Source organism: Corvus cornix, chromosome 7, assembly GCF_000738735.6.
Source record: "Corvus cornix cornix isolate S_Up_H32 chromosome 7, ASM73873v5, whole genome shotgun sequence".
In the NCBI taxonomy this organism is placed as follows: Eukaryota; Metazoa; Chordata; class Aves; order Passeriformes; family Corvidae; genus Corvus; species Corvus cornix.
In genome coordinates this window covers 14,656,178-14,799,644 of record NC_046337.1, presented here as the reverse complement: position 1 = coordinate 14,799,644, position 143,467 = coordinate 14,656,178, and the positions used below count along the sequence as shown (strand labels likewise).

The 143,467-nt window shown below is 47.8% G+C and overlaps 2 protein-coding genes across 3 annotated transcripts; one reads left to right on the top strand and one right to left on the bottom strand.

Annotated features, from left to right (window-relative positions):
- Positions 1 to 43,992: 43,992 nt before the first annotated feature.
- Positions 43,993 to 63,819, top strand: IGFBP5 (insulin like growth factor binding protein 5). The gene is made up of 4 exons (XM_039555473.1): positions 43,993 to 45,333; positions 62,609 to 62,835; positions 63,000 to 63,119; positions 63,506 to 63,819. Exons 1-4 carry the CDS (start codon positions 45,003 to 45,005, stop codon positions 63,635 to 63,637), a joined length of 810 nt encoding a protein of 269 aa, XP_039411407.1. The 5' UTR covers positions 43,993 to 45,002; the 3' UTR covers positions 63,638 to 63,819.
- Positions 63,820 to 70,102: 6,283 nt separating this feature from the next.
- Positions 70,103 to 132,238, bottom strand: IGFBP2 (insulin like growth factor binding protein 2). 2 transcript variants are annotated; one of them, XM_039554974.1, is made up of 4 exons: positions 131,824 to 132,238; positions 75,436 to 75,659; positions 73,891 to 74,031; positions 70,103 to 72,130 (listed from the first exon to the last, which is right to left on the bottom strand). In XM_039554974.1, the coding sequence occupies exons 1-4, from the start codon at positions 132,221 to 132,223 to the stop codon at positions 71,963 to 71,965; spliced, it is 933 nt and encodes a 310-aa protein (XP_039410908.1). In that variant the 5' UTR covers positions 132,224 to 132,238; the 3' UTR covers positions 70,103 to 71,962. The 2 variants fall into 2 exon arrangements, with proteins under 2 accessions (XP_039410908.1, XP_010405267.3); XM_010406965.3 differs by lacking the exon at positions 131,824 to 132,238 and adding an exon at positions 118,445 to 118,484.
- Between the last annotated feature and the right edge of the window lie 11,229 nt (positions 132,239 to 143,467).

The following is a 143,467-nucleotide window of genomic DNA, read 5'->3' as shown; positions in this document are numbered from 1 at the left end:
CAAGGACTGACAGAATTTGGATGTAACACATCTGACATGGTACTGACAACCCCATTTCAATTAATCATGTTAAGTGTTCTCTGCAGCCCATTGTAGAGGTTGTACGTTATCTGCAGATGTAATCAGTGGAGTCAGCAGAGATCTGGGCATGAATCACCACATCCAAAAGTAACTGTCTACATTCATACAGATGAATTGTATCAGAAAGTGTGCATTTCTCCTCCCTAAATGTGGCTGGACATACTAGTTCAGATGGCATTCTCCACATCGCAAACAGCCAGCATGAAGTTAAGCAACTCCTTTATTGCATCCACCAAACTAAGGGATTGACAAGTTCTTTTTCCCATGCAAAATCCTCTTTTTCCTCCACTTTCATTGCATTCATATCCTCATGCATCAGAGCAAGATTTTCTCTGTCTCACGCTGTCTGGGAGACCTCAGTCAAGACTTACCCATTTCTGTCTATCATCTCACAGCCACTGGCCTATTTGAACAGAACAATGACCATGTTATCCTAATTTTCTTCACCTAGAGGACAATTCCAGAACCTGTGTAAGCCATCTCAAATGCAGAGGTGGGACCATCCCTCTCAGCAGCAGACTTCCCATTAGACTGCACTTTCCCAGACACAAACCCTACCTCAGTAACCCAGTTCACTCACTGTTTCTTTGAAACCCTTGGTAGGAGAAGAAGAAGAATTTAAAGAAGCCCCAGCCAAGCTCAAGGGGTATGTTATGGTGATGCTTCAGCAAGAGACATCAGGACATCATTTGAGCTTGAAACATTTTGATAGTAAACCATGACATAAAACAAAGAAAAAAGGAAGGAAAGCAAGTAACTAGCTCCATATAATTTGTTGGGTCTCTGTTGTGTCAAGTCATTGGAGAATGACTTGGCCTGGACTTGACTGGGGAGATTTTGTATTTTTTACACAAATGCATGCAGCCATCACTCCTCAGTGGGCACACTTGTACCCTTGACTGACTGTCTGGGAGCTTTGTGTAGTCTTTGGGATGATCACAACGGAGGGTACTGCCCTTCAGGCAAGGAATTCCATAAAGATGGGAACACTAGTTAGCTATTTTAGCATGTTCAAAATGGTATCTTTCCTAGTTTTACATTTGCTTTCCCTACAGAGCTCTCAGAATGTGTTATCAGGACAACAAGGTTATCAGGATCTTATTGTCAGGGGAGAATCTTGGTGGGGAAACTGAGGCATGGGCTTAGCAGGGTATGCTCTACTTCACAGGTTGGTGTCAGAGCTGGGAAGACTCCAGCTCCTCCCACCCTTGTGGGTAGTGATAGTCAATATTTCCTGAGAGTTTCCTTCATGGCATTCCTCCAAATGGAATCCTCATAGCAAAGTTGGACTCATACCCCAAAATAAATGCTGATACCCTCAACGGAGTCTGTAATTATTCTCTTTGCTGCCTGGCTGCCCTCTCTCCTGCCTTCCCTCCGGGCCTGGACACCTGTGTTGAACCGTGATTGCCTCCTCGTTTATGGCAAACAAGTCTGGATTATCCCACTGTATATTTTTAAGGCATTTTGAAAAAATCCGTTTTCTTTTTTCCCTCATTTTTGCCTTGCCGTGTGTTTTTAATTGGATCCACTGCCCTTCTTCCCCTGCTTGTTAATGCTTTTCTTTGGGGAAGCACAAGTTTTTAACAGCCCTGCGAATACTCACTCCTCTTGGCCAAGCCAAGTCCATTTCTTGGGGATAACCTGTCTCTGACCTACTTTTAAGTTATACAACAAATGTTCTGCTTTCAGCTCAGCCTACTACTGTTCAAATCCATACCATTCAGCCACCATTTGTCCACTTGCAGGAGAGGAGGAGAAACGCACACATGGCAGCTGGTCTCTTCAGAAAGGCAAGGTGCTTCCCTGGAGGGAGATCAGTCACCCACCCTCCCAACAGTACCTGCATTCAGAGATGGCTCTTGTTGGGGCTCAGCTCTCCTTTCATGCCTCCATACAAAGCTTTTTGTGCAGCGACTCAAGCCTGAAGCCAGGCACTGGTGTCAAGGATTTAATCCTTTTCAGTTTCTCCAGTACCGGTTGCTTCGAGGAACATTCCTGTGGTTCCTGCCAGGCTCCTTTCCAGGGGGAAAAGATTCAGGTGGCTTTGTTCCCTTTGTCTTTGCCAAACATTTACATTCCTGCTGACACCGCAGTGCCACAGGAGGGAGAACTGGCAGGAGGCCATGGCCTCTGCTCCCTGGCTGTAGTTACATGGCACTGGGCATAGAGCAGCCAAGGAAGGACAAATTCACATGGCTTTTACTTGGAGACCCAGCAAACGCATTTTATACTGATGACTGCATGCTAATTAACAACACTGCCCAGCCCAAAGGTAGAGGATTCTTTGACTCATTAACAGTGGTAGTGATTAACTAAATTTCCCATCTATCTTCTGGTCAGAGCTTCAGGATCTTTCCTTCACCTCAGACTCCAGTGGTGGAGGATATATTTGGTGGCTCTGTCCATGCTGCTCCAAGACAGGACTGCTGCAGAAGCACACACACCACCTTCCACCTCACACCCGTCCTCAGGAAAAGGACAGATGTCCTCAGCAATTGCCTCTTAGGCAGCTTAATGTTCTTACCATGGGAACAGAAAGGCAGATTTCTGCCCCATATCCCCTAGTACCAAGATGGTTTTGGTGTGTGGACCTATGATGTCTTTGCCTTTTGCAGTGGGGCAACAGAGGTCCAAGCTGGACATCTTTGAAGTTTCAAGAATAGGTTTGATGGTCTCATTTAAACATCTGAACTAACCCACTGCCACAAGTACAGTGATTTAAGGCACAGTGGGAGACAGCAAACTAGGGAAGGAAAAAAAACACCACAGGTTATACATGTGATCAGTAGCCTCAAGAGCTTTCTATATCCATTGCAACCAGACCTGCAAGGAGCACTTCCAGGCCTCCATAACTTTGCCTTGCCTGTCAGATCAAGAAAAAGTGGTTGCTATGACACCACACACCATATTTCTCAGGCTGAGATGTGCCAGAATTTCAAACAGATGTGGCAGTGCAAACAAGAAGCCCCCTTGGGAGCCTGCCAGGAGGCTCAGACAATGCAGCAGCATCCGCACATGGTTAGGAGGCACGCCGAGCCAGCCCAGCAATAATGGCCCATGCATGTACTTTCTGGCCTGCCTTGCAGCTGAGCCCGGAGCACCTCAGCAAACAGTGGGACTGGAAAGCTTTGAAAGGAAACTGCTGAGTAGGGAACTCTGCTGAAATAGCACCTGCCTTTTTTTTTTTTTTTAATCTTCCTTCTTTTCTTTCTTTCTCTCTCTCTCTCTTTTTTTTTTTTTTTTCTTTCTCTTTTCTTTTTTTTTCTTCTAGGGCCACGTTTATAGCTTTTTTTGCTGCTTGGAAAGGCTAACCCCAGGCCTGTTTGGCATTTGCTCTTGGCCTGAGCCTTCACATGAAGATCCCCTGTAAATAGGCTAATGTTGGTTTCATTTCCACTCTGAAAGCAAGAAGGGATCCTTCTGTTTCACTAATGCTTTCTTCTCCAGCTGTAACAGAGAGGGCTGGAGTGGGGCAGGAGGGGGGATTTGGCTGGAAACACCACTGGCCAGATTGGAGAGGTTCTGCGGGAACAGGTTGACTTTGTCAAACTCTTTGCCTGAAAAAAAGGTTTCCCAGGGAAATGGGCCAGCTCATCTTTCACGTCGAAAGGTCAGAAACCCACTTCCAGCAAATTTGGACATTTTGAGGTTTCACTCAGAAGCAGAATGAATTATTTTTATTAGAAGTGGGTTTTTCAAAGAGAGGGAATATCTCTTCTTAGACTAACTAGGAGGCTAAGGAAAACAAATCCACTTTCAGGCTCAGTGGCCTTTCTTGGGGTCTGAAATGGAAGTGCACCATTTTCAGCTGCACACAGGTGGGAAACACTTGTTCTTCACTTACCATCTCCATGTCAGCTGTTTAGGCAATTTGAGGAAGGAGCAATCAGCCTCTGGGAGACAAGGGGAAGAGAAGTCAGTGAAGAGAGAGGGGCCAAGGTAATAGTGTGAGACAAAGAGCAGTAGAGGTAGATGAAGCTGTGTCTTTGTCAAATCCATAGTTTTTATCTCCAGTTTTTAGTATCCAATTTTTTTCATATTTTTAATTTTGATCTGCTACAGTTCTAGAACATTTCTGTGTGTGGGAATCCTTGTCTTTAGCTCCTAATCTACACTGGGACTAGAAAACATCAAGTCTGCTGCTCTGGGAGAAGGCAGGGAAATGCTGGCATAAGAACAGACAGTAGAGAATTTTTTTTCTTCTTTTTCTGAAGGCTAGGGAAGCCTGTATGGACCCCACAAGAGGTGTTAAAGCAACTAGAACTTACCCTCAGTTTCATCCCAGCTGCAGTTTGCTATTGGTCACCTTGTTAAACTGAATTAGGTGGTACATGGAAATATCTTGACCCTAAATCTTCTCCATCCCCAGCCCTTGTATTACCTTCTGTGGGAGTTTGGTGTCAGGGCAAAGATGAATTTAGCTCTGTTGTAACATCACTTGAACAATTTACGTGATAAAGTGAAAAAGAACTGTTCATTTGGATGGTTTAGCTCTGGTGGTGCACAGAGGAAAAAGGCATTTGTATCTGAACAGAGTGGGAGCTGAATACCTGGCAAGAGCAGGAAAAGAAAGACCCTCTTTTCTGTCATGTGTTTGGGTCCCCAGGCAATTCTGGACTCTGAGCTCCCTCCTGAATTCCAAGGAGTAGATGGGCCAATGTAATCACTGGATCTCTGATTATTTTATTGAGAGAGAACTTATGAGAACAATCCATGGACTACAGAGCTGTTCTTGGCATTTTTGGAGATGCGTCGGCAGCTGAGGACAGGGCAAAGGAGGAAGGAATGGTTGTGGGAGACCAGATCTCAAATAGGAGGGTCAGTCTGGGGAAGCTCAAAGGAGATGCTTGAATTTTTTTGCATTATTTACACTTTCCATGAGAAGTTCTTTTGACACTAAATGCTGAGGATGCCAGCAGCAGGGAAGAGGATGATTCACTGAGGCTGGTGCCTAATAAACACCAGGGTCTATAGGGCAGCCTTCTCTAGTGCTTTAAGGAACTCATTAATAGGAATTGGGAGGTCCCAGCTAGACGATGGTTAGCCCTGTAACTTTCTTATATTCTTTTCCCAGGCAATTTGCCACTGACCACGGAAGAAGAGCCTGCTCAGCTGGGTGGACATTCGACAAAATGCTTGGGAACTCACTGGCTTGCCACCGGCATGGGCAAATGGGGAAGCAAAATGACTGTCGGTGGGTTATACTCAGCCAAGGGGGCACTTTTCTGCAGTGTTCTTTCAGAAACAAATTCCTCAAAATGAGAACTAAAACACTGGGGAAACTCAAACTGGACTCCCCCACTGCTGTCTGACCCCGATGAGCTCACAGTAGAGAGATTTCACTGCCGAGAACAGGAGACAGTGAGTGACAGCTCTCACAAAGAGCTGTTTGAAATTCTCTCCTAGGGAATAAATATCATGTTTACCAGAGCTGTCAGCACCCAGTGCCCAGCTTTGCACACCTGCAGATGACTTCCTCCTGAATTTGATTCCCATCCCTCTCTCTCTCTTTAGATGAGCAAGGTAGGAAGGGTGTAATTTATTGTATCTATTCATTTATTTATCTATTTATTTGGCTTACTGCACGTAAATCAGTTCCCCCTTTGCCGTCCTGGCAGGGTTTCAGGGAGCGGGAGGATGCGTGGGAGCGGAGGCTCCTGAATGGTTGCACACAACTCCCTGCCTCTTTACTGGCACGGAAAAACGGTTTCCCAGCACTGGGTTTCCATATTGCTCTGCTGGAAGAAACAGAGCCGGGCATGCTCTCTCTAGGCCTGATCTTATCTGAAATCGTTCCCATCACTGTATTGCGTAGATATGGGATGGCTGTGGAGAGCTCTGCTTTGGCAGTCTTCAGCAAGATGTATGGGAGCTCTGATTTTCACATACCCTGCAGCACCTTTTGTCTCCTTCACATCTTTTTTTCCTCCCTTTGATCCAAGAGAGACAGAGCTTCTTCCTTTATTCTCTTGCTAGGTTTCAGGCCCTGAAGGATTTATGATCATTGAGTCATGATCATACAGAATTTGATTCAAAGTCAGAGACCTCTTCTTCTGTCTGCCCTCTTCAAGATATAAGTTTCCAACCTGAAGCTGACCCAGGAGAGGAAAAATGACATAACCAGTATCGGGGCAGAATCTGAAATTGCCTGGCAGGGAAGAAGATAATTCGTGTGAGATAGCATGTTGGCATTTAAGCCCAACAGGTAATTACCCACTGGTGGTACTCATGGTGGACCAGAGCCAGAGTCTCAACTCAGAGCTGGATCAAAAGTCACGTCTCCCTTCACTAAAGAGAAATCACTGATTATTCTAAATCTGGGCCCCCACTGGCAGTGGACCTGTGTCAGTTTTGCAGTAGTGTTCAACCTGGGAAACCTTTATCTAGAGCCATACACTTCCTTCTTTGAGATCAAGCAATTAGGATGTGTCAGTTAAGAATGGATTTACCCTGCTCTCTTTTGTCTCTGCATGTCAAGAGGCAGGTGCCAGCAGCATCACCCAGGAAAGCCACTGGTCTGGGAGAGACAAAAGAGTGGAAAAAAGCTGCCTGGGATACATGTTCTTTGTGTGTGTGCTCCTTTTGCTGGTCCCTTAATTCAGATTTTTCTGTTCCTTCAGCAGTTTTTCTGCTGCCTCTGCCTGCCATCCTGACATTCAAGCTTCATCACTGAGCCATTGGCTTGGTGGCCCAGAGAGGAACCCACGAGGCACCCATCAGCAGGGATTTCTGGTCAGCTGGAGGGAGCATGGCAGGGTTTTCCCCACCTCCTTTTATACAGTGCTTTAGAGCAGCTGAGCAGCAGGGCAGAGCTGTAGCATCCAGCAAGGCAGTGCTGGCTCAGCCAGGCAATCTCTGGTCATTTCTGAATAAGGGTCTTGTGGCTTAGCTGAGGCAATGACAGGTTTCAGCCACAATCCTGCCCCTTCCTAGCAAACCTACCTTCTGAATAGCAAATTGGCAGATACGCCAGGTTGGCTGGACCCCAGGCCTTCCTGGATCCTTTCCCTGACTTCTCATCATGCGTGTTTTAAATTACTGTTTAAATCAAAGATGTCAGTGATTCAGGCCAAAGGGCTTTGCTGAGAGGTAATCTCATACTTTTTCTCTGGCACCCTTCCTTGTGCTGATCCCAGCACTGAAGGCTTGGGGATCACGAGGGGGCTGGAGGGGCTGCCTTTCCATGCTGCACAGAGCACACAGCCCACTTCTTTGGAGCACCAAAACATTTTTCTAACATTTCTTTCTATAGGAAGGACATGAGACAAACATTACATGCCAGATCTTTGCTGGTTTTTGACACATTGAAAGTTGTAGCTTTTAGGCTTGTTTGCTTTTTGTTGTTTGTTTGTTTGTTCTTTTCCAAAAGAGTTCCAGGGACTTGGGTTCAGGGTGGGTGTATGCAAATGTGTGGGTGCTGTATGGACTGAGAGCAAATTTAGTTTTGCAGTATTTGGCTTCAGTGACCCAGCTGGGTGACCTCTCCCTGGGAATGAGGTCACCTCCTGGTACCGTGGATGCACCCCTGCCCCACCAGCAGTCTCAGCGTGAGCTGAACAATACTTTCAAACTCACTGCAGAATAGAAGGAGCCTTTTAGAGGACTGCCCAGCTCCTCTAAACTTGGACTGCAGGACCCCAAAATGAGGGAGAAGGAATCTAATATCTGCTGCCAAACTCAGCAGGAGGGGGAAACTCCCTTCTAAGCACAGTGAATATTAATGTATCCTCCCTCCCCTATGACAGCATTTCCCTAGGGATACTACTTATACCATTGCTTATATCTGAATGCAGAGGGATGGCCTCTCCTGTTATAGCCTCTCCTGTTTTGGAAGGTATTTCAGTAATTATCTGCAGTACTGAATTCCCCAGGCTGGACTGAAAGGGAAATGTGTTTCCTTCTCTGTCACCTTTAGTTGCTTTGCACCTCCCCTTCATTTATCATCCACAGCAATGCTAACGGGATGCCTCTGGTGGGATGCCTGGCATAGTGGATTGGTATTACATTCTGCTCCAGGTTCAAGCTAGCTGAGTGTGATTTGGGGGAGGGAGTGTAGAGTGTTAATCAAGCTGTACATTTGCCTTTAGTTTATTGATTAATTTAAAGTGTACAACTCAATATTTGCTCTGACACAGCTCTGCCTCGTCTTCAGCTTTGCCCAAGAAGTTCCCTATCAGGGCTTATTTCTACTCTACCCTTTTCTCAAGTTCCTCCTCTTGTCTCTGACTTCTTGCATGTCTCTATCTCAGCCTCTTCAGTTCTGCTGGAATTTTGTTAGACTTAGGAGTCTTTTTTACAAAAGCCCAATAAAATATGATCACTTCATAAAGTGCATGAACATGAAAAAGTCAAAGCTGTAAATGCATGTCCATCTGAAAAAACTCAGCACACAGACCAATACTCTCAGGTAAGAGTGAAGCTCCTGAAGTTAGTCTGAGGGGCACAAACCACTTTTATTTCCACCCCTGGCAAAATCTTCAACCTCACCATCTCAGTAGCAATCTCTGTATCCTTTCTGCAGGGAATGCTTCTCCCAACCCCGAACTTGGCTAAAACACAGCACTCTTACTCTCCAGATTTCTATCCTCACCAGTCCCTGCCAGGGATTTGTGTCCAGATCAATCTTTCCTTGCACTATTTTTTTTCTGTCCTAAGGCCTGAACAGCTGCATCTCATTGTGAGGAGCAGAAAAGTCCCTAGTGGGTGGGAAGGATGTCTCTTCATTGTGATCTAACCTACTGTTGTCTTTTGACACCTGATTGCTTCTCTTCCACTTTCTAAATGCTGAATCCCAGTGGATCTAGCCCTGTACTGCCAGTCATGTGCTGTTCTTGCAGTGTTTTACAGACTGTACAACACTGACCTAAAATTTACAATCCAGCATTAAAAAAAAATGAAAAAAAAAAAGAAGTAAATATAGATATGTCAGTATAGTTCTCAGTTGGTTCCTTAGTACTTTTCTATTAAAAAAATAATATAAATGCTGTCATGCACTTGTCCCATATCTGTTTTCAGTGGTCAGCCTATGGTTTCTGTGGCATCCTAGAAACTTCATGGTAATATTCTGGTTAATATCAACACCTCACTTGTTCTATGAGATTTCTGTGGATAGATACTGTCCAAGGTTTCTTGCAAGCCTGATTTTTAATGACATCTACTCAGACATGCATCTGGGACATCAGCAATATTAAAAAACAATCTGGGACTCTCTCTTTCAGCTAGAAGTGCAATGGGAGGGGATGTTATGACACAGTGAGATCTGCCTTTCCTGAATTTCTAAATCAGCTACTCCCATCAAAACTTAAATCACAGCCACCCCCACTCTCCAACGAAGATTTAGTACAAAAGCACTGTTAAACACATGTAGTAATAGGACAAATCCTATTACTAAGGATTTATCTGTGTACCAAAACAGGCATTACCCATCATTCTCTGGAATCTATTAAAATTAAGCATTAGATCCAACTTGACATAACTTTTGAAGATTTCAAGTTTGGAGCCAGAGAGCTAAGAAAAACTAGAGCACAAAGCCCAAACACCTCCCAGCTTGGGAGAAGGCTGGAAAGAGGTAGGAACCCACAGTTACAGATTATTTTTAATTAATTTTTCCTAGGTAAGGACATTGTCTCCTTTGTGAAGTAGACTCCGAGTGACTTGGGAGGCCAATTCAAGTTTATCCACTATTTTTCTCACTTAGTCTACAATGTTTCTGAGATTAGGTTGTTGGTACTTTCTTCTTTCAAGAGCTGGGGTACCCACACAAAGACCTCCTAGCACTTACATGTAGAAGGGAAGAGCCTGATTTCAGCTTTATGCTCAGAAGAAAGCCAGGGTGCCAAACAAATATCAAGATGGTGAGAAAATGTTGCTTTTTAGATCTGACACCTGACTGAAGCACACCAAGACAACAGGGGGATTTTGTTCCTTTACCATGTCTTTCGTCCTATCATTACTTCTCAGTTTCTTGGAATGTGCAATTCCAATATTTGAGAGAAGTACAGACTCCCCATTTAGTTATTTCCATCTCTGCTGGGTTGGCCATTTAGTTCCCATGGGCAAAGGGCAATGTGCTCCATTTCTGTTCCCCTGGGATGTCCATTCCCTAAGAGAAGACACCTGGCCAAGAGAAAACCATGGATGCTCTGCGCATGCTAGAGCTTTATTTCCAGGGCTCACAACAATTCAGTCAGCTGCACTGTGAACTCTGTCTGGGAGGAGATCCCTGGAGAAATGTCTTTATACATGGAGAGTATCAATATCTACAGTTTCTGCCTGACACTCTTTTTCCTGGATGACAAGGTACCTTCAGCTCCTCATGCCACCAGTCATTGGACTCTTTTCATATCTCTTTCTCTAACAAAAGAAGCAAACTAATGATATTATATCTAAAGAAACCAGAGGTCATAATTAATGAAAGAGCAGAAATTAAATCTGTGTGCCGCAGGGGCAACTTCATGTAATGAAGATCTGAGGGATGATCAGTTCCACAGTCCAGAGGTGACCTCAGAGCTTCTGCAACAACTTTCCTCCAAAATAACAGACTTGAAAACTACACTACATTAGCAGGGCTTAGTCCCTATTTTAAGGTGCTTCCTCTCCCTTCAAAAACACAAACACCCCGCACCTTCATAACTTGAGTTGAGTTTGTGGAGGAGAGGTTCAGGTTTTATTTTGTCCCACCTCTATCTGAAGGGTTCAGCCATGGGTTAACCTCCATGCCCTGTAACATTTCAGAGCAATCAGGGAAGACAGACAGATGGAAACACCGGGGGATGGAGAGAAGCTGATTTATATGCAGCTGAAACACAGCCGTGGGGCTGCTGCCAAGCCATATAGATGTGGTGGCAACACAAACAGAGACACGCAGAACAGCCTGTGCAAATATAAACACTGCCACACGTGATGAGGGTTCACCAAGTTCATGCAAACACCAGGGAAGGAAAAGAAAAAAGATACTTAACTGGGGAGGCAAGTGTAAAGATTATGTCAAGCACAGGAGCTCTGTTAAACAAGAAAACAAAAAGAAAGTACCTTGTGTCTTGTTCTAAAGAAAATCACACTTAGATAATAGGAATTTGCAACAGATTTAAAGGACCGTCTTCTTGTGTCATCAGGAGATATTCTTAACACTCCTGTCAATAGCAGTTGTTATCAGTTTTCAGTTTTCCTCTCCTGTCTAGATCCAGTGGCTGGTAGTTCTTTAAATCATATGTCTCAGATCGATCGTTATGTTTGTTACTCTGTCACTTCAGGATTGTTTCCAAATGTTGGAGGCTCATTACCGAAAGCTGGCCTGGCAGTGGCCACTCCAGTGAGCTGGCATTTCTTCTCTAGCTTTCCCACGTGAATCTACACCAAGCTCAGCAGAGACTAGAAGCCATCATCCTGCTACAAGGGGCCTGCATGGAACAAATTTGTGGAGCTGAGTATAGTCCCTAGAGGTTATGAATTGCAGGGTAGAAACCACTGAAGTAATTATTGCTGACTGCTATCCTAGGACAGAAGGGACATGGAAACTAAATACTCAGCCATAGCTGAGAACGTCTCCTCCACCACCACGAAGTCCTCCTGGCCACACATGTAATAACAAACCATATTCTTGCTTTTGGGGATTGTGTTGCTGAGATGCCAGTGCAGCATTTTTTAGCAGCACCAAACTGCAGAAAATATTGTATTCCAGATAGTTTTTTCCAAGATAGTATGCCTTTCTTTCACAGAAAAAGCAATTCCAGCACTTCTTCTACTGCACATACCTCCTCTTTTCATATCCTTCTAACGCTTGCCTCTTTGCTGCCATCCTTTGGCAGCCTCCAGGTAGAAAAAGGGCAGAGAGTCACTGACTGCCATCTGTGAAACCTTCAAATATCCCCATCAAAAGCTAAGCACTCAACAAACAAAGCTGTGGTGTCTTACCAAGGGCCCAAAGGGACACCGCAATTTCCTCTGGGCTGAGAGATTAGATGGTTAGAGTACAGGACTGCAAGCCAGACGGCTCCCATCCAAGCCCAGCCACTGACTCAAAGTCCATAACCACCTACAGGCCTTTGCCAAATACAGCTGTAAGCAGAAAGTTATATCCATGAGACTCATGAGACACAGTGTCCTCTTGTTTATTGCTGTCCATAATATTGACCTGAACAGACCACACTGGTTAGTTGAAATTGGTTGAGATATCTTTGAACAAGGGGCCTTCCCATCGTACCCAAAGCTACAGAGACACTCTTGGCTGTTGGCACCCTCTGTTCACCCACAGAAGTCAGCTCCAAGGATGCTGAGAATATTCCAGCCATTTGGTGTGTGAGCCTTGCCCTTTTCATGGAGTGAAAATCCCCTGGAAAAAAAAAAAAAGGGTGATGAGATTATGAAGCTGAAATTCCACCTATTTTGTGTCCTATAGTTTCTTGTTTCGATGGAATGTTTATATCCATATGGGGTTAGTTGGATACTCACCATTTGCATTCTCTTTTCCAGATGGATGAGGCTGTGCTGGAGTCTCTCATGTGTTAATCAACCCACCTGCAATAATATATAAACACATGCTATTTCAAGATCTCAATCTATCATGGTGCTTTCCTTCACACTCTTACTTTCTTGATAGTTCTTTCCTTTTTCGTCGGTGTCTTAATCTCTCCAAGTCTTTCCCAACAGTTGTTAGACATCGTTGTTAACTCATCTACAAGATGACTGTGCCTTTTGCTCTCCAGACAGATTGAGAAATGGAAATGAAGTGACTATTGTTTTTTGCATCATATTTTTGATAAGGAGATGGAGTGAACTCTAAAATATATCAGCATGAAAGTCATTTGTCTTTTCAAAAATGCATCAAAATGCCTCCACATCTGTTTACATTCTCCAGCTCTACATCTCATCTCCACAGGGACTGAACAACTCTGTTTGGTCTCTCACTGAAGTCTGGATATTTGTTCTGACTCCTTGTGAAGGCTGTGCAATGCAAAGCACAGTCCTTTTGGATGCCTCCCCATTCCAGCAAGATCACATTTCTCTTTTTTTTTTTTTTTTTTTTTTTTTTTTTTTTGCATTTATTAAGTGCTCTCCATAGTGTGAAGAAGGTTCAGTTGACAGCCCTGGAAATGGAGGTTCTCTGCTTAGACATAGTAGATGCAATATATGTATCACCACTCCACCCACTGAAAATGAGACTTCATCTTGGAACCTCAGCAAAAAGAAGCAAATTAAGTTCACTCCCCTTGACCAAAAGTCAGCTCTTCTGCTGTTGCAATACATAAAAGTGGCAGTTTTGAAGAAAAGGCAGATCTGGGCAAGACTTGCTTACCCTCTTTGGATTAGACCACAGAATCTTAGAATCATTTCAGTTAGAAAAGACCTTTAGATCCCAGCTAACTCTTGTGCAAAAATCCTTCTGCCCCTTTCAGACAGGTGTACCCTGGGTGTTGCCAGAAGGCCTGATGTCATGTGAACCAACCCATGATCAAAAATGCCAAAATTATGCTGGTGACACCAGGCTCAAAGCCAGGTATTGATCTGCTGGCTCTTCCAGTTTCTTCCCTCATCATTCCTGCCAACTGGAAGGATAAAGAACACTAGTTGCGCTCCTGATCTCTTAACCAGTCATCCCAAGATCCTGAAGTATCTCTTGATATCATCTATTCTTCCTCTTCCATCAGCAATCAGTTCCAAAACCTCATATTTCACCAACTTTTCTTGGTTCCAGACAGAACCCCTGCCAGCAATGAATCAGATTTGCTTCCAAATTAATCACCACCATCAACCTCAGTGCATGCAGTACTTTGAAGATCTGGAAGGCCGATATGAATCCGTATTTCCCCTGGTTGCCTTGTGCATACCGCTCAGTTCTTGCCATTCCCCAGCTCAGCTGGAATTCACAGCCAAGCCAAGACTGCCAGGATGCATTGGGCACATGGGAGGGCCAGCAGTGTGCCTAGCAGCAATCATGGCCTCAAATTAACAAAAATTTTAAAAAAATGTTTAAAATAACTTATGGAAGAGGATCAATTGCTGTATAAAGCCTCTTTACATTTTCAGAGATCTCTTTTCATATTTTGCTCCCACATGCATTGAAGGAGTCCACTATGAATACATAAATTTGTGATGTTATCCTCCTTGAAATCCATATTTAAAGCTTCCCTCCTTTATTACATGGAATGCAGTCTCAGCACTTGTTAGATCTCTGAAATCCTGAGGCACCTGATAGTTACATTTCATAGTTCTCACTGTTCAGTATCTCCATTTGGTTTTGTGTCCCTTCTCTTTACAAGGATTATCTTTTTGCTTGTGAAGTTTATTGAATAATCTAATGTTGGGTTATGAAAGAACTTCATGAACACCAATTAGTATAAACAAACCCATCCATTTTAAATGTGATGCATTTATCCTCTGTCTCACTTTCAGGGACAGAAAATCCATTCAGTGGAAAAGCCAAGCCTGGGAAAATGTCCTTTAAAGAATAAGATGGGGCAGACCAGGCTGTGAAACAGCTACAAGTGATTCTCTCTTTCCTGGAAATGGCCTCTAAAAGGGACTAGTGTTAGCACTGATGCTGCAGTTGAATAAAAGGAGGCCTTTGATTGCCCACATCACCTCTCTTTCTTTTAGAATTGTGTCACACACATAAACCATAAAAGAAAATGAAATCTGAAGGAGGACTCTAAGCTGTCTACCTCCTGTTGTATAACTTCTAAAGTCCATTGGATCTACTTCTCTCTCCCTCCCAGAATCATTGTTTCAGTAATCAGAAAAGAGTGAGGATGGTTGTGTGGTATTTACATCTGTCAGTGATTTCATGAGCTGTTGTAAACATCCCTGCCACTTAAAGCATGATGAGAAGCGTGTTGAGAATATATATATATATATATATATATATATATAAAGTGTGTTGAGAATATATTGACCGTATACTATCACAGTCAGTGCCATTTTAGTAGAAACGAAACTGTATTTAAGACTCCATGGCTGACTGTGATAGATGTTTCCATCATAAAAACTGAAATGCTTTAATGATAACATGTTTTATGAGTCTAGCTGTTAGCCTTGGGAGTGTCATCACACTGTAACCTTCCAGTTCTTTCCCTCTGGGATGAATCGAAGGCAGCTGGACCACTAATTTATTGCAAAGACAGGTGCTGGAGCAACAGAAAAGAAGGCAAGAAAGCAAGAAAGCAAGGAAGAAAGGAAGAAAGAAAGCACAAGCAAGATGGAGAGACTGACAACTACAAGACAGCATTTTCCTGGGCTGTAATTTGTTTGCATGCCAGATGTCCGTACAGTTCAGGCTGACAGCATTGCAGAGGGTGGGAAGTTCAACACTGCCCAAAGCCAGAAAGAAGAAAAATTTTTAAAATAAAAACAAAAATTACTTTGTTGTTTATTTCCTTCAGCAGTGAAAACTGGGTGCCTCCAGATACATAGCCAACCATCCCATGCACTAACATTTTCCCCTGCAAACATGTGATTGGAGTCCTCCTCTTCGACCAGACCAGCTGAAAAAATGGATTTTAATGCAGTAAGGGTGAGGGAATTGTAAAATGCACCTCTCTAATTAGTTTATGAGTTTGAGAGTGAGGAACTTGAGTGAAGAAATGTCATGATGTCACTACTGTGATATTTGAACAGGCTTATTTATATTCCTCACCTTATATCTTTTCCTCTTGCACCCATCTTCCTTTCTTCACCTCTCACTCTCCCCCCACCACCCCTGTTTCTTTCTTGCTTCTTGCCAAGTCCGTCACATACCCAGGGTCAAACAGACAGTTCTGCAGATGGGTTGATGATACTGCAAAACACTCAGTATGAGATGTTCCTGTCTGGCCTACAGATGGGAGACTCATAAACACTTGATACACCCAGTCCCCCATTACTGGTTTAACAGCTTTTCTACTGGAAAGCCAAGAGCCTCCCCAGGCAACGCAGGGAGTTGCCATATGTTCGGAATACTAATAGTTGTTCTAAAAACTCATGTGTTTTCAGGCTAACAGAAGAACTGAAATTCTTTTCTTCTTAGTATGTTTTCAGTCATTGCAAAAGGATCCATCTGGATGGATCTTGTGTGGGTATTGGCAGGCCCTGTCAATTGGACGTGTGCGAGTGTGAATGATGCTTTTTGTCTTAAGTCATACAGACTGATTGCATTTTAAATATTCTTCATCAGGATCCTCTGTCCCTGATGATACCACACCACAGCTCACCAGAAACACCACCACTTCATCTGCCTAATTCAGAACACAGTGCTCCTGAGAGGTGCACATATCCCTGCAAACACCAAGTGGGAAAAAGAGGCTGTTCCATACCTCCAGAGTGCTACTCCATCTTGCACAGAGCAATGGCACTCTTTGAAACCGGAATGTCCTGGAGTAGGAGATAATTAGGAGTGTCCCTTTTTCCTGTGAGATTCCAAGTTTGAGCTTAAGACATCCACATCTGTTGGAAAGTCCCAGGAGATTCTTCCCTGAGTGAGGCCTAAAAGTGTTTGAGTATCCTCCTGGAAGGATCAGTCTTCTTGAATTCCTTTTGCTCACCTGAAATGGAGATGGTCAAACAACGATCAGGTGTCGTGAGGAGCAGTGAACATGATAAAATACTCCTTTATCTACCCTACTTTTTCATAAAGTGCTAGGGAGAGAACACCCTGCCTCTGTCTGATGGCACCCCAAGGACTGAGGACTTAAGTGAAGACCACATCAGTCTGCGATAGTGAAGGATTCCAGTCTGTATTTAGTAGGAAAAAGCTCATTAGCCTTGGTTTTCTGGCAGAGTTACTGAAGAGAAATTGCATTCTTATTCCTGAATCCCTTTTGTGGTTTGAGATTGACAGAGCATCCCTCTTTCCACACCAGAAATACTTAAGCAGTGTTGTTCTGTACCACCTTCTGTCCTAGCTATAGTCATATTTTTTTGTATATTATATATGTAAACCCCTAAGGAAACCATAAAAAGTTCAGCAGACCTTGGTGAAAGCAAACTGGCTTCTCAGTGAGACAGAAATGAGGTGTGCTGAGAAAAGAACACCTCTAAAGGGAAATTCAGAGAGTTATTCCCTGGGTCTTGTGCCAAATTCCTTTGTAGCCTCAAGGTCTTGGTGTCCAACAGAGACTACATCACTCTTAGGAAGAGGCTAGAAAACATGACTGAAAGTGCTAAAATACCATTGTGTACACAGCTTCTTTCCCTGACCTCAAACATAGTTTGAATCACCAGCTCTCAAAAGATGTATAACACAAACAAGAAAAATCTAGAGCAGAAACATGGAAGGATTTCCTCATGGTAAAGACTTAGAAAGAAGCCCTCTGATTTAGATCACTGACAAATAAAATACAAGAAAGGAATATAAAACTATGACTGAAATGTACCCAACGCCCTCATCACACTCCTAGAATGAGGGATTTTCACCTCTTTCTGAAGCACATCTAGCTTGAAATATGCAAGCTGTTCTTGTCACATCGTCATGTGAACACCTTGGATTACTCATAAGGTTTAAATTTTGGCACCCTGCCTCAGGATGTTGCTGAGTCAATTTCCCAGTGTGAAGAATTGCAAGAGGACAGGGCTGCCCCGTTCATGGCGGTGGGGCTCTGTGGAGAGCAAAGCGGCTGCTGTGATATCCTATCCCATCAACTCACTTATCCTACCTTCATTCTTAGAGCCATAGTTAGTTTAAACCAGAGGCTGTTATTCCTTCAGATGAATTCAATCTCTGTGACATTGGATCCAGCCCATGTATGCTGGGGGTGCCTCTTTGCCCTTCTCTCAAGAGCATTTTAGACAAAGAATAAAGTTCTCTCTAGCTGTGCTACATTAAGCAAACTAACAGCCCTCAGTTGCTCCAGACCCCACAGCGGTCCCCATCACTGACATGAAGAACATTTCCACAGAGAAAATGAGGGTTTGAATTCAGAAGAGGCTGATATTTGCTGTAGAACTTATACAAGAGCCATTTGTGGTGAGATATTTGTATATTGAAGCTGCCTTTAAAAGTCTTAGTTTCATAAAAGGCTTTGTCATCTCCAAAAAAAATACTGACACATTTACATTAAAACCAGAATTCTTGGAAAACTGTTTTGTCTTCTGTTAGCTGCAAATGAAAGAATAAAAAGTCCACATTGGTAATTCTTTTGTTAACAATACAGCACAAAGGTCTTGGTGTCCTCTGAAGTCTTGTCAAGTACTTACTGTTACTCACATGGTAGAAAACAAATTTTGTATCTTCTTAAATGTAGTACAGGAGAATATTTATGTAATGAATCAGATGGAGAAGGCTGGAAGGGCTCATTCTTATCTACACTGATGTTCATACCACCAACTTAGCCATTTGTAAATTAGATGCTTAAATTTAATAGCTGTCCATATTATTCTGTTCATGAGGAAGGGTAGACATTTTCAAGCAGGAATAGCCTCCATCTTTGGGACAGGCTGGGATAAATATTCCTTAGATATACACATCTTTCCCCACTGCCTAAGCTGGGATCTATACAGTGTGCTATAGCAAATACTCAAACACTATACAGTTTAAATCTAGAGGAGATAAACCACGTCTTGAAACTGCCCTCCAATATGAGATTAACCAGACCACTCACTGGATGACCTCCTTCATTTTATCCTGTTTCTTTAACCTTCTGGGTGGTTCTCTCTCTGGTAAACTGTGCCAGACACTTACAGGACAGCAGAGGGATTTTGCCAGCCTATCACTGTGTTGGTAGATCTTGCTATTTCATGTCACCACAACAGCAGTCTTCTTCCCTTTCTATATCTGTCTCTTTTGCACTCTGGCTGAGTTCTGGGGACTTTCTCGTCCTGTGTCACTTCATCTGGTCACAAAGCCACAACCCTGCCACAGCCTTGTTTGCCAAATGTGTTGCATAAGGTTCAGCTTTCTGGGTTTCCTCCGGAACAAGGAGAATACAAAGATCTTCTGTGGCGGCAGAAACATCAATTTTCTCTCTCAGGGTGCAGTAGAAATGGGCTTTGGCCTCTTTATTTCCAAGCGAAAACAGAGTTTAAACTTGAGCAGGATTCTGGAACAGGAAGAAGGTGCTCAGAAATGCCTGAAAGTACTAAAAGGAGAACATTTTAGTACTAAGTTCCAAGCTAACAGCCAGGGTATGCCCAGAGCTACTGCCAGCAGTCTCTTCTAGCTGCCACTCCAATAACATCACAGATGAGGGGCTCCTGGCCCTTGCTTGGGGCAGGTCACGTTTCCCACCATCCAACACCTAAAATCCCTGCTGTGTCCCCTGACTGTTCTCCCTGTAGCTTTGGCAATCCCTCTGCATGGCAGTGCCAGGCCCAATAAATGAGCCAGGGTAAGCTTATTAATTTGTGTCTTGCTCCACACCTACTATGAAGCAGGAGGCTCTGGACTAGATGCAGGTGTCTGGACACTGGACATATCTAGTCTGGTGGGAGCAAAGTACCAAAAACATACTGAGGCTGTATAGTCACCCAGTGCCACGCAGCCTATAGCAGGAAACAGCCTTTACTGTACACGCTTTGCACGTGAAGAACCAAGGGAGAGCATTTAGCTCTCATGGTTAGTGTGGAAACTTCCCCCAGTGTGTTTAAGCAGCAATGTTTTGTGGACAACATCTTGGCTTATCATCGAGCAACATTTCTCCCCCTCATTCTGTTAATGGCAACCAAGAGGGAAATACTTGGTATTCTCCATGAACACTCATGGCAGTTCCAAGAAGGGCATACTTAAGGTCTGTGGCCTATCCCAGGCAATATTCAGCTTAAGGCAGCTGCCAACGAGGTGGAAGATTGTATGAGAACATTTGGCAGCTGAGCTGGGTCTAACCACATGTACATCTGGCCCTGCAACCTGGGGAAAGTAAGAACAGGACAAGTAAATATGCCGTTTCCCCCATGTTATCTAAGCCTGTTACCCCCTGCAAATTTATTAACCCCGAGGGAATTTCTTCTTCATTAACTCATCCAGAGTTCCCTGGAAGCTCATCTCCAGCCATGACATCCTCTGGCCATGCATCTGACAGATCAACTACATGCCACAGGAGGAACTCTGTACTTTGTCTGATTCTGACATGGCTCTCCCAGCTCCATTTGGGTGCACCTCACAGGTGTTTTCCTCTGTCCTCCTGCATCCTCATGGATGGCTCTGTATCCCCCTGCACCCCCTGCACCAGTACTGCTCACATACTGTAGCTGTGACCAGTGAGCAGGGACCTGTGTAGTGAAAGAGTTAAAGTTCAGCTCCTTGTCCACCCTGCTCCAGTGCTCCAGCCCCTCTTTTGCAGAGTTAATACTCCACACATGGTCTGTACCAGACAGGTATTTGAGACAAGATAGCGATCAGCTGACGCATTTCAAAGTTGCAAACTGGCTGGGAGTGCTGTTCCCTGAGCTCTCCTCGAGTGCACCAGGAGAAAAGCCACTGAGCATGAAGGAAGGAGACGGCTCAGCGTGTCGGAGCATGACGTCTGGTCCTGTTTCTGCTCGGCACCAGTAAGGAGGAAGTAAGAAAGCTTTCTTCGGGCTTTCCTAAATCAAAAGTGTGTGAATAGCTGAGGCTGGGGAAGAACTTGTCCCCTGCCAACAAATACTTACACACACAATCGTTTCTTCCATCCATATCTCCTCAGGGCAACTGAGTTTCTGGTTGAGCCCAGTGCTGAGTCACTGAGGTATAAATTCAATGAATATAAAAACCTTCCTCCGTGACAGCAATCCAAGAAAGCACAAATGAGCAGAAGAGATGGAAAGAAATAAGAAAGCTAGGAATGTATCAGGGCTGACAGCCCCAGAGAAAGTCCTACAGAAGGTACCTCAGCACCTTCTCTCTGCAACAGCTTGCCCCAGCAGAATCAGAGTCATCCCTTTCCTGAAACCCCCACAACAACAAATCCAAAAGGATTAATGCTTGTTCCAGAGAGATGCCAAGGAGCCCTCCTACTTAAATCAGGAGACTGCAGAGAGCTTTGCACCTGGCAGGATGAGGTCTTTCGGGTCTTGGAAGGGAGATCCCACTTTATGGCTGGAGGTAAATGACAGCCATCTGAGCCCTTGTCCCACGCTGTGAAGGGTGGCAGAGCTTCTGTCTGAGCTGCTCTGGCCAATTTTTACAATGGTACCATTATCCATCAGCCATCTGGCAGGCGTAGCCTTTATTTTTTCTGCATCCAGCCCTGTGTTGGCAGATGTTAGGTGGAAAGGAAGGTTGGCAGGGCGAGATTTGACATCCTGTCCCTTCTCCCCTCTGCTAACATTCCTTTGGCTTGTAAGTCTGACAAATCAGTGATGGGAGAAGATTGTTATCAGGTAAGTTCTTTGCAAGGACACAGTTTTTCATTTCTTTTAAGACTTCAATGGCAACATACAAGCACATTTCCCAGGAACCAGAAAGGAAAAGCCTGACTAGAAAAGCAACTAGGGAAAACCCTGGGTTTAGGTTTTTTGTTCATAAGAAGGTAGGAATGTCACATCCTCCAAAATATCCTTGAGGGTCACTGATGTTCTTGGTTACTAAAAAACCTCTCACAAACATCAAGGGCAATGCAGGGGGTGCAGTGCAGAGGCAAGGCAGAGGGAGGATAAAGGTCTTAACAAATTACTGTTACACAGGTTTCACAACCAGAGTGCTGACAGGGGCTGACCTGCTTCACAGACTCATTTCCTGGAAGAAAAGAGCACATCCTCCCCAAATATGGCTTGACTGCCACAGCAGAAGATGCTGTTATTCATTACTTCAAGACCCAAAGCAGGGACTGAGGTCCCATTGTTCTCGGCACTGTATTAACAGAACAAGGACAAGACGGGCTCTGGAAACCAAACCCAGCAGGAGAGGGGCTCCCTTGCACCCAGCCCCTCCACTGGGTGGTCTCAGCAGAGCTTGTGCTCTTCTGGGGAGACTGGACTTGCGTGGCCAACATTGCTCTGAGTGGCTCAGTACTAAAAGTGAAGGCAGAAGTAAAAACCAGCAGGCAGAGGAGCTGCCCGAGGCACTTGCCTGCACCACAGAGCAGTGCTCCTCTCCAAATGGGCTCAGTGGTTTCTGCCAAGGGCAGACTCATCGAGAAACTTGTCCAAAGACAGTGTGTCTCGCTCTCTGAGTTTAACGTGATGCCTTTTGGTCTCTGCAATTCCCCTAGCACCTCTCAAAGGCTCATGGATTTGATTTTGGCAGCTGTTCAGTGGGCCACATGTTCAGCTGATCTGGATGATGTGATTGTTTTTGGGAGGACTTTCCAGGAACATTAAAATTGCCTGGAGGATGTGTGTAGCTGGCTGAAGCAGGCTGGTCTGAAAGCAGAAACCCATCCAACTGTGATGAGTTACGGTCCCAGGTGCAGTCGGCTGGTTCTATCGTGTCTTCAGCCGGGTGTGCCTCCACCTCCAGCCAGGACAGCCACCTTGGACACACACAGCCCTTGGGAACAGCAGCTGAAAGGAGACACTACGGCCCTGGATGAGGTGTGTGAGTCCTGACTTTGCTCCATATTAACCAGTGAAAGAGAACGAGCAGGGCTTTGGACTTGGGAAAGGAAGGCAGGCTGTGTCCCTGCTGGAGCAATTTCAGAGAGGTGGCACAGAGATGCACACCCAGCACTCACAAGAGCCCAGAGGGACAAAATATGAGGATTTTTTTTGAGTTAGCTGATGGCAAGGAAAATAAAGTGTTGCTCTTTGGAGTGAGATGCAGGGCTCTTTTCCAGCAGAAGGATTTTGAGCCTGAACCTCAGCCCAAGGATCTGTCATGAGTAATGGCTGGGTGTCACACTGACTACCGGCAACCAGAGGCACTGAGACCCCTGGTCTGGCAGGAGCACATTCAGATCAGATGCTGCTCCTTGCAGCAGACACTAAAGTAGATAATGCACCATAGAGATTTCCACTGTCATATTTGTCTGATAACACACCAAAAATAGGTCTCCCTGTCAGGATACTTTTTTGTCCTCAGGAAAAATAAAAAGCAGACAGTACTACACTAGCTTCTCTAGACAGTATGGAAAGACAAATTTTAAAACCTTCTCATTTGACTTGAGAGATTTAAAATGACCAGCAAGTGGAGAATTTTCAAGTGAGGACACCTGAGTAAAATGAGCACAGTCCCAACTGCCTGATCCTTCATCCCACACTCAAGTCCTTCCTTCAGGAGTCTTTTTCTTAGAAAGCTCCCTCCTGTCCATCTCTCAGCACCCACCTACAGAACTGTTCAAGTGGCCATCTCACAGGAGACGCACAGACAAACCTTTTGGTGGAGGAATACTGAGCTCACATGGGGATACCTTTCACAGGAGTCTTTAGTAATGCAAACCTTCGCACACAAACACTCAAAACTTCCTTGGAGCCTTGTCACATTTCTTCCTTATTTGTAATGGGCTCCAGCAAAACTCATTGTCCATCAAATCCATGTGTCCAAGATCATGCAGTAGGAATCCTGGAGTGTGTGTGAAAACAATTGCATTTTGCTGCTGGATGTCTTAGCTAAAATGCAAATTAGCTGTCACTCTTCAGTAAATTATGTGGTACTAAGCTTTACTAGGCTTCCCTCTTTTCCCTTGTGTTACAAATAAACATGAGGGAAGGATGGCCTCTCCTACACGTCTAGAGATGCTGATAGCTCAGTCAGGCAGCAAGATTTGGCTGGGCCTTTCTGTTTATAATAGCTTGCAAATCTTGTAGCTTAAAAACTGCAAACCACATGAACATTCTGCTAAATCACTCGACTCCACATGGTTGAGGGAACCCACCAAACCTAAGCACAGCACAGGAACCCAACAGGAAATGGACGTCAGGTGGGATATGAAAAGAGGACTGACAGTCTGGGGGGAGCTGACCCCTGTACAGCTAGAAATCTGCCTCAGGTAGGAGCCATGGCCCATTTCCTTACAAATCTTTGCTAGAGAGGTGTCAACTCTCATCTTTCTTTGTTATCATGTGCTAGTTTTAGCACCAAGTCCAGGAGCACTTGAATCTCAAACACTATGTTCTTCTCTGATGGGTTGCCACAACTGCTACAAAGAGTGCCTGCCTCTTGCCCTGTGACCTTCTGATGAGTGGAAATAATGTTTTACTACCAGCAATTACAGCAAGAGAAAATGAATTATTCGTCACAAGTTTGGGCTACAATAAAGCAGCTGATGCTGGGTCTCTAGAGACAATTAATACAGCTCAGCTTGGAGAACAACATGACTGTAAGAGCTCACAGCCAGCTGGAAGACTGTAAACAGTCTAGCAAAATGGCAAAGTCAGCAGTTACTACCTTTTTCTGGCTAGTTGTGTATCTCATGCCAAAGAGAGGTGACAACCTTTGGTCACTTTATGGGCTTTAATCGCAAATGGTGCTCTCAGCAAGAGAACCCAGCCTCCCACAGCTTTGCATTCCCTGCTGCAGTTCCATAAAGCACCAACCAAACACGGACAGCCTGCCAGCACCCCGGCTGCACTAAGTGGGTGTATCAAAAATCAGATCAACGCTGTTTCTGTGCACAACAGGACATTTGTTCCTAGGTTCAGCCACCTCTATAGTTTGATCCAGCCTTTGAAAAACATGTGAATGTGGTATTATCACTCAGGCTCAAGCATGACCTCAGGCAGGAGGGAATCTGACTGCTGGAAGGAAGACCTGGAGCCAGCACCAAAATCAGAGAGTGCAAATGGCTGCAATGGGCCAAAACTCCAGAGAGACACTGGAAACAAAAATTAACAAAATCTGGGGTTGTCTCCTGCAATCACCCAGCACCTGGTGGGCAAAGCACGATTTTCCAAGGCTGCTGCTCTCTCTCTCTCTGTCCCTCTAAGTGTGCTGCTTGCTGAGGAGCTCTGCTCCACTGGGGTCAAAACCCGAGAGATAATGCAAGACAGAAACATAATACACTGCACAACTGTCTACCAGGCACATCTGGGTGCAGTGTAAACCTTACCTCTTGGTCATTTATTGCTCCCTCTGGGAAAGTCAGATCTGTGTAACAACAACAAAAACCAAAACAAAATTGTGATTAGTGATGTGGAAACATTGCTACAGGATGAGACCCCGCAAAATGTGGACTGGTTTAAATAAAGCAGGTGAAATGCCCAACTCTCTCCAAAACAGAAGACCCCTTCAGCCATGTTTTCCTTGCTCCAGGGGAAGGAAAAGAGAAGCAATGAACCGTGAGACTGTTCCCAATGGAGATTACCTCCACCTGCTCCCTCCTGGATAAAACCCTGCGAGTTACTGTCTTCTATAGTTTCAATGGACTCCCCATTCTCCTCTCTCCCATCCTTGTCACCAAGGATGTAGTGTAACAACCGTGACAGCTTCTCCAGGTCTCAGCTGAACAAATATCCCAGACACAACCATATCCACACCAATACATCTTCTAAATATCTCCACCGTGTCCTTTCCCAGCTGTTTTGCCTGACATGATGTTGCCCACATGACACTGTCCACTCTCATCCTGCCATAAGCATCCCAAAAGTTTATCCTGGCATCCTGCCATCACAGTAGGTTTCACAAGAAGCTGACACCAGGCTCTCCTCGCCTCACGTGGCCCACATCTCTCAGATTATGTATAAGCACACATGGCTCTGCACCAGCTAATTAGGGATTGTTCCTTTTCATCTGGTCACGGGGGCTTGTCCTGGGCAGGGGCTGCCTGACTCCTTCCTCTTTGATTTCAGAGGGTTTTGTAAGAAGTTACCAGGCAGAACTGAAGGTGGATGAGTTTTTCATGAATGCCTCAATTTACAGGGCCTGCAGGGTGATCTGTAGCTGTGCAAGCACACCTGTCACTCTTCAAGGATTTTGTCCTATCTGCACCAGGCAGCAGGGCTAAGGAGAATGCACAGAAATGTGACCCAAGTCTCCAATCCCCAGGACAAGGATGAAAGTGGATTTAGAGTAGGGATGGCTATGTTTCTCCTACCAGCTCACCCCCTCTGTGAAGTCCGTGAGTAGAGGGGGTGAATAAGCTCAGCATGTGACACAAGCCAGTGCATAATGAGCCATTTTTATTGCCCACTTCTCAGAGGTCCATAACATCCAGGCACCACTCTGCTCTGCTGGGGATGATGCATAGGAAAAGTTCAGCTCAGAGCAGCTTATGCCTCCATATAGGCACTTTCTCCATCACTGCCTGCCTGTGGCTGTAGAGCATGGGCCAGAATGGTGCACACAGAGACCAGCTTCCTTCTGGGTGCCTTTGAACAGCCTTTCCAAGCCACTACAGCTTCTGTCTCACTGCTCTGCTTCCCACCCTCCCCCACTTAGCCTCTATGGTTGAGGTAGCCTAGGCCACAGACATGGGGCAAACAGTGGGCAGCAGGAAAATCTATAGAACACCACCTAGGTGGACAGAAAGACAAGCGTGGACACTGCAGATGTTGCACTAGAAAAGCTTTCTTGGAAGTGTGGGGAGAGCAAAGAGAGTGCCCCAAAAGCCAGCAGTGTCACAGTGATGGAGCAGTGTCTCCCACAGCAATGGAGATGCGAGGAGGAGATGATTCCAAAGCAACATCAAGCTCCAGCTCCACAGGAGGATCAGCTACAGCACTCTCCTCATGCATGTTAACCCCATAGCAAAGAACAGGCTTCACAAACTCCTCAGCACATCTGGTCACACTCCGTAATCTAGCGTGGCTCATCCCACTGCCTCCATTCCCCTTGGGAACACGGTCTGCCGGCAGTTCACGGCAGGGCTGAGCTGATGGTGTGATTCTTTCCTACGTTAGCCTTTAAGAGGGAAAATAACCCTCAACTAGGACACCCAACACCTAATAAAAATTACCTTAAAGAGACCTCTGACAATATTCCTTAGACCTCACATTGCAGTTACATGTTTAGTCATTTCTGGTGGCAGGGGCAATTCCTATGCAGGTGAGGAATTTTCTGATGTGGAAACACCTCTGTGGGCAGAGGAATGAACTGTCTGGCTGCAATATCTCATGCACATATTCCTTAGATGGCCATGACCAAACCCCTGCCAACTTGGAATAAGTGTGAAAAGCAAATAGACCTTCAACTCTGCTGTGGAGTAGCATCTCAGCAGGGGAGTGTTCCTTCACCCTTCCTGTGAGCATCCGGGCATCATCAGCATCCCTGGCCTGCAGAAATTCTTCCTCATCAAGGACATGACCTCATTGTTTCAGCGGCTGCACAAATGCAGCTAAGAGATGGCCTCTGCCCCCAGAGAGCCTATAATCATGTGTAAAATGCTGGACAGGGAACACAGTTTGATTGAAAGAGAGTGTGAAGGAATAATAAGATAATACTGTAATATGTCCTTGGCCTGACACCCTTTCCTCAGTGTGTTACTCTCTCAGCCCTGATGATGTGATGTCTCATTTACAATTCTGGAAATGCAGGCCATATATAGCCCTGTAACTAAAAGATCAAGCACCATACTCTGGAGTCTGCCTGGCACAAACCAGTTCAGCTTGGCTTATGACTAAATTCCCTTCCCTCCTCCATCCTGTGGTAGTCACCTCCACAATCCTTACTGGGAATGAGACATCCTATTCCCAAGGCCAAGCTTTGGAAACACAGGTATGAGCTGGCCAACTAAAAGGAAATGTTTATTATGCCCAGTGTCTAAGGCTAAGAAGTTGAAGCTAAGACTTGCCTAGTACTGTGGGGAAAGTCAGTGCCAGAGACTAGGCTTTCCTGTCAAAGGGCCACACCAGGAGATAAAAATAAGTATTTTTTCAGGTTAGGATTAGTCCTTATTGGGTACCAGTTGCTTTCTTGTAACACATCATGCAGAATTAGTTGTCACCTAAGGCTCAGCTTTGTGAGAGCATGCAGGCACATACATAATAATGTCCTGTGCTCTGTGCACTTGTGAGTCCTGATGAGGTGTGAGGTGTGTTGGCTGCACATGCAAACAGCCACCATCACACACAGGGAAGCTGTTCCAACATACATAAATGCTCTTTCTCAACCAGTGCATGGCTGGTGCTGCATACACTGCCCTGGCAAAACTGACCAGCAGGAAATCATTGCAGTGTTCAGCTTCTGGCACTGGGTGCTTGAGGAGGATCAAATTGGCTCCAGCTGAGCCCCAGATGTTCAGCCACAGCTTCTGATCCTGCACTCACTACCAAGCTGGAGAGAAGTTGATGTCAAATTTTCACCAGTGGTGTCTTGACCACTTTTGAGTTACAGCTTGAAGTTAACCCACTGGAGGCCTTTACCTTCAGTGCCATGGCTTGTAGTCTGAGGAACTTGGATCTGGAAGGCCCAGACAGCTCAGGGTTCTTGTGAGTCACTAATCCTTTGAATTAGGAGGTAACAATTATAATTAGCAACTTCCAGCTACATGATCACACTACCCAGATGTGTCTTTACTGTGTGTGGCTGTAATGGCAGAAATGTCACGTTGTTTGCTTGAGCTTCTGTCCTTCCCCTCTGCTGTTGTGGAGTATCTGCAGCGAGAGCAGGGAATGGGTTTATTTTTTTTGGGTGATATAAAGTGAGTGGGGAACAATGAGAACAGAACTGCTGATTTGACCTTGAGTGCTGGGAGAAAGCATAACACACAGTCTGTATAAAGTTTCCTCTTGAAGAAAAATAATAATAATAATAAAAATCTTTTTGTTCCTCCACCAGAGAAGACTGTAAAAATTTGCTCCTGCAAAGCTGAAGTGGATTTCACAGCCAGAGCGAGGTCATTCAGAAACTGTTGCCAGGTCAAGTTTTCACTTTGAACATTTTCACAGTTAAAGGAGGATCCAGAACATGTAAGAAAACACAGCCCCGGATTTTCCACTTTAAACTATTTCTTGCTTGAACTATAAGGTGCAAAGAAGAGAGGAGGATTGGGGGCGCTGGAGTGGCAGGGCTTGGGTGATTTGTTTATCTAGAAAAACTGTGCATCTGCTCTTTTGAGCGAAGTTCCCATTGGTTTTTTTTTTTTTTTTTTTCTTTTCTCAATTTTCCAGCTGTGTAGCACAAAGCACGAGCAGGTCAACAGCTTTGCTGAAGATCACAGAGAGTCAGTGGCTCTGGAGAGATCAGAGCCAAGACCCCACTGTGTGCCAGCTCTTTGTGCTTCTGTTACGATCCGGTTTACACCCAGAAGGGCAAAGAAAACTAAGTCTCTGAGTATAAAATGGAAAGAACTTTGAATATATGCATTTTAATGTAGCCCTGCGTAAAGCTAATTTTCAAAAGTCTCACTCCTCTCCCTGGGAACGAGCCTCTTATACCAAACCAAAAAAACACCGCAGTAGTCTCTCTCAAGGGGTGCCCCTCATAAAATATTTTCCAAGGCCCTACTCCTTACACCTCAAGAGCACCTAGTGTTTACCAAAGTTACAAAGCTCAAAGCTAAAAATCTCAAAGTTACAAGTCTCAAAGTTACGGTTCTGCAAAGCTAGGTTACAAACACAGAGTGAACTTCCCAGAGTGTGCCCCTTACAGTTAATTTCCAAATTTTACTCCTTTTCCCTGAGAAGGTACCTTGCTTAAAACTAAAAAACAAACTTTCAATGTGCACTTTACTTAAAAACAAACAGACAAACAGACAAACAAACAAACACACAAAGAAAATGATCTATCATAAAAATTAGCAATTAATTAATTTTTTGGAACAAAAGCTCTCATTTTAAAGACATCCTGCCGACTACACCAATAAAATGTTACTATCTGATTTACACCCAGAAGGGCAAAGAAAACGAAATCTCTGAGTAGAAAAAGGAAAGAACTTTGAAGGTTCAAAATATTCCCAAAGACCAGATTAAAACCAAACGAGATTAAATGTTGGTGCCAAAAAAATGGTGTATTTTATTTAACAGAAAAGAGAAGAGAAGAGAAGAGAAGAGAAGAGAAGAGAAGAGAAGAGAAGAGAAGAGAAGAGAAAAGAAAAGAAAAGAAAAGAAAAGAAAAGAAAAGAAAAGAAAAGAAAAGAAAAGAAAAGAAAAGAAAAGAAAAGAAAAGAAAAGAAAAGAAAAGAAAAGAAAAGAAAAGAAAAGAAAAGAAAAGAAAAGAAAAGAAAAGAAAAGAAAAGAAAAAAGAAAAGAAAGAAAAAGAAAGAGAAGAAAGAAAGAAAGAAAGAAAGAAAGAAAAGAAAGAAAGAAAGAAAGAAAGAAAGAAAGAAAGAAAGAAAGAAAGAAAGAAAGAAAGAAAGAAAGAAAGAAAGAAAGAAAGAAAGAAAGAAAGAAAGAAAGAAAGAAAGAAAGAAAGAAAGAAAGAAAGGAAAGAAAAGAAAGGTAGGTGCGTGGAGGGTGGGGGGACAGGGAGAGAGTGACAGGGGTTAGGTGGAAGCATATCACCCATCCAAGGGTCCCAACGAGGTCTTGTTGCTCCCATCCATCTGGTCTTCTTGGGGGTGAGGGTCCCCTGTTGCTGTGGCCACGCTGCCACACGCTGCCACAGGCCACCACACCACACACCAAAGAGTACAGAATCCCGTGGATTAATATATGCTTTGGACCATGTGGGAATGCCCAGGTGCCTCCCTTGCAGGGGCCACTTTGACGCTGTCCCTTGCAGCACCGTGGATCTGTCGCATCATCTCTGGTGCTCTGGTGCATGGTCTGGGCATCCCTTCAGGGGGGCCTTTGATGGGCCATGTCACCTGCTCTGTCCTTCATGTGGATGCAGCTTCTCCCGGGTGAAGGGGCCTCTCAGCTGGGCTCCTCTGCACATTGGAGGATGGAGTTCACTTGGCCTCTCACCAGAGGTTTTTTCAACACACACCCAAAGCCTTTTTTCCCCACCCGTTGGTGCAGAGAATCTGTGTGAGCCTGGCAGCTGATAGCCCTGTGGCTGTGGTCTCCACCTTGGAGGTGTTAAGCTTGAACTTTGTGAATGTCCCTAGCCCTGAGTTGTTACTTTATCTTATCTTCATCAGCAAGCAGTCCAGGGCCTCTCAGAGCCCCATTCAGGATGTGGTAGTCTTCTCTGCAGCTTTTGTAATATAGTTTTGAAAGTCCTTCATGAAAATGTTTAAGTCATACCATAATATTTCAGTCTCTGACATCTTCCCTCTGCTTTTAAAATTCATTTCAACCCCAGGTGCTAAAACAAGGTGAAACAGGACAAATTGCAGACTCCGACTTTGGCAGAAGCTTATGAAGGACACAGTGAAAATGCCACCACAATGCTGTGACACCAGAAAACAAATGGTGCTCAGTCATGTTTATGCTTAAGGGTAGGGGCATTTCCATGTCCCCATGACTTTACAGGAGCTTTTCAACCCACTGGCCCATCTCAACCCAATCTGACAGCACTGCAGAGTGCTCCAAGATGCAACATTTCTACAGTTTTCCTGAAAACTGGCAACCAGATAAAGAAGAGAGATGGAAATTAACTACTCGCTACAGGAAAAAGTGACTCATTCACAGCATTGGCCACCAGCAACACCAACCCACAAAGAGCAGGGAAGGTGGAGGAGCACAAGCCAGAGGTTTGAGACTGCACTTGCACAAGGAAGCTAAAGAGGGCAGGGGTTCAAGCACCAGCATGTGACTGTGCTATGGAACTGCGAGCCCACTCCTCAGCACAGCTGTCACAGCATCTCCTAACCCTTTGGATGGGGATCACTCAGGAAAGAGACATGCCCAAGTACAAGATGGGTGACATCCTCCTCTTCTGGGATGGGGACACACACACTCTGCAGTTCCATAGATGTGATCTGTGACTTGGATCCTCCAGACTGACTTTGGGTGTTCCTTCTTTTTCCTGACTGGACAATTAGCTTATTAAAAGTGATCCCTGCCTTTTCCCCCAATTACTATTTCTTTGTGCTCAGGTTAAGCCTTTTAATTTATGAAACGGATAGGGAAAAATATTATTTAGAAAGCTGTTTTGAGGTATTTGGGAAAAAAAAAAGCCAACCTTGACTATTTTGCCAGCAGTGGATCTCGATTTGTTATTGTAGGGTCACTCGAAAGTAATGGCTGGCAACGGTGAAAGTAATTTGCAAGCCCAGAGCTATGCTGATTAATTGTGGCCAAGCTGCGCAGCAATAGTAGGGTCTTTTATTGGGAGGTCACCAAAGGGTACAGGGCTGAACAGAATGGATCATTACTGGAGGGCTGCTGGTTAATAGGAACTATAGAGCTGTTTATGAACAGGGGGCTCGGCTGGTCTGAACAGGATATTCATGAAGACTGTGCTACAAAATGGTTCGTTGTTGTGGTCATGCGCTCTGGGCTGCTCATATTCGTGGGTGCACTTGTGTGGGCATGTTCAGTTTATTTAGAAAATAAGGGCATTGAAGCACTTGTTTTCTGAGGAGAAAAAAAAAAGCACAGAGTAAGAATTACTCCAACTGTGCAAATATTGAAGAGAAAGAAAGGATAATGTCTCGTTGTCCTTTTTACAAGGCTTTAAATGACAAAGCAAAAGATGTGAAACACTGGGCAGAGCTACGTTTGCTGTCGCCTGGGGTCCCCAGTGCAGCAGAAGGCTGCTAAACCAATAATCTTGCTTTCCTGACCTTGCAGCCTCCTAACAAATCCTTTCTACTTTAGCAGAATAGGTTTCAGAAAACTAGGCTGTGTAATCTGGTACTCTGGTAATGTCCTCATTTAACAGATTCAAAGCCAAATCCTGCTCATGCCTTCACTGGCACAGTCACATCTCTTTTGGGGAGACTGTTCTGGCTGAGAGCAGACTATGATGCTTTTCCCACTAATCCCATTCCCCCTTCCTATTGTGTTTGATTTTACAGTGCCCTGGAAACTGGGAAACTTGTATGTCCTCAGCCATTTGATGCACAGGAAAAGTAGTCACTTAACTAATCTCTTCCCTCAACAGATTTTTTCAGTTTGCTTTCCTTGGGTAGTTTGTTTTGTTGAGGTTTTTTGTAGATCTTGCCTCTCAGTGCTTATGGAAACTGGTTATGGCAGAGAGAAAAAGACTAGTGATTGTAACTCAGCAGCCACACATCATGCTTGGTTAAAACTGTAGCCAGGCAGCTCCAGGAACAGAATTCCCAAGTCCAAACTTTATCTAAGGCCAGTCTTCAGCAACCTCTTCAGCTAGAAGAGTGGCTTTTCTGGCTCATCCATCAGCTGGAACAGATGCAGGCATGACTGAGCCTCAGACATCCCATGTGGGCTGCAGCTGTACCAGGGTGACTGCAGCCACCTGCTCTTGCCTGGCCCTGGAAGCTGAGCAGCCACCAGCCAGAGGGCTCCCAAGCCTGCTGGAAAAGCAGTGGACTCCAAGGCACAAAAGCCAGGCTGTTTTGGAGGAACACTCCAAACACTGAAGCAGTGACCACTCGGTCAACTGACCCTGGAAAGGACAGGATTTCTCAACATCCACCAAAACTCTCAGATCTGGGAATATCTCAGATCTTCCACACCTAATTTTAATCACAAAACAGCTCCACAACAACTTTCAACCAATCAACTTTTAAATGTGTAAGGAGAGATGGGATGGAGTCTTCAAGGGTAGGCTACTACATTCATTTGGAAGAGTTGTTTTCATTCCTTCACTACTAGGATAGTGAGGCACTGGAACAGGTTGCCCAGAGGAGCAGTGAATACCTCATCCCTGGAAGTGTTCAAGGCCAGGACGGGGCTTTGAGCAACCAGGTCTAGTAGAAGGTAGGGGGTTGGAACGAGGGCAGCGATATGGGATACACATCATAAAGTCACCCCAAGACAATCACCTTTAATTTCCCTTTCGACCCAAGCAATTCTACTGTGCTGTGATTCTATGAGTGTCAGTAAAGTTGAGGATGAGATGAAGGTCTTATATCTCTAACTGTCACCTCCTCCAAAATCTTGCACCATTTCACTTGAAATATGTGCGCATTTTGGAAGGTTTCAGTGGAGAGTGTGACATACAAGGTCTGAAAACTCCGGCCACGCTTTGGAAAGATGAGATTTTAAGAGGCAGACAAGAAAGACATCAAGGAAGAGATGGGAAATCAGGCAATATGCTATTCACAGGTTTGGAGACCTCAGAAAAGCATCAAGGATCTGGCAACAAGTGGTGACTTCAGGCAGAGCTAGAGCACAGAGAATAGCTACAGGAGCCAGTCACCTGGGAAAGCTGCTACAGTAAAGTTTATGTTGGATCAGACTGTCCTCAGGGATTTCTGCAGGAAGATTGAAGAGGCTGCTGAAAACTCCGGAAAAAGAGTGCAAATGGGCCATAAAAATGAAGGCACATGGGAGGAATGATTTTTTCCTTTGGCTGAAATTTATGCAGAGAATTTTGCTCACAGATAAAGTTCTTGTCCTGAGGAAGAATCCATCACTCTGGTATATGAATGCTGGCAGAGCTGGCATCATTTCCAGAATGCTTGTTAATTCTGGTCCTTCCAAATGTGACCAAGAAAGGGTTCTCCAGCTCCCTTATGCCATAGGAGAGAGAGATCCCTGCTCCTCTTCCTAACTGTTGTAAATTGCCTGCTCTTTATAGCACTGTCCTCTGAGTCTACCCTGTCAAGTTGGTCTACATTTCGCTTGAGCCCTCAACCATCTGTTGCCCATTTTGCACTCACTGGTTCAATCTCAGGCTCCCATCTGAAATGGGAAAATTAACTGCCCTAGAGGAAGCCAAATATTTTAAGGCATCATTTATACCAGACTTGTTTCAGACAGAGGGATGATGACCAAAGGCTCATGGATCCCAGTGGAATGTTTGACCCACAGCTATGGAGCAGCTCTCCTGGAATTTTCTTTTGTAGGAGGGCTGTGCTTCCTTGCCCTGTTGCCATTACCCTCCTCTTGCCCAGCAGCACACAGTTGGCTGGCATTTTCCCAGGACTATTGCAAGAAGTGCCCTCAAAGACGCGACGTCATGTGTGCCGGAGCGTGCCTTCGATCTGAGCGAGTTCCTGTCAGCCTGACATGCAGGGGGAATACTGAATGAATTCCTGATGCCAACACATGCATCCCAACACAACTATGTCACCCACTGGCACAAGTGTGTTGAGTCACTACATTTCCCCAGGCTGCAAAAGCACAAGACTCATATGCCCTTCCCAGCAAAGATCCATGAGGGTGCTGGCTCCCGCTGTGAGACCCACGTGCTTCACTCAACCTCCCAGTGACTTTTCTGAGGAGTTAGGACCAATGCAAGGCATAAGTGGCTCTGACTTTCCCTCTCCCTCCCTCTTAGCCTACCACAGTATGGCTGTGAAAGGAAAATAGGAAGACTGCAGAGAAAGCCACATGCCCCAGGTTGTGAAACTTGGTTCACAAGAGGCTGTGGAGATTCCCTCTTCAAAAAAAAGAAAAAGGGAGGGGGGCAGGGGGAAAAGAATTGAAATGATGGTTTGGACCAAGTTCAGGTCTTTGATGTGTGCTCTGAGTCTGGGAGCCCAAGAGACACTTGTACGTTGAAGGCCTCACTATTTCTGTACTGGGCACAGACTCTCTTTTCCCTCACCTCCTCCCTGAATTATTGCATCTGCTCTTATTTCAACTACTTTTTTCAGACGTATGCTTTAATACTGCTTTTTATGCATCTAGTTTAATAGCACTCATTATTTCCTTTAACACTGAGTGAAACAATCCTTAGGGCCAGTCCCAACATACGGACCAGTGTGTCCCAGGGCTGTTCATCAGATGGTGGCAAGGACTCTTGCTGGGGCATCCATGAGCAATGCTCTGCTCTTCCAGGCAGAAAGCAGGGCAGAAAAGGGAGGCAGGATGCTTCCTAGGGAAAACAAGGGGAAAGGATGTGTTGTTCAAAGGGTGAAAATGCCTCCCATCACCAAGGAGGTAAGGGAGTTAGGGTGGCAGACCGGCAGTGAGGCCATTCAGCTCTTGCTCTGTTGCAATTACTGCACAAGTGAGAGAGCAAGGGGACCACCGCTGCAAGCCATCTGTCAGGAGTGCCAGGGAGATCTGTCCCTGGCTCACGAACACCACCTGTGTCTCTCCGCTGTGATGGCTATGCCTGTCTATCTTAAGGGAGCCAGCAACTGGAAAGCAGAGGAGGAAGATGGAAAAGGGGAGGTAAAGAAGCTGTTGGTCCTGGGTGGACAAACGGAGAGATAATTATTGCCTTTAGAATCCTAGGGGACAGGTAAATTGCAGAGGAAGCTGTAATATGCCATAAAATTAATATCTCTAGTTGAGGCTGTGATTTGTCACAGGCAGGAGAGTTATGAATTTTAGTTCAAGAGTCGGTATTATTTTAGTTTACCCTAGAGGATCAGGATTCACAGGCTGGAGACAAAGTGGATTTTGTATAAAAATGTTTCCCCACTAGTAAGAGGGTGTTTCTGTTCTTCACTGAGGGGCTTGTGTAATATGCAGTTTTAGGGAGGGCATTTGGTAGAAGACATAAAATGTATCACATTACAGGTGAGAATATGTGAGATCCAAAGTTTTGATGTGTCTGAAGTAAGAGAGCTCTGAAAATGGAGATAACTGGGTCAATGACAAAATGTGTTATTTTAAAGCCTTTAAGGTTTTGCTTCTGATGAGTATTTGGGTCCTCACACCTCTGACTTTGGATAGGAGAGGGGGTGTTAAGCAGAAAATGTCAAGCAAAGGCAATGAGAGGAGAGAATAACTTTGGCTGCAGTGCAAGGGAGACCCTTGTCATGGATTTCAGCACTGCGGGAGACTGGGGAGGACAGTGGCCTCAGACAGAGGCACCAGAAGAAGGAGCTGGTTGGAGAAAAGCAAAATGCCTTTTGACATCTCTGTTCTCTTCTCTAATTGCTACACCCCTTTAAATAAATAAATATCCTGTGACACATGAGGAACAGTCTGACTTGTGGGAGCTACTCTGAACTCCTGTGTTCATCCACTAGATCCACCCGTGCAAGAGCATGCTCCCAGACCGGAAGGAGGCACAGCTCAGTCCAGAGCCATGAGAGAGCACCCCTTAATACTTCTTTGCCTTGAGCAGCAGCTTTAGACAACCACCCCCAGACCTGCATCCTGCACCCCACCTCTGCTGTGCTGGGGACTGGGTTAACAAAACAAGGCACTGAAATTCAGCCTCAGAGGAGGTGACAAATTGGCAGGTCAAGCTGGGACGTGTTTGTGGGAGCAAGCTCTGTCATCGAGGGAGTGAAGCCATCCGTGCTCCCTGCACATGCACATTGTCCTCTCCATCCCACTGGGGACAGAGGTGTCCCAGCAGCAGCTGCAAGTCACAAAGGACTTGTTGCAGAGGAAAAGCAAAGGCCAAAATACACACACAGGTTGCCCTGCAAGAGCTGATCCTCCTGCTTGTCAGCAGTGTAACCGTCTGGAAAAGTATAATTATTATAAATGTAATTAATAGTGATCTGGGAAGATTATAACTTTCTCTCCCTATTCTTCTTTCCCCTTCCCCCCGCCCTTCCAACTTTCTGGTTGTGCTTATTTTGGCAGCCCTAAAATAGTAATTTGATGCAAACTCTGGCCACAAATCCAGTGGAGCTTGATAGGCTTTAAACGAGGGGAGGGGGGATAGGCAGGGGTGATGGCTTTAATAACTGTTCTTGGAGAAAAGCCACTGATGTGTTTTCATTACTCAGAAGAAAAAGCAAGCCAGAAAGAAAACAAGTGGTAGGACAGCCATTAGAAAATAACTATGAATAATTATAGAGTGGGGGTAAGGAGAAGTCCAGGGAATTACTTCAGGGATATAATCATGAGCCCACATCCAGGCCAGTTACTGGTAGCTGAGAAGAGGATGTATCCAAGCAGGGTTTGAGGGCCCCTCTGGTTTGGGTCCATCTCCATCCAGTCTTGCATGAGCCAGTACCACCATCACAGAACCTGCTGTCCCCAGTGTCTCAGGAGGACCCCGAAATGCTACACGCATTTCTGACCTTACAGCACTCTGCAGACCTTCAGGGATGAGGCTCCGTGCATGTGTCTGGGGTGGGGTGGAGACAGGATATTTCCCTTTCACATCAGGGAAGCTGAGGCTCTAAGCTGCAGCCTGCATTAATTCGGTGAGGACCTTAATTGTCCTTTGAAAAATATAACTGCTGGCTGTGGGTATTTAATGAAGACAGCTGTGCACAGGCATCCCACCAGCAGAAAGCTCTGCAAAAAATCAAGGTGTGATAGTCACAGGTAGGAGAGTTCTCCCTATTTAAAAGGACTATAAATGGTAACAGCCAGCACTTGCTATCCACAGATCCCAGAGTAGTTTGGATGTCCCTGGAAACTTCTGCAGCACCTCAGCAGAAGAGACAGGCTGTTTTTTGAGAGCTCTTCAGAATCAGGTTATAGGGATCATGTTTCCTCACCCCTAGAACACCTCCAAACCATCCATACCCACTCCCGTCATGGTGCAGCCAGACACCCACCCATGAGACTCTCCATGAAAATTACGCCTCCCTGCCCTTCGGACAGGGGTTTTGGTGTGTTCCTGGTGGTAACATTCATTCAGACAAGAACATTTTCAGGCACATGGCATCACAAAAAGAGATGAAAAGCCTATATCCATCTTGGCTCATGCACAGAGCAGAAGGGAATCCAGAGTGGTTGAAAGATGAAAAAAGAAAAAATAAAATCAGCAGGGCTTCAAGAGGTTATTTTCATGCCAGCTCCTCAGGCGCTATGCAAAGGTTCAGGAATGAACGTGCACAGAGCAGGCTTGGAGGGAGGTCACAGTCAGGAGTCATTTCCTCAAGGTAAAGTACTCCTCACTGTTTTTCATGGGGCCAGCAGCAGGTACATGACCACAGAGGCAAAGGACATCCCACCTCCACCCAACACAGCCTGCAAGGGACTTGAAGATTCTCAGTCAGCTCCGAGCATATTTTCTACCTTGAATCATTATCCAAATACTTAGAATATCTAAAACCTTACAAGGGCAGAAAGGAGTATCCTTTATAGGACAACTCCTCCTTCTAGGAGATGGCCCTCTCCTGCCACAGCAACAATCTATCATATCTCTGTGTCACCCATCACCATGGCACCCACATGCACAGCAAGGTTTCTAGAGCACCTTAGTCTGTGCTAGAGAGACACGGCAACCTCCTGTATTTTATTGCACTACAAGGTAAATAATTAGACAATACCCCCAGAAGACAGCAGGCTAGGGCATCTGTTCAAGTTTCCCAGAGACCATCTGAATTTATACTCTTTCTTTATTTACACTACTTTTTCTCCTGGTTATTGATGATGTTTCTCATTTGTTTTTATTAGATGCAGGTGTTTTCTGCACTTCAGCTGGGAGCACTTTCCCTTTTCAGCCAATTTCAGATCTACTTTGTGTCTCAGTCACCTTTTGACTGTGATACTGGAGAGACAGAAAAAAAGGAGATACTGAGTTTTGCTGCCTCAGCAGATGTGTGTTAAAGTGTTTAGTGATTCAGCCAGTGTGTCTGCCTGAGGCCAAAGGAGAGGCATTGTCTGAATCTAAAACAATTAATAACAAAAAAACAACGTGGGCAGCATGAAGCGGGGGAAGGTGGAGGTGGAAAGTGAGTGAATCACATGGATACTTCCAGCTTGCAGAGCACCTCGACAAGGTCTCCAGCCACTTACAAAGACAGCCCTTTAAGTCCACCCTGTCCCCTCTGAGACATGGGAACCTCAGCAGCCCTGTTGCACAGATAAGGGAAACTGAAGCTCCTTTTGCAACTCATCCCCAGTCATCGAGCATCTCTCCCCAGAGCCAGACTGCACTTTCCCAATGCCCCAAGGAATGAGGAACATCCAGGGCCCCATGGCCATTGCATGGCCAGTGGGGCAGAAGACTCACAGCCCTACTTGTTGCTGGGCCATGCCCGTGCTGGGAGGGGCACTGAACCACTCACCCCACACTCGGCTCCTTGAGAGCCACCAGCAACACAACGACCTCTGCCCTCCGCTCTGGCCAGGAAGGTGCAAAGGGGAACCCCTGTTGTCTGCTCATGATGAAACCTCTGTCTTTTCCCCATTAGCAGAAGAAATTAATTTCATCTGTGCTCAGGCAAGAGGAATTTGTCCCCTGAGGTATTTCTGCCTCTATCATTTAAACATCCAGTATAGGCTCTATGCTTCAGTCCTTGTGAAAGTGTGTGAGGAAGGACCTCCTGATGCCCAGGATCTGATGTCCCTCGCTTACTGAATCCCCCCACTTTGCACCCCAAGCTGACCCGTGTGGGCCACTGGGAGGTGGAGGCACCCCAGTCACCCGTCACCACTTCAAATCTTGGCAGCTGAGCCCTGATAATGTGAAACAGAGCCAACACAGCCCCGCAGAACACCCAGGCGCTGATCTGGTGGGGGAGACTCCATTTCTACATGCGGTTTAAAATTGATACCCCCATGAGGCATGTTAGAAAGCAAAACACTGATGCTGTCTTCACTGGAAGCATCGGTTGCTTTGTTTTTTTAATGACACAGAAAGCTGCTTGCAAAGAGATAATTTCATTCAGCCTAACCCTTGCTGGACGTGGAAGGAAGTCCTTGGAGGTGACTCTCCAACGTATCCAGTATGCCACCTAGCCCTCGCTAGCTCTACTACATCCACTGCTGTGGGATGGGCTGCTGGATCCTGCTGGAAAGGGGCTCCCAGCATGAAGCTGAGAACACTTGTTGGGGTTATCATCACAAGCAAGAACGTACAGTCCAAGGGAGAACAAGTATCTTGGGAAGAAATCACATTTTACTTTTGACACTCAACGCAGTCTCCACGCAAAGTGAAATACTATGTCAATATCTGCACCTCCTGCTGGTGCTCATCTCTCCTTTCTACACCTCTGTCTCAGACTTGTCCCATCAGTTCCACTTTTGTTGCTTGTCATTTTTCCCTCCAAGAATTGTAGAAGTATTGGCTTTTTATATTTTTCAGAATGATGCTTCAAGCACCTGATTTCACAACTATTCAGTGTTTTTTAAAGCTTGCTCATGAAAAAAAATTATACATTCTCCTGTATAAGCATTATTTTGCTAAAGACTTTCAGATCTACAAAAACTGGACAGTGGTTTTGGAGGGAGAAGAAAAAAAGTATCTTACTTTTGTATCTGTCATTCAGCTCTTAATCTTCCTAGATTGCTTGAACATTTTTTATGTTCTAAGTGCTTCCAAAACACACAGATTAGCCCAAACTGATTAAAGTATGTGTCCCATACGCTTTATCATACCCAGGAAAGTCAGTGCTTTTGCATATTACTGAGACTATCATAATGAAGTGTAACATATCTGATACTTTAAGAACAGTAACTGCTTTCCAAATAATTATTTCTCCTTTTGCAGCAGAGCTGTATGTAACACATAGAGCCTATAGCAAAGAAATACAGTAGAAGACACTAATAGAAACGTTGGTTTCCTCTGAATACTCTCTGTTCACTCCCCCGAAATAAGAGAGCATGTCTTATAAACATAAAACATGATTGTGATCTCCCTTGGAAGAGCACAAGCCAGGAGAAATGTGATCTTTGTTAGCTGCAGGCTCTCCTACAGCTCACAGCCAGCCATACGCTGCACACTGTCCTGTGGCTGTCTTATGTTCCCAGGGTAGTGGGGGTTTTTCGGTGTCAGCAGAAGATGCCATAAAGACAGACCTTGTTAAGAGCACGGAGAGCACAGACCAGGGGGTCATCTGCAACTCCATCCCAGCTGCTGGGCTCAGTGGTTCAGTACAGGTGGTAGCTCTAAGATCCCCATGGCTGAGACTGCTTTCATAAAATGGGGGGAAACCTGCCAAGAAGGCACCTCTCATCGCTAAAATATTGTCATCTTCTGGCTGAGGATACAACTCAGTTTCCAGGCAAGCTTTTGTGGATGAGCGTCCTCGCAGCACAGCACAGGAGTGAAATGAGGGTGGCTGCAAGACAACTTCACATGACCTGGGTTTTGGCCCAAGAGAAATTTCCCGGACAGCCCTAAGTTAGAGCAGCTTCCCCTGGGATCCCTCGCAGGATCTCTGGCCCGTGGCAATCCACCCGTGCCCAAGCCTCCCATGCCAGGGCTTGCAGCTGGGCTTGATGGAGGCAGTTCTCTACATGCCTCACCATTTTGTGTCTCGCAGGTAGGAGTGGGAGTGAAACCTCTCCTCCACCCCTCCAGATACTCTCACTGTCTCTCTACCAGGTACTAATACGGGGCACTCTGTTTCTTACAGGGTGGATGAGAGAATGAGGAAAGTCATTTTTCTCCTGCCCTAAGCCCTCTCACAAAGTGCTTCCAGATCTCCAGGTGAACAGTGCTCACTCTCTGCCTGGTGCTATTTTCTGCAAAGCACTAGTTCAGACCAGTGGCAGATTCTCATAAAAAACAGAGGCAGGATGCAATTAATATGCTGTAAAAGTCCTAAGTGTCAACTGGAGAAACCGTTTTAAAGCACTTCTAGACAAAACCCCTGGGGAGTGCTTTTCTTACCTTAAAGGTGCCTATTTTTTTGCAGTTAACTGTGATCTAAGCAGAGATTCAGGTAGTAATAAATAAAATCTCTGGAAAAACTCTTGGTAGAAAGAAAAGCAAGGAAACACCCAACCAAGCTTAGAAATGCAGCCTTCTTTTTTGAAGGGCAAGGGGTAAGAACAGGAGGAATTTGATCTTTTCTCCTGAGTCCACATGGGGTAGAAAGGAAGTAAAACAAGGAACACCGGAGAGGTGCAAAGAAAGCCTTAAGCTGGAAATTTTGGAGAAGAAAGAGTTAATGCTTTTAAGCAACCATCCGTCCTCTTACCATAGATAAGGGTGCATTCTAGTGGCAAAATCCATGCAATGCAGCTGCACAGATGACTGATCTAAAAAGAAACCTGGAGAATATGAAGCTTTGGAGGAGTGTGTGCCTGTGTGGAAGGGGGGTTGACCTGAATCGCACATAAACCTCGCTCAGAATTAGCTGATCCCTTTGAATTTTCCACTGCCCTGGTAGATGCCCCCGTGCTTGAGTTTCTGAGCAGACTCCCACTCTTGCTTCAGCTCACCCCCCTGCTCCAGGTGTAACCCCTGAGCACAGCTGCGGGGGCTGCACACCCCAGTTTTGGAGATTCCCTTCCCTGCGCTTCCAGCTTCCCCGCTCCTAGCGATGAATGAGAACCAAGGGAGGCAAGTGAGAAGGACCAGGGCCGGGAGAACTGTAACCCCGAGGAATGCAGCGGTGGAACAAAAGACAACAAACCCCAAGCTGCCCAGGACAGGGGATGAGCCCTGCAAAGCGCTTTTTTTTTTTTTTTTTTTTTTTTTTTTTTTTTTTTAATTCCTCTTTTCTCTCTCCCCATTTTGTGCGGGGCAAGAGGCACAAGAATGAGCTAAAACGTGCAAATTGGACTTCACATGGCAAAATTCCCCTTCTTTTCTGGCATGCCCTAAGCAACAGCGAACTTTTCCAAAGAGGAATCTAACACAGTCCTTACAAGCAGCCCAGCCCTCCCTCTACTCATTGTCCGGCCGTGTTAACCCTTGCAGTTTAGGGGTGTCAGGGGCTCACCCCGGCACAGGGCAAAGCCTCACTGCGGTTTTAAACCTAGCCCAGGGGCAGTGGAACAGGAGAGGAGGGCAATGCAGCCGTGCCCAAGCCTCCCATGCACACACAAAGGTTGCTTCCTGGGCCCGGGCGGGCGACAGTAGCTCCCTGGCAGGCACCCAGCCATCTCCTCCTGCGCTCACCTTTGGAGCGCATGGGTGCTGCGAGAGTCCCCAGCCCGCCCGCTACCCAGGCACCAGATGGGGGTCCACGCCTCACCAGCACGTAGGATCAGGCCCTGCTAGCTCAATCTCGCACTTCCTCCCCAAACTCAGAGCCCTGACCTCTCCCACCCAGCCTCCCTGCAGCCCAGGCTGCCCTGCAACCCAATGGCAACCGCTTTTTTTTTTTCCCCCTTAAACCGTGAAGATCTGAACTTTACCCCTACCCCCCCCCCCTCCCCGATCCTCGGCCTCCCTTTCCCCCTCCTCCTCCCCTTGTCTCTCCTCATAATATTATCCTTGATCACTGCCCGGGGTTTGAAGCCCAGAAGTCAGGAGCCCGCGTACCCCACCCCCACGGCCCGAGCGCGCACTGATAGGGCCCTCGCTGCTGGCACCTAGTCAAGCTGAGGTGTCATTGGGATCTCAAATTGCAGCGAGGGGCTGGCAGGCAGCCAGAGGCAGTCTATTTAAAAGACAGCCTGTTCTGCAGTATTCAGTCTCTTTAGAAACTTCTCCAGGGGAAAAGTGTTGGGAGATCTACAAAGTGGATTTTTTTTTCCTCTTTTTTTTTTCTCCTTCCCCCTGATTTTTTACCGCTCCTCTGCCGACTTTGCAACAAAACACTCCAACTTTGCAGAAAACTTTTTTTTTTATTATTCTTTTGGTCTTTTTTTTCTTTGCAAATCTTGGAAGAGGAAAGCGGGAGAGTTGAACAGAGCCGATCGAAACACAACTTTGCTTCATACCAAGCTTCCCAGACGCTCGCTGCGTCGGGAGAGACTTTTTCTCCTTCAGAAGAAGAGGGAGGGGAGGGGAGCTTTGCATCCCCTCTTCCTTCTCCTGCGTTTTCTTTTTTTTTTTTTTTCTCCTCCTGACTGCTTTGATGCATTATTAGCAGGACACTGGTTTTCAAGGAACTTTGCTCCCTTCCCAACCTGCCTCCTCCCAGCCCTTTGGGAAGTGTGTGTGCGTGAGTGAGTGAGTGAGTGTGTGAAATCGCCGTCCCACCTCCCCAAACCCCCTGCTCCCCCACGCCTCCCCCTGCAACCTGTAGGCTGTGCAACCCCTGCAGGCTTCGCTCCCTTTCCCCCCTCCTTCCCTCCCTCTTCTTTGCGCTCCCGCGGATCGCGGTGCGAATTCCCCCTTTCGAGGCGAGAAAAAGCTGAAAGGAGAAACGGGGGGGGGGGGGGGGAAAGACAAAAAAAAGGAAATCTCGACGTCCCCCCCCTCCCAACCCCAAAAGAAAAGCAGGAGGGTCTCGCACCCCGAGAATAAACCCCAGATTGGGGCGCATGCAAGCAGGGGCTGCACTTCCTTTTCTGAATTTAATTTTTTAAAATTCTTTAATTTTTTCTTGTAATTTTTTCTTTTTTTTTCTTTTTTTTTTTCTTTTTTTTTTCTTTTTTTTTTTTGGCCCCCGAAGGGGCAAGCGGAAAGCCAGCGCCGCCCGCTCCCGGCAGCCCCCCGCGCCCCGTCCCGCAGCATCCCCGCCGCGATGCTGCTGCGGCTCCTGGTGCTGTTGGGCGCCTGCCCGGGGCTGTCGCGGTGCCTGGGCTCCTTCGTGCAGTGCGAGCCCTGCGATGCCAAGGCGCTGTCGCTCTGCCCGCCGCCGCCGCTGGGCTGCGAGCTGGTGAAGGAGCCGGGCTGCGGCTGCTGCCTCACCTGCGCCCTGCCCGCCGGGCAGCCCTGCGGCGTCTACACCGAGCGCTGCGCCCGCGGGCTGCGCTGCCTGCCGCGCCAGGGCGAGGAGAAGCCGCTGCACGCCCTGCTGCACGGCACCGCCGTCTGCCTCAGCGAGAAGAGCTACCGCGAGCAAGCCAAGGCCGGTGAGTGACCCCGATCCTCCAGCCGCAGGTCTCCCGGATGCTTATCCGCCTTGCCGGTTCCTTTTCCATCTTGCCGCCTGCTTTTTCCACCCCACCGCCAGCTCCCGGCTGCGTTTTCCTTTCTCTCGTTCCGGGTGCTCTTCCATGACCCTCCGCTTGCTTTTCCGTCTTTCCGGCTCCCTTTCCATCTTTCCGCTTGCTTTTCTGCTCCCTCCCACTGACTGCTCTTCCCTGCCCCCGCCTCTGCTTTCCCATCCCGCCGGCTGCCTTTCCATCTTCCCAGGTGCTGTTCCATGCCCCCGCTTGCTTTTCCGCCTTCCCGGCTACTTTTCCATCTTTCCACCCGCTTTTCCATCCCCACCCTCCCCCCGCCTGCGCTTCCAGCCCCCTCCCCCGCCGTGTGCTTTTTCGCCTTCCCGGCTCCTCCATTCCCCTGCACTACCACCAGCTGCTTTTCCATCTTTTTGGCTACTTTTCTGTCTTTCTGCCTGACTTTTCTCTTTCTCTCACACAGTTACACACTCTGACTGCTGTTCCATCTTTGTAGCTATTTCCCCATTCTTTCTTCTCCCCACCCCCTCCACGAGCAACTTTTCCAAGCTCCCAGTTGCTTTTCCATCTTTCCTGTCTGCTCCACTACCACTTCCCCTGGCTGCTCTTTCACCCCTCTATTGCTTTTCCACCTTTCCAGCTACTTTCACATCTTTCTAGCTGTTCTTCCACCCACACCCGCTGCTTTTCCATTTTTGTGGGTACTCTTCCATCCCCCTAACTGTTCTTCCATGCCCCCTGCCACTTTTTCCATCCTTTCCATCTGTGCTCCGGTCAAACCTCCTGTTGCATCATCTCACAGCCTCCCCCACCCTGCCTTCCATCATTGCCTCTTGTTTGCCCCATCTCCAGTGGAAAGGTTTTCTTTCCCCCCTTCCCAGATGCACCTTCTTAGTCACAGCTGCATCCCAGTCCTTCCCCAGTTGCATCCTTTACATCTTTCCTGCATCCCTGCCTTCAGCCCTCTCCCTGACACCTGTCTATCACCATATCCTCCACCTTGCTCTGGGGCCTGAACTGATCTCTGCAGATTGAAGTACAGAGGAGAGCAGGGCATCTCCTTACAACCAACAGCCCCATTCCCAAAGTCCTCAGCCACCCCCAGGTTTGTTGCTCTGCCTCACACTTCCTCCTTGGAATCACTACAGCCTGCACTTTCTGTCTGCCAGCTGCTGGACCTCTTTGTTGGGCGATGGGTTTTAGCTCAGGGAGGTGAAGAGAGCAGGTGCATTAGGGACAGGATATGCATTTGCAAAAAATAATGGTGGTGTGGCTAATAACGGGAAAGAACAGGTTAAAAGCAAGCATGAAGGCAAGCACAGCAGCACCAGTGCAATGCCAAGTTTCTGAAATGTTTGCACCTTGCACGTGACAAAAGCATGAAAGAAAGCGCTCCTTCATTTTGGCACTCATTTCACTCCCATTTCTGGATCCTGTAGCTCATGTGAGGACAGATTCCTTATATTCTTCCAAATACATCTGTATTTCTGCCACGGTGTGAAGGGGAGGTAGGGGAGGGTGTCCGTATGTCTGGGGGACCACTTGGCAAAAAAAAAAACGAAACAGAAACCCTCACTTTTTTTGGTCCATGAAAAAGTCATTTCTACTTGTTAGCAAGCATCTGCAACAAGAATCCTTTTCTCCTTTCTAGCACCTAATAAATCTTGATGCTTTTATTATTTTTTCCCCTTTGCTGCTTGCAGGCAGTGGTTGTGTTGCTATGCTCCATCCTTCAGAGCAAAACCAAATTCTGTGTGTAGTAACTTCCCCCCTCCCTCAAATGACATCAGATGTCCAAACTCTCTTTAATCAGCCAGAAACAGCAAAGCTGAGCTTGGTTTTTTGAAGGGTGGCTGGAAGGGATGAGGGTTGGGAGCCGACCTGCACAGGGAGCAGAGGGCGAGGCCAGGAGCCACGTTCCTGCCATGGAGCCCAGGAAGCTGGGCAGTTACCGCCGTCAGCGGAGATAGGCGAAGTATCCCGGAGCGCGTCATCCTGGTGTTTATTTACTCTGCACGTGTGTGTTCGTGGCAGGGGCAGGTGGTGTGGTCGGGAAGGCAAAGCCATGCAGCTGAAACCCAGCAGGAGAGCAGGGCCCATCCTTGCACCTGTGCCGAAGGTGCCCCATACAAACACCTGAAAAAGCTTTGGCGCTTGGCTCCCAGCATGAATCTCCTTCTGTTTCACCTGCCTTGCACTTCCCTAAGAAACTGGTCCTTTAGCAGGTGCTTTGTGTGAAAATTTTAGCCAGGTCCCTTGTAATTCCACTGCTTTTGATTTTCTTGGGATGGGGAACACCGGTTGAATGAACAAGGAGAGGGACAGTAAAGCAGCGGCAGGTTTGTCATGCAAACCAACCCCCTGGCACCACCTGCACTTCCAGTTGGGACTCCCTGAATGCCACAGGGGCTTCTTTTTGACACGTTTTGTTCGCAGACAGCAGATGAGCCTGGATTGGAAAGGCTGCTGCAAGAAGCCACAGGAGACCAGCAGGCTCCTCTTGAGATTTATGCAATTGCAAATAAGAAATAAAAAATAAATCAGGAATTCCTGAGGATGGGAGAGAGGAAAAAAGTCACTTGGCATTCAACTGGTAGTGTGTGAGAACAAAGTATATTTTCATAGGCATGTTTCTAAGCAACAGGGCAAGAAAAGAAATGAAGTTTGACTTGAACTTTCTGGCCTATGCCAGTTTGGCCAGCAGCACAGGGACCGTGTGCTGGGGAAGCTGGCCTGGCCCTCCCATCTATCAATGACCAAAATTGGCCCTGAGCTGCGAACCGCTGAGAAAAAATCGGCACTCTGCAAAATAAACTATGTTACAGTGGTGAGGACTAGATCAAACTGCATTTCTATCTATTTCTGCTCTTGTGCTGGCCAAGTTTAAAATTGCAGATGCTTTCCTCCTTATGGACAAGGTGGAAATGCATCGAGCAGCACTGCAAGAGCCAGAGCCTGGGAGACCAGGCTTTGGTCTCCTGTAGAGCAGATGTCTTGCCCGGGGACGAGATGCTTGTGCAGTTTCCTCATATGTATGCTGGGAACAGTGGTACTGAGGAATGCTAGAGGTAATGAGCAGAATGTCCTCCTGGTTTGTTGAGAGGTCTGAAATGAAAGCAAGTGTGGGATTAAAGAGACTTAGTAGGGCTTGTTTTAAGTAGATGGATATGTAGGTACTGACAGGATGGTCCCTGTAGTCCTTCCTGCCACAACAGACACTGTCCTTCACTGAAAGCCAAACATCACGTCTGCAATTGACTGTTCCTGGTAAAAAAATATGAATGAGCTTCATTTATGGCACAGCCTGCAGGATTCTGGGTTTTCTCTGTTTTGTTTAGGTTTCCTTTGAAATATACCACCTCTTTCCATTTTTCTCCCCTGTGCTCCTGCCAGACTTCCTCCTGCTGAGACAGCAAGGTCAGGCTGAGCACCGGGGAGTGGAGGGCACAGATTGGAGCCTGCTGCCCTAAAAAGGCTCATGGAAAAACAAAGGTTGTCAAATATTTCCTTCTCTCTTGTTCCTGCTCTCTTTCTAGAAAGCGACCAAGACTTGGCAAGTTTCCTCATGAAACCGTGAGCCAACGATAACCAGGAGGGGAAGGGGGGGGTTTGCAGAATTAGCCCTAAGAAAATCATCTTTGCTGCGTCAGCTGACAGGAGGAGGAGGACTGCTGCCGAGCCCAAATTTCCTGCAGCTTGTGTTTGGTGCTATCCTTTATTGCTCCCCAACATATTTTCCCCCACCCCATTCCCCCTTCCCTTATTCGCCTGCTCTACATTTGGGGATGTGGAGCTTCAGGAGTGAGCAAAGGGGATGTGACGAGGCAGGTGGGCAGCTCCATGTCGAGATCCGGGATGAGGGTGAGGGTTAGGGCAGGGGTCATGGAAGCAGGGCGCTTGGGATGCACTATCTTGTGCACGTGTGTCACTCTGGGAGGGACCTGGTTTGTGCGAGCGGCAGGTCCATTGCGAAGCAGCTCCGAGCCGTCAAGGTGAAAGCTAGTATCAACAGGCCTGCAAAACCTCAGATACTAAACAGGAGAATCTTCATTTTTCTTTTGATCTGGAGTTTCAACAACAATAACAATATATCAAAAAAAAAAAAAGTGAAATCCATCAGGTGCCAGCAAAAGAGCTGGGTTTCTGCGGTGTGTGTGTGTACGGGGGAGGAAGGGATAGGGTGGTTCAAACAGGAAAGGAGGGGCCTTGGCTGGAAGGATTTTTCAGCAGCCTGGTTTCTAAGGAAGGAGGGAGAATATTAAGTAGTTGATCCAAATGAAATTCCTGCCGAGTGCCAGCAGAGTTCACCGGAGAAAAGACGTGGCTCTGTGCGTGCGTGCATGAGTGATAGAGCTGGCCCCGAGCTTCCACGCAGCCCTGGACCCACTCCAGGTCAGTGCAGGGAGCCCCTCCAGAGCCTGCTCCACCACAGCGGAGAGCAGGAGCTGGTCTCAAACGGGAGCCTCTGCAAACTTGAGGAATGCTGGAGGAGGCCATTGTATCTCCTTGTGTCGACACATAGGCAGCAGCAGCAGCAGCAGCAGCAGCATCCTGTGCCCAGATGATCGTCGCGGCTTTGGCACGTCAGTAACATGAGCACAGTCATGTGCGACTGGAAGCGTTTGCCTGACTGCGGGGTGTCCCCTCAGGCTTGACAGAAGGGGGTAGGAAAGATTTGGTACCTTCTGTGCCAGCTTCAAGACATCCCCCGGTGTCTTTTGTCGCTTAGTTTGTCGCACGTGTCAGGGCGGAGGGGGGAGGAAGAGGAGGAGAGGCGGCGGCCGGCGCTGCCGCAGGCGGAGCGCGGTGCTCTGCTTCCTCCTAACGACCGCTGGAAGCTCTGCTCGCCCCGGGCCGAAAGAGCCGCAGATGCAGGAGCAGCTGCGGGAGCTGCTACAGCAGCGTTTCCCAAAGCTCTTCATGCAAACTGAAAGGCCTGGGAGCAGCCTGAGAAGGGTGGCGGGAACCTCAGCCCCTCCGGGGCTTGCCGTCCTCTGCTCGGCGGGGTGAGCTAAGAACAGCTGTAGAGCAGATAAAAGTGCCCATGGCACACCAAATCCTGGCTGCTTTTTTTCCCCCCAAGCACTTAGTGGCACAAATTCAAGGCCAGACGTAAGTGGAGAATTTGGCTGGAACACACCTGTCCCTCAGTGTGTGCTGCAGAGCAGCAGGATTGATGTGCACAGGGAAGATATGCATGTGAGCATATGCACACATGTACCCGTGTTCACACGCCCACACATGCCTGCATAAACATTTAATGTGTGCAAGCACACACACGGAGCAGTCTTGTCTCTGGAGGCAGAATGGTTTCTAGGCAGCACACACAAACCTCTCTTAGATGCGCAGGTTCTGGTTATGACTGGCACATCAGTATTTTGCCATCAAGATCAGATACTGGCATACAGATCAGCCTACCCTATCCTCCCACTGAGGGCTCAGAAATGAGATGCACCAGGTGAGCATATCAAACAATGGGAGGTGAGGAAGGAGATAGATGCAAGATCTGTCCTCCTCTCAGCCAGCTGTGTGGATCCAAACTCACCCCGTGCTTGGAGGTGGGTTGTGTTTTCTGGCTAGACTAGGATAATACACTAAGAGATTTCATAAGGGCAAATTCTCCACAGCGAAGGTGTGAAGTTGTGACTTGCAAAGGACAGCCAGTCCACCTGCCAGGGCAGTGGTGCCTGGTGTTATAGGTGGAGGAGATGGTGCCAGGGGCCCTGAGGTCTCTGGGATCCTGCAAACTTCTCTATGCCCAGGCAGCAACCACTGGCCTTCAGGAAGGTGTGAAAGAAGAACTGAATTGGGAAAAGACAGCACATTTGCTGAGATGTAGCAGCTGAGGATAGGAGAAACAGCCTCCAGCACTGACCAGAGGAAGCTATAGGACCCAAAGACACGATGCACACAGAGGTCAGAGATGATCCAAAGATCATCTTTGGCCGTGTGAACTCACTGGCAGCCAGCCTGATAACCACCTAGTCATTTATAAGGAGGGTTTTTACAGGGAAAAAGTAGATATTATTTGTTCGTCGTCAGGACAGGAATAGCCAAAAGTATGAGGAGGCTCTGCTGGTGAGAAGGAGAGGGATGCCTGACCCCCCATGCTGGAATCCCCTAAGACCTGGCCCGCTGGGTCCAGCGAGCATGAGCCTCCACACTGGGTCTCCCCAGGGCGATACATAGGGCTGCCTGTGGGACGTGGAGTGGGGCAGCAGCTGTGCCTGCACTCCTGGGTCATGGGGCTGCCCATTTAAGATCACTGGGCACAGTTCATGATTCATGCCTTGGGTCAACCTGGAAGGGTCCCGTCACATCTGGTGACATCCCCCATCCTCTCGCCACTCAACCCCCACAAGACACTGTGTTCCTTTGGCTGTGTAGCCAAGGCGAGTCCCAGCAAGATGTTGTTTTTGAGGTGGCTCTTTGATGCAAGTGATATGAGGGGACCCCTTAGTGTTCATGTCAATCCACTGCTTGAAGTTAATCCCAGCAGGGGCCAGCACAATGTGTTTGCAGAAACTTGGGACTCTTGGTGATTTGACATGGGCAAATTTGCTCATTTGTCAGCATGTTTTGGTAAGTCTTCTGTCTGTTTCTGATGTTTCCAGGACAAGTGTGAGAGAGACTCTGGTCAACAGGTTAAATTTTGAGGAGGCATGTTAAACTTATGCTTGTGAAGTCAGTGGGCATTTCTTGTGTGCACATGCACAAGTACTTGTTCTCACTATTGCCCTTATCTCCAGACCCCTCTGATATTCCATCATTTTTCACTGTAAGTCCACCCCAGTGTTGCTGTCTCTTCCATGCAGAATGGGCGAATGTGGGGTCAGTATCTCCCACTCTAAATGGGCACACCATGCCCTGTCAGGGCTTGATCCTGCAAGATGCTGAGCACTTTTCCTTGAGGGCCAGAGAATCAAAGGCTTTAGGGCACCTCTCTCCTCAGTGGGAACCAGCTGCCTCAGTCCTCGAAGGACTGTGGGGCCAAAGCAAAGGCTGTTGGCTCTGGCAGAGTTGGAGAGCTCTTTGCAGCTTCAGGCCTCGAGGGCTGTTGTTGCAGTTTGGTTTGTTTGCTTGTTGGATGGACACAGCTGGCTCGCTGATGGAGATAATTGTTATGTTGATGGAGATGACTTGTCTGGTTGCTATTTAAGGGCAGGAAGGTAATCCTGACAGATACTTAAGGAAATGATTGCCTAGCTAAACAGAAGAAGGAATGTTTCTGAAAGGTAACTTTGGGGGGCAAAGTTGGCTAATATTCATTATTCTTTTTTGTAGAAAAACAGTAGAAATATTTTATTTTTCCAAATACAGATGGGATTCATCAGAAGATGATTAAATCAACAGACCCATTTATTATTCATGCTTAAGAAATCAGATGTTATGTGTTAGACTAATGATGAAAATCTGTAATTAAATAAGCCAGTGAAAACTATGGAACCTGGCTTTCACTTCCTAATTTAAAGGAGGTGGTGGAAAAGAAGAAAAGTTTTACTGTGGAAGAATTGCATGCCTTACACCTGTCCAGCAGTCAATTATGCTGCTGCCACAGCTGCATATATGTCTTAAGATACTTTAATTATATCTAAATACAAAGTGATATACAGTCATTGCTTTCACTTGTGTGTCTTTCTTTCCTGATGAAATAGTAGATGTGGGTGAAATTTTCTGTATCATTTCATAGCCATTTCAGCATCCAGTTATTTGGTTTTGTAAAAGCAGCGGTGGCCTGAGGTTGCAGGAGAAGCAACGAACTGCAACAATGATTTTGTCATTCCAGAAAGGCTCCAGATCTGTGGCAAGGGGTGATTAGTTGTCTTTCATGGAGCTTCAGACCCCAAAATGGAGGTCTGTACCCTTTTCTACATCAAGAGACTCATTGGGGTTTTTTAACATTCAAAAGCATCTTTGCATCGTGTTGGACCAAGAGAAATTGCTAATGTATGCAGTGGTACAGGGTGGAAAATGGCTAAGAGAGGCAAGACTCATCCATTAGGATCAAACTTGAGCAAATTTCTCCTTATCAATATTGTCAGAATGTGAATGTCAAGCTTCTGGTACTTTTTTGTGGTCTGATTTAGGTGGACTGAGAGATTAAATAACAGCCAGGCCTACTGCAGGCAAAGGCTTTCTGAGAGAAGGAGCTAAGGCAGAAGGGAGTCCTGAGGGCAGAGGTTGGAAATGTCATCCCTCAGAGGTGGTAATAGTCGGGATGGACGGTACATGTGGTGATGTGTCATCTGGTGCTGACACAGAGATGAGCAATGGATGATCTCACACAGCTTTTCTATCTGGTTTAAGGCAAAACTGTGAAAGTGAGGCGGAAGGCCTAGAAGTTAATCCAGGCTAGGCTGGATTAATCACAGCTGCACACCTGAAATACTTTTGGCATTGTAGCAGTTCTTGTCCAACACCTGACACAGGTGCATCTCCACACTCCACCTTAATGTGCCTTTTCCTCTCTCTTTGTGGTGGGCAAGGGGTTTGACTTTCTTGGCTCTTCCAGTTCCTGACTGCTGTTGAGGCCAACAGAGACCCTCGATAACCAACTGTGGAGAAAGATCTGGGCACGGAGGCCACCAGCTTCTGGTGGGAGTAGCGTTTCCCGGAGTCAGTTCCAGTAGGACATTTGTTAAAACTTCTGCTCAACATGAAAAAAATCAGATTCAAAACCCTGTCCAAAAGGCAAAAGTTGCCTTCATCCGTAAGCAGGCCAGAGAGCTTAGCATAACCTGTAGTGACCACATTTTTGGTAGGACATCCTTTTCTCAGGATCCTCTCCTTTAATACAGGAGTTTCCTCTTAATTTTGTACTGTTCCTAAGGTAAGGAGCTACAATATCCACACTGACTTCCCAGCTCTTGATAGTCACCAGCAGCACTCTTTTGGTTATGGGTCAGCTTCTAAGGCCTGACTCTACTATGATTAGTAATACTTGGGTTCAGAAACCAAAATTGCATTGGCATCTTGGCAGCACCTGCTTTTAATTCCAGGTTTCTTGATGTCTCATGTATATTGATACCAGTCTTCACATGAGTTTTAAAGGCAAGCCCCACATAGTCCAAGAGGGCAAATTACCTACTCCTTCTCCCTAGTTACACTTCCTCCATTGCTGTCACTGAGCTACCTGCATCCAAAAAAGTCCCTCTTCCTGCTTTTTTTTCATACAATAATGATAGTTGATGGACACTGTTAGGGTTCTCTTCCAACCCATCACACCTCCTTCATTTCTACAGCACAGTAAGATTTTTTCCAAGTCATCTCTGGTGGCCAGATGATCAAAACAACCAACCTTTTGTTTTCATTCAGAAAATGTTAAAGCATGTGTGTTCTCATCTTTTTGCCACAAATAAGCCCTGTGGAGAAACTGCTGGTAAACAATTCAATTATGCCTTTTAGGAACTAATCCAGATTTTCCTCACCTTTATTGTTAGTTAGGCAGAGACTGTCATGCAGTCTTCTCTGAGTTTTCCTTCTTTGCTCTTTTCTACTCTTAGTTTCTTGGCAGTTTGGTATGGGTTTTGCCTCCTTTATTGCAACCAAGGAAATCTGCCTCTAGGGTGGATTTATTGGAAAAGATGCAAGACTAAGAAAGGCTGAATTATTTCATGCTTTCCAGGAAGGAAAAATATATCTTGGTCACTCTAATATTGAAAGATGATTTATTTAAATTTCTGTGGGTCATAATTCAGCTCTCAGCTTCTTCTGCAGTTTCGGCATATGGAATGGGGAACATCTGCAGTCTCCAGATGATGTGAAGGAAATATGTTTTATCTTCCTATCATCAGTGCATCAGCAACAGGAGCTTCTTGATATAAATCTAGTCCTGAAAAACTTCCTTCCCCTCCACTTGCCAGTTCAGTTCTCTGGAAGATAGCTGCTTGTATCAGCCTGACATTTCCTGAACAAAGTTAGCTAGCAACAGAGTGCCTGCAATTTTGCAAGATGGTGCACATCAGCATCATTTAATTGAAATGGATGGAGGTTTGTTCATCATCTTACTGGAGGGCAAAACTCTGGAAAGTTTCCCAATTCTTTTATTGGTTAGATATTTTGGGTTGTCTCTTGGACAGAAATCATTGTCATGAGAACCTAGAGTCTCTGGCTGTGTGCTGCCTGTTGACTCAGACCCTCACCTGGTCTTGGTGTGTCTTGTATGTGCATTGCAAACTCCCACACCTGCATGGAGAACTGATTGTAAACAGATTTGGGAACTCCTTGGAAAGAGACAAAGACAACACCTCCTGTTCAGCCCCAGTCTTTGCTTTTACATCTCAAGGCAGCAGCAGTCTAGCCCATCAGCTGGTGCCCAAGCTTGGCTCTTCCAGCACAACATGGGTGCTTGGAGACTGCTGAACTAACAACTAGCAATGTGTAGGGAAGGAGCTTCCATCATGAAGCTCCCCATATCCAAACCTGCTTTTCTCCTTGCTCTACAGAGTTGCTCTCAGAGAGTTTTATTTTGTGGCTGCAGCAAGGAAGGGCAGCTAAGGAAAGCACCATTTGGCACCTAGCAACACAGATCCTTCCTTAAGCTTCCAGTTCCCATAGCTGTACCTTTCCCACCTCCATGGCATTTGCTGGCACTGCGGAGAAGTCATGCTGATCCAGAGATCCGCTCCTACAGATAGGTCCTGCACTTCCAGAGCAGACCAAAACATGAGCTGGTTCTCTTGAGAGCTCCTTTCCCACATGCCGAGCTGCATTTCTCCCCCATCCAGCTCTGTATGAGGACTCCGAGGTCATCAGGATGATGATCTCCCTTTCCCATGAATCCTGTGTGAACCTGGGGGCAGCCCAAGCACCTGATATTCACGCTCTGCAGGTGAGCCCTGGCTGATACAGCAGAATCTGCATCCACAGGTTTCTGCTGAGGAGACATTACTCACCTGAGAAAGAGCTGGTCTTCCAGGCTAGTTCAGCAAAGCCCATACAATAACTTAAAAAAAAAAGGCCACAGCCATCAGTGCTTGCTCTCTGAGGCTCTTCAGGGATCCTCCTGGCTCTTGGCTTAATAAAATGGAGATAAGTCCTAGCCTTCCAAGCCAGCTCTCTGGATGCTTTTCCATCTCTTCTCTGAGCTTGGTCTTGCTGATCCATATCCTTCCCTTAAAAGGTGTCTCAGTGGAACAAGGGAGTGAACAAGTCTCATCAACTTCCACCATGTTGTCACAGGGATATAAGATACTGGAATACCCTGGAGCCCCTCTTCCAAAAGTTTGTGTGGCTTTTGAGCGGTGGAGTGATTGGATTCTGATCATCTGTCTTTGGTAGGTGACTGGGTGTGGTGGGGCAGAGTGGGTGTTTCTGAGAGCACTTCACAGTGCTTTGATTGCTGAAGACTTTCTTCCACACTCTGCAAATCACAAAAGTGTTTTGTTGCCTTTGGCAGCTGTTGAAGTTCCTAATTCCCAGGGAAGGAAATATGGTGTGCGTTTTCTTACTACTGCTCCTGTGTCTGCAAAACAGCTTGGCCCATGGGAACTACATCACAGGCTGCAAGGGGACCAAGACTGAAGAGGTGGTGGGAGTTACCTTTTCTTAACTTCAGATGTTTGGAGGCCTAAGTGTGATCATTGGAGTCACAGGAGAAGAGACTGGAGTTTCCAGAGATATGTCGTTCCACCCTAAAATCAACACCCAAGCCAAATGATGGGGCTGGTCACATTTTGGAGGGTGCAGCATCTCTGCAATGACTTACACATGGAGTTTGACCATGCAGAGCACCTCAGTGTTAGCATTCAGGTGTTATGTGACATAGATTTGTTTTAAGTGTCTGTTGCACATTTCTGAGACTTGTGGGAGGTGGGGTGGCAGTCCCAGCAGGGCTGCTGTTTTTGTGTTCTTGGTGTGTGGTGTCTCCTCTGAGCCTCTCATCACCTGCAAGTATTACCAGCATGCTCCCTTGCCAGTCCTTACCAGACAGACTGCACCGGCCTGATGCCGAGACCCCACCAAAGCACAAAAGTTCGTTCAAAGTCCAAGGCATATTGCAGCTGGCTCTCCAGCAGACAACACCCTGGGCTAGTGGAAGGACTGGCTGGAGCCTCCATCCTCAGCCCTGGCTGCTCCACCTCCAGTTGGTGCCAGATGGCCTCGGGCTGGGCAGCTGCCTGAGCTCACTGCCTGACCTCACCAGGGCGGTGGCCTCAGCAGTGACCCCAGCCCAGGCACAGTGCCTAGGCTCCTCCACTGACCACCCCAGCAGGGCTGGGGGCCGGTCACCACCGGGCCAGGGGCTGTGCCTGCAACAGGAATGTAAACGAGCTGTTCTTCGTTAGGCGGGTGAAAGCTCCTGGGCTTTTGCCTGGGCTGAGTCTGGTGGCCTCTCGGGAGCTCAGGAATGCTTTTGCTCAGTTGTACTCTCCAGCTGCCAAAGGGTGCAAGATGAGATGACACTCCTAGCTTTGCATCCCTTCCCTGCCTGCATTATCCCTTCCCTGCCTGCATCTTGAGAATGCAAACACAGTGGCTGTCTCTGTGTGCTGACCAGGAAGGAGGAATTTTTATTGTCACATCATGGCCACAGGTGCAAGTCCAGGTCAGGGAGGAATTTGCCTGCCCATTCCGGTGTAGGTCAAGCATGTCCCCTCCTCTGGAGTGGCAACAAATGGGAAGGGCAGCTGGGGAAAATACCCAGGGTTTTTACCAGCCAGGTACCTAAGAAAATAATTCCTGTATAAACCGCATATGCAATGAGCACCTCTGCACAGAGATGGCTGAGTCTGGGGACAGAGGACAGACTGGGTAAATTCTCAAGGTCTCCACCAGTGACATTTGTGTTGTTCCTGTGCTAGAGTTTTAGTTGAGATCCCCATTAAGTCTTTCTCCAACACCTTCCTGCTTAAGTGGTGTATTATGTTAGTGCCTATGCTGTAAATAATAATGATCATGATAATAATCAAGAGGGCTGTTTAGCAGGGTTGTGCTGTGGTTGTGTATGTACTTCTTAGGTGCATGTGGCTTTTGGGGGTGGTGTTGAACAGGACAGCAAGTCCTCTAGCAGCGGGCTGTGGCTGTAACGAGCACGGATCATTAGGAGCAGCAGTCAATAGATCCTTTCTGCCAGAAACCAATGAAAATGTGTTATAAAAACTCAAGCCTCCCAGCCATTTGGAAGAAGCTTCGTGCTCCACTCTGTAATGTCAGCAGGCAGGGATGCAGTGTTCCCACACACTCCACTCTCCAGTGTGGATGCACCCATTACCTTACTGGGAGTTCACATGGGTCCAAAACGTCTGAAGCCCAGGAGCACCAGGCTGGGTTTTGATGCGGAGCAGGACGATGTGTAGTCTGCTCTGAGTGGTATTTGTTGAGGACAGCAGGCAGCCAGACAGGAGCAATTTGTGGCTTCCCAGAAACAGTGCCTGGCATTTTGCTACTCCCCTTCCCTTCTGCAGGGAATGGTTGGCAATGGTTCCTGTTAGGGAGCTTCCTCTGGCTAGCCTGGAGTGGGGAGAAGACACTATGCCCTCAGCCCAGGGCAGAGGACAGCTCACACTCTGCTGTGGGTATTTTCTGCCTCCCAGGGCTCATGGATTAAGACATCAACAGCACAGTCCTTTTGGCCTGGCCTGGGTCAAGAGCCTTTCCAGATGCTTGCCCCTCTTTCCCTGGGCAACAGTGGATCACACCAGACGTGAAGCCATGGGGTGGCTCTGAGTTGAGTCCAGTCTCCTGCCTTGGCTGTAGGGTCAACATCCCTTTGAGGTTGCTGCAGCCCACGTGCCACCTCCAAGCTAGCCGGGCATCCTCGGCTTGGCCAGCAGTGTAATTCTTTTGTGTCATTTTTCTGTGCCAGTAAGCTTGGGGCCTCTACTGAGAGGTGATCTCCTCCTGAGTTGTGGGGAGAAGGACTGGAGCTGGGCAAGCCACCCACCTCCTGTTTCCCACTGTCCCTCATCTGGGGACACCATGAGTAGGGACTTCCTGCCCTATGCCCACAGGGATGCAGCGTGCTTTGTCTGTGCCTTGTGCCCCCTGAGAGGCAGCTCTGCCTCTGCAGAGGGTCACCAGGCTGGCAGGCGGATGGGAGTAGGCAGGAAGGGGCTGTGCGGCAGGCCAGAACCTGACAGTGAAGGAGGAGGAACGCCAGCCTCCTTGCTGAGTCTTAAACACAAGTAGGACTCATTTGAGGACGTTGCTTCTGCCAGCACGTCCTCAGGCACAGAGGCACAGCGATGCCAATGCTGCCTGCCATGAGCCAGCCTGGGGGCAGACAAAGGTTAATGAATGAGCTGGTGGGTGAGGATGGGCATGTGCGTGCAGGAGCTCTAGAGATGCTGGCATGTGTGTCTGGTCCTGGTGGCAGTGGGCAGCTGCAGGTTGATGTGGGTGGGCCAGCCAGGAAGAGAAGGGAGGGGCTGCATGGGTGCTGCATGCCCCAGCTCTGCCTTTTCCTCTCCTCTTGGCACTGGGAAGGTCCCTTACCAGCTGCCCAGAGCTTGTCAGGAGTTTCTGTCAGAGACCTCTGCCCTTCAGTTTGTCAAAATTGGCTTGTTAGAAGAAGGGGTTGTGTCAGCTTTGTTGTTGGAGGAAATTAGGCTATAAAAAATATTAGAGGGTGGAGGAAAGGGATCCCTTCAAGGCATCCGTGGAGTTGTCACTGGGATATAAAGACCCAAACTAGACACCACTGCTGAGTCACAGATGAAGGAATCCCATCACTTCCATCCCTTGTTGTATGACTTCCCAAGTGAATGTTCCCACTTGAGGGGGAGCACATACATGCCAGGGACAGTGAAGGGGTCAGTTCCAGGTGGTTTTTCAGCCCTGCAGAAAGCACTGGACTCGGGCTGGGATCTCAGCAGCTTTTAGTGCACATCAGTTGCAAGAGCACAGGGATCCTGTGGCTCCCATCTCTCCTTGCTGAAAGGGCCCCACGTTAGTCCTCAGCTCACTCTGGCTTGCTGGCAGCTTTAAGGAGAGGAGGGATAAGGTGCTTGCAAGAGGGTAAAGCTGCTGACCTTGTGAGCAGTCTGAGCTGCTGCAAACACCCATTGCATGGTGAGTCCTGGGGACTGGACACCCTGTACTGTTTTTCTGACTGAATCCTCACTGCCTTGTACCCTTTATTTGTTATTTGTTTTTATTTGTTAGGATTGCCCTAAGAAGCTGTGCCTCACTTATTTGTTATTGCAGAGGTAATGAGCTATGCTCCTCTTGTGCTGCTGGGGGGTTGCCAGAACCAATGTGAAACCTCCCTCCCCTTATTACTGTAGGGCAGCCCAGGGAGATACTTTGGCAGCGCCTTCTCCAGCCCTGGATGTGGGTGCCAGAGGGAATTCCTGGGACAGAACACAGCGTGTTTCATTGCCATAAGTAGGGCTTAGTCACTGCAGATGCCTCTGTTCTTCTTTTGGACCTTGAGTTGCCACAATATCTTTTGAGGTAAAGGATGTACTTTGGCTGCACCTTGTATTGTTTCATTCTCTGGGGAGTAATTCCCAGTTTACTCAATCTCTTCTCTATCCCCTGTCTGTCATCCTCTTAGAGTAGAGGAGCCCTGATCTGTGCAGGCAGTTGAGTCCTGCAGCAAGGAATAAAACCCCAAGCATATGAGCATCATGAGGCAAAATGGCAAAATGATCCCATCCTGGGGAGCCACGTGAGTCCTGCAGATGGTGCAGGGAATTGTTTTTGTTGCTCTGAGCAGTTGTTAGGGTGTCGAGTTGGGGATGCAGATCCAATGCTGCTCTTGTGGAAACAGAAAAAACAAAGGGCCACTGTAATAAATAAGTGGCCAGCAGAAACTTTCCATTTTTTGCTGGGACAGTGCAAGGTCACCTTGGCAAGGAGGAGTAGGAGACTGGGACCTGTGACTGGCCTGGTCACCCAGTGACCAGCCCGTCTGCTTGGTCACCTCCAAACCCTGCAGATGAGGTGTGTGTGACAGTCTGGCACTGCCATCTGCCACTGAGCGTCTCGTCTGTCCCCCCCGCTGGGCATCCTCAGACATCCCTGTGCAGCAGTAGCATCCTTGTCACCTTTCTCCCTCTGGTGCTGCATCTGGGTTCCAGGAAGCAGTCGGTCTGCAGGAAGAATGCTGTTTGCCTTGTTGGGGGCATATCTCTGCTTTTATTTTAATCCTGAGTCTTTTTCCCTCCTTTAGGAGGGGATGAGCTGGGTTTCACTGGCATAGAAACTGCAAGAAATTCAGCAACAGATTCCAGCTACTATGATGCTTTTCCTTCTGCTGCAGTGAGTTTCCTCATGGTCACTTGCTGGTCTCAGCACAGACTTGTCATCAGCACTGGACTTCTGGGGATCCAGGGGTCAGGAGACCGGGAACTTCAGGAGCTTTAAACTGTATGCAAATTTAATCAAGAAATAACCCTTTTTCACTCTGGTGGTTGTACTAAATGTCACAAGTCATCTAAGTTTAGACTGTCACCAGCTTGCTCCTATATATAACTGCACAGAGCTCCTGACTGCATCCTGCCAGCAGAGGTTATGCTGGGGGGTCTACAGGAAGATGAGTGCCACGGACAGAGCCTAAACATGGTCCCCCTTTGCTGTCAGTACCATCAGTGGCAGTCAGGCAGCATTGCTTGGCAGTGTTACCCTTAGCTTTGCTGGCTGCTTGGTGTGTGCCAGCAGATGGGAGCTGGTTTGGTCCCATGAGTGGGGCTGCAAGCTGAGGACCCTGGAGGTCCCAGCGCTTGTCAGCTGCATCTTTGGTATCACTGCTGAAGTGCCTGCCCAGCCACATGCTGGCTGTGCTGAGTGATTGACCTTGGCTTTGGAGTTGTCTCATCTTCAAGCATTCCTGGCTTTTGCTCTTGCCTTCTCAAGGCAGGGTGAAGTACGAATTCATTACTTAATCCTCTCAGCATGGATAAACAGGGGCTTCTCTGCCTCATTTATGCGTCATCTGACCCTTCCTGGAGGTAGGATCACCCTCACACTGGTCTTTTTCCACAAAAACAATGATGGCCCTTGTATGTAGAAATGCATCCTAGACCTCCAACTCCTCCATGCACTCTAGACACCTTCCTGTCCCGAGCTCTGAAGTCACACAAAAACCTTGTGAAGTCCCACACAGTGGGATAAAGCCAGGGCTGTAGGCAGCAGCTGGGAAGGGGATTTCTTTGGTTATTTGTTTTCATCCTGCCTGGTGCAAAGGTCTCCTCAGGGGTTGGGCAATAGGCTCTCTGTGCAAAAGCAAGCCCTACTCATGTCATGGAGACCTGACAGTTTGGTACCCCTTCCCTTGCAGAACGGGAGTCCCGGGAGCATGAGGAGCCGACTACGTCAGAGATGACGGAGGAGACCTACCCGCCCAAGGCCTACCGGCCCAAGCACGGGCGCCTCTCTGAGCTCAAGGCTGAAGCCCTGAAGAAGGACCGCCGGAAGAAGCTGACCCTGGCCAAGTTCGTGGGCATGGCCGAGAACACAGCTCACCCTCGTGTCGTCATCCCCGAGCTCCGGCAGGAGTTTGAGCTGGTGGGTGCCTTCACCTTCCCTCCATGGGACTCCCATGGGAAGGTGACTGTGGGAGGGCATTTACCCCAGGGAAATGGGTACTAGTGGGGGGGACCTGGGGGCTTTTGCAGCTGGGAGGTTCTGTGAGGTGCTTTCCTTCTCACATTTGATCTCCCTGTGTGCAGGGCCCGTGCCGCAGGCATATGGAGGCGTCCCTGCAGGAGCTGAAGGGTAGCCAGCGTATGGTGCCCCGCGCTGTCCACCTCCCCAACTGCGACCGCAAGGGCTTCTACAAGAGGAAGCAGGTAAGATGTTCCCCATCCAGGAAGGCTTTTCTCTGCTGCTGCCCTCCGTGGGAAGGATGGAGGTTTTTCCTCTGCTGGGTTGGTTGGGATGTTGCTGAAAGCATCTCCAGACACATTTGGTGGTGGGTGGCCTTGCTGATGGCTCCAAGTGCCATCTGGCCTGAAGCAAGCATCCTGAAGGAGCTGGTGAGGGAGGGAGAAAATTCAGAGAACCCTGGGCTGGGGTAGCAGCAGGGATGGGGATGTGCTAAAAGCAGACAGCAGGAGCCAGATCCTACCCAGGGGATTGCATCACTGGTGTGAAAGAGGCGAGGCCTGATCCCAAGGGAGGAAGCCACAGTGTTTGGGGGCCAACTCCTAATCTCTGCCCTTGGGTGTCTCCCCAGTGCAAGCCCTCCCGAGGTCGGAAGCGTGGGTTGTGTTGGTGTGTGGACAAGTACGGCATGAAGCTGCCGGGGACTGACTTCCTGAGCGGAGACCTGCAGTGCCACGCATTCGACAGCAGCAATGTGGAGTGAAGCCGCATCCCCTCCCTCCGCCCCATCACTATCTACCCAGACTCCCTTCCACCCTCCCCTCTGCACCTCCCTGCGCCCCGGGACTCCAATTCCTTTCATCTCATGTAAGACGAAAAAAGAAAGGAAAAGAAAAAAGAGAAAGGAAGGAAAATGAAAAAAAACCAGAAAGGGAAAGAAAGAAAGAAGGTAAGTAAGGAAAGGAAAAGTAAAAAGAGAGAAAGAAAGAAAAAAGAGAAAAGAAAAAAGAAAATTAAAAAAGAGAAGAAAAGAGAAAAGAAGAGAAAAGGAAAAAGAGAAGAGAAAAGGAAAAAAAGAGAAGAGAGAAAAATAAACTCTGAAGAAACTGAGGACTCGGAATCTACAACAGCCTTTTGACAACAAGGACTCAGCAAGGAAAGGATAGAGCCAGAGACAAACCAGCCATGGCCACTCTGCCAACCTGCACCTCTCCCCAACGCTGCCTGCACCCCTCTGCCACAAGCAGAGGTCACCCTGATGTAGGAAGCTCTCCAAGTTCGTGATTTTCCAAGTATGGGTTTTGGGCAGGTTGTTTTTTTTTTTTTTGGTGTTAGCTAGTTGATTTCTGAAGGGTCTTGAGAGAAAATCTTGTGGCCACCAGCGTTCCCCTTGCAGTCCTCCAGTGTCCTCCCCATATTGCTGGGACTCACTTGAGTTGATTGGATTTCCATCTCAAATGACTGCCCCTATTCCAGGCAGATTTCAGCAAGGGAGGAGGCATGACACTGTTGGCTTTGTGTCTGGAGATGAGCTGGGGAGGGAAACACAGATCCTGCAATGGCACAAATACCCCCAGAAAATATCTGTGGACTTCCAAAAAAAATCATCCCAAAAGGAAATACAGTCCTCCCTGTCCAGTTCATCTTGAATGGAAGGTCAGAAATCTTCGTGGACAAGCAGGACTCTGACCTTTGTCCATCCAGGTGTGAAAGTGTATGCATATGTGTGTGCATTGATGTGGCTTTCCCTCCTTGCAACACTTCACTTTGAAATCCGGAGGTTTCAATGTAATATGCAATTGGGGGATATGCTGCCCCTCCCAAAAACAAATAATAACCTGCTGGGTTAAGCACAGAAGCAGAGTTATGGAGGAGCATCGGTGCCTGTGGAATCAGGGCCTCATCAACACTGAGGGGGTGCATCCCTGTTCAGATTGAAGTATCCCTACATGGGGCAGGGGAATCAGGGCCAAAACTCTTCACCACCCTTTGCTACCACAAAGACGACCAACTATGGAGATTTTTTTTTTTTTTTCACAGCCAAAAATGTGGTTTGCTCCAGGGGAAAAAAAAAACCCAAACCTCCACTTTGTTTCATCGTGGTTTTTTGTTAAGGCTGGTTTATAGCTTTCCCCGTGGGTAGGAAAATGCCAGTTTCCATCCTTTTGCATTGAGGATACTGCTTATGTTGCCACGGCTGATTCCCACCCTGCAGGAAGATCCTGTGATGGGCCCTTGCCTTTAACCTGGGACCCGGCTCCTTGTTGAGTGACAGCAGCCACCGCACCATGGAGACCCACTGCCTTGGGCATGCTGGGACAGCCCTGGGCTGACTTCCTGACTCATTTGTTGTTTTTAATGTTTGCATTTGATTTTGGGACTCTTGCCTCTTGCTTATCCATGACAAGGGTCTCCACGATGTTGGTGCTGGGAGGAGATCCTGCAGCAAAGGGAAGGAAAGAAAGGAAAGGGAGCTGTGGAGTCTGGGTGCTGCTGTGGGGAAACACACCCACTGGGAACCACATCCTACTGCCACGGCTGGAGCTGGCAGCCAGCACTGGCCAAAGGACACAGCTGATCTCAGGGGGAAAGTTCCTGCACTCTCAAATCCCCTTGAGCTTCCTGGACCTGGGCAGAGAAAAATGGAGGTCCACAGCACCATTGGGACCCCACGAGTGGGGATAGGACAAGAGGGATTCAGCACTAAGGGGTTCTGGTGAAGATTTCTTGCCATCACATGTTGGGAGCCCTCATAGCCTCCCATGAGATGACATCAGTCCCCTAAGCACCCCGTGGGGGCCCCCCACAAGGACGTTACCCTGATGGAGGGCAGGACTGGCCACCTGCCAAGTGACAGTGGGGGCGAGTTTTGCTGATGGATTTCGACGGAGACCCAGCAGAACGCCTTTCAGCCTGGGGACAAAGCACCTTCCTGTGCTGAAAAGAAGGAAGCATGCCACCAAATGTAGATCTGCCCCCAACAAGCCTGTTGGAGTGGGGTAACCCCCATGTTGCTGGAGGGGAGCACGGTGGGGGCTGAGGGAGGGACCCCTCCAGGCTCTGCAGGGCTGATGGAGCAGGGTTGGTTTAACGAGAGTGGTGGGTTAATGCTGGGGTGCAAGTGGGGTGCAGAATGGGGTGAAGATGGCAGGAGGAGGAGGAGGAGCTTGTGTTAACCCCAAGGGCCACTGGTCACCATTGTTGACACTGTCCGCTTGCTGATCCCTGTGCAAAACCACCTGACTGTTTTAGGCCAGTACCACCTTTCCCAGGACCCTTCCTTCCTTCTCTCTTCCTCTTTCTTGCTTTTTTTTTGTTTGTTTGTTTGTTTTGTTGTTTAATTTCCCGAAACTTGAAAGCCTTTGGCTGCAGAGAAAGAAGACATGCCCCCGGGGTGGGATGGGAGCAGGCAGAGGGCAGCAGATCCCCATGGACCTTGCCTTTTGGGGAGGATGCTTTTGCAGGGTCTGGGTTAGCTCACAGGGCCCCATGGTGGTGTCACAATGAGGCAACCATGGACACTGGTAAGGGGACACAGGGTGACTGTCTGTCCTCTCCCTAAAAAGCAAGTCTCCATGGCCCTGGGAGCCCAGAGTACCAAAATTCATCCCACACAGCCTCCCTCACCCTGCACATCCCATGCTGGGATGGCATTGCCTGTTCTGTCCCCACGAACCTGGGGGGAAGATGATGGGCATTTGGGTTGCGCCACCCTCACCTCCCCAGACCTCCTCGGCTCTCAGGATGGGGCACCAGGTGACCTCCCCCAGCTGCCCACTCCCTTAAGGATCCCCAGCAGGACGAGGCTGTTTACAGGCTGCACTAATATTTAGGACTGGGGTTGGAGCCTGGGTCAGGCTGGGAATGAGAGTGACTTCAGGAGGGGTTGGTCACCCTCTGGGGTGGTAGTGATGAGGTGCTCCCATTCTCAGCACCCAGCAGCACCCCTTTGCATTTAGGGTGAGAGAACCAAAAGGGGCAGATTTGGAAGCTGGGGAGGGTTCACCAGAAGGTGCTGGTAATTTGTGCATCCGGGGGTCGTGAGGCTCAGGGGTCTCTGGCTACGGTATTTGCGCCGAGCCCATGTCAGTATCTAGGATGTGAGCTGGGAAGGAGAGGACAAGGATGGCTCAGGACAGCCCTTCCACCACATCTGCCCCGGGAGCTGTGCTCAGTGGCTGGGCTACCCCTTGTCTGTACTGCAGTGGGCTTCGAAAACCACTAGTACAAGGAGCATTTTGCACTATTTCTCCGCTCTCTCCCCTCTTCCCCTTTTCTCCACCTTCTCCGTGAAAATTCTTCTTTGCTGTTGGTTTAGTTTCCTTTTTTTTTTTGTTTTGTTGTTGTTGTTGATGATTTTTTTTCCCCCAAATGGAGCATTGTATATTTAAAGAACCGTCAGTTCACCTCGCTTCCAGACTGCTGTCCTGGCCCTGGCTAGGAGCCCTGCCTGCTGTGGCCCCCTCCCCAGCCCCACCAGCCCCCGCCACTGCCACCGGGACAGACGTCGCCGCGCACGTTACCCACCGTTCTAACACAGTTGTTAAAACACACCAGATTCCGAGTTTCCTGCCTGGTTTTTATCTTTAAGCAATACTCACTACACATTTTACGGTAGCTTTTTATAGCTTTACATACATACGGTAGCTCTGTTGTTTCGTTTTGGTTTTGTTGTTTTGTTTTTTTTTTTTTTTCCAGTAAACAAGAAATACTCATAATCTTACTGGTGGGAAAAAAAAAAGCAGTTTGTGAAAAACTGACAATGGAAGAAGAGCTTAATGCTCTGTTTAGCATTTTGTACTTAAAAAAAAAATCTCACATTTTATTAAAAAGTGAAGATTGCTGTATACTATTTATTCAACTTATAATTTATGTTACTCTTTGATCTTTGTCTTTTCTCATGACAAAGCATTTATTTAATAAAGTTATGCATTCAGTTAGTTTGTGCCTGACCCTCGTGGAGCATCTGTGTGCTGGGGCCTGCCAGTGAGCTGCTCCAGCCCCAAGCATCCCACGACCACCTGTGTTGGGTCCCTTGGGGGGCTCAGCCAGCTCCACATGGGTGCTCACGGAGGTACAGGGCATGGAGCAAAATGGTGGCAATGCTTTAGGGAAGCTTTTGATACTAGAGCCATCTGCTAGGCTAGTGGTAAAAGTTGCAAGTTTAACTTTACAGCTTCTTGAAAGCAGAGCTACAATTTTTTTTTTTTTCTTAGAATTTTCTTTGCATGGATGTGGCCGTGGGGCACAGCACACACGTTCAACTGGCTTACCAGGGTAAAGTACCTGGCAACCAGTGATGTTAAGCCCCTAAATGCTGTCGCAGACTGAGCTCCAGTTTGGGATCGGACGTGCTATTTGAGCCTAAACCTCTTGGGGCCGCTGGAAGATTTGCCCCGCTGTCCCAGTGTGCAGGAACATCGCTGGAGCTGCTCAGCCCAGCCAGGCCGTGGTCCTCAAAACACTCTGTGGTGGCTCACCCCCTGCCCTCCCCGGTGCTGGATCTGACCCTGTCCCACCGCCCAGGCACCATCACCCTTCATTCTCCCACTCATCCCCTGATCTCCGTCCTCCTGTGCCCCTCTTCTCCTCCATTCACCTGCCAGCATCACCCCGTGCACCCTGAGCAGGGCAGGAGGCGAAATCATCCCCTTTGCTCCTGCACTGAGGACCGTGGGTTGCCAGGGCTGTGCTAACACGCAGCCCGCACCCATCCTGCAGCACATGGGGCTGGCACAGCCACCGTGTCCCCTCACGGACACCCCGCACGGCTGAGCCCGACCCCTCGGACAGCACAGGCGGCAGGAGCCGCGCGGCGCCCAGCCGCCACTAGGCGGCGCCACGGCCCTCCCGCGTTACCCTCAGGGCCCGGCCCGGCGGCGCTGCCGCTTCCAGAGGCCCTGAAATTGGGCTTTCCATCCAAAAAGTTAGTGCTGTGCCCCCCGCCTTCAGCTACGGGCTAATTAATCAGCTACGGCCTAATTAATCACATCCCTAAGGACAGCTGGAGCTGTATACACGTGTGTAAATAGCTACAGGTGCACACAGATACAGTCATGCATTCTTACACTAATGATGTGCTTTATAATTCAGTATCATTGTTTATATTATACTGTTGCATAGGTTTTTATACTAAAATACTACGGAAGAAATTCTTCACTGTGAGGATGATGAGGCATTGGAACAGGTTGCCCAGAGAAGTTGTAGATAACCCTTAACGTGGGAGTGTTCAAGGCCAGGTTGGATGGGGCTTGGAGCAGCCTGGTCTAGTGGAAGGTGTCACAGCTTCTGTTTGTTCCCCTCCAGCCCTTGAACGGGAGGGTGGCCCCAGGCACTGCTGGGCTCTGAGCTTGGGCATCTCTGTCACCTCCAGTCCTCTCTGGGCAGCACCTGGCTTGGAGCATCCTTGTGCCCCACCCTGCTACTCGGCCTCCCCCGAGCCACCTTCAGCTCCCCCCAGAGGCACAAAACAGGGTATTAATTTTGCTCCTTTTCCCATGTTCTTCAGCTTATATCACACCCCCCCATCGTGTCTGTCCTCTTTCCCCTCCCCTGCAGCCCCATGCGCTCACTGGCCCCTGTCCCCATACAGTTTCCTGGTGCTCCTCACCACCGGCCAGCCCCTCAACATATGTCAGTCCCAAACTCCTGGCAGGGGGTACAAGAAAGTAGAAGGGGAAGAAGCCCAGTGGTTTTGCCTCCCTTTGGGGAGTCCAAAGGAAACGACAGCTACCTGGATGCTGGATGTTGGGGCCAATACAGGGCCTCTCCTTCAATGCTGCAATTTTAATTGAATGGAATGTGGGTTTAATTTTTTATTATTATTTGCCCTCCTATGATGTCCAAATACCAAGCTCTGCTGTCATGCTCCCTTTGGCAGCACTTCACACCCTGGGAAAAGGTGCAGGACCTCTCTCCACAGGCCCGTAAGTGGAGCAGCTCAGCCAAACTCTGGCCGTGCACAAGCCTGTACGTCCCTGCACCTTCCCAACACATTCACAAGGACCCATGTGTATAGCAGGAATATAGCCAGGCAAAGGATGAGTGACACCAGTTCCTCCCTGCTCACACAACCGGGGCCAGTAACAATGAAAAGATAACTCCCATTACTGCCTCTCGGCCATGGACAAAGGATGAACAGGGACAAATCTGCGTGCAATGCATCAGGCAAAGAAACATATCCTGTGAGCACTGTGGAGGGGAAAGACAACAGTTTTCTGGCATCCTATTTAATTTATTCCAACTTTATGTAGCTCAGCTTTTCCAAAAGAAAAAATGGCAAACGCATAAGAAAACTTCCCTATTCCTAAACGAAACAAATTACAAACCAAATGAGAGCCAGCATGTGCAAGTTTTATATGAAAAAGCAGAACACCCTCAGATGTTAACAGAAAACAGGTAGCATCATTTTTACAGTTACTTGGTTTTGCATGGAGGCATGTTTTCTTCTTCTTTCATGTGCTCCCATTCATACACATCCACATATGCCCATCCCCAACTTTCCAAAGGGGATCCTTCCCCTGTCTCCTCCACTGTCATGTCCAAACCCCTGCAAAGTCATGAGGGCCTTAATTTACAGAGCCTACCTGTGCCCTTCACACTTGGGATCTGAAATGTGGGTCCAAGAAGGGGGACAAGAAACAACAAACCATTTAAGGAAAGCCCAAGACTTTTACTCTAAGGAGAAAGCTTTTGCAATTGCTCCAAAAAGGACATCTTCCTTATTTAAAAAAAAAATAAGGAAGAAAATAATAAAACCTCCTTGCTTAGGCAAGGGGGAAGTTATTTATTCTCAGCATCATTGTTTTCTGTACAGAAAGAAATCAACAGGTGAATTAACAGCAGAGACACATCTCTTGTCAGCATGTCCAGCACAAAACTGCTCAGAGCACCTGGAATCATTTGGATTTCATCTATACAAATGTGTATGTGGGCAGAGGAGTGTGTGTGTCTGTGTGTCTGTGTGTGTGTGTGCGTGTCCGTGTAAAGGCCTTTACAAAGCAAGATATATACTGTAATTTACTTACAAAAAGAAAAAGTTAGGTGCTGAATAACAGATGCTCACTTCAGTCCCAAGCAAAAATGGAGGGACAAGGGCAACTGCTTGGGAACGCAGGTTTTAGATGGGTTTTTTTTCCTATCTAGAAATAAAGAAAAAATGAATGAGAGAAAGAGAGACATTCCCTGGCTTGTTACCCTAAATCTACACAGGCATCCTTCCACCCAGCCTCAACAAGTTCATTTTAGCTCCCTCGGAATAAGTTGATCCTAAGAAATACTGTGCAAAAGCCCTTCAAATCCCCTGGAAAAGCAAGCATTTAGCTTTGCTGTCACCCAAAGGCCCCATGCTCCTGGACCAGAGGCTGAAGCTGGGTCCCTGTGGAGTTGGCTGTGCCCCAGCATGAGGAAAGGAAGCACCCAGGAGTGTTGTTAGGGGGCAGGGTGGCAGCTGTCTCATCTTTAGCCCTTTCCCTCAGCATATCACTGCTGCCTCCTTGGGGAACACATCCCAGCAGCGGTGGTATGTTCCAGCTGGGAATCCAGGGTCTTTCTTCCTTCCCTCCATCCCATGCCAGGACTGACGGCTGGGCTGGGGCGCAGGGGACTGACTCGCAGGACACAAGAAGCAGGTGACAGTATTTACAGTCTTTGGTCTTGGGGAAGAGAGAAAAAGAAGGGAAAAGGCTGGGCTCTTTCGGTTTTTTTATCCTCTCCCACCCATAGCAAGGGGCTTTGTCCCCTGGGAGGGGCCAGGGAGCACACGGCACTCTGTGCTGGAGGGTGCAGAAAGATGCCGCAGAACAGCAGGGAGGGCAGGGCTGCAGGGCGAGGAGCAAAAAAGACCAGTTCTCTGGTTTACGTTGGGTGAAAGACTAAGAAAGCAGTCCCTTCTCCTTGCAAACCCCCCACCACCTTTCCCCTCCCATTATCCCTCCCCTCCCCAGGAACCAGGCAGCTGAGGAAGGAGGGCAGCACACAGGACCCAACCCCAGTCTCTTCTAGAGCCTAAAGAGACACGCTGAAACCCATGTAAAATCCAGCACTGGGGCCACAGTGAGCCACCTCCAGCCAGCAGGATCACATCTGTCTACTGGCTCCGCAGGGCGTGTGCTCCCCGGTCCTCCTGCTCATGGGCTGTGTAGAAGAGGTGGCACTCGGGGTCCCCGCGGATGGTGGGTGCACCCTGGATCACCTTCCCATGGATGGGGTCCACGCACCAGCACTCACCACGCTGCCCGTTCACCGACATCTTGCACTGTGTGGAGAGGAACAGGACAGGTGTCAGAGTGAAAAGAGGGACAAAACAAACCACTTCCCAGGTCAACCAGCCCAAAGCCACAACACTGACAGAGCTGGGGTTTCTCTGGCACTAGTTTGGATTTAGGCAAGATCCATGGCACGCCATACTCAAACCCCTGCAGGGCCTATGCCGCACCAGCACTGTTACTGCAGCGGTCCAGCATGAAGGCTGAACCTCTTTCCCCAGGGGTTGTGCCAGGGACCAAGAAGCCAATTTTAATGAACTAGAAGGACAACTGTCCCTGAAATGCATCACCCTTTGCCAGCTGTGGATGAAAGTATCCAAAGAGACAAAGATCCCTCAGGAAAGAGGGATGAGACACCCTGACAGAGGAGCTGTATGAGATTCTTATCACCTGCAGATTAGGCTAAACAAACATCTGATCAAGGCCCCCACAGACAGACCAAACAGAGATTCACTAATCTCAGAACAGAGGTAGGGACCATGGTGCATCTGGACCTGGACTTTTGTCCTCCCAGTCTTGTTAGAGAGAAGTTCCTTGGCCTAATGGTTATTGTCCTCCTCCTGCCCTGCAGTGCTGCAGGCACTTTGAACCTGATGTTCATCCCTCTATCCCCAGCAGATACATTTCTGAACAGGGTGTAGTAGATGCAGAGGTTATTCCAGGCAGGCCAGTGCAGGCTGACCTGTTCCCCAGACACAAGGAGCAGCACACAAAGCATCACTGCAGTGTCCAGGCTCATTCCCCAGACACAGCTCATCTTACAGGCAATTTGCCAGCTCTGCTCCATCCAGCCCTTCCAACTGTGCTCATGCTGCGGGATCCAGCCAGCCATGGGGCTTTTCACGGGGAGACAGAGGGTGAGGGTCCAAGTGGGACAGAGACAGGAGAAGGGACAGAGGGAGATTATCTCAGAGCATCCCATTTTTGTTATTTAATGTTTCTGATCAAGGGGTAGAAGTAGCCCTGAGTAAAAGGTCTAGCCATGAAAACAGCAGGAGTCCCCTCCAAAGGCTCATCTATAAGGGATCCTCATATCCAGATACTATTCACAGGTGACTCCAGTCAACCCTGCACCAGCTGGTGGTTTTGCTGTTTTTCCTGGCAGTTTTTTCCCCATTCCTCAGCCACTGATACCTGGTGGTTTTGCACAGATGAAGCCAAGAAGTCAGAATTCAGACACATGAGTTGTCTGAGTCTTTCTGGGTCCCATAAATACCTTCAGAAGCATGCTGCACCCCGACCCCCACCTTGCCTGAAAGGAATCCCTCCTGGAGCTGTGGGACCAGCCTTGACTTGTGGAGGAAAACCAGTAAAGTGCAGTAGAAACCTTCGTGACTCCCAGAAGTGCTTTTTGCTTTCTCTGCACGACTGGCCATCATTCAGTCCTTCTCTGCTTTTTTCCTGCAGCAGGGCCCAGATTGGACAAGACCTGGCTCAAAGTTCATGAAAATAGATAAGCAGCTCTTGTGGGAAAGAAGAACTACACTGATTCTCCATCTCTGGACTGCCCACAGCCATATGTAGATGTGGATTTCATCTCCACTTGCAAACTTGCAGATGGGTTTAACTAAACCTGTCCATGCCACATGCAGCATCAGCTGTTTACCCCACACCTCACATCATGTGCAGGGTATCAGCCCAGCCCTGAACTGTGCATGTTCTGTGTCTGCACATGATGGGGACAGACAGTGAGCCAAGGGCTGCTGCTGGAAGCACAGTCAGCCCCAGAGCTCCCACTCCCCCCACTTACCTGTTTGAGATTGTACAAGCCATGCTTGTCACAGTTGGGGATGTGAAGGGAGTAGAGGTGCTCCAGGGGCCCTCGCTCATCTGGCAGTCGCATGGTGGATATGCGTTCTAGGACCTGATCCAGCTCCTGCTGACAAGGGGTCTGAAAACAGCCCAGAAAGCAGAAAAAAAAATATATCAGGATAATAGTATCATTCAGCCTCAACAGTGCGGACAATGGGAACATCAGTAGGGATGTGTGCATCCCTAAAGACACAGGTTTGCCACTGGGTCCTGCTGCAGACTTCACCTCCAGGCACCCAGAATCAAAGTCATGCATAGACATGCACATCTCTCCCATGTACCTGACATGGCCAGGAGCCAACATAATACCAGATCCCAACTCCTAGATACAGAGAGGAGGAGGAACCTCAGAGAGGCTACCATGGCTCCCACTGGTGGTGTCAAGTGACATGAAGCAGGGCTAGTCCAGAGAGACCAGGAGGGTTTCCATAAGCATAGCCCAGAGTGCACACCTGTGATGCAGTTTTTGCCCAGAATTGCAACTCAAAAGCATGTGAGACTCCATGGGAGTAGAGGGGAAGACCTGGGAATGAGAGTACCCAAAGCCAGCCTCTGGAGGCATCCTTCTTGCTCCACAGCAGCTCTGGGACAGGGCTTCCAGCCAAGGCAGTGTGGTTGAAATATGCCTGATGTGAGCCAAACTGAGTCCACACCTCTCTGCTTTTGCAGTGGGTGATGGGTTTTTTTTGCAAAGGAGCAGCAGCAGCGTGTGAGCTCTCAAAGTTGACGGTGCCTGCATTTTATTTTGAACCTCTGTTTTGCCTAGTCCTTGGAAGGCATGAGGACTCTTTTAAAGCTCCTTTCTGTCTCTGTGCTCCCCAGATATTATTACTCTGTATGTTTACAGGGATGTATATTGTGGACCCTTTGGAGTGGGTTTCCATCTCCATCCCCATTCCCATTCCATCTAGTTGCCTTGATCAAGCTTCCCACTAGAGGGAAACCACGGCCAAGAACTGGATAACAGAGCGATAGGGACAGGCAAGAAGGAGACAGGGAGGACTTAGAGCACTCTCCCAGCTACAGGACAGTCACACAGCTCATCCTCGGGGCTTGTGGCCTCCCTTCAGTGGACTGGGGCTGCCCTGCAGCAGGAAGACAGCCCCGCTTCTGCTCCCTCAAATCCCCTTGGGCCATGCCTGCTTAGGGACAAAGCGTGTGAGAAAGCCAGTCCATGGGCAAAGGGCATGCCTGCACCCCTGCAGAGGTCGGCGTTGAGCCAGCAGAAGCCCCCCTTCCAGAGGTGAAGCTGCATTGAAAATAATGCCTCTTGACCAGCACATCAAAGTTCATCAGATGTTTGGCCCCAGCATCAGGCCAAAAATGTTTTCTTTTCCTCTTTTGCTCTCCCCACTTTTTTCTTTCAATTTATTTTTTCTGTTTTTAAGACAGTTTATTGCAGATGCCATTAAGGCTTTGTATTCAGCATTTCCAGTGAGCTCACAGCTGCCCCCCTAAGCTCCCCACAGCTCTGCCCTCTCACCCTGCCCGTCGACAGCCGTGACTTTTTGGAGTCCTCGTGGTTGTGATGGGCCTTGCTGACTTTGCCCATCTGCCGCTGCTGCTCGTTCACCTTCTCCCTCATCACCGCCAGCTCCTTCATGCCTGTCTTCATGGGCTTCCTCCCTCCAGCTCCACTCAAGATCCCCACAGTGCCATCCACGTGGTTCTCAGCAAGAATGCTCTCGGACCGGTCATCACCATTATCTGCAGTAGACAGGGCAGACAAGGAAAGCGTCCAGCTCAGTCAGGCGCTGCCTCACGTGTTCATCCTGCCCTGGATCATTTTCAGATGTGGCTGGGTACCAAGCCATAAAATCTTTGCATGCAAAAATTTTAAATTGCATTAGCCCTTTCATCTGGAAGGTGAGAACAGATCCTTTCATTCTGGAGTTACTGCCACTCTAAAAGACGGTTTAAAGAGCAATTGCTGCTGGAGAAGTTCTTTCTGGCTTTTCTGTGACCTTCTAAATTACTTCCCAAGAATGCAATTTTCCCATCAGAAGTCCAGTTGGGTTACAGATGCCAAGTGTACTTCAGCTCCAACACTTAAGACCACAGTGATTAGCAACAATACCTTGAGTCCATCTATCATCCCCCAGAGTATCTCCAGGAATACTTACTCAATATTCATGTGCTAAAACAAATTCTCAGGCCTGCTTTCAAAAGCCTCCCTAACATCATTTGGAGATCCTGCCATTTCAGTGATCATCATCCTTGCCATACCATCTTTCCCATTGTTTGTCATACACTGTGTTACTCATTTAGCTTCTACCTACTTCTGCATTTGGCCACTTCTGCTGACAGTGGAACAGTCACAACTCTGCCACTGCTGAAAGCCACGAGATCCCAGCTAGTTCAGCCATTTCAAAAATCAGTTAGCAGAAATCTGGGGATTTCTGGACTTGTTCCATCTCCTCTGCTCTGTGCTTTATGCATTTTCCCAATTCACCAGGAATTTGTGAGAGCAAACCTTCCCACAGCAGGACACAATGGTCACAATGCTGCAGACACAGGTCTCTTTGAACTTTGCAGTGGCAATGAGGACAGATTTCAATTCATCCTGTTTGCTCCAAATGCCCAGAAGGTGACAGCTGATCCCTCTGATCTGGCTGAGCAAGCACATCTAATACTATAGCTGAATATAATATTGAAGCTGACCCTGCATTAAGCTGGGACTTGAAGCAAGACTTCCAGAGGTCCCTTCCAGCCCAAATTAGGATTGAACCCACATATGCACATCACCTCTCAGTGCAACAACCCAGGCCAGGTTTTGTACATCTCTGTATGTATCTCTCCATATAAGACCTCTTCAGCAGTTCCATAGGTACCACACCAGGAGACAGGACCAGGCTGTTCTGGTTGTGGTGACAAACAGGAAGTGTCTTTCAGTATTGCCAAAGTAGAACTGTAGCACCCAACCTCCCAGCATCAGAATTCTCTCGGGCATCTCCAATTTCAGCTTCCCAGCATTATGGAACTCGGGCACTTTATCTAGAGGTAAAGAAATCATATCAAACTGTGTATGATGCAGTGCAAGCAGTGCTTTAGCTCATGTAACAGTAGTTAATTTATGGATCTCTCCTGCTTCTCAGAGGACCAAGCATACAGAGCATTTACAGATGTTAACAGTTCCTTTTTTCAGAATCTGCATCACAACATTTTGTTAGCCCTACTGTCATGACAGAGTGAAAAATCATAATAGAAAGTGTTTTATTTCTGCCACATCTTTCTAAGCTCTTTTCAGGTACTACAACCCCAAACTCACAAAGGAGAAACTGCGAGAAGAGTTTTGTCTGAACTTACTCAGCAAACATGCAGCTGACCTGCCTGATGCCAAGATGGCCCAGGTGGGCTGGATGAAAGAGCCATCCAGCCCAGCCTGCCATTCATGAGAGACTACCAGCAGCTACTTGGAAGCAGAAGGACCATTCCCAGTCTGTGCTGCAGACCAGCAGTAAAAGCACTTTCATGGCTGAAGACTGCATCTGACCCACAGGATTTAAAAGCTACCAAAAGACCCATCCCTCAGTGGATTTGTCCAGTATCTTTTTGAACTTCTTCACAGTTTCCAGAAATACTAAATGCATTTGGTCTGCAGGTTTTTAGCTGCTTAGGTAGCAACTGAACAGCAAACATGGGGCAAAACCAATCTGGCAAAGTCCATTACTTTCCTCAAGTCTGGTTCCAGATGAGAACTGAGACCAGGTTTGATAGCCAGATGGGAGAGCTCAAAGTCTAGGCTGCTATCTGGTGATTGCCATCTGGCCATAATCCTAGGAGTCAGGCAAGCAATATTTTGACCAGGAATATTCTGTTTATACGCCAGTCTCCCCATTAATTAGAAACACATAGAGAGAAGAGAGAAGGTCATGAGGCTGTCTTTAGAGGGGATCAAATAAAAAAGCACCATGAAGAGATGGGCAAGGCTGGCCAGGCCCTGATCCTCAACAAACTGCTTAGGAGAGTTTTAGCCTTCTGACCTCTTTTGTGCTCCTCTCCTTGGTGTCCCCCAAGTTGTCAACAACAGCAGAACAAGGGCAGCAGCAGGGCAGCTTCTCAGACACACTGCAGTCCTCTGCTTCATTCAGAAAAAGATGGTACAAACTGACAGAAAAGCAGCAAACTGGAAGTGATGTCTTCCCCCATCCATTCTCACTCCTTCCTGCCTCCAACTAAAATATATAGACATCTGCCCAAATAAGCACTGTGCTAGTAAATGCAGGCAAGCTGGTAAGCCTCTTGTCGGCTGATTCATTCACAAAACCTGCTTCTGATAATATTTTTGTTCATTTTTCTCACTTTCCAATGCTAACAAATATCAGCCCAAAGAAAACCACCGATGGGAGTGGAGTGTGCAAGCCAATGTGCATGAACACACCCAAGAACAGGAGAGATTGGTCTTGGCTCCCCAGGCACCATCACAGGGGCAAGACTGGATCAGAGGCCAGGAAGGTCTAGCTGCTGTTGACTGTAAGCACTCCTCTCCAAGGCCAAGTCGGCCATGGTGAGCCATGCCTTTGACCCTGCTGCCAAGCTGGACTGGTTCACCTGGGGCTGATGCCAGAGCCCCATCACAGCTTTTCCCTCTCCCAAATCTGGTGCTGCTCTTAGGAGAAGCTATCCTGACTTGGAGCTTCCAGGGATGGATTCATCACAGGGGAAGGGAGATGAGACAGAAGAGGTTGGCCCTATGTGCAAAGCACCAGTGTTTCTTTAAGGACAAGCTGCATGCACAGGAGGAGGCTGAGCACCAGGTGTGATGGACCACATTTGAAAGAGCAAAAGGGCCAGGGAGCAACAAGAAGAGTGGAGAGATAAAAGACTCAAGGTAAGGAGAGCACAGAGCATGCCACAAGCCAAACAACCCCTCTTACAGCCAGATAATGCTTTTTAATGCTGCCCAAAAGCTGCAAGTCATGCTTGTTTATGACTATCCATGAACTAATGAAGCCACCTACCACCCCTACCAGCATGGGATGGGCAGGTATGCAATAGCCTCAAGATACACAGCCCTAATCTGTCTGTCATCCTGGCCAACACCTTTTAGCTGACCAATTTCAATTCACACTAAATGTATCTGTAAGGGAGTGGTGCCAAACTCCAAAACAATTGTTTTATAGTTCTCTCATATGGCATGTGGAAAACATCTCCTGTGTTGTTCTGGATCAAAAGGTAGAGAGCTTTGCACAGGGTGGGACAAATGTGGCAGGAATCTAAGCAGGTAGCTGAAGTTCTCCTGAACACTGATGTAGAGTCCATGAAACACCTCTCTCCTTGCCAAGAAAACAATTTCTTTATGGCCTTTTTTAAGGAAAATTCCCATTGGCTTCAATGGGGTGAGGACTTGGCTGAGGAAAAAGCCTGTTCCAATGGCCATCAGTTAATGTCTGTAGGGAGCTGCACCGTCTCGCCAACATTTTCAAAAGCGACTACCAATTTCCAGTACTAAAATTTTCGGGAATCTGGTTTGAGACCTCTAGGCACCTCTGCCAAGACAGCTGAGAAACAGAGGGGCTGAAAAACAACCTGTCACTTCCAGAGCTATGAGAAAAAATGTACCACACAAAAAAAAGGCGGCTGCCTCAGGTTAAAAATATATTTTTATCCCTTTGAAGAGCCCTGAAGCGTATCTGGGCTGCAGGACGGGATGGAGCCAGTAGCACTCACTTAGCACAGGAGGGCCAGGCTGTATCACGGGAGCACACACCATGCCAAGGACTGCAGCCGCCCTCCCCAGTGCTGCTCCTGCTCTCTCTGTACTTGCTTTCCTTCATCAACAGCTTGCCCAGAGGGTTTCATGTGCATTTGCTTATCTGCCCAGGGTGTTTGTACAGTGTTTAAATGCTGATTAAGGCCCCAGACCCACAGAAAGTTTCACCCAAGTGGCCTTCAACACCCTGCCTGAAACCCCACTAACTGGGGGTCCCGGCTGTGTCCTGGGCTGGATGGGGCTGACATCTCCCTCCCACAGCAATCACAGCCTCCTTTGGCCAGCACTTACTTCCCTTCTGAAGACATCTAAGGGCTTTGCAGTTCATTAATTACCCTGAAGACAGAGAGGTGTTCATCCTGAATTGCACATGGTTAAAGAAAACAAAAAAAAAAAAGCCCAGAAATATTTGAGAGTGCTGCCCAAAGCCATGCAAGGAATATATGGACAAATCTAGAAGCCCATGTCCTGGCCTGGCACTGTACCATGCACAGGAGTGAGCACACTTGGGGTTGCAGGAATGCAGCATCCATGGAGAGATTTTTCACCCTAAGCAGTGTCATCCGTCTTATCTAGGTTTGGGGGGGGGGGGGGGGGTTACCTCCAACTCTTTTAGTTTTTTGTGTCTTCAAGTATTACCATTTCAGGATAATTTAAATTACTTATTGCTTGCCACTTTTTATTTTAAGGAGCAGAGATGCCTGTCCCAGGCTGCCAGGAAGCCAGTGCTTGTCCTGTGCAGCCTGAGAGCAGACAGAGCCTTTAAGCCTAACCTTTCATATGCACAACAGCCCCAGTGGAAGAATTACTCGTAGGAATGTAGGGAAGGAGCAGACAAACCCCAACCCCAGCACCGGTGACCTCTGCCTCATCAGTCTGCAAAGTACTTTTAGAAGAGCCCTGGGCAAAGGTGCAACAGCTCTAGGGTGTGTGTTATGACCTGGAGCTCAGAAACCTCAGAAACTTTGCCAACAAGGATTATACTGGCATTGCAATTTCCTCACAGCAAGAGCTGCCAAGAACAAAACCCACCCCCTTCCACCCAGGACCTCTGGCCCATACCTTACCCCAAAAAGGATCCAGGGTTCACTGATTAGCTGTGCCAACCTGTAAAGCACAGAGCCATGGCACAGCATCCATCCACACTCAGCTGGCAGCAGAGGGAAAATGTGGGAGCACTGGTACGTGATGTGGCCCCAAACATCATCAAGCCAGTCTGGATGCAGCTGTCCAGAGGCAGATGAAACCAAAGCACGCACACAAATTTCACTCTTCACTTTGCACAAAAGTGCAACTGGAAATGCCACAGAGGGAGCATGAGCAATGGGCTGTGTAGGAGAGGGGGCAATGGGAGAAGGGCACACATCAGAGAAGGAGCATCACCTGCCCTGGAACATCTCTCGCAGAGGGCAACCATGGATGCTCAGGGGAGGGGCAGAAGAAAAGACAAATACAGAGCAATTCCTTCCCAGCTCTCCTCCTGGCCATCAGCAGTTCAGAAACCAAAGGTATTTCATCTAGACTGGGTTTAACAGCCAATGACAGACCTAAAGAGGGGAAAAAGCTGTGCATGACCCCTTCTGGATTCAAGTACAGGGACACCCCCATATTGCTTCCTGTCCCCTCTCCTTAGCCAGCAGCCTGTTCTGCTTAGCCTTATCCAGTCCTGCACAGGGAACATGTCATGTTTAAGCTGTCAATTTGATTGCAAAGGCCTTACAAGCCCAGAGATGTCTGTGCCACCCAGCTTTTGGGAGGACTGGCCTGAAGACCAGTCATCCCAATCTCCTGGAAACACAGGCCACCGTGAGACACCAATCACTTCAGAGGATCTCTCCATCTGCAGAAGAGCTCCCTGGGACCCCCTCTGCCTGCCTGCACTCCCAGGGTTATTTCACCACACCAACTTACTCAGTATCAGTGAGGAATTGCACACCACAGCCAGGAAACTCCTGCACTGGTCTCCAAGAGCTTGTTTTACCTCTGTGATAAGCTATCCACAAAGCACTCTGAGATCCCCTGGGGCCAAAAGCCCTAGGACTCTGCAAACACCCTTTTTTTTTATGCCATGAGATCTTTTCAGCCCATCTCTACCAGCAGGGAAGGCAGGACTGGGGAGGGAACAGCATGTTCTGGCCAGGGGTTGCTTAGCAAGCTCCTCTCCCTGCCCTGAGCAGCTGGCACTGAGGGGTGATCCAAGGGGCACCCAGTGCTTTCCTTTGACTCAGGCATCCTACAGGAAATGCTTTATGCTCCTCCAAAGTGCCAGGGATGCTGACTCGGGGCAGCACAGCTTCCAGCAGCCTGCTTTGCTCTCTTTTTCCTGCCTCCTCCTGGTGGCTGGAGAGCTCAACTTTCCCTCCTCCATCCACCTAGGTCCAGAGCCAGAGGAAAACCTCCTACCACTGCACAGGGCCCTGTAGCTCACCTGTGTACCGCTGCACGCAAAGCCATCTAGCACTGAGGGAGAAGCAATACTGACATGGAGCTGATGTCAAATGAAGAAAGGAGAGGGACCGAGATGTCCATTCCCCCGGGTTTTACTTTGGTCTTATTTTCTTTTTTTTTTAAACCACATTTGTAGACTGGTTTCCCAAGGATACAGGACTTGTGCAATTACACAGCCTGCCTCTATGTGTTTCTGCATGTGCGTATGTTTGTATGACTGCCTGTCTCCCTATTAGTTCTCCTCCCCCTCCACCTCCCAATATATCTACAAACACGTCAGCAAATGCCAACTGCATCTCAAACAGGAACACAATTCGCAAAAATAGTAAGTTTCCACCATTTCATGAATATGTGCAACCAGGCTGAAGAGAGACAAAACAGCAGGGTTTGTTTTGTTAGCTTTCTTTCCAAATGATTTGACTGAAGGGCCATGTAGCACATTACCAGTTCACTCTGTGCAGACCCAGCAGAGCACAAACCACCACAGGGGAAGGTCTGCTCCAGCCCTCCTCCTGCCAGCAGTGAGCCTGCACATATTGTTTGCAACATCCTGCTCCCTCCTGCACAGCTGTTCACTTTGTGCCAACAGTGGTAAGTGAGGATGCTGTTCAGGACCCTCAAAAATTCAGGGGATTGCTTCAAGTCCCTTCATTTACCAAGCTTCCACTTACAATCCTGCTTTTCTCTCACCACTCCTTCCGAGCACGGAGCTGCTGTGCATCCCCAGTGCGTACCTACAGCAGAGACACTCTGGACTTACCTAAAAGCCGAGGCTGAGGAGCCACAGGGTCTCATCTCATGGCTGATGACAGTGTTTTTGTGCATGTGTGCATGCCCTCAACATGTGTGAAGGCAGCATGCTCCGGGGAAAGACCTTAATGCGTTTGGAAGGTTTTGCAGAATGAGGCTCGCTGAGCTCCCTGCCACCATAAAAGCATTTCCCCTTGTTAGTGAACCGTATCTCAGCCTTTTCAACACAGTTCTACAATTAGCCCTCTGCAAAGCTCCAACCTTCCCAGCAGAACCAAATGAATTAACTTGAAAACACTTCCAAGCTTAAATTAATTGCACTACAGCTTCCCGATTTGACATTGACCTTGTCTGGAAAATCCCCAGAGTAGCTACTACTGAGTCATTAGGGGCTTCTGCCTGAATGAAACAAGCCATTAATCTTATCAGGCCAAGTCTCTGCTCTCCTTCCCCAGTCACTCACATGTATCCGTGTGGTCTTCAGGCACCCCAAAAAGCCTGAACCAACTTCTAGTATAAGATCAGGACCTAAATCCTTGGTTCCTATCAATTTTCAGAATAAAATCAAACCACAAAACCACCTTCTTCATTTCCTATAGGTTTACCTGCCACATTTGAATTACCTGTATTTCCCCAATGCAAACATGGGCTCATCTCTAACCCAGAGTCCAAATCTGTTGGGGCTTTTGCATCCCACAGTCCAGAGAATGCAAGCACAGAAGAGTTTCCTTACCACAGCCTCCAGGAGGGTGCCTGCATGTTCATTACTATCTAGATGATCTCTGTTTGGCATTGGGCTGCTGCACCTCTCTTTCCTGCAGGAGAGCCAGAGGCTGCCAGAATTACAGGAGCTGTGATTCTCGACAAGGCTGATTCCCAGGTATGACACTCTGCAGCCTGCCAGGAAGGGCTGATGAAGGACTTATGATCTAATGGACACACAATCACAAACAAGAAACTCTTCATCATCACACTAAACATTTCTGCCTCCTTCACTAATTTTGGGGAAAATTACAGTATACAGGATCTTTTCAGACTATTCTCCTATTTTTAAATTGTTACCTTTTTTATCTAATAACTTTTAAATTATTAGCAACAAGCAAACACCACATTAGCTGGAGATAGACTGCCAAACATCAGTTTGAACCTGCACAAATGAAAGATGGACTACTAGAGGAAGTGCTCACATCTGTCCATGTCTCTTGGATGGGGTGCTTTAGCCAAATACAAGACATCTTGCTTCAAGGAGAGGTGGTTGAGGGAAATTTTGTGGGTTCTATCATATAAGAAGCTAAGGGAGATAGTCTCTGACAATGCCCTCTGCCTGTTCTGGCTCCTCAAGGAGGGACAAAGGCTCACCAAAAAGATGTCCTCTGGCTCTGGAAGCCCAACTGCAATTCACTGATTTGTGAGTACCCATTTGGTGCCTGTTCACAACCCCCAGGATCAATGGTTTGTGGGGAAGTGGCTCTGGACACAGCATGGCCAAAGGAGCCTGCGGCAGAGTACTGCACCATCTGGGAAGGCTGTGTGCAGCACAGCCAGAAGTCTGACCTTCCACCCTCAAGAAAAGTGGAAAAGCCTCAAAACCAGGAATAAAAAAACCCCAACCAAACAAAAAACAACTCACAAAGCAAAAAACACTTAAAACCCAGAAAGGTCCTTCACCCTGCCTCTGAGAGCCATCTCTCACCTATCTCTGGTATTGCTCTGCTCCCTTCTCAGCCACATTGGCTTCTCCAGTTATGTATACAAATGGAATGAACTTCAGTCATTTGTATTACTAGTTTTTAAATAACATCTCACTTTTCCAAAGTCAATTTTTCCAGACGGCAGCTCAGGCCAGGGCTCCCCTCACCACCCACCCAAATCTCATTGCACATTTCCTCAAAGTCTGCCTTTTTCAAAACACACTATTATTACAGTAATTCCTTCCTACCTTCTCAGAAACTCTGCCAGAGCCCAACAGCCACTACCACCGGTGTCACCTTAAGGTCTGCTGGACCCACTGTCCTCATGCAGCCCCTGAGCCACGCACCAGCCCTCAAAGCCAACCCTGTTTGCTTTTCCCCCAGAAACCTGCATTCCCCAGGGACAAAGCACAGGTGCCTCCAAATAAAACCAGAGCACTGAGCCATAAGTAGAAAGAGGGAGTATCTGCTGCAATTTAGTTGAGTCTTTTTTGCCCACCAGCATCTCCCAGCTGCCTCCAGCACTCACAGTCATTATCCTGCCCTCCTCATGAGGGCTATTACTTAGTTGCTACATCCCACATTTAAACCACAAGTTGAGCTATTCCCAGATAGTGTTTTTTTCTCATTTGACATCCAAGCTAAGCAACATTGCAGTTGTTTCAGGTTATGTCAAAACCCTTTGTTCATCTGTTCTTGGGGCAATATTTCACTTAGTTTTGCAGTCACTTTGCTCAATTTCTTTAACACTTGTTTTACCCTTCTCCCAGCTAGAGGCAGAGCTAAATTTGAACCCTTGTGTTCAAGTACTCCATGAGGGGGGACGGAACCAGGTCTTGCATGTGTATTTGTTATGCACATTTACTATTTATCTTAGTATGTGCATTTACTGAAACAAGGCAACTTCCACTCTCTAAGCATAAAGTCTTCACTGATACAACACTGCTACTGAAATAACCAGGAGCTTTGACAAAACCAAGACTTTGCAGATTCATCCCACTGCTGACTGGCACATGCACGCATGCAAGAACACAATGAAAGGTTCAAACTCATGGACACTCTACCAGAAGGCAGCAATTTGATCTGTAGTAACAGTTTGTGGCATACAAGGGCCATGCACATGCAAGTAATGCAAGTTACATTTACGGTCCCTCAGTGACTTCCAACCTCCAGAGCCTACAGCATGGCCACATCCATGCCACTTGGCCTTCAGAAGGGGAAGTTTCCTCCCCACAGGTGGGAGGGAAGCAGTGCCAGGCAGCCTGCTGCTTCACTCTGATGTCGTTGCTTTGGTCTCTTGCCTTTAGAGAAAAAAGGGCTGGATCTCATTTTGTTTGAAAATTACTCTCTATTTTGGGCCACCCATGAAGTTGCCCAGATTCAAACCTCAGGAGTTTGCAGACTCCTGCTGAGCAAAAGGCAGGAAGAGAAAGCCATAAAACTGTGGTAGAGGAAGGAAGAAAAGACAGGGGAACATCAGTAGCTGCATTCCCAAGGAGGATGAAGGCATTGCAAAACTTAAGAAACAGACCACCACAAAACAGAGTGATGGAGACAAATGTGATAAGCCAGCTTAACCACTGGAAAGGAAGCTGGGATGCACATCAGTCAGCTTTCCACTCAAAGAGCTCCAGAAAGCATTTTGTGTACAGCCAGTCAGCACGCTCACCACCAAGCGCCCTGGTGTGCTTGCTTTACACCTGATCTATACAGCACCCCCTTCTTGGTGGGACAATCTGGATACTACTTAAAGCCTTGGAAGAGATCCAGGCATGTGGCAAAGAGCCCTTGAAAAGTGGGATCTGCTGATACCTCAGGATGGTCCCCAAGTTAGAGAAAACCACCCCTGCCTTTGTAAACAACCCAAAGAGTGAAACACTGAGCTTCTGCAAGGAAATGCAGGGAACCCTCTGGCTTCAAGAAGGACTGGCATTCTCAGAGAGTTCAGCCCAAAATGCCAAACGCCATAAGTTGGCTTGTGGCATATGGGTGCTTATGTCCTTCTCCAAACCAACCCCAACCATGGTGTAAGCCTGGCGTGGGTAAGCCTCCCCAGCCACAGGCCACCCAGCTGCTCTGCAGCAAGTACGGCTCGCACTGTACTCTGCTGGTGTTGCACAGCACGCAACAGGTTTTACCTGGCCTTCATCTACCTATTTTGGAACCCCTAAATTTTCAAAGCAAAATGCAGCAGTCATTTAAGGGCATGTAAGTCCCCAAGCATAGGGTCTGGGGAAGGAGCTCACCAAGGGGGGCACTAAACCCTCCCAGGAGCCCTAAGGTGGGAGGCTGTCAGTAGGTGAATTGCCCTGGAGCGCTGTAACTCGCACTGCTCTCATACAGACCACCACAACTGGAAAGCAATGTAACCACAGCCATTCCAGAGGCAAGGGGGCAGGAGCCAAGGAGATGGTGGGGAACAACAGCCCCCAGCAGCTACATACCCCCTTTCATCAGTCCCCAGAACAAAAGCACTGCTGCACTATTCCCCATCGGGAAGCAATGGACACCCACACCCACCTCCACCACACTTGGTCTGTAAAGCTCCACTTCATTAGAGCCACTGTTGCCACATCTGTTAGTGCTTTAAAGCACATACATCTGGCTTAATTAAGCATTTGATTTTATTGCTGCTTTATCTCCATTTTCTAAACAGACCTTGCAGAGAGGGTTTTGTGTGCTTGAAGTTTGCTTCTTTTTTCATTCTTCCTTTTTAATTTTTTTTTCCACTGAAATCCCACCTGAAGCAGGAACAAAAGCCGCTGTGACAGCTGCTCACGATCTCTGGGGCTGCTTTTATGAAAGTCTCCTCTCTAGACAATAAACCTCATCCTAAATATTCTGGTTTGTGTGCTTCAAAGCTGCAGACCTCGACCCCGCCAATCCTCCCTTCCCATTCTTTCCCCAGCAAAAAATCAGAGTTAGTGGCAGAAGGTGGTATAGTACAAGTCAGGAAGAAAGAAAAGAAAAAGGATCATGCTGCCCTTGCAGTCTCTGAAACTTTGCCTCTGCCAAGTTACAACAAACAGGAAAAGCAGAATCAAAACACAGCCCCCATGTCCCTCTCCATCCACCCAGTGCAGGCTGTGCTAGTGCCAGCTACTGCTCACAAACAATCATGCCGCGAGACTCCTCCGGCACATCCTTCCAGGTGGCCTGAACAACAGAAAAGCCCAGCTCAGGAAGCCTGTATCCGATGCATGCAGTGCTTGAATCCCTTCCAGAAAGTACAAGGGTCCTTCATGCCCCTGGACTGAGAAGAGGTTACCTGAAATGCCCTTTGCCAGCTCCTATGCTGGAAGATGCCTGTTTCCCTGTGAAACCAGAAGCCAGGCACACAGTAGCTGGGAACATAGAAGAGCGCTGGCTGTAAAGTTGGCTGTTTTCCCACTAAGCCACCCCAAGTACTTCGCAGCCACTGGGAGAACAGGACTGGTGCCTCCTGTGGCAAGGAGTTAGGGCACCTTTGCTGGCCTGTGGCATCCTCACATGCTCATGCCCGTCATCCTTCCACAGCTTTCAGGCCATGATATGGGATGGCCACTATCCCAGAGAGTACGTGTCTCACTGCAGACTGAGGCTGAGACAGCTCAGCAGGCCGCCTGACTGTCATGGAGCACCAAATGCACACAAATACATTATGCTTAATACTAACACAGAATGAAACCCACACAAGCAGCCCAGGAGCTCTATACCTGCTAACAGGATGACCTGCTGAAATCAGGACTATTGTAGCTTCAGGGTAAGTGGCTGGATGAAATGATCACACCACCACATGTCATGGCCGTGACGCAGCAATCCCCACAATCTGTTCCAGGCACCCAGGAGGAAGCTCCTCAGTTACACCACCACTTGCTTTTCATGCCCATCAGGTACACTCCCCACCCCCACCAGCCATCTCCTCAAGTGTCCTGCCCTGACCATCAGCTCCTTGCTCTCCTGCCCCTCACGTACAAGAGAATCCTGTTCAGCCACTGTCACATCTTGTGAACTCTGGCTTCCAATTCTTCCAATGGAAGAGGCATCAATGTCCTGCCTGTCCCCCTCCTACATGAATAAGATATTTGAAGCACTGTCAGCTCTCCCAATGCTGTGTTCCAGTTTGATTTCACGCTGCAGTGCTGAGTCCAACCATCCTTTATCCCTGCTGCCTGGTATCTTTTCTCAGATGTCTAAACACAAAAGCCACCCTCAAAGCAAGCAAAAAGCAAGGCATACTAGCAGCAGCCGAATGAGCTCCCCTGGTCCTTCCTGTCCCAGTCCAACAAGACGTCAAGCCCAGGAAAAGAAATATCTGAATAGTGAAATGAAAGAGAGTCAAAATGTAATTAAACTCTGCACTTCCTATCCCAAACTGGTAATGGATTTTCAGGCACTCTTGTTTCACTAGAGAGGAAAACAGACCCGTCTTTAACAAGACAAACTCTTCTGGATTCCTTGGCAGGAGGGCAGTGAGCAAATTACAGTCTCTAAACCTCTCCCTGCCCTCCTCTCTTCCTCCAGCACAGCTCGTATGCACAAAGCAAAGACATCTTTCCTACGAAAAAACCCCTCTTTAGGCTTTACAGTTGAACCCAGCTGGACGCTACCTGTGGGAACACCAAGTTATCCTCAAAAGGACACCCCATCTTCCAAAGTCAGGGAAGGCAGAGAATTTAGGTACTGCTGTACAACCCACACTGACCCCCCTTCGACCAAGACAGTGAGAGGGGACAGCAGATGGCTTCTGCAGCACTGCTTCCCAGGGAAACAGGGAGCAGTCAGGGAATGAGCTTCTCCTCTGTGACCAGCAGCTGATGTCAGGAGGACTGTAATGACTGATCATCTCCTCTGCTTCTGGAAACCAATGACACAGGGACTTTCCAAGCCAGAGGCTGCACACGGATCATCACATTTCTTAGCTAGCCGTATTTCTGTGAATTTCTATACTTCCTTTTAGATGCCACTTACATAAAGGCCATTTCCAACTTCTTACAGCAGTGACCTTCATGGTTTAGTTCTGTGCTCTGCTTGATCTTTTCATGGAATGCCAAATGAAACTGAAAAATAGTGATCGTCTTGTTCCTGTTTCATAGCTTTCCCTCAGCCCACAGGAACAAGTCAGCAGAAAGACACCACAGTGCCGGCCTTTATACCCCATTGAGACAGGTTTTGAAGACCCCTTAGCCAAGGGGTGACCTTCAGAATGCTAAGTGCACCTGCTGTGTGCCACACATGCCTCCAAAATCAACCACAGCCCTGGTGAGGGGCTGGGAGCCAGGACACCTCTTCTTTAAAGAGAAAGAAAAATGCCCGGCCTTTTCACAACTACAGAAGGTCTTGGCATGAGCTGAGGGCACAGGAACAAAGCCAAAGCACATGGAAAACAGCAGCAGCAGTTCTTACTGCTGCCTGTCTAACTGGAGAGCTGGGACACCACCCTAGTGCAAGGAACTCGTTGGAAGCTCCTGAGGAGCTGCACAGGGTACCCAGACACAGAGACCCCTGCAGTGCCCGCCCCAGTGCTGCCCCGATGGCCCCAGCCCATCAGTACTCGCTCTTGTCACCCAGCAAAAGATGTTGGCCGAGGACCAATGAAAGCACCTTCTAATGGGATTTTTCAGGTTTCAAGGATATCAGTGTCTGGCACAGGCTGAAGTAATTAAGAGGACTTCCAAGAGACAATCTGGCATTGATTAACCAGCTATTTACCACTGAACATTATAAGTCCCACTCTAAAACTCTGCACCAGAACACTTGCCTTTTCCTAATTGTTTTCTCCCTTGCCCCATCCCTGTCTCTCACAAAGTCCAGCTGTGGCCTCTCACACCACTCCCTCGGCCTCACCATGCTCTGCCTTGCTAAATAAACCATGATGTTGTCAGCCAGACTAAAGCTGAAAGGCTTCCTGAGGGTTAAAGGGAAAAGCATGTTGCTCTTGGCAAACAGATAAATCCAGTTTTCACTGAACAGGTCTCAAGATGGACAGCCACAGCCACATGTGCTTGCAATCATCATATTTACATTTGAGTCTTCCTACTGAACACCAGGGTAAGAAAATCCTTGGGCTGATCTCATTTCTACCAGCTTTATTTGGCTGATTCCTACACAGCCACAGATCTCTTCATCATCAAGTTCCTCCAGACCAGAGACATCCCTAACGCAGCAAGAGCTGAGTTAACAACTCATTTCACTACTACTCCCTCCTACCTCACTTAGGAAGAGTGCCCGGAGCAAACAGGTAATGCTGGAGGGAAGGGTTTATAGTCAGCAGGGAAGAGTTACTGGTGGCATTTAACACGTCACAGGAGGGGTAATGCAAATTTTGCATTCAAAGATAGGATTTGTTACAGGACCAGAAAAGGTAGAATGGGCATGTCCAGTTTCAGGGCACTTCCACTCTCTCTCCATGTGCAATATCACCAGCTGCTATGTCCCCCTCTCTTTGAAAGGGAATTAGGAAGGTCTTCCATTCCCAGTGAGCTCCGAAGGAGCAAAATACACCCAGCCTCTGCAGTATGTGGGTCCTTCCCTGCAAAGCTGTATCATCTCTGCTCCCAGTGCCCCCACAGCAGCATGGCAGATGCATGAAAAGACCAGAAATTGGTGGGACAAGACTTTGCCACTTTTGAGGTCTACAGAATACTATGTAAATTTATGGGGCAACATAAATATTTATTATTAAGGAGGTGTAAGAGAAGAGGAGAATGGAAACTGCTTATCAATAATGAAAAGCGAAAGTGAATAAAACCTGTGGGGATAATTCCACACACGTGTCTCTCTTGTTCCTAAAATATATAATGGAGCACCACAGAAGAAAGTAGGACAGATAGGTCAGGTAAGATACTAGAAAGGAAAAAGAACAACCAGGGAAAATTTGACTACACCTATAGTTAAGTCTAGGAAGACCAAAAGGAATTAACAACTCTTATAAATATTCAACTTTTACTTAGATGAAAACTACTGGATTACACAAACATGGACAATCCAAATAATTAGCCACTGGTATAGTTTACAAAAGGGTTGTGATAGTGTATCATGCTATGAGTGATTTTAAAGGCAAGTCCAAATGTTTTTTGTAGTGTTCTAGTCAAAACAGCCATTTACACAGCAAAAATCTGTGGTCTGAACTGGACAAAGAAGCAGGCTTGAGAACGGGACATTGTCCTTCTGGCTGTAAAGCTGGGAAAAATTAAACTGGGAGCATCAGAGATGGATGTCCTAAGAGGTGACCTGACACCATGTGGAATGATCCCTTAACCAAGAACCTCCACCAAAGAAAAGGGCAGTGCTCAGATCACACCTACTGCAGTGGAGCTGGGATGGAGGTCTCCAGATGTTGATTCCTTACAGAAGTGGCCTCAATTAGTTGCCACAATTGACAAGGTCAGCATAAATCCTTAAACTGGACAGAAAACGGAGCAGCATCCGTACAACAAAACAGCCCCAGAGATGGACAAAGGAGCAAACTCTTAATAGAGCATCAGGTGGTGGAAAATGTGAGAAGTCATCGGAGAAGCCATCCAGACAAATTAACTTGGAAAATGGAAGAAGGGTGATGAATATTTGGCATCAAAACAGCCATCAGCCTCCCCGCCATGTTCCCAGAATGAAACTGTAGAATGAGCCATAAATAGTCTGAAGTGCATCTTGCTCCTTTGCCCCAAAGGCAGCATGGCCATGCTGGGGGAGCTTGGAGGTGGAGAGAAGCAAATGCTTAAAATCCAGCCCTCACTGAGTCACAGGAATAAATCAGTCTAGAAAGGCCCACTGTAAGCTGGGGAAGACTGGAGGCCTTAAAGGCACGTGACACTTCTCAGTTTCTCCCCTACCAGCTTTTGTTTCATTTGCAATTAAAGTATCAGAAATGCCAGCTATCCTTTTCCCTGTTTCTGTCAGGGCTGTTGGCCTCAGACAACATACCTGACACCTCCTCTTGAGCAAACAATTCTCTATCTCTGTTCCCAACTTTACCACATTATCTAGTCATTGGCATTGTATAAAGGCTTTGTTTTAAAGCCTTCCCCCATTTACCCGTTGCAAATATTCACTGTCGATCACTGGCTCCATTTGCTAAATCCCATTTCATTTAAAGTTTAAGGTCACAAAGTACAGATTTCCTCATTTCAGCTCTCTCCAAAGCTGGAGTAATTTGGCTTGGCTGCAGAGTAAACTCTAGAGCCTAAAGAAAACAAACACATAAGATACTTTTGCTACTCTGAAATGCTGAGCAATAAAATCTCAGTGAATAAATAAATAGATGGAAACTCTCTTTAGGTCAGAGAATGTCCTGACACTTGGTTTGCTACAATTAAAAATAAAATCAATTTAAAAAACAGGCAGACTAGAGACCCGCACCTAAAAAGCAGTATTAACAACAACAGCAAAACCATCTCTCCATTCCCTTTGAAAATTCAGTACAGTAAAACTTATTGTGAAACAGGAATACTGTGAATGAAACCCCAAACTCTTGAGAGCACAATTTTAGTTTGAATTTGGTCTTGATCATCATTTGGTCACACTGATCTTCAACAATCACTCCCCCATGACCTGCCTTCTGCCAAGCTGAAGGAGCATTAGCATGGCAGAGTTAGCACTATGTTTCCCTATGTCTTGACAAAACCTGGGCTCATGAGGAGAACTAAAACATTTTAGAAAATTCTTCTTTTAAAGAAAAAATTAAATCCTCCCTGGGATTCGTGCAAGGGCCTGCTGAGCCACTGGACATGAGACTTTCCATCAGCCACATCACAGCAGCCTCCTTGGGAGCAGAAAAGTATCTGCCCTGCCCTTGAGGTATCACCTGGAGATTGTCATCCTAGAAGGACAGTGCCCCGGACAGCAGAAGATGCCATATTTTCTAGACAGGATATTATTAGGGCTAGTTATGGTATGATGTCCTCATGCCAACACTCTTTTCTTGCTCACAGTGCTCTTTCCCCTCCCTGTCTTTGTTTTCCTCCTGTAACTCGTCAGAGCAGCCAAGCCCTCCCCTGCCAAGCCCTCCCTGTGGCACAAGCTTCCACTCCCCTGGAGCTCTTCCCTGCACCTGTGCCTGCGCCTACATCCATTTTTTCAGGCTTGTGACTGCTGCTGAGGGCTTGCCAGCTGCTTTCCGAGGGGTTAACACTTCCCTCCCCGTGGGACACCTCTCTGAATACAGGGTGAGCCTGGGTGTTTTTGCAAAGCAGGATCCCCTCACCCTGGGATCAATTAACACACATACGTCTTAGCTGTCCACTGGCAGCTTTCACTAGCAAAAGTCCCATTCATCAAAGTCTCCAGCCTGGTCTTTCACTGCCCATCCCAGCACTCTGCGCTATTCAGTTTTATCCCACTCCTGACCCTCTCAACCATCCACACCATTTACCCTAAGAGTTTTTCTGGGCTTTCCCCTCTTCGCAGCAATGAGCCCAACAGTGCAATCACAAGTATTCAACATCTTCACACACCTACAGTTTCTACCAGGGCTGGTGCTCCTACCCCTCTGACTGATTTCAATCAATTTGATTCTTTGATTCCTTTAGTTCTTCCCCTCAGTTTCCAACATTTCCATGTCCTCATCCCCTCCAACTGTACTGACCACTGAAGCAAAATTTGGTTAATACTGGATCCGTACCTACATCATCTTTGATCTTCCAGTTGGTCCTTGCTGCACAGCGGCTTCAAGTCTAATTTTATTTATGTAGCTGAGAAACCTGTTGCTATTTGTTTTAATTTCTTTTTCCAGGCCTAATGCAGCATGACTTTTGGCAATTCTCATTTTATCCCTACCCTTCCTGACCTCTAAGACATTGCTTTTTTGCCAATTAGTCTTTTTTTCCATTCCTTACAGACTCTCTGTTTAATCCAAATTATCCTTTCTAAGGTGGCTATTCACCAGCTTCAGCAAGGAGCTCTTTCCTGCCCTGTTTTCCTCCTCTGCTTAAGGACCCCTGCTCCAGATGGTTTCTGCACCTCTGAATTAGAGGCTCTGTATCCTCTGCATTCTGCATTCACGATTCTCTGCCCAGATGACTTCACTCACCAGGTTTTTTCATTTTTCAAAGTTTGCCCTTTCAAAGACAAGTATCCTAGTTCCAGATTTACTTTTGTTTAGGCTTCCATTTAATTTAAAAGGAATCCATTTTATGAGCGCTAGGTCCAAGATTCCTCTGTAAAATCAGGTCCTCTTAACATCAACACTAGTTACCAAAACAAAACCTAAAATAGCACCTCCACTTGCTGGTGCTCTATTTAATGAAAAAGTCTGGGCTATCACATCCAGGCATATCTACGTTTTACCTTATTAATAAAATGTGTTTGCCAATGTGTATTCCTAGATATTAAGATACATTCCTAAGTTCCCACTGCAGTATTATTTTGGAAACTTTTATCCTTCCAATAACATTACAGAGACATTTATCCACACAACCCCTGCCACCCCATAGAATTTCCTTCATTTTCTTAATTTCTCTAATTTTTATTTTAAACTTCGCCTCCCCCACAAAGGTCGCCTTTCTCTTCTTTACTCTACTATACCTAGGACAGCACCACTACCAGTCCATACAGACTACATGCGAGTGCTTCTGGTATCACCAATTCTGGGTCCTTGACTTCTGATCACAGCCACCCAGACCTTCCTCCTTCCTAAGGATACTATCAAATAAAACACACCATCACAGAGAAACACCACCACAAAAACCTGTCACTGCAGAACATTTAAGTCTCTGCTAATTGTGGCCTCATCTTTGGTCTGTTTGAGATGGAGTCAGTAGTGTTGGCTCAACATGAGGGACTGTGAATGGACTTGTCACAGGATGACAATGGATGTCACAGGCTCTGGCACATTTCTTCATCAAAACCAATGTTAGCCAAAAAAAGGGGAAATGCAAATGAAAGAGGATGAATTAGACTAAGACAAAAATGGATTCTGGTAGACTAAGAAAGTCTCAGTACCCATTCTGTTACTGACTGTGGGACCAAAGAGTTCTGTTTTCAGTACTTTCTTTGTTCCTGATCCCACTCCAATTTTTGTGTGCTCTGTTTCATAGTAAAGTCCTTGAAAGCAACTAATGTGGCCCTGGCCATAATCTGCTTAAGGTAATTTATGGCGGTACAATACAGCTGACTTCAGGGAAGTCAATCCTGACACCAGGAAGGTCCCATTAACAGTCTCAGAGCCAAGGTCGTGAACTAGGATTCAAGAGAATTGGATTCGAGCCCTCCTACCCTGCTTCTCAATCCTTAAGAGACCTTGAGGAAGTAGTTTTATCACTCTGTCCAGCAGTACACATCTCTAAAAAAGGGACCATAAAAATCCCATCCTTGACAGAATGTCTGTTATCATCAAGCCAGCAGACAGAAAAAAATCATGGTAACTATGGCAAGGACGGCCATATAGCTAAAATAGATATTTAGGTTCAAGTCCCTTCCTCTGACACTGACTGTACTTTTAGTGCCACATTCCCCTTTATTTTGTCATGCTATTATCACTGAACATACATGTTTAAAGTAAAAAGGGCCAGGAGATTGGGGGAAAATCCCAATTTCTTTTTCTCTTCAGCCCTGCAAAGGCTGGAGGCGTTTAGCAAAATCCAAAAAAAGGATTGTGGTAATTACCTCACCTGCCTTGCTCCAAAAATTGCCTCTTCACAAAAAACCTCATGCACTGCAGCTGCCCAAACTAAGACAACAATCCTGAGCTGTGCGTTTGACTTGATTTTTTTCCTTAGGCTATGCAGATTGAGCAAAACTGACCCCATGCAGAAACCCAGGAGATACAGACAACTGCATCTGAATGCTTACCCTGACATGGCCCCCACTCTGAACCACACAGCAAGGGAACACAGATGTTCCCCCACAGCACCAAATACAATTCACCTCACTGTTACCTTCTTACCTGCTGAAAAATTCCTATTCTTGCTTGGCACCAGGCACTGTGATTACCAAGCCTGGCAGAGGTTGGACACTCCTCTAACTTGGAAATTTCAGAAAAGATTTGGGTGCATTTTTTTTTTTCCTTCCTCCCTCATACAACACGAATCAGCAATTTTGCAGAAGTGATTTGCATTTTTTCAACCCAGTCATTTTTCATATCAAAGAGGTGTACGTGCCAAAACACACGTGAGCCTAGGCACGTAAGAGACAGCAGTAGTCTCCAACTTGCCCTTGAGAAACGTCAGGCAGTAATAAGCTATTTATTCATAGGGAGAATACTGCTTCCAGTCAGTGAACAGCTTCAGAAGGACCAAGATTCCGTCCTGAAAGAACTGTAAGACCCTGGGAGCAAAGCTGAGACTCCTAGAAGTAATAAATCTAATTCTTCACCTGAGCCACTTGATCAAATGCTATTGTTATCACTTAAAATCAATGTGTTGACCTGAGGTTGCTCCAGGACAACAGAGTCCCAGTATACAATTTGCTCAACAGACTAATTTAGAGATAATCTTGTATCCTAAAGACTTTTTCGTCAAAGAATAACAGTCAGGCTCTAAGGCCCTAACCTAACTGCTTCATGACTGGGTAGGTAATAGAGGTCTTCAGGTTCAGGTCCTGAAGCTGAGCTCCCTCAAATCCACCTGCTCCTGCTGAACCTCCTAAGGCCTGAAACAACCAGCCACATGATGAAGTCCTCCAGCCCTGAGCCTTTGCTCTCCATAAATTCATCACAGTTTAAAAGTTCTCTGAAATCAACACTGCACCATAACAATGCTTAGCCCTTGTTCTTTTTTTTCCACACTGAATAACGTAACTCCAGTGTTGGGCAACTTGACTTGAAAAATCCAAACTGTCTGCTCCTCCCACCCTAAGGAATGCTCTTGTTGCCTGCTCTCCATTGTATGGTCTGGATGGCCATGGGTTTTGGAAGAAGGACAAAGCAAAGACAAAGGGGCAATACAGCAGTTTAAGACAGCTGCCTGGTCTCTCACGTTGCCCTATCGCCTCAGCTGGTTGTAATCTCCACAAAATGAAATAACAAGCAAATGACTAATGACTGGAAGATGACTGTGCCTTGCTGAGGCAACACAGCAGGGCAAAGGATCCTGGCCAAGAGCAGCAAGAATCTTATTTCAGTGCTTCCATGAATACAGCTGCCATTTACCTATCTCCCCAGATTCCAACATGCCTTCAGAAGGCTGTTTCGATGAAAAGGAAAAATCCTGTCGTCCTCTTCCACCAATTAACGCCCCCAGATCACCTTAGTTGCTCTGAACCCATTTTCCTTTAATGAGCTAGGCCAGCCCGATGCTCATCCCCCACAGCTGTTCACAAGCACCTATTAGAGATCTCTCAAGCACCCAGAGTAAGCAGCATGAACAGGATCAGCCAGGAAATCCCCAGATGGCCTAAGGGGAGGGAAAAAAGGCTACATGATGCAACCTTGTGCTGAAGTAAACCTGCCCTAACCAGTTTCCATCCAGAGTAGTTTCTTCCCAGGGCAAATTAATTTCTTCCCAAGACAGCTGTTTGTTCATGTGCAGATGCCCAGAGGCAGCTACCTCTTTGCCTTGTCTCCACCACTTATGCTACATCATCAATTATATTTCATGTTATTTCACTCTTTGCTTTGAGCAACAGCAGCTCTTGTTTCAGGGAAGGACACACTTCCCCCTCTTTGTTTCCCTGTCTCAGACCAAGCCTTCATTGTCTCTTCTGAGAGCAACATTAACTTGTGACCCTGTCCTTCTTTACGCTCTGATAGAAAAAAAGCAGTAGTTCAAATCCATTCCACCATCAGGATTTCCACCTGGAACCTCTGGGGACTACAGCATTTTCTGTGGCAGCTTTGTCTGAACTTGAGGGTTGTGTTGTGCTGTATTATCAAGAAACTCTTGGAAGAAAGGGAACTGGGCTCAGGGAGCTGAGGAAGGAATCAAGAAAGTCTGACAGACATCAACCTGCCATCAACAGGGGTGTGAGCAGTAGCTTTCAGGAGGTTGCAAAGAATAGGAAAGAAAAGGTTTGACAAGCCAGAAAGGAACAATTGCCTTAAAACAGCAAGATTTCAACCAAAATACTCTTGAATTGGGGAGGATGAGGCCAGATTTAACATCTCTTCTGCCCAACATAACAATGGACTGGAAGGTTCTCCAGGGAGCAGAACCAAGGAGGTTGTCTGTTCAGAGGACTGGCATGAATTAATTCTTTCCATTCGGTTTTCCAACACCAAATTTGTAGTATTTTAAGTACAGAAATTAAAAACACCTCTGCAAATTTTCATTTAATGAGTAACAAATAGTTTAAATGGCTCCAAAGATCATTATACCAGACATGAAATGACTGAAATGTGGGAAATGTCACCACTCATGTTTAAAAAAAACACACTGGAAAAATCACCCATAGGACCTGACTCCCACAGTCAGTCTAGAGAGACTGACAAGTGACTACACATTTTCTTACCACCAAATCTTGTCCAGCCTAGCATGGAAATACCCAGAGTCCCAGCTGGGCTGGAAAACCTACTCGTGCCAGACAGTATCTATGTGCCACTCCAGCTGGACAAGGAAAGAGAAGAAAAAGCACTTGGCACATCCAACTGATGGTGCAAGACAAGCCAGTAAGTCCTCAGTGATCATCTCCCTTCTAAGAGACCTAAAGCCCATGGGAAACATCACACACAAGGTTCCCCTTCCAAACCCCTGCTGTATCTCCTCACCCTCACTGTAGAGTGTGTGACCTTCATGAGGGGAGCCGAGACAATGCTCATCCCAGAATAAGATCCAGGGGGGGATAGAATACAGACATCTCTGCAATGGAGCTCAGCAACTCTCATCTCCCAGAACCTGAAACAGTGACTAATTAGAAACGTCTTTAAATCCCCAGCTGGGGAGGTGCCTGAAAAGAGACAAAACATAAGGATGATGATGATGATATTTGTAAGTGCAGTTACTTGTTATCATCTCAAAATGTTGACAGCAACTCTTAGCAAGCATGCACCAGTGAATAGCTTACATGCACTAATCCTCTCTTAAAACACACGTTTAACCCTCATCAGAGACAGCACTTCTCCATCCCACATGAAACCTCAGGAATTGACTATATGATTTAAAGCCCTAGCAAACAAGAGCTCTTGGAAGTGATAATCAACCCCCTCTTGCCCACATGTGACTCTCAAGGTCTGTTTCTCATGCTGTACAGTTTCCAGCTGGGACCCATCAGCAAGCTATCAATTGCCCCTTACATACAGATAAAAAGGTAATTAGTAAAATGACCTAATTAATATTAATACACTTGAGTGATAGAACTAACAAAGCTTGATTTTTAAGGAGTTTTATGTCTCTTTCCCGAGAGTGTGGTTGTGAGTACATTGTTGGTTCTCTGATGTCTAATACTGGCTGAGTTTCTGCTACAACCCCTCAGGAAACACGAACAAGGTACAGTCCTACCACCCAGCAACTATTTCCATAAAAGCCATAGGAAACCAGTATCTTAGAGCTCAATCCCTCCACTGAATTTTCCAGTTCAAAAGTTTTCAGGGTAGCCATAGAGACAAAGATAATCCACACGTGCCCACACACAGGCTCGTTTGGAAGAACGCCAGGCTCAAAATGGGACAGCCAGCGCATTGCTTTAAAACAAGAAAGAGAAGTCTTTACTGAGTGCAAGAGCCAAACACGGACCATGTTTGCACGTTATTGCCCAGATGCCCTCCCAACAGAGTTAATATGGCATGGCACACTGTAGAGGTGACATGTCCCCTGTAAAGGGGAAAGATCTGCACTTTGACTGCAATCAGATGCTCTGGACACATGAAGTGTGCATTCATATGATGAGGATTTTTAAGAAAAGTAAGATTTGGAAATTTTAGGTGACACAGAACAGGCACAGTGAACTTGGCCTCATAAAACACATACATGCTCTCGCCTGCACCAAGTGGGGATGTGGAGAGCTCCGGCGCCAGGTCCTGGAGCAGCACAGGGGATCTTGCCCTCCCCATCCCCGGGGCCCAGGCGGTGGCACAAACAAGCAGGGACAGACACGTTACGGAGCAGCCCGCAGGGAAGCACAAAGCCAGTTGCTCACCTTGCAAAGCCTGCAGGCAAGGCTTGCTCACCGCCTGCCTACAGCTGCTGCAGAAGGGGAGCCAGGGGACGTGGCCCCTGTGCACTCAGCGCAGCACCCCACAGCAGCCACACACACAGAAATGGGATGTTCTACTCCAGACACCATCCAGGCCTGGAGGTGTTCCCACGTCTCCATGACTCCAGCACATCACACATGGAGGAAACCCAGGGAGAGGGCTGGATCAAGCAGGAGAAATGAAGTTTGAATTCACTTAAAGCAGTTTTAGGACGCAAACAAAACACAGCGGGTGCAGGGGACCCTTCTGGCTGGCTGGGCTGGCCTCACCACAACTGAGGAATTCAGGGGTACCTTCTGCAGCAGAGAGACCTTCCAACTCCAGTGTCTGCCAGTAGCAACATTTGCCTCTGTGCCCCATTATCCAGGAGACCATTGAACTAGTCAGCAATTCAAATATTCCCCAAGTTTTCTGCTCTGTTCAGGTTGGGACAGCTTTCAAGGAACATTGTCAAGGCAGATATATCCCTAACAAAACCCCACCACACACATCACATCTCCAGCCTGAACCCTTCAAAAGTGAGGGAAGGAGAGGAAAGGAAAAAGCTGTGTCAGGATGGAGGACACAGCACAAAGGGTGCAAGCACAGGCACGTCAACAGCTCCTGGGAAAGAGGGGGGGGTTGAAACACAGCCCAGACCTGCTGCTTAGCAGCTGGGATTTAACACTTGTTGCAGCAAGAGAAATTAGTAACAGAAATCAGCACAGGGAAGGATGGAGGTGTCAGGTTCAAGGCAGCGCTGCACCAAGGGAGAGCACAAAAGTGGTCTTTAGGGAAGTGTTGGTTGGCTTTGTTCTATTTTGTTTTATATTTTTGTGAATAGTTCTTCATACTCCTGATCACAGCCCCAGGAGTGTATACCCTCCCTTAGATCTTCTTATTCCACCATCTTGGTGCATCTCCAAGGCATGAACACCCTGGAAACATGAACAGCAAGCGAATTTTTATTATTTTCTCTGCTGGAGCTCTTAGGGAGTTTAAAGAAAATGCTTTTCTTAACAGCAACAGCTAGCTTTATCAGCTCGTAATTCCTTCCACTGATCCAAACAGAGTATTGAATGGGAGGAGTAAAATGAAAATCCACATCCCACGAATATTTGCATCACTACATGTGCTGGCGCTGCCCAGGCATCACCCACTGCACGGCTCCTTCAGCACAAGACCACCCCACTGACCCATTCTTTCCTAGGGAGAGGGGAGGGGACAACATGTGAGAGTGAGGGTGAGACCTAAGGACCACACTCACCATTTCCGCAGGACAACCCCATCCCCATACTGTTACAGATCCTCTGCAAACACCAGGCTCTGCAGGGAGAGTGAGTGGGCAGGAGCAGCCTTCCCTGCCATCCCACCTGGGTGCATGTGCATGAAATCTCTGACCTGAGAGCAGCAGTGGTGCAAGATTGCTACCTAATCTCGAACCATGAGCCTTTATTTATATTTTCTCCCCCCTGTCCAGCTGAGGAGAGGAGCCATAGAGCAGCTTTAGTGGGCACCTGGCATCCAGCCAGGACCAACCCACCACAGATGTGCAGCACACATAGGCTCCTATTTAATATTTAACAGGTGCCAGCCACAGATCAGGTTCCTATTGCAGGTGGCAGAGCTCCCTACGTCAGGATGAGCAGTGAACACTGCCATCCCACAACTGAAATTGTTTGAGAAAAATAAAACATTAGCTCAGCTACCACCCATCTGAGCAGATCCTCATGAAGTGAAGGCTCCTGAGATTTTCCCCAATACCTGTGCACTTCAGTCATACTTCAGGTTGTGACTGCAGAGGATCACGCAGTCCTCTGCTTCCAAGATTTCTTCCTGCAAGGAATGTGAACCACTTGGCTTTCTCACACGGATGAATGGAGGAAAGCCAAGACACCAGGCAACCGCAGGCTCTCAGAAAAGAATTCATGATGAAAAATTATGGCTTTTCCTCTCAGAAGGTGTGACCTTAAACTGGGAGAGAATCTAGAACCTCATTTGTGCAGTGCAGCCCCTCACTCCAAGCAGAGGTCTCAGAGCATGGAGTGCTGCTGGATCAGGACTGCACCTACACATCAGAACTCTTGCTAAAGCATGTCAGTGAATGAAGAGACTCAGCAGGAGCCTAGCTGGGCTGGTGGACAAAAGGGAGGAGGCAGGGGAAAACTGTGACAAATTGAAAATTCAGCGTGGATTGCATAACTGCATGAATAATTCCTTTCAAGCCAAAAGAGATTCCTGCAAAAGAGGTAGCTTGCTGCAGTCCCTCAGCTCCATTTAATGAAAGAACTCCCAGACAGCTGGGTGGTTGGGGTGTTTGGTTTTTTGGTGGGGTTTTTTGGTTTGTTTTAACAAAACAAAACAAACAAAAAAAAAACCCAAACCAACACACCCAAACCCAAACTCAATTGCAAGATGCAACTGATTGTCCATCAGCAGAGAAGAGCTGGTGGAACCAACCGAACAGGTGACACTGGAGGTAGATTTCCCCACCCTAGGCAGGATAAGACTTTCCTCAAAATGGCAAAGATTCTCATTCCCTTTGGCTAGAGACAATTTTTTGTTCATGGAAATAATAGAAGAGATGTTCATTGGGGAGGAAGGAAGATATGAAAAATATTTCCTCTATGCCACTGAGACTTATGAAAGCATCAGGAAAGAGGAATTGGTGAAATGAAGAAAGGGACTGGAGAAAAGTCCCAGCAGTAAGATATACTTAAGTTACTGAGTGCCATGCTCAGAAGCAGGGAAACCCCATATTTAAAATTATAGGATTCAAATCTGGAACCACCCAGCTCAGGAAGGGTCCCATCCCCTGCATCTCCCAGCTGCCATGGCAGGGTTAGCCTTTTTCCATATGCCAAACCTCATTCTGCAATAATCTCTTCTGGCCCTTCTTGTAACAAGCAACAGGACAAGAGGAAATGCCCTTAAAGTTGTAGCAGGGGAAGTTTAGATTGCGTATCAGGAAAAACTTCTTCATGGAAAGAGTTACCAAATATTGAAATGGACTGCCCAGGGAAGTGGGGGCATCGCCACTGAAAGTATTTAAAAGACACATAGATACGGCACTTAGGGACATGGTTTAGTGGTGAACTTGGCAGTGCTGGGTTTAGAGTTGAACTCAATGATCTCAAGGGTCTTTTCCAACCTAAATGATTCCATTATTTTGGTGCAGAAAGAACACCATTTCCCAAAGAGAGCCAGGCATCTTGGGAGCAGTACTGCCAAAGAGTGCATCTTGGCCCTTAAGCACCCACACAGATGCCCCAATGTCTAATATTCAAATTGAACCCATGCTGCAGCCTTCCTCCCCAAGTAGACGCTAACAGGGACTTTCCTCCTGTATCTGGCCAGTGATTTTCACCAAACTTTGAAGAAGAAAATCATTGGTCAGACCTCTGCACCACCCCACCAGGGGGAGTTGGTAAATGGATCTAAAAACTAGTGGGAAAGAGAAAACCTTTATAGAAAGCAGATTAAAATTCATTCTGTCCTGTGGGATCTTTAGGAGCCAAGCCCACTGGCTTTGGAGCTTCCTCCTTGAATTCCACATACTTTATTTGCCTAAAACCAGATCCCCAACTCTCTGCCAAGCCCTCCTAATCCATCAGCTTTGAGGCCAGGACTGCAGCCCACTCCACAAGTTCCTCCTTTCTTCTGGGCAGCCCCAGCTTCTCCTCCTCTTCCTTGAACACCACTCCCACAACTGCTCATTACCCATTTTTCTCCTTCACCTCAGTTCCCCTCTTCCCTCTTCTTGCTTCCCACATGAACATCATGAGCTATAACTCCCCACCTAGCCAATCCCCAGTCACATTTTTTCCAGGAGAGCCTGGGTATCTACCATGGGCTCCAGGACCAGGCACAAAGACCAGAGAAAAGGACAGGGTGGCAGGTTGGGTAGTTTGTAGGCTGCTGCTCACTGGGAGGGTGGGAAAGCACTGATCCCTTTTTCCCTGTTTGGGGATAGGGATGTGTGAAGGGGGTTCAGGATTGCCTCCTTCTCCAGCCCCTTGGTTGGCACAAGCACTTCAGCAGCTCAGTGCTTCACACCCACTGAGGATGGCTCTGGGCACCCACACTGCTACCAGGAGATGTTGCTACACATGCTCCCACATCAGCCCACTCCAGACAGTGCTCACGTGGCAGAACCAAGCCTCTGTCTGCATCCTCCCAACCAGCTGGGCTGGGGCGTGAGCAGTGAATCCCACGCCTGACCCTCAGCTGGGGAGCAGCTGTGCTGCACAAGTGCTGACTCAGGCATGAGCAACACCAGCACAAGGGCATCGCCTGCCCTTGGCATCCAGGGCCAGACAGCCAGCAGCCTCAGCCCAGAACACGCTCTGCCCTGGTGAATCACACACCAACCCCAGCAAGTCCTTTCAAGACCCATCAGCCACCAGAGGGGGAAAAAAAATTACATGCACACAAAGTAATTAGAGGTGTAACCCTCTCCCCTCCCTCTGTGCAGGCTTAATGCTCCCTTTGTCCAGGCATGTTTGCCTTGCTAAGTCATGCTTCAGGACAACTTTCTTGACAGAAAACAAAGGTTAATTAATACTAAAAAAAAAAAGAAAGAAACAAAAAACCACACAGAAACCCCTCATTAAAATGGCCACCCTCTCAGCACAGCTCTCTACTCACACTGGTCCTTCTTGGAAACAGAGCACTGACCCACGGCAATGACCCCTGCAAAAAAGCCAAACTGCACACAACCAACTCAGGGCTGTCTCCAGTGATGGAGGGGTGGGAAACCAGCCAACAGAGTAGATCAGAGATACAGCTATGTTTGAACCTGATGGCTGTAATCCACCTCACTGACAGAAATCCCAGCCCCACTGAGCATTTGCCTCCAACTAAATCAAAACATTCCCCTGGCAGCTCGGTGGCACACATGCTGTGACCTGCTGTAGTTCTGCTACCCCCTGCACCAGCAGCTCTGAGGAGTACATTACAGAGGAAGGGATACCAACTCCACAGATACAGAGACAGATACTCTGCTCCATCCCTCCTCACCTAAGCAGCTGAAACCACAGTGAAGTCACTTCCAGTTTATCACCTGCATTATCAAATGCTTCACCTCCATGGTGGAAGTCCCTCATTACAGCACTGCTAAAAACAGGTTGATGGAATTGGCTTTCACACAGGGTAATTAGTTAATGAAATGAGTTGAGGTTACTATGTAACACTAATAGTCGCTGTTTAATTGTTATGGGATAAAGTACTTGGATGTTCTGAACAGTAAATGTTATGTCAAGTTAATATTCTTGTCTTCCCTATAATTGAGGTTAACAGTAGTTACAGTTCATGTAAATAACAGATTTTAATAATGGAGGAGCCGGGAATGTTCCAGAATATTAGTGATGTAATTGAAGGAGGCATGTAGAGGAGACTTTTGTATAAAGAGGCACAGACAAGAGGTTCATTGGGTGGAGATTGCACCTATGACAAGACCCTAGACAATAGAAAGCAAGCCACCAGCCGATCGAATGAACTGACTCAAACACCATCTTGATCCTAAGGGGAGGGTATAGGGGAGGTGATGGGTGGGGTCTTTGGGCTATAAAATGTGGTGTCAAAGCCCTTGAAGCTGTCTGGCTACATGTTATCTGAAGCCACACTCAGCATTGCGCTTTGTGCCTCTGATCATTGTGTTAACAATTTAATAAATTGTTCAAAATTTAAATTGTGAGAGGTCCTTTCTCACAAGCACTGACATGAGAAAAGCAGGTAGAAGTCTGCTTCAAACCTGCACTCTCCAAGTGCAAAAATATCTCTTTCCACACACTCCTCCAGTTCACCTCGGACAAACATAAGCACTTCTGATCCAGTTGGCTCAAGAGAGGTGGTGAAAGCACAGATGCACACGCATGCTCACCAGCCAGCTCATTACATCTAATTAGACAGTCTTCCACAGGGAATTTTGAAATGTATATCCAACAATTACTGTGTACTGTTCTTTCTTCAACTCTCTGGATATGAGAGCATGATTATTCACCACATGAAAAATAAAAATTAATATGAAACTTTGGAGAGTTGCGGCATGTGCACATTATCAGAGGTGCACTGCAATTTAATCAGTGTTCCTGCTTAGAAACAAATATGGTGGCAGCAATACAGGGAAAGAACACTCAAGCCTCAGCTTTGGACCCAAATGTCTCCAAAAAACTGACAATAGGGAATACCATAAGTTTTCCCCAGTAACTTTATAAAAAATTTGTCCTGCTCACATTCTGGTGTGTAAGGTGTGAAGCCACATGTGCACAAGACCACCAGCAGGCATGAAGACAACTAAGCCAAAGTACATGGGACTAATCTTTGATGGACTCAAGGAAAATGGAACCATCATCTTCATGTGTATCCAGAATAGGAAAATTGTAATTTCATACCTGATATATCATGTATAGGATATAAGAGGGCTAAGCACTGAAGTGGAGAGTCTCATGCATTCCCCAAATTATTCCCCATCCCCAGACGGGGAATAATCCAGTGCTGCCAGCTCCAGGGACATTCCCTCTGCTCACAGCAGATTCCTGTACAGCTTCTGCTTTACTGCATCAATTCATCACATAACAAAATTCCTCACCTGGCTTGTTTACACGGGGGAAGCTTAATCTGAATTCACTTTCACAGCAGAGTAGCTAAAGCATACTAAACATGCCAACTCGATACAGAGCATCTCTCCTTTAAGTTTGCCTTCTCATTTGCAGGGAGAATTCTGCTTATTTTAAAAGGAGTACTTCAACTTCCAGTAAATGTCTTGCACTGAAATTCTGCAGATAAAACTAATCTAGACTATATACGCATCATTAATTCCTGAGAGTCCCTGGGCTTCCAGACTCAGCAGCCTCTCATAATGCCTAATCCAGCAAATCCCAGATGAGTTCAGTAAACTCCTCGTTATCTTAATGGTGTGAAAGCACCCCAGCAGATTTCACCAGGAGATGCCAACAGCATTGCTCCACTGCAGCAGCCTGTGGAGGCTACTCAGGACACAAAATAAGCATCTAATCTGGAACCCACCATTTCACTGCCATGTTTATTGTTAGGGTAATTGGGCACCTAGAATAGCTCTTCTGAAAGCAAAGAAATGCTGTCCATTTAAACACAAAAAATATTAAAAAATACATCTTTTGCACTGAAGGGGTCATGGTCTGGTCTGGTCTCTCATGGCCAGATCTGAACAACCAAACCCAACCCACATACCACTCAGGACACTGCTGCTACATTCCTTTGATCCCAGCAGCAGCAGGAACTAGTTTCACCTTCAGAACCTGTAGTGGGTTGAATCTGAGTTGATGGACAGTCTTTTAGACTAATGACTCTTCTCACAACTTACATATTTAAACCACACGGAAAGGTGGGAATTGCCTTTTGTCCTAGCTCGCCTGCTAGAAGGTGGAGGGGGCTTCGGAGCCTCCAGGCTCCGCTGGGCCAGGCCAGGCCCCTACCCCCCTCCCGTTTTCCCAACACCATGGCACAGACCCTGGGCTGCTGGGGGGGAACTATCCCAGAGCCACCAGCAGTTAAAACCATCCATGGACTGCCACACGGCTCGAACCAGCCATGGACTGCCACACAGCTCAACCCAGCCATGGACTGCCACACAGCTCAACCCAGCCATGGACTGCCACACAGCTAAACCCAGCCATGGACTGCCACACGGCTCGAACCAGCCATGGACTGCCACACGGCTCGAACCAGCCATGGACTGCCACACGGCTCGAACCACCAGCCATGGACTGCCACACAGCTCAACCCAGCCATGGACTGCCACACAGCTCAACCCAGCCATGGACTGCCACACAGCTAAACCCAGCCATGGACTGCCACACAGCTAAACCAGCCATGGACTGCCACACAGCTCAAACCCAGCCATGGACTGCCACACAGCTAAACCAGCCATGGACTGCCACACAGCTAAACCAGCCATGGACTGCCACAGAGCTCAGACCAGCCATGGACTGCCACACAGCTCAACCCAGCCATGGACTGCCGCACAGCTAAACCAGCCATGGACTGCCACACAGCTAAACCAGCCATGGACTGCCACACGGCTAAACCCAGCCATGGACTGCCACACGGCTAAACCCAGCCATGGACTGCCACACGGCTAAACCCAGCCATGGACTGCCGCACAGCTAAACCAGCCATGGACTGCCACACGGCTAAACCCAGCCATGGACTGCACACAGCTCAAACCAGCCATGGACTGCCACAACAGCTCAAACCAGCCATGGACTGCCACACAGCTAAACCCAGCCATGGACTGCCGCACAGCTAAACCCAGCCACGGACTGCCGCACAGCTAAACCCAGCCATGGACTGCCGCACAGCTAAACCCAGCCATGGACTGCCGCACAGCTAAACCCAGCCATGGACTGTAACACAGCTCAAACCAGCCATGGACTGCCGCACAGCTAAACCAGCCATGGACTGCCACACAGCTAAACCAGCCATGGACTGCCACACAGCTCAACCCATCCGGCGCAGCTTCCTGGGACTGGCGGGTCCCTCTCCTCTCCACACACAGAGCCGGCAGAGCCAACAGGAGCCGGCGTAGCCTCCTGTCTGCAGCCAGCACACTTCGTGCTGAACTGAAGAAGACCCCATGCAGCCAGCAGCACAAAGGGAGCGAGGCTTTCTCCACCGTAAAGCCTGAACAAGAACATTCTTCAACATGGCAGCTTCAGAGCCAGAGAGAAAGAGAAAGTGAGTCACGTGAGACAAAACTGAAAATGGCGACGGGAGAGAAAAGGGCGGTGCCGCGATTCTCGCGCATAGCTTAAAAACTTCTTGCATGCCGTGGTAAGAAACTGTAATATCACAAATGGTTTATCTCTTTAATCCATTTGAAGTACATGGGGGGATGGAGAATTCACGTGTGGCCCATGAAGATTGTGAAGAGTGCCTATGCCAGGCTATATAGAAGCATTGAAAGGCTTTTTAGAGACTTATGGCAAAGAAAGCCTTTGTGTTCAGGCCAAAATAACTCATCCTTAAAAAGATTAATAACCCCATGTGATGGCTCATGTTTTGCAGTGTGAAGGAACTGTGAGATTTTTCATGGAAGGGATGTTTTACACCACAGCAGATTGTTTCTTTCCAGGTGGGTCTGCTGTTGTGGCAGTTTGGGAACCATGTGCAGCTGAAGAAAACCCTTCTTTCCCTTAAGCATATGAAAGAGACTTATCAAGAATTGCAACACTGACTAAAATCCCATGTTCTGTTACCCTTTGTGTGAGTTGGGTAAAAGGAGGAAAGTGCTGGAAGGGAGGGGAGGGGGTTTGCTTTAATTTCTTGTTATTTCTCTTTACTTTTAATTCTGTTAGTAATAAAACTCTTTCTTTGTACTGCAACTGTTTAAGTTTTGTGCCTGCTTTGCTTTCTCCTAATTCTTATCTTCTCACAGAAGGAAAATAAGTAAGTAATAGATATTTTGAACCAAACCACTACACTTAATTAGTGTTTCTGCCCCGTTTCCGAATTAAACCCGCTACAGAACCTACTTCCTTTTAGATGAGCTTTACAAATGTTTTTAACAAACAAGGATCAGAAGCAACTTTGAACACATGTGAACCACTGAAAGTTGAAGAGAATTTGACACTTCAAACCCCAGCATGCAGCATGGGGGCACTCACTTGACCATGCCATACTCCACTCCTGTTAAGGGCAATGCTGAGCTTCTCAGGTCTGACCAGAAGCCTCAGACCTCAACTGATGTTTCTCGCTGACAGAAGCTGAAACACTCTTCTTTGGTGCTCTGACTCCAGTTCTCCACTCCCTGGTGACTTTGGATGAAGACCATCCCCAGACTCAGCACCCACAAAGTGCATCACAGCATCTGGCTGCACAGGGAGGCACATAGGAGAAAAACCTCTTACAGCAGCGTGTAGGACAAAATAAGACTGCAGTCCTTCTCTCCAAAACCCTGCACAGGACCAACCTCACAAGCAGCAACAGTCGCAGCCTGACCACGCTGGAGGAGCAGCTTTACTTGATGCCACAGAACCATCAGCCTTGGGAACCCAGGGGGCCAGCACAGCCCTTCTGCCGTGGTGCAATGGGATCATCCCAGATCCTGCCCCATCAATGCACAGAGGCATTTCAGTGCACACAAGGGCTACAAGTGGCTGTGTGTCTGTCTGGGCATGCAAACTGGTAATTTCATGTCAGCCACTGAAGACAGAACACAGATGTGACAGCACAAAAGTCACCAAAACTCTATTCAAAAAAGCAACTGCCCTAATCTTTCTCAGATATACTTTGGGTCAAATCCAGCTGCAGGCAAGGATAGTGGAAAAGCTCCCACTGGCCTTCTGGAAGCTGCATATCATCTTCATGTCGATGCACTTGCACAGGGCACAGCTAGTTCAGTGCAAGGTTGGTGCTGTTCAGTGCATTTGCAAGCTCAGCTAGTGAAGCCAAAGGGTTTGCAATTTCCATAAAGCAAGTTTTTTCACCCTTGCTTTTTCAGGTCTTAAAGACACACACAGAAAGAAAAAAAAAAACCCAAACAAAAATCCAACCACAACACTAACAAAGAAAAAAAAATCCACAAAAAATACTCCTACATTAAAGCAGGAAAAATTATGGAATATAATGGACTAATACAACCATCATATATATGGATGAATAATGAATATTCATAGTATTTGCCTTTGTTTAGCTTGTTGATTAAGTATCTAACTTAGATTCCTACTGTTGACAGAATTGCAAGTATCTGACAAGTATCCACCTAGGGTTAGTGCACACAGCTGCCCTGACCAAGCTGCTCAGACTTTATGATTACTCCAATGGTAGAATTTTTTCAGAGAAACAACTTAAAAAAACATAAGAAATTAACTGTGAACTGCAGCATACAAAGCTAAAGAATAGCTGTCAAAACAAGAAAAATAAATTTAAAAAAACACACCACATCCAAAACATTTTCACCAGTAAGATCTTTCAAAAGATCAAGATTTCAGCAAAGTGACACAGCCAGTGACAGAAGGAAACTGTACTTAAAAAAAAAGACCCAAAGTTTTCCATAATTTTTGTGACCTTACATTAGATGACTTTTTGTTGCTCACAACCAGAAAAAGCAGTGACATGCTTCCAACTTTTTTCCATTTTGGTCTGAATATTGTGAATTGTAGTAAAGACTTTTAATAAAAGGAGAACCTGTAGAAATTGAGACACAATGCAACTAAATGCTTAGCTGTATTACAAAACTGGCTTTGGTCCACAAAAGTGTTGTTTCAGCAAGAAAAGTAAAAGAAGAGATAATAACACATTTATTCTGGCTACTGGAAAATACAGATGTTAGTCCTAGATCATATCCTGTTACAAACAAAAGCTATGGGAGGGGAAAAACTTTTAGAAAGTATTGGAGTCACAACAGCTTTTTCACAGAGACAGAGAGAAGCAACCTGAATATAAATAAGTGTCCAAAATAGGTCAGCACTCTTTTCTTGGCCACTGAAGTCTGATACTTTTCACTTGAGGTTATCCTGGACGGTGATGGCACACACACTGCAGGGACAGAGGCTGAGGCCAGGCACAGCTCCGAGCTCAGTGGGAGTCGCAGTGCCCCAGCACAGCCCCGCAGTGAGCACTGCCAGGCATCACCAGTGTCCACACGCTTTGTGGCAGTACCTGCAATCCCCTGACTGTAGTTGTTTCCAGCCTGACCTCACTCCCCTCCAGGAGGGTTTTGAAATGCTCCGTGTCCAGAGTTTTGACCTCACCAAGCAAGAAGTGTGGTAAGAGACAGGGGGTTTTCCACAGACCCTACGGACCAGCTCCGTGCATTCAGTCCTGAGCATCCCAGCCACTGCCTGGCAGGAAGCAGCTCTCTGGGCCAGGAGAGGACTGGGCCCTGCACCACCCAGCTACGGTGTGTGGGCAAAGCCACTGCCTTCCCACCAAAGGTTACAGTCCCTTAAACCAGTGCAGAAAGCAGTTTTAGACCCAAAAATCAGGCCATGAGGTGCAGAGCATGCACCTCAGCTGCTCTGCCACAGCTTCCACGGAGGAGTCTGGTAGGAGCATCAGGCTGCAGGAGAGCCACAGGTTCTCTCTCCCTCTTTAAGGAAAAAAGACCAAACAAGTTATTTCTACAGCACTGAGAGGCAAGCCTGCCAGTCCAGCCTCGGCGGCATTCCTGTCTAGCTCGGCTTGTTTACCACCAATAAAAAGCCCATTAGTTGCACAATGCGCCTGTTAAAAATAACTCCAAAAAAATCATCACTGGCAAATTAGTAAGACATCAGGACATGCAGACACCTCAGCATGGTGTTATGGAAACCACAGAGGAGTCAGACTTCCCTCAGGAGCTTTTCCCAAGGAAGACAATTCCAAAGATTTCTCTCCCTTTGAGTGGGTCCATCGAACTTTGAAGGGCTCAGGACCAAAAGGCAGCAGTCACCCAGTCAACTGACCCAGGGTTTCCAATTGAGTGACTTCCAGAGAAAGTAAATTTACCAGGCTCAAATGCTGCCGGTTTGCACTAGTGAGAGCACAAGGTCCCACTCACATAGGGGGAGCCAGCAGAGAAGGCTGCAATGGCCTGAGGCATCCCCAAAACTTCACACCCCTGACCAGGGTCTGATCCAGCAGCAGCAACAGCTGCTGACTCAGAACACTCCCTCCCTAGCCATCAAGAACCTTGCTTTAAAAGCACTGCTGATGTAAAGGCAAAAGGAGGGATGGGGTGAATCGTAAGCTGCCCTCCTTTAAGGACTGGTCATGTAACTGCTGAATAAAAAATAACCAGCTCCCAGCCCAATCCCTGACCACTCTGTGCCACAAACATGAAATCTATCCTTGCTACCTGCCACACACACCACTGCTCTCCAGCTAAGCCCACAGCAGCACAGCTCAGACCTTGCAGACAGGGCTTACAGTGCCTCTTCTGACCATTGCCTCCAAATTGTGCAATTCAGAGGTCACTCCAAAGCTAACCCCAAGATTCAGGCAGAGCAAAGAGTGGAGGCCTGCCTGGATTCTCACATGCCTCCTCAAGCACCCAAAACCCAAGACACAAGGGGGAAGGTAGAGCAAGTTCAGGAAGGTACTGCCCTATGGATTTTAGGCAGAAGAGCTGACAATTTTTACAATACTGTCCTTCTCAGCAAACTCCTCTAGATGCTGAGCAATCCCAGGAGCTGCTTTAAACTCAAGAGTAATACTGCTTTTCCTCTTGAGTGAGTCCAGCCAATTTACATGGAGGCTGCCACAGGGGAACAGCCCATATCCATAGCATCGCCCCCAACCTCACCATTAACTAGCTGGGAAAAACCTGAAAACACTTTGCAAGGATGCAACCTGATTTTATTTCCTGTCTCTCCACAAAACAGCGGGGTGTCTGTTACTCCTCTGGAATTTCTGCCTTTCCTCCATGTGAGCACTTGTGTGAGCCCAGCCATCCCTCCCCTCAGCCCCTCAAGAAGATGCTCCTTTGGGAGCATGCCAAGCAGAGATACGTGTCGAGGACACTACATTTGTGAAACAGGATAAGGATTCCCTTCTGCTGACAAGGGCATAAGAGGGGATTTCAAGAACAGCTGAAAATATCCAAAGTGGTGATTTACCTTTTCACAAGAGAAAACTTTCTCTTCTCAGAGAGAATGTATTTTTCAGATAATGCACTCAATCCTCCAGATTTGCATGAATGAAAATGGCGTCACACAAGCAGGTGAACAAGCACTGAGTTAAAGCCTGGATGAAAGTATAATCTCTAGATATAAGAAACAAAAACATCCATCAGCATAGAGGTTCCCCAGTCTCTGCATTACCTATGTGACAAACAATTCTCCTACAGAGCCCTGAACACCAAAATTCCCAGGAAAGACCCAAATGCCACATCAGAAACACTCCCCATCTCCAGAATGGAGGACAACAGCTAACTGACTTACATCCAGGAGAAGAAGAGCTCCTTTCAGCTCAGGAGGGAGAAACAAACAACCAAACCCCCTCCCACCTAAATAAATTCAACTGTGACTTGATGAAAACAACAGAGGAGTAAGAACCCAGTGTTTTGGCTGGTATGATAAAGATGCTCAGTGATCAATTGTGATCACCTCCATCTGGAAATGGGTGGGAACCACTCCCCTCTCAGGATCTCCGTTTCTGAAACCTTATTATGATTTTAAAGCTGCACTCAGGAACAGCTTTCCTACTGCCAACAAGCCCCTTCCACAATGGCTAAACCAGTAATGCCAGCAAGGTTACAGCAAGAAAGAGCTTAACCTACTGAGGTTCCTACCAGGTAAGTTTTTTAACAAATAACAAAGGAGGGTGCTTAAAATCAGACACAAACCACAATGGCCAGTGACCCACTCTGTGCTCATCCCTTCTGCATCTCATGCATCCAAAACAATTTTGGGGGAGAGGGCAGGAGAGGTGACTCCACTCCAGCAGATCTCACACCAGGTAAGAGTATCACATTATCTGTGCCCTGGTGCTGCCAGGCAGCATGCCAACACAAACAGCGTGCAGGTGCTCCAGCTGCTTTGACAGCATCGCAACCACATCCTTGGGATGGATCCAGGCCATGGCCTGCCAGCCAATCCACACATGAGCATCTCTGCTGCTCATGGCCATGGAAACGTAGCTTCGGTTTGCTCTTGTTAGGCTGGTTTGGGGTGCAGGGCCGGCACAGGGGAGGTGGGTGGGGGTGCAATCCCCAGGAGTCTGCAATAAAGGAGATCTGTGTAGCTGGCAGTGTGAGGTCTCCTGGGAACAGCCCTTTTACTGGGCTCCAGATGCTGTGGAGTGATTGCTTATATGAAGGCGGGGGAGGCCTCTTTACTGTTTCTCATTTCCTCTTTTTTTTGCTCACCCCCCCACCCCCCCCATTTCCTGGTTTTGTTCAGAAGCACAAGAGAGTCATTCATCATTTTTCTTCCAGCACAAGGAGTGCTCTCACCTCCCCCTCACCCCTAAATCCCTCCCCACCAGGAAAGGGCACGCGTTCTCCAGCCAAAAAGGCTCGCAGCAGGGAAGGCAGAGCTCCCCAGCTCCTGCAAGCAGCTCCGGCACAAAGGGCTACATTCTCAGCTGGGTTTGGTGGGTGCCAGCCCCCAAAGGGGGAAGGCCAGAACTCAGCAGCAGCAGAAATGCTAAGTCAGAGAACGGATATCAGCGGAGGAGGAGAGCGATTTGCACCGGCTGGAATTATGATGCAAAGCAGAGAGGAATTTGCATGCTGAGACGACAGACAAGCACCTCAGGTAACTGGAGAAAGAGAGCCAAGACATGAAGGTCCACATATGTCTCAACCCACGTGCCTTAATGGTCACTCGACTCACTGAAACCTGGGAAAACCTTCCCTGTGGACTTGCACGCCCCCCTCTGGAAAGTGGATGGGCACTGATCCAAGTGCAGTCCAGGTACTGGATTTGCACCACTTTACAAGCCACCAGCTCCAGGTCTGGGATGGGCTTCCAGGAAGGCCCTGCTCAGTTTGCAGGAGGGGAGAAAAGGGGTGGCTATAGATGCAGACATCTAACCCATCCAGGGCGTCAACACCACCCCCAAGAAAACTTCATTGGAGAGCTTTGCTCCCAAGTCCACTTTGGTTCTCAGTCACACTGCTCTTTCCACAGCTTCTTGATGGCTTCTCCTTGCCCCGCCTTGGAAAGAGAGTGCCAGGATAAAAACATCTCAGTACAGCTGTAACAGAGAAGAGGATCTCTCTCTGAATGCCCTAGAGAAAGAGAGCAAGTAGGAAAAGCCCAAGTTCTTGAACGCATTTTTATAAAGCAACTGTGCGTTTTCATGAAAAGCAGGACAGTGCAAACACCTGGGTCTGTCTGGGGCTGTTTGGTTTGGCTGATGACCAGGAAAAAAAGGAACTAAAACTGGACATATAGAAAACATTCCAGGTTTTGGTTTTGTTTGGGTTTAATCGCAGCAGTAACAGCAATCAACTCAAAAAGGCTGGCTTATGGTCAAACCCAAGGCTTCTTTTTGGTCCTTTTTAGAAGGAAAAGAAATAGAAGATTGCGGTGAGTTCTGGGGCCAGTTGGGTGGAGGGAGCCTGTGTGCCAGCAGCTCCACCAGGGAGGTATGTTTATGGCCCAGTTTCAGCAAGAACTGCAAGGGCAATGACAACACAAGCCACCAAGAGCCTGGCCATTTGGACTAAAGTCTTCCACACCCACTGAACCTGAGATTCCGCTGGCTCCCACAGTTGCTACTCAGGAGGTTCATCGAGCCCAGAGGGATCACTGTGCTCCTCCAGGCTCTCTCCCAAACACCACCAGCTGCTTATGCCAACTGAAATGTCAGCATTTTGCAAAACCCATGTGTTACAGTGTGGGAGCCCAGACTGCCCGGCTTCATCTCTCAGGCAAAGGAAGAGTTTGGGGTGACTTTTCACACATCATGGGTCACTGGTGTCATGTTCTTTGGCATTGCTTTTGAGAGTGTGGACATGCATTCAGTTTTCTTCCTTTAAGGATGCTCAAGTGGTGAACTTCTTTAGCTGCTGGTCTCCTTAAATATCTTTGCAAACTTATTTTGAGGTTCCTTTGTTCTCCCAAGTGAAATGCCAATATTTCAAAGTTACCAGAAAAAAACCCCTTAGATTTTACTTTTCTTTTTTTTTTTTTTTTTTTGTCAAATGGTTTGGCAGACAAACCAAAAGAATCAGTCCCAAGCAGGAACCAACATGTGGATTCCATCATACTCCAAACCCAGAGTGTGTCACCTCCACAGCTCCCAGACATGCTCGCGCAGAGCTCTGCCCTGACCCTCCCACCCTGGCAGGAGGGCTCCTGACGGCTCCTCTCACTGGATCAATGAATGGCAGGTTTCAGCAGGTCTTCAATGAGCCAGACAGGTCACAATAATCCTGCTAGCACCCTGCTGAAAATATGCAAAGCGAATGTTGAGACCAAGCATGGGAAGAGAAGATGAGGCTGGCAGAAATGCAGTAAGAACACAAAAGGAAGAAAGAAAGCACAGCACCTTATAGCAGGAAAATAATAAACTTGTTGACAAGAAAAAAAAAATGCAATGGGAAAAAAGTCCAGGGCTCTAGAGAAAAAAAAAAAGCAGCAAGGAAGAAGGCTGTCGTGAATGCACATGGTCAGCATGGGTATAATGATGCATATTTTCTTCTTGGCACTAAGGAGATCCCAGAGGGCCCACAAAAGCCTCTTGCAAATCAAAGGACCAAGCTCTTGACTTTTCCCAGGTGGAGCAGCTGCTGAGTCATTCCTTACCCATCACACTCTCATTCCACAAAAATCCAGATTTCTGCTATTGCAAAGAGTATTAAAAGAAATTTTTAAAAATTCCAGGGAATTTTGCATTGGAGCCTTTTCAGTGTTTTCCTCACCCTGCCATCTTCAAACTAGGAAACATGTGGCAGCGTCATTTTTTCTGTAGTACTCCTCTCTGGAGCAACTAGCAAGCTGTTCAGTCTAAGAAACTTACTCTCCTAAGGTACAGTCCCGTTACTGAGTCTTCCAGGACCCAAGGATAAGCACGCCCAAGAACAACACACTCAGCTGTACCTGCCTCAGTTTCCTTGACTTCCAGGTGGAGCTTTTACTGTGCAGCAGAGGCCAAACAGCCAGTCTGTGCCTGGGGGCTGCAGAGTCACAGTCAGGGAGGAATGAGATTAATTACATGAATAACAAAAAGCCGGATGCCAGCCACCAGCCCCCACCCCACACAGCTCAGCGGGATGCAGAAGGGAAGCAAGCAGCTCAAAACCCAGAAGAGCTCGCAAATGAGGCCAGTCTTATTCTATTCCAGCTACAGACCTGCATCTTGGCCTTCACAAGGGCCAAGAAAAGCCGTGCACATTTTCTTTAGAAAGGAGCACAACAGTGAAAAGCCCCCAGTAGGAGAGTTTTCCTTTCAGTCTGACCTGGACCGTCCTGTGCATCCGCCATGAGGGCACGGCCACCGGGAGCCAGCTCGCCTGCTCGGGCAGGAGAAAAGGGAAGTTAATTTTCGCAGCCAAAAGAAAATAGGGAGTTCTTTTCAGATGGCAGGAATGTAACCGTGACATTTAGTCACTTGCTATTTCTGCTTCCCGGCTATGTCTCTCCACAGGAAAGCCCCTGGACAGAAGCACCCTCCAGGCAGCATTGCAACATATGTGTGCTCTAACTCTGGCGTTTAATCCCACTCCTGCGGTCCCCGCTTCAGGTCCTTGGGAAACGGGCGGTTTGGGGGAGATTCAGTCTCGCTCGCTCTGTGCCTGGGCTGCCTTAAACAGATGCACGTGTCTGTCTGGGAAGAGGGCAAACCTGCAACCCTGGCCCAAGGCCACTCAGGGTCTGACCCAGCTGAGAACAGCAGGGCCCCACTCTCTCCAGGACATGTCAGCCAGGACAGGATGGCAGCACTGCCCTGCATCGGCCCCTGTGCTGGGTTCAGAGCAGAGGGGAACCAACACCACCTCTCCAGCTCTGAAATGCAGTCGCTGATCACTGTCACTGTGGGGAAATCACATTTGCTTCAGGTTGAGCTGCAGTGATGGGTGACCCTACCCGACAGCTTTCAAGCATCTCCAGCCTAACTCCACCACGGGAGCAGTGTCTGATCTGCGCTGTCCTAGTCCCTGCCAGGCTGTGGCTACTTGTCCTCCAGGCACCGTGCATGCTTCCACAGCTGGAGCAAGGAGAGCAGCCCAGCTGGGGTTACTCCAGTACAGGGCAGGCTGCACACCCTGCAGAAGCCCCAGGTACTGGTGTCAGGCAGTCAGCCCAGCTCAGGTCACGCCGCTGACACCGCTCAGCCTGCGATTTCAGGGACTTCCAAAGCTCAGCCCAGTGTGCTGGCTGCTCACACAGATACCTTTGTCACTGTCTGACTGCGCTAACTGCAGTCTTGCATTGCAGGCTCCTTCTGCCACACAACCTGAAGTCCCATCCATCCACAGCTATTTCTTGGGCAAAATTTTGGTAACTTCCCTCGTCCGATAGTCCATCAATTCAGCAGCAGAGCTGCAAAATCTTAATGCAGACTGTGCAAAGGTTGTCAGGATGTGGTTTGTATGGCAGTGGGCAGCCCACAGTGGGGTGTAAACATTCCCGCAGGAGCATGCACACATACTCAACTGAGCTTGATGTCAGTCTGAAACATGATGATCATAGAAGACAAGCAAGATGCATAACTTAACTGCCAAAAATGCCATTTCATCACAGGATGTCATGGAGGGGATGTGCATTCAGTTGACTATCCACACAGAGGCAGGGAAAAGCAAAAGAGAAGAACTGGAAAAAAATGCACAGCAAAACACAGACTCAGTTAAATATTTATGGGGGCCACTGCATTTCAATTACAAGCAGTTTTTTAGGTCAGCTGAGACGTTTTAGTTCTGCTAGGGCAGATCAGCTCCAGGGGACAGGATACTGCTGACGACGACAAGCCGGAGGCTCAACCCTCATAGCACACCCTGTAACTAAGGATAAAAACAGATCTGGGCACGGCTGTGCTTCCACTGGTCACAGCCCAAGTGATGGGACCTCCCTTCCCACCACAGCTGAAGCCTCAAGACACAGCACTGATGTACACAGACATCACTGTGGGTTTCTTTGCCTCTCGCAGCACTTGAAGCCCCACTGCTGGAAGTCAGGAGGGCAGCTGACCTAATAAAGAAGGTACCTCTGGGTACCTGAAATCGTGGGCTGAGCAGTATCAGCAGCATGACGGGTTTCCATAGCACTGTTCCCACCTCACAAGGGTCACTCCATACTCAAAAGTTGCCAATTTGTGTGCCACTGGCTATCACCTAAGGCAGGATTATGAATGTGACAGACATTTGGCCAGGTTCACCTACTGCCCTATCAGATCTGCACTGCCCAAGCACTTTCAGTGTGGTCTGAATTTGCAAATGTCAGTTTCAGCACGTGCAGGACCAGCCTAATGGCCAGGAGTAAGGTAACATATCTGTGAAACCAGCCTGATAAAAAGAATAAAGAGAAAAATGGAGGAAAGCAGTGACTGAAATCCACAACAAAGATTATTAGAATAACAGAAGCTCTCCAACCATCTGAGATTAAAGAATCTATATCTGCATTTGCATTTTTTACTCTTCGTACAGGGCACATTTCGTTAATGCTGGAAATTCTGCATTTCAGTCCTTGTTAGCTCATTTGGCCATCATCCAGGATGAGGGTCACAATTCTCACAGAAGCTGAGCAGCACTCTGTGCTGCGGGACTTGCAGGAACTTTACCACGTCACTGGTCAGATTTCTCATGTTGAACTCAGTTCATCCAAAGAAACATGTCAAGCCTGGGTCACAAAGATGGGGCTGAGCAGAAAGGCGGGGTCAGACTCAAATGAGAACCCCTGTCCAACCACAAGTATCTGAAGCAATGTTCATAAAGCAAACACTGGAATGACCAGCAAGCAGTACACGTGCCCTTACCAGAAGGCCAAATCTCAAGACAACATCAGCACTTCTAAAAAGGGATTAAAATAAAAACACACTGAGTCCACAGACAACATTTGTTTAAAAGCCATGTGAGAGGTGGTAAGTTTCTGCAGGCTGACGCCCCACAAACGTAAGCAAGGGAAAGTTACCAGCTCTGGGCTCCCAAAATATTTACTCAGTCTAACATTACTCTACACTCAATCAAACATTTCCAAAGTCCCATGCTACCATAACTCAAGTGCAGAGCACCCTTTCCCAGGGGTATTTCCAAGCACTTCACTGCCATAAAAGCAAACAGTGTCCTTGCAAGGTGGGAAGCCCATTCTAATGGGGAGAGGAGGCTGAAGGTGTGCAGCCTTCACTGTACAACATCCAAGGGTCAGATCTGAACAGTACATCAAACTGAAGTGGTGGGAGTAATTACAGAGCCTAGATGAACAACCTAAGCTGAGCAGGGAATAAGAGGCTGAGAGAAGACTGCCTTGTGGAGCAGGCTGGGGTGTTTAAGTGGCTGCAATTGATCTAAAACTCGGGTTTAGATGTCATCTGGCCAAAAGTCACAGCTTGGGAAGCACGTCTGGTGGAGGACGTCAGTGTACTCTGTCCGTTTCCTCACAAAGGCTTGGAATACCAGTTCTTATTTTTAGTACTATTTCCATTTCTTCATGTAATGAGTTCAGCGTTTCAGGCAGCCCTGGAGGAGCAGGAAGGACAAGTCCTGTAATAAAACTAATTAATTCATGTGGAATTTCTAGCTATTATTGTGAAAGTGGACAAATTCCTCACTTCTGGAAAGCTGCCCAAGTGGCCATTAATCTGGCTGTGGTCACAAGCAGGATTCCTGTGGCCTCCTGCAACACCCAACTGGCCCCTGGGACAGAGCCTGCAGAAACCAAAGTGGATGTTGTTATTTCCTCACACTGACTCTCACAGCCCAAGTTTTACTAGACTAGATAGTTCCTTCAGAGGGCTCCATGCCAAATTCCTCCCAGTGCCCACAGACCAACCATGCCTCAGTTATGTGCAGAGAGGTCTAGACCTTCTTAGACCTCCAAAGTCAGCCCAAAACAGGCATTTTGGCTTTATTCAAAGCTCTGTAGACCAACTGCTTTCCACCTGCCCAGTCTTGGCCATGCTCTCAGCAACAGGTGCCCTGAAAGGAACAGGGTACCAAGTTTCTCCTAAAGACATCAGAAGTGGTATTCCCACCACCCAGCTGGGTGTGTGAGGAAGTTGAGCTTTACAGGTCCCATCTGCAGGGAGTGGGAAACCAGGCCCCTCCACAGAGAAATTCCAGGCAAGAATCTAATCAACCAAAATCCCTCAATAATGCACAAGAATTAATGGAATCTGAAAGCTCAGGGTGACAGGGTCTGTGGGTCTGGCAAGGAAAAAAAGGAGAGAATACACTGATTTTAGTTACTAAAATCAACAACAACAAAATGACTCAGTATTCCCACAGGGAGCTGACATGTAAGAAGGCAACATTTTACCATAGTCTCACTTTTCTCTCCCAGTTCCAGAGTGCTCTTTAAATTCGGTGATGGATTGGTGGGTCAGCCTCTAAATACCACCTGTACTGCTGACCCAGCATCCTGTCCCAGGAATGGCAATATTCCCTAAACACCACTAGAAATCCAGATCTTCTGCTCCAAGTGATCTCTGTAGTGGACTGTCTGTCACAACATGGATTTCTGCCTAAACAAAACCCTGCCCAAACCACCCCTGCACAAGCTGTGGAAGCAGTCCTGTTCACCATAGCCAAAGGAAGAGGCACCCTACCATGGCCAGCCTTTGCTCTAGGTCTACTCTTCCCAGTTTCCATCTTGGCAGATTATTTACTTGTTCATTCACACCACAGTCAGATCAAGATGGTGCAGCAGTGGTTTCCCTGCCATTCTATTTATGAAGTTTGGATGATGTTCAGACAAAAAGAAAGGGCCCTCTACACATAACAGACCATTTCAAATTCATGGCCCTTAGTTAGTAGTGAGTACTGTGCTAGAAGAATGGCTGTTGGAGCCCAGTAGTGCAGAGAAAGAAGGTTCCAGAAAAGGAACATTGTCCTTGATCAGCTGGACTAAGAGGTGCCTTTTCAAAGCCTGGGATGGAGCCTGGAACAGTTCTTCCACCTTCAGAAAGCAGTGTTAAGACTTGTTACAGTGTCATCAGTCAGCATTTTCCTCACGCTGGTTCAGCTGCAAAGCTAGAAGAGCAAAGCAGCTACTGAGGGAAGGGTGGATTGCAGCACTCCTGAGAGGTGTCCCCAAGTAGCAAGATACAATTCACCAATACAACTGGAATTTGTCTTTAGCACAGGCACTGCACAGTGAGCAAGGACGATGAGGAGGAACTAAAAACAGCCACAGAAAGTCCCAGGGCTGTTGGGTCAGCTCCACCATGAACAGAAACATCATGGTGGCTCCAACCTTTACACCAAACCCTCCCAGCAGCCAGGTCCCAGAGGACACAAACCAGGCACCCTGGGGAGTCTCTGAGCCAGCCATCCTGGATTATCCACAGCCTTGGTAGCTACAGTCACAGTCGGGGCTACGAGGAAGAGCCACAGCACCAGCTCCGGGCTCCAACAGTGGGAGGATGGAGCCTCATGCCAGCCACCCATCCTGCTTCTCCTCTTCATGCCACTCCTCTTCACTAAACCTGAGTTTTCCTCCCCATTTCTGCTTGTTTTTGAAGAGCCAAAGGGAGGTGACTCTCTGGATGCAAATGGAGAGGAGCGTTCCACCCAGCTCAGCCCGCAGTCAAATGGCACGCTGAGCACTGCAGACAAAACCTCCTGGGCTCAAACAGAAAATGACCCCATGCAACTTTCCACATACAAAAAAATGTCAGATTCTGTCCAGCTTCACTGGAGCAAAATGCAGGAATTCTTAAATACAGGGTACTCCCTACACTACAAGAGCCTGGTCACACTAAGGACACATACCTAATCTTTGGAGGTACCAAAAAGATCTTAAAGGACACCCTAAACCACAAAAACACTTTCAGCAACTCACCAGTCACCTCTGACTGAGCAGCAAGTATTCTTGAAGACATGGACGTCAGATGCTCACCCTTTTCTAGTTAGAAAACAGCAAGGAGAAAACAAGGGAATACTTCAATCTCCTCACCAAGCCAAGAGAAATTCATCAGCTTAGACTAAGTCTTCTACAACTAGCAAGGAGAGCTGAGAACAGACTTCTGGCTGAAGTCTGATCAACAACATCGTACCAGGAAATCTTGCTGTAGGCTGGAGCAAAAATACTGGGCAAAGCTTTATGAATTTTCATGATATTACAGGACTACAGGACTCTCCCACACACATTGTCATGCAGGTGAGGGCAGTGCACTGTGTGTCAATCTTGTAGACATCCTGCATCACCTGGCTACAAGAACAAGCTGCAAGGACGCACAAAAACACCTCTCTAAAATTGCCTCCAGCCAGTAAGGTGTTGAAAATATTATTAATTTCAAGGGCAGTGCATTAGAAATACCCTCATCCCACCTGAGCTGGTTTATCTGCAGAAAACTGTAAGAAAAATCAGGGATTTCAACACAGTCCAATTCCCACCAGTGCTTTGTGTCACTCTCAATTACAGTCCAGAATGAAATACCAAGAAATCGTTCCTTGCAGCCGGCAGAATTAATGGGATCTTTGACTACAGAGAGCACCAGGCAGTGAACTTGTTCCCTTACCAGCCAAGAGGCACAGTGCAGCTTTCTTCAGAATAAAAGCTGTAATGTCAGAGGATAGTTCAAGGCTTATAAAAGTGACCTGATATCTCCCAGTATTTCAGTCCACAAGAAAGGCATGTGATTACTGATCCTTTCCTTTCTTAAACAATTTATTTCCACCCTAAGCTGATGCAGCAAGAGACTTCATCTTCCCACTGGTATCTCACGAAATGATACGTCTGGCAAAACACTGAGCAGAAATCAATCAATAATGCAATTACAAAGAGCTGTCAAATGCTGGGCTGCAGCAAAGCTCCAACAGCTGAGCACTAACCCCTTTCTCCTCAGCCTTTGCCTAGGATAGCCATCATATCACATGTTCTTGTAATTAGTTGTCAACTCAACGTTTAATGAGATCACACTTGGCCAGTTTGTGAATGAAGAACACCTTCCAGCTTGCTGGCAGTGACTGCTGAAAGTAGGCAGAGATGTTTCAGTCAGACTTGGTCTGCTGAAGGTAGTTTGTCTTTTTGGAAATAATAAGACTAGATTTGAAATTTGATAAATTGGCGGAAAACTCATCCTTCCAGAAAAGTGAAGATTTGGTTGGGTAAACTCCTTGTCGTGGTTCTGGGGGTCCAGACAAAGACCAAGATGTGTATGACAGAGCACGAGAATGTGCTCTGGGAAAAAAGTGGCACACGGCCGCCACGACATCAGCTCAGCAGAATAATCTGCACAATATGTTAGGACCACCAGCAAGGATTTTTCTTTCTCTCTCAAGTCCACAGGAGGACCACGCACCATGCTCAGCCTCCCAATCCCACAGCACACTCAGCACCCATGAGGCACCACGTTGTTGCATTGGTGCACACACGTACTACAGCTCCCTCCCCCAGCAAGGCACAGGGCACTCACTAATGCAGGCCTCAGGACAAACCTGCCCCTTTTGGCAGATGCAAACAGTCAAGAGAGCACAAGTTGGAAAGCCAAGCACAATGTGTTCAGGACATGCTGCTAAAGGACACCATCACAGGGGCACTGATTCCAGCAGCACCTTCCCAAGGGAGAGCTGGGGTGAAGATGGGTGGAAGCGACAGTGGGAAGTGTAAGAAACAGCAATGGATTTGCACCTCTCCAATACAGAAAGGGTCTGCTAAGCAGACAGTTATCACAGTTACATATCTCACCCCAACTCAAGGGAAGAAAGAAGAAAACAGGAATTCTTATGCCTGAAAACTCAGTACACCACCAAGCTTAGCCTTCCTTCTGTAACAGAAATGCTTTACAAAGCATCTTTACATTCTACCTTGGCCTTCCTCTTACTCTGTCTGCTTAGAGCAAAAGATCCTCCCTGAAAGAATCCCAGCAGGAAAGGCAGATGTTACCATGCTCAGGAAGCTAGAATTGTCCAATCCAAACAGAAATGCAAATAATCCACCAGGCAAACTACTGTTTCTCCTAGGTCCTTAGCTCAGAACACATGACCAGGAAAAGCAGGTACAGGAATTCTGCTGGCTGCTGGGATGAAACTCTGCCTTCAAAAATCTAGCTGTGTTTGTGGACAACAGCAACAGCTGCCCATCGGGCAGATATATTAGACCCAGATGATACTGCAGCCAGGTCTAGTACAGAGCCACATACAAAGACACCTCTCACATTCCAGTTTTCACTGTTTTGCCTCCTGAATTGTTTATCTCAGCTCAATTCCTGGATGTGGATAAAACAAACGACATGGACTTTCTCACAGATGGGGCTTCTTGCTGTTCCCTTGACAAATACCATACTCAGTGAGTATAAGCCTGAAATCCAGAGGAAAGGAAACAACTGCAAAGGGCAAGAAGGAAACAGATCATTTGCCAAGGGACAGCATGAAAACACATTTCTGCTTTGGGTCAGAGCCTTGAAATCTTCCCAGGCTTCCCTCTCCCTCCAAACCACCATTTTCACACCACATCACTCCCACCATGGCAAACTCCAGTGGGACTGTGGCAGGGAATAGCATTATTTTCAAGAAACTGCTTCACAAAGGTGTTATTTATTGTCTTAATACTTAAAAGATGACCAGGTTAGCTCTTGACCAGACACAGCTGTTGCGGAGGAGCGGGAAAACCTGGTCCACCACCTGGCAAAGCCTCATAGACAATGAGGACAGATGAGCTGTGTGGTTTTCCCATTCACCTATCATTCCTACAGCTGTTACTAATTGCATTTCACTTCTAATAATTTCTTCCAAGGCAAGGAGTGGTGTAGACGTTTGGCTTATCCTGGGCAGAGCTGCTGTAGTGGCTATGGACATATGAACACACTCCTGTGGATTTGGTTCTCATAGTTGGCTTCCCTGGCGTGTAGCAATGCCCAAGCTTGCATAAGCCAGGCTGAATGCCTGGTTGCTGCACTCCTAACTAACCTCCCTCTTGCTCATGTGCTTCCAGCACAGAAAGAGGGGGACACTCACAGCCTGGCTCTCCTCTACTCCTCACCCACGCTTTAGCAACACAGTACTTTCAGGACATCCATGGCTGCATTGGACCCACCAGCTTGACTGACAGGGTCAGAAGTTGTGGGGGCAGAAGGACAGATACACAGTTGCACATGCAGATCATGACGGATGCTTCATTTCCTTATAAAAGCAGGAGAAAGCAGAAGTCTTCCTGGCAATTCCGCAGACATGAAAAATGCATTCATAGCATTACTGGCATGGTTTTCAAGTTGCTGTTAAAATTCCAGTTACATTATGCTACCTCCAACTTCAGAATCTTCTGTGTTTTTGAGTAATACATTAAACTCTCTTTTAGCAGCTGCCTGCCACGGGGAAATGAAGGTTTTGACATCTGACCTGTAAGGAAGGATGTGTGGCATTTGGAGCTACCCAAATAAGGATTTTAGCTGGATGCTAAAACAAGCTGTGTTTTTAACAGTTAACTATTTTGACGCTGTTTTTGTATCATGGGAGTTCAAAGTGGAGACCCTGGTCAGGTGAATAAGGCCACCCCATCCCTTCAAGTTCGAGTTTGCTTGGAGCCACATTCTTTGCACAGCTCTCTCTCCCTTTGGAAAGGTTACTTTGCACTGGCATGGACTAAAAAAACCCACATTTGTTTTAATAAATGAGATCCAAAGCAGGACTCATTAGCTAGCAGTGGGTTCTGAGACATATTCCACTAAATTCGTACAAGTATCCCAACAACAAAATTATACCACAAGCACAATTGAACTGCACTGGTAAAGGGAAAAAAAACTCTCTTAACTGGTCAGCTTTGAACAGTGGCTCAAGAACCATTTTTTTCACAGTGGAACAAACTTTATTCCTAGGATCTTGTCTCCATTAGGGGAAAATATGTTCTTCAGCCATTCTCATAGCTTGGGCAAAACAATCTAGGGCATTTGCTGACTTCATTGAGATCTGCCCTGCTCCACCTCTTAGCTTAAGTTCCCACCTGGCAGCAGCACTTGGCATCCTGCTGGGCACCCTGCTGCACCGTGAGCCAGTTCAGGTCATTGATCTGACAGTTGTTTTCTGGGGCTGGCTTGCTGCAGGACTATCTCCTGAACCAGCCTACTCTGACATAAGGTGAGAGCTGAACCCAGCAGAAGGAAGGGGAAAGGACATGGGAACTGAGAGCTGGACACCACCACACAAGCTCCTGATTCCAGTTCATCATGGCTAAAACAGAAGGCAGGATCCCCACCCTCTGGCTGAGACTGGAGGGGCTGAAAGACCCCAGTGGTACCTAAAATGCCTCTCAAATCACACTGTGTCTACAAGACCCATGTGGCCACCTTAGACCTGTTTCACTAGAAGGTGGCTGTAGGGACTGGGACATTTTCTGCCAGGACACAGACTAACACAATGAAAAGACAGTCCTCATTCTGCTCTCTGTGTCCTGGAGGACCTTGAGCACATCATCTACCCCATCTGCAAAACAGCATGATAGTCTTGCTGAGGTGCTGAGAGAATAAATACACTCAAGACCAGCATGAGCTCTGGGAGCACTGCGCACACAGTAACAACTCTGTCCCCAGGTCAGGCGGTTCCAGTCAGAGGTACAGACATTTGTTACACCATGACCTGAAACAAACTGCAAAGGAATGTGGTCCAAAGGCAGCAAAACTACCTAAAAGGCCCTGATCCCTGGAGATGCTGAGTCTCCACCTCACTCCCACCACTGGTGGGAGTTGATGCACTCGCCTCCCCAGGGAGGGCAGAAGTTCTCAGACTGATTTCCACAGACTGCTGTTATTTTGTTCCAACATTCCCAACATCTCCAAAATACCCAAAGCCTCTTGTGCAATGAGCAACATCCCCTGATTCTTAGCTACATGGTGGTTTATGTTACTTTCCGCCTACAACCATTTCAGGATTGGCTTTACAGACCTTAGTGGAAGACTAAACAATGCTGGAGCCATAGCAGGAGAATTTGCAGAGTTTTATTCCTTGTTTCATTTGGGCAATCCTTCTGCCTCTCATCAGGGACAAAAAAACTTGCCAACCTCTTAATTTAGGAATAGCACGAGCTCCGCATTCCAGTCCTGAATCAGCCAAAGGAGCCTTTTCAAGCTGGAAAGGGGGAAAAGGATAAATACCTTTAAGCACATTTTAAAAGAAAAAAAAGCACCACAAAACCAACCACACCAAAAAACCCTCAACACCTGCTTTTTGCAGGCAAATACTTGCTCTTGGGGCACTCTTGAAACTGGCTTAACATCAGCATTTGAAAGCAAATTCCAGTCCCTGCTCTTTTGGGTGCCAGAGTGCTTTTCTCTGTCACTGCTTAAAACGAAAAGCAAACTCAGCTCCCTCATCTATGTTTAGCAAGCACAGTGCAGATGGGATCAAAGATGAGAGTCTGAAGAGAAGAGTATCAAGTGAAGCTGGCAGATTCAGGTTTTGTTTTTGTTGTGGGTTTGGTTGTTTTTGTTTGGTTGGGATTTTTTTCCTAATGGCTACAACAACCTGTTAAAAGTTTTGTAATCTGAAGAGCGCAAACCCTTTTCTGAATGTCCAAGCTCCTCTGCCAAGACATGCTCAACTGTGAATATTCCAGCTGCATGTTTCACATCACACTGGTTAAGGATGTGCCAGTATTTTTATTATTCACCCCCTATGGATATTACAGAGCACCACATACATTATAGGGTTCTTAAACTGTGCTATTTATGTCTGTGTGTATTACACACAGAGATACAATCAAATAAATCACATCCATTATAAAGGAATAAAGATTATAAAATCAAGCAAAATACTGAGTGAAGTTAACGTAATTCTGAATTAAAGTGCATAAAAGAAAAAAAAGAACTAACTCAGAAAATCACCTCTCAGCCCATCACTGCAACACCCTCCCACCCACCCCAGCTTTTTGTAAAATCATAAGCCTGGAAGTCAGCTCCAAATTCCTTAAATCTAAATGCCCTTGGCTTCTTCTGGAGAGTCTTAAAATTAATTCCCTTGACACTCATGTTCTGTAGTCAAGGAAGATTTCGCATCAACATGTTCTCCCAAGTCCTGGCTCTCCACTCTCACCCTTCACAGCTGGACAAAGGTGCAGGGACAGGAGAGGGGACAGGAGTGGGGACAACAGCAGTCACAGCCTGGCTGTGCGATGCCCCTTCTTGAAACGTGCAAAGTTCTCCGTGCTGCTGCTTTTTCTTTACTCCTCTCTCTCCATCTCTCCTCCTCGAGCAGAGCAGCGTGCACAGGTACCCGGAGCAGCGTGCACAGGTACCTGGCTGCATTCCCATCCTCACAGAGAGGGAAGCCAAGAGGTACAGCCCGGTTCAGAGCGCTTTTAAACAAAGCCTCAAGAGGGAAGGGAGGGAATTCAAAGTCGTGCTGCTGAACTAGTTATGCAAACAAGGTCAAAGCCCCAGTCATAGCCAGGGGAGCATAACCAGCAAGGCAGCAGAAGTCAAGGGGGGATGATTACAAAGGAGAAAGTGTTGGTTTCTATTTCCAGAGCTGATTTGTCAATTCCCAACATCCCACGGAAAAGGAAAGAGCTGGCAGTTGATCGTAGGGGAGAGGAGGCATTAATAAAACCCAGCACGGCTGCATCGGCAACCCCAAGAGCGCTCCCTCCCACGGCAATCACAGCAACAGGTCAGGAGCCTGTTAACGTCCCTGTCCCCGGGGCTGTGCCCCCGGGAGACGCTCCTCTTGTCCCTGCACCCAGTGCCCGGAGCAGGGGGGCCTGAGGGGGTCAGGACCCCCCACGGGAGCTGGCAGAGGTCACCTCATCTCCAAGGTGGGCTCTGCTGGAAGGGTGGCCATTGGGAACAGGTTCCTCACACAGCAGGGCCCCGGCAGTCCCTCAGCCTCCCCCTTCCCACCAGGCAGCACAAAGTCCTCCCACACCACCTCTCCCCAGATCTTTGGGGTATCCATCACCCTTCAGGGTGGTTTTACTCCTCCACCAAACACAAATCTGAACGTTCACTTCTCTCTGCTCCCCACAGGACCCTCCCCGCCCCTCAGCTGCATCTCCCCAAAGTTCATCCTTATGTGTTCCCATGGTGGGGCTTTTTTTTCCCTAAAAGACCCCAACCTCCAGCTTTCCCCCTGGAGCAGTCCCTGCATTCCCCCCCACATACACACACCTCGTTACATTCCACCGCTGGGTTCCTGTCCCATGCCAAGAAAACCTCTCTAACCCCCGAAGTAACTGCACCCCCAAAATCCCATTTTGCCCACCTCAGGGATCCGCTCATGCTTTGTCCCCCCTCCAGCGCCCCTCTCATTCCTTCCCTCTTTGTGCTTCCGTGGATTTACTCTCGCTCCTCTCCCGCACGGATTCCCCTTGTCTGCCCTCCCGCGGAGTCCCTCTGCCCCGAGAGGACCCCCTTGAGATCACCCTTAAGGACTCCTTTGTCCCCTGGACGTTCCGGCACCGCGGCGCTGCCCGGCACACACGTTCCCGAGCGCACGGTGCCCAGGGCCCACCTGTCCCCCAGTGGCCGGCGTGCGGGGCACGACGCACTGTCCCCAGTGCCCGGTACGCGGTGAGCGACGCACGATGCACTACCCCCAGTGCCCGAAGCCCGGAGGGCGGTCCCGAGTCCCAGGTCCCCGGCGCGCAGTGCCCGGTCCCTGGCGCGCCGCGCAGGACGCTCGGTGCCCCGTCCCCGGTACGCGGCTCTGGGCGCGCCGTGCCGGACCCGCGGAGGCCGGGGCCGGGCGCTGCTCACCTGCGGGGCGCTCGGCGCTGGCGCCGTACTCGGCCGTGTCGCGGCGGCGGGCGCAGGTGCCCTGTCCCTGCACCAGGGCTTGCAGGGGCAGCTCGGCGCCGGGGTCGGGGTAGCAGCGCAAGCCGGCGGCGCAGCGCGGCGTGTAGACACCGCACGCCTCGGCCTCCAGGCGGGCGCACACCGGGCAGCAGCCGCAGCCTGGCTCCCGCACCAGCTCGGGGCAGGGCGGGCGGGCGGCCGGGGGGCAGGCGGCCAGGCGCTCCGCCGTGCAGGGCGGGCAGCGGAACAGCACCTCGGGCAGCGCCGGCCCCGCCAGCGCCAGCGCCGCCGCCGCCGCCGCCACCAGCAGCCGCGGCCAAGCGGCCCGCGCCGCGCCGCGCCCGACCCCGCCGAGCGCCATGGCGGGACTGACGGGCGGCGGGGCCGGCAGGTGGACGCGCCGCTCGGCCCCCCGGCGGGGCGGCGCGGGGCGGAGAGGAGCGGAACCGGGCGGCGTGGCACGGCACGGCACGGCACGGCGAGGCACAGCACGGCACAGGTCGGCTCGGCTCGGCTCGGCTCGGCTCGGCTCGGCTCGGCTCGGCTCGGAGTCGGGCTGAGCGGAGCTGAGCGGGGCCGGGCGCGCCGCGCCGCCGCTGGGTCCTAGAGCCGCCCCCGCTCCCGCCCCCGTTCCCCTGCGGGGGTCGGGGCTGTCCCTCCCGGTGAGGAGGGGGGATCAGACGCGGAGTGGGCTGGGGGCAGCCGCACACGAGATTGGGGATGACCCAAAGAGGAAATGGGGAGTGTGACCATCACGGGGTGAGGGCCTACTGCAGTGGGAGACAAGGTCTCCCTCCGGGCATGGAGTCTGTCCCGCTGAATATGGCGGGGCCAGACACGGAGGGAATCAAGATCCGCCGCACAGAGACACCTAGAACAGGGAGGAATGGAGATCCCACTCCACCAGGGGGCTGGGGTCGTGCCTGACAGCAACTTCCAGTGCTGGGAGAGGGATAACTGGGTGATTGCCCCAGAAACGAGGGGAGCTGAGGGCATAAGCAAGGGCCCACTCTCACCCCACTGCTCCAAAAGTGCCAGGCCTGGCACGAGCAGCCGCATTTCAGTCCAGGTGCCACCATGGGGATGGGGGCCAAAACCTGGACTCAGGAGCAGTCTCAACACCCAGTTGCTCACCAAGTGTTGGGCCTGGGAGCCACCCTGCCTCCATGGGAACAGGACCCTGCGGTTGGGTGAGACCTCTTGGAGACCCAAGGCTCCATACCCATAGGGATGCCCCATGTCTCCAGCCTGGCTGCCCACAGGGCATTTTACTCCCTGATCAAAGCCGTCTGCAGATGACTCGGCACCTCCCTTGTGGCACTGCCTCACAAGGGTGATGAAAAGTGGGGTACAACCAGAGGCACAGAGATGGAGGGCTCTGAGATTGGGAGTTTTGGTGTGAAATGCCCATTTCAAACCCTATCACACTCCTTTTCCTGCTGCCCGACTGTCACAGACTCCACAGAAGATTTTAAGTACAAAGGGTATTACATAGAGGTGACTTTTTTTTCCATAAAAAAAAATAATAACAACAAAACAAAGGGAATGCAACTGAGCTAATGAAGCTGGAAAACTCACTTAATATCTTTGTGGGGTGTATGGTTAAAGTCAGGCACTGAGGCAGCCTGAGTTGCCTCAGCCACGAGAAAAATGTCAGCTCTGAAGCATTTAAAATTTGCTGGTGTAATTTTTTATTGTTCTGGTTTTGGTTTTTTTTTCAAATTAAGAAAAATGCAAAATGTTGCTGTTGACGACTCGCGCAACACAACTTTTGGCACAGGATTACTCCCGGCTCTGGAGTTACACAACAACGTGTGTGTTTGTGTGATTGATGACTGCAGGGTTGGTTGATGGACTGCAGCGTTCTGCATGCTCTGTGAAATCTGTGATACCTCCTGGGACGGAGTATGCAGTCCCATCCCAGTCCCTGGGTCTTCCCAAACAATAACTCAGGTTTTACAACAGTTTAATCAGGCATGGTCCCTTTCTCTGTCTGCCCATCATGCTGCAGATACCTTGCCATAGAGCAGCTATCCATTTGCTTTGATTTTTAAAACACACCATTGCTTGTTTGCACCTTCTTTAAGCTGGACACTGATTTTAACCCCTCCCATTTCACTTTGGAAAGTATCCACTTGGTTTTGGGGTCCCTGTGGCAGCAGCACTCTTTGCTCTGAGTGTAAGGGACTCTGAAAATCCAAGCCAACAAACATCTTCCCCTGAAATTACAAGCAAATAACGGAGAGATTTTTATTCTACTTCATGTTACAAAATCTCTTTTTATATTACAGAACCCAAATTTTAGCCTGGGTGACTTGAGAAAGTCTCTTCAAGAAGACAAAAAAACCCCCAAAACATTAAAAAAGCCTAGCACAGAATTTGCAATTGTTACTCCCACAAATCTTGAAGTGGGAAAATGGGATGCACAACCCTGCATACCAGCAGCCCTTCAAAAGCCTCCCTTTTAAACAGATTTCCCAGCAGATGTTCAATAGAAAATGGAGCAAATTATTTTCACTGCACACTTACAACTTCTCAGGGATAGCGGGAAGGAGGCTCTCGGTACCTTTCTTATGATCTGCTGTTGACTTCACTAATGACTCACATTTGGTTCCAATGAGATATTTTCATATGACTAATGAATCTATATTTGGAGGCATAAGAGGGTTTGGCTAATTATCTGTTGCAGTCAGTTAAATATTCCAAGTATTCAGAGTAGGTTTTCTTCCAGTGGCAAATGTTATGCCCTCACGGTCTGCCTTCTGGTGCTTTAAAAGAGCCCAGAACTTTGACTCGCACCAAGCTGACATCTGGGTTTCTGCATGTGTAAGCACAAGAGATGGCCTGAACTTAATTATACAGCAAACCAATCCTGTGTTTTTTAGGTGGCCAATAGGTCATTCCCCAAGGGACGATTTAAACCCGATTTTTCAACACGCACTTGATGCTTGCAGCGGCCCGTTTTGCTGGGGGCATTTACTGGGGTGCCATTAATAACTCTTGGCAGGGGCAAATTCCTTCTAAGCACCGTTGTGTAGGCTGCTTGTGCACAAATCATTTTTCCACAGGGAGGGCTCGAAATCTGATGAGAGAAGGGAAGGTAGAGAGGAGGGGGAGGGAAGGGGCTCCGCTGGCTCAGCTGCCTGAATTGCAGGAGGACATTAAACATAATGATCCTGTAGGGAAGAAACCTTACACAGCTCAGATGTGGGAACGAGCCAGGATTTGCTGTTCATATGCCTCTTTAGTAGATGCTCGGGCTGTTCTCCTTCTTTTATTGCCGTCGTTTTCTTTGTCTGCCACTGAAGCAATAACACCGGTGCAGATACAATGGATCAGATGTTCCCCCTGCCCCTGCTGCTGCAGCCCTGGGCTGGGAGACCTCTCTGCGCCGCTCTCCAACTCCAGCAGAACAATAAAGAAGATTTTACAGCTGTTGTGGGGATGGGGGGAGGCGGGGAGGCAGAGGGAAACAGCTTGAGTGCCCGTGGCCAGCTATAATTTCTCCAGTGGGTCTTTGCTGACAGTTTTAGGATTAACAAGTGAGCTCTGTTCCCAGGCATTTACCCGTCTGGATAAGCTGGCCTGTTTGTTCTCAAGGGTTTATTTTACCCTACAAAATATGGCATTGCCAAACAGATGTAGGCTTGTTCCTAGAAAGGCAAGTTATAGCTGAAGCTGCATCTCACACAGGCTTTAGCCCTTGGAATTGTTTGGAAATGCTACAGTTTTCCTCCGACCCTTTTCAGGGCAGTTTTTTCCCACAGACGTGCTGGTTGATTCTTTTATGGCTCTGTCCTTTGTCAAGGATGAATTAGGAAAAATAAACTCACAAACAAAAAGTGGAGGCCCAGCACGGAGATCCTCTTGCTTCCAATGATTAAGAAGTATTTTACAACTCCAAATGTGTGGGGGGAGAAAACAAAGTGCCCTTCTGCCTTTTACTTTCCCTCATTTTTTCTTCATGGGTAATGGGGGCAGGGGAGAGGGAGAAGAAAGAAAAAAAAAAGACAAGAAGATTAAAACAGTGTTATTATTTTTAAAGTCCTGCTTTTTAATAGACTGCCACAAAGTGCTTTGTGGTGAGTGCTGGAGAAAGTCTCCCGAGTCCCAGAGCTGGCATGGTGAGGGGCAGGTGATGATGAAAGGGAGGCTGTGAAGAGGAAGGTTGGGATTGCTGTATTTGGTCACCAGCATTCTGCTTTCTCCCTGGAGATTCAGCAAAGTTCAGCCATGAGTAAAAGGTACTGGGAGATGGGAATTGCCTCTGGCTCACAGTGAAGCACATCAGAGTGGGATGACAGGGGGTCTTCCCTCCCTCATCCCCATCCCTTCCCAGGGGGTGCCAGGGGAACATGAACAAGGCCAGGATGAGTTGGTAGCAGGGGCAGAAGGACCTGTGCCCTGTCCTCTGCCCCTGCAGGGGGGACCCTTACTCCCCCTCAAAAAGAACATTAAGCCTTAAAATCCAGGCTGTTGGATGCCAGGGTATTGGCTCTCTGCCCCTCCCTACACACTCCCCAGGACTGTAGGTCCCAATGCTCCAGCCCCATGCTGCCCTGGTGCATGAAACTTTACCTCCCTTCAGCAACATCAGTTCAGTAGCTTTGCTCATTGAATTGGGGTGGTGGGAGGGAGCTGAGCAGAGCCCTGCAGGGAGGAGGGAGGCACTGGCAAGATCCACTTGTTCCATCCTGCGCACAGCTGCTCCCTAAGGCAATCACACTAAACAGCAGGCTTTCAAGGAAATAAACGAATGGCCCAGAAATGAGTTCCCAGCATCACGTCTTCCTCCTCGTCAGGGTTAGGTACCCAGATGTTCACTGCATATCTCACCTGCACTGCCAGAGTTACATCTGTGGTTGCACATCAGCCTCTTGTGCTTCCACCCCCCCAAAACTCATCAGCATGTTTGACACTTCCATCAGCACTTGTTCTCTGGTTGGCTCACATGCAAGGGGCTCAGGTACCCCACAAGCTCCTGCAGCTCTGATCCACACTCTTATCTCTCCTGCTCCACAGGTCATGCTCAGAGGTAGGTCTGGACCTGCCTGATGCCCCAGGCACCCCTCTTCATCCTCATATTGTTTTGCCCAGGTGCATCAGTGCAGCCAGAGTTCAGATGTCAGCAGAAGGGTCAATTATAGGCCACTTTATTTACATTCACCCTATCTGAAATGTTTTTAGAGCAGCCCTAAATGCATTATCTTTGAGCCTGATCCAGTAATTATGAATGCTTTGGAATGGGCCAGGCTAGTTTGTTTAGGTTTCTCCAGCACTGATTAGAGATTAGAAGAGCTAAAACCACCCATTAGCTGGAAGGCATAAAGCAATGGTGATTCTCATGCTAAGGGGCCAGGTGGTCCACACTTATCCTTCTCCCAGGCACCACTGCTCTCCAGCAGGGATGCATGGGAGGGAGACAGGGTGTCACAAGTTTGTCTGGTCTGCATTTGCCTACATAGCAGAGGCTTGTGCATCTGGACACCCCAATAGTCACTCCTCACTCAATCCTACACCTCCCTCAAAGATGCCTTCATTAGTTTCAGATGTACAAAACAGTTTGAAACCCAGAAGCTGACCAGGAGGAGGTAAGGAAAAAAGGTTCAGTATTGACCTAGGCAGATCAGGCACAGTGACTTGGCTTATAGGGATGATAAAACGAAAGCAGAGAGGATTTATGTGGAGACTGTCCTTGATTTCTGCAGGTACCAGGGCTAATTGCTCTTGGAAGAGGACCTGGCAAGGAGATGTAGTTGAGGGAGGGGAAGGAAGAGCAAAGGTAGCAGTGCATCTTTGCAGAGATATTCCTACTTAAAACAAATCTCTGTTTGAAGTGGGCCTTGGGTGGCTAAAGGACCTGGTACTGTCCACAGCTTCTTTATTACAGTTTCCCAGTGGCAGTTCTCAGGACATCAGCAGACTTGTTCGCAAAGACACTAAATTCCCAGTGGCTTTACAGACATCACAAAATCCCAGCTGTAACTTAGAGGGAATGGGGACTAGTACTGTTCATATTCGGTGACTAACAGCCCTTGCTTCTTACCTGAGGACCTGTTCTTTTGGTCTCAGAGACCTTCCCTTTCCAGACCACTCAACCACGACTTCCCTTCAGTAGTAGGAATGCTCCCGAAAACTCATGTGCCTGGGCGTAAGAGCCACCACAGTCCGTACACCTACCACGTCTTCCAATATGACCCTTGGTTTCCATGGGGATTTAGATCCCAAGATAAAAGTTAGATTAGAAATCCCTTTGTTTCAGTGAGTCCAAATGCTAAAGGGTCCAGCATCATGGAGAGGGCTGGGACAGCCTCCCAGCCTCTGGAATCACAAATGGACAGGATCCCCCTGACAGATATGAGAACCCAAAGATCCTTTTGACATTTACATTGACAGGCTTCCCTTGGTGCCTGGTACCCCTTGAACAGGGCAGCGGGATGAAAGCATTTCAAAGCACACATAGATGCTTAAGAATTTTGTTAGCAGCATCAGCCAACATTTCCACTTGCTTTGTATTTGCTGTTGGAAAAGTAATAACAGCTTTGGAGAACCTACTCAGGAGAGAAAACAGCTCTTTTCCAGGCACCATGCTGGGATCTGCTTTGAGTAACAACATTGCATGCGGGAATGGAGTGGAAAGGGGCTTCAGCCCCAGGGAGAGCAGGGATTGCTTACACGAGTCCACAGAAAGTGCTTGGATGGAACAGGATGAAGGAAAGGAAAGTGTAGTGTGACTGTGTATTAAGAAAGAACTCCAGCTGCTGGTCTCTAGCTGCCTATGTCAAAGCCTCCTCGGGGAAGTAACTTTATTCGTCTCATGGGACAAATAAAACAAGTACTGGAAGAAACACAGGGAACAGTCGTGTTTTGGCTGGGGCAAGACAGGCCATTCAGATCTTGACTCGGAGCACAGAGCTCTCGTAGGGCAAGAGAAGCGTTTGAAGGTACGCTGACATTTATGTCCAGCACAAAGGAAACCCCAGCACTCACAGTCTCCTGGCTGTTGAAAAACAGGAGCTACTCCAGGACTAGGGAGCACGCAATTCTGGATATGTGGCCAAGGCAGAGGAAGATGGAGCCAAGAGCTGAGGGGACAGAGCATCTTGCAGAAACAGGTCCTCATCCTACAGCTCCCCAGGCCCCAGATAAGTTCTATCCCACCTCTGACCCTGCTCAGTAGCAAAGGCAGAGACCACTTGTAGAGCACCTTGGGGCAACACCAGCTCTGCCCTTCTGCCTCCAGAGAGAACCCCTTGCCCTCTTCAGCAACAGCACAGGAGAAAGACTGAGGAACCAGCCCTGTATAAAAGTGTCCTTTCCTGCTCTCGGGTTCAGAGGAACATCCCTGATGAGCATCGCGGCCGCTCAGCCGATAGCAGTTCTAAACCCAGGGGCCAGCAGAAAAGCACAGGGCCTCAACTCACAGAATTTAGTCATATGCTTTATAGCACACTACCTGTCAAGACAGGCGTGGGAGGGGATGATCTGGATGATCTCACCCCAAGGTAGCACAATGAGCCCTCCTGCACTGGTGCAGCCCTGCTGAGACAGCCAGGCAGCCTAAGACACTCCTACAGCAGTGAGTCTTTCCATTTCTTCAGTATGTTTCTATGTACCAGCCTGTGAACACAAGCACTGACATGCAGCTCACAAGCAAGACCCCTTCTGCAACAAACTCTCCAAGCATCACTGCTGGTTTCTGGCTTGCTTCTCTGGACCCTCCCTGTGACAGAGGATCTGGACTAACAAACTCTTCACTTCCTTGCTGATATGGACACTTTGCCAAAGAAAAGGCATGACTAAAAGTAAGAAGGTTGGGCCACCACTGCCCAAGGCTGTATATTCCTTCCACCCCAAGAAAAGGTCCCCTGGTAACCCCACAAACCAATACCTCCTGGAGTCTCCCACCTAAAGCAAACAGATGCTGTGCAAAGCAGAGGGTTCAGCTAGAGACCTACAGAGTTCCCCCTTTGGAGCTGGAAAATGTTGCTCAGGGTCTGTTCTGATCCAGTTTTGAGTATTTCCAGGGGTGGAGATCCACAGCCACTCTGGGCTAAACCACTCTCCCTGTGAAATTATTTTCTTTTTATTGAGATAGAACTTCCCTCATGGCAGCTTGCCCCTGTTGTTTCTTGTCCGTTTGTGGTGCCTCTCTGAGAAGAGACCTGCTCCATCCTCTCTGAACCCTCCCTTTGGAGAGTCAAATACAGCAATTGGCTCTTGCTCTCTCTTCTCCAGGATGAACAAACACAGCCCACAGCCTCTCTTCATCACTTGCCATCACATGCTAGTAATTAACCAGACCTTTTATTAAAGATTCTTGTATCTCACTCAGCAGTAGAGCATGATTTTAGGTTTATAGCTCTGTGTCTATTTCCAAGAATATTTTACTGGCCTGATGTACAAAGATGCTTAAACCTTAAAATGAAGTCATCTCTGCTGCAGAGCACAGCTTGATAATTAACCCTTCACAAAATCATTACAGCTAAAATCTCAAAGCATGAGCACCAGTGTAGCTCAATGGAAGGGCAGGGGGCTTTTAGGGAGATAGCAGGAAGGATCCAGATCACGGGTTTGCCCGGACATCAGAGCTGCATGAGCCAAGCTCTATCATGTTGCTTTGAAAGCAAGCAGACATTAAAGCTGAGGATGCTCCCACTCAAATAAACTAAATTTGGATTTTAGGCACAGCCCCACTCTGCAAAGCAGCTCTATAAAAATGTCATTGTGGGACATCCTGTTTATTGTCTCTCACAGATTCCAAATGAAACCCACCCCACAAGGGAGAGCTGTTTTCTAATGATCCTTCTGCAAGAACAGGTTCTCCTCCCTCCCCCACAAGCTCTGAAATGGAGGGTCCAAATCTACCTCCCCCCAAACCCTATGCAATACCCTGGCTTTTGGGCTATCCACCCAACCAGAACCTGATCCATTTTCAGGATCCGTGCTGGACCCATCCTTCTACAGCATCCAGCTCTCCCTCCTGTCACTCTGTCCCAGTGGGCACTGCTGGTGTGGCTGCAGGGGGAACAGGGAGCAGTCAGGAGCAAACACACCCTTGTCTTAGGCAATAAACCAGTTACTCACTCTTACCTACCAGAACAGCTGTGAGCTGGAGTAAAGCCTCTTACCTTCATTACTAGGATTTTCCAGAAGAACCTAAGAGAACCAGGAGCCTGTGCACTACAAACATTCAAAGGGAAATGAGTATATGATTTCCTTCAGCATTTTTAACTCTCCCAGCCAGTACAGCCCAGTGCTGACCTTTTACAGGAAGCAAATGCACAGCAACTGGTGCTGGTTTCCCGCAGTGTTTTTTGAGAGTTGAACCACATTTTAATTCCCTTTGATGATGCACACACACTAATTTGTGCTGAGAACAAAGAGCATCCCAAAATAAAGGACAGGAATATCTGCTTCTCTTCAAATTTGCTTTGGTTATGTTTTAATTTGCTGATTAAATCTTAAATCTTATCCTCATCCAGGTGTACGGGTGAACAGTGCACATTCCCAGAAAGGAGGGGACTTGATTAGAAAGATTCTGTCCTGCAGCACATGGGACTGTGAAGCTGCCAGCTGGAACAGTAGCAGGTAACAACGGGAGTGTGGATGGATGTACTATAGCTGTAAAGGAGCGGCAGGAACCACTTGAGTAATGTTTGTGCACACATTGGACAGAACTGCTCCTTGCTTTTAGCAGGCTGGGGAAACAGCAGCTTCTCCAGGGAATCAGCTTTCAAGACCCCAGGGCCTGTGATCCAAAACGGACCCAAAAAAGAGGAAGATGTCTTCCGAAACTGCAGGAAATAAACACAGGAAACAAAAAACATACAAAAAATACTTCCTGTATCTAGTCAGACTGAAAAATAGCTATAAGTTTTGAATAGAAGATCGTGCCAATACCAGTCAGGACACCAATGTAGAAAAAAAATAAAATATGGTGATACTGGCCAGGAGAAATGGAATGATGCAGGCAGGTGAAGAGGGGAAAAAAGGGGTTAGATAATGTGATCTTGTCTGCTGAGAGCCCAGAATAATCCCAAAAGATCTTCCCGGAGCAGTGAGCACTGCAGGGGGGATTGCAGGGACAGGATCGCTGTCTTAGCTCGCTTGCCCTCTGCCGGATGCCAGGAGCTCCTGGGTAGAGTCAGCTCTTTACAGTCCAGTACTGTGTGTCTGCAGGCTGCAGGCACTGGGAATGCAAGGGGAGCGGGCAGGGAAAAGCTGAACACAGAGCTAGAAACTGCAATGGATACAGAAAGTGATGGAGGGCAAGTTAAAAAAACCAAAAAAACAACAAAAAAAAGGAAACATCACAGAAGGACATAACTCTTGCCACTTGTTCCTTTGAATTGCCCAGTGTTTCAATGAAACAAGATTTTTCTAGCTCATGTTCTCAAGGTTTGTGCATTTGTCTCCCTGAAAGACATTACCACTGCTTTCTAGTGTTGCATTAATGTGCCTGTGCCTAGAAGAGGTTGCCAGGAGGATATTGCCATCCTCCTGTCCAAGCAGGGCTACCCCGCCCCATGGAGAGGAGATGAGGGCACAGCTGGTATTATAAAAAGATGTCGAGCTTTCAAACTCCTCCAGCCACTGAGCCAATATAGAAACAACCCCAGCCCAATGTCTTTTGTGGGCCAGCCTGACCCAGCAGAGCATAAACACAAAAGATCTCCTTGGAAATAGCTTTTTGGATCTCTTAATATCATGGGACGGGTCAGGGCAGGTAGCTGCATGGAAGCCAGCCAGGATTCCTGTATACCCACACCACCAGCAGCCTGCACATGAGCTCCCACGAGGTTTAAGTCACGGTCTGTGGGAAAATGTCAGCCTCTCTACACAAACTATTTACATCCAAAAAAAATCAACGGCAGTGATAAGCACCTGGAGAGGTTTGGTAGCAAGCTCAGCATGACCCACATGCCACTGAGATATTGCCTGCATCCTCCCAGGCAGGTAGAGTCTTTCTTACGACAGGAAGATCCCCCACTGCTGGGAATCACTGGAAAACCCACTCTGGTGTGGCAGAAACAGGACTCAACCATGTGGCTTCCTCCACTCAACACTGCTGCTTGTAAAATCACCACGTTGCCCTCTATACCTGCTTTTCTCCCCCAAAAGCAAGTAGATGCTTCCACTCCAGCATGACAGTAGCCTCTCACATGAAGACAAGGGGTGTCACTTCATGCACGTTGACATTTTGCCAATAAACACAGTCATTACTCAAAGAAGGGCAAAAGCACAGTGAACAGTGTGAAGTGTTTGGTAAACCAGTTCACCACATTGGTCTGAACTGGGAAGAACTGTGAGAGATCAGCCTGCCAAATCCTCCACTGGAGTCCGTCCAAATTACCCAAGCCAGCCAGGAGAGCACTGCTTGGCTGGGAAGCTGATGGGATGGGGTGTTTGCAGGCAGCTGGACTTCCCTGTGTCTAGACTGACTGGGGGGCGGGGGGGTTGTGCTCCGTGACTCACCCAGGCACCTGGCAGCATGGCAGTGGCCTCCACACTGCCCAGCAGCTGGGGTGGAGGAAGCTGTGTGTGTGATCCCAAGGAGAACCACTCTGGAGCTGGGCCTGGGTGCTGCGGTGCTCTGGCTGGG

Coding starts and splice junctions, on each gene's coding strand:
- IGFBP5 (XM_039555473.1), top strand. CDS start 45,003: ATGCTGCTGCGGCTCCTGGTGCTGTTGGGCGCCTGCCCGGGGCTGTCG. Junction 45,334..62,608: donor CCGCGAGCAAGCCAAGGCCG/GTGAGTGACCCC, acceptor CTTCCCTTGCAG/AACGGGAGTCCCGGGAGCAT. Junction 62,836..62,999: donor TCCGGCAGGAGTTTGAGCTG/GTGGGTGCCTTC, acceptor CCCTGTGTGCAG/GGCCCGTGCCGCAGGCATAT.
- IGFBP2 (XM_039554974.1), bottom strand. CDS start 132,223: ATGGCGCTCGGCGGGGTCGGGCGCGGCGCGGCGCGGGCCGCTTGGCCG. Junction 75,660..131,823: donor CAGCGCCGAGCGCCCCGCAG/GTGAGCAGCGCC, acceptor TGTCTACTGCAG/ATAATGGTGATGACCGGTCC. Junction 72,131..73,890: donor GCTTGTACAATCTCAAACAG/GTAAGTGGGGGG, acceptor CTCTCCACACAG/TGCAAGATGTCGGTGAACGG.